The sequence below is a fragment of the Boleophthalmus pectinirostris genome, unplaced genomic scaffold (assembly GCF_026225935.1).
Source record: "Boleophthalmus pectinirostris isolate CB_2022bp ecotype Guang Dong unplaced genomic scaffold, ASM2622593v1 HiC_scaffold_16, whole genome shotgun sequence".
In the NCBI taxonomy this organism is placed as follows: domain Eukaryota; kingdom Metazoa; phylum Chordata; class Actinopteri; order Gobiiformes; family Gobiidae; genus Boleophthalmus; species Boleophthalmus pectinirostris.
In genome coordinates, this window is record NW_026571095.1 from 5,737,185 (window position 1) to 5,881,363 (window position 144,179).

Below are 144,179 nucleotides of genomic sequence, written 5' to 3' on the forward strand. Positions count from 1 at the left end.
CTGTTATATCGACATTGTTGGGCCGACAAGATTTTCTAGCAAGATGAGAGGAGAAGAAAAGAGAAGGGGGAAGGAGAAGTGGATTTGTAAAACTGCATTCTAATTTCACCAACAATCAGAGATAAAATAGTAAATGTAATAATGGGAAAATCTTTCTTAATAGCTAATTAGTTGTAAAAAGTGGTCATACATAAATAGGAAATAATTATAGCAATTTATACACTCAAACTCACAAGATTTAATTAGCCACGAGCTAGTACGCTAATGACTGCTTAGTTAGCAATTATTATGTGGTCCCCAAAGTGTTCCCAAAAATGTAAACCAAGAGTTTATAAAAGACTAAAGGAAAACGCAACAACCAAACAGAAATCAACTCAATCATAAAAAATGTTAATTATAAAATCATCAAGCCTTTTGAAGAATCCACATGCAGAGGGGGCGGGGCTTGGGTCGAGGGGGCGGGGCTCGTGTCAGGGGGCGGGGCCGTGATATGTTTTTGTGCACTCTGTGATTAGCAGCTAACCTGAAGCCGTGCACACAGACTGCCTCTCCTACAGACTGGATCTCTCCGTGGAAATCAGTGTATCGTAGCGTCGAGCGAAGAGTGAGCCCTTCACACAGGCCAGGCCCTGTCCGCCCGCACACACACGTGGACGCTTCATTAGATCCAGAGTTTAGGCTTTCTGTGTTTGCATGTGAAGTGTACTTAAACCCTGTCCAATTGTATTAAGCTCTTCCTCCCAGCGTTCTTCTTTGGTATTAGTGGATCTGCTGACTGTTGTAATACTTCGATTTGGTTTGTGGGGAAATGATCTGATGAAGAGTCCATCATGCAGTGTTTGTACTGAGCGGACACGGCCCTGTCTCCTACACTGGCGTTTCGCAGGTGTTAGTACAAACAGAAAAAAGGTCAACCAAACAGTAGGAGCTGCTGTGTGATGAGGCAATGTTATGCATCACATTAAGACATTTTCTTGAAAGTTTTGTTGAGGAATGTTTCTGAAAAAGGAATGCAATGCTGTATTCAGACTGGTAACATCGTAAAAAAGCTTTGAAATTAGTAATTAAATAACCCTCTACTATTTATACATTCAGGCACTGAAAAATCACATGTCAATATGTAACTAAAAAAGATAGTCGCTCTCTTTTCCTTGGTAAGAACAAGGAAGCTGAACCCTTGAAGTTGGCAATTGCGTAAATTCCTACCCAGTAGTAATGCCATGTGCAGGCTCCGCCCTCCTAAGTGCATGGACCTGCACACAGACAGTGTGCTGAAGGATGGTGCTGTGTCCTCCAGAGGGCGCTGTGAGCCCACTCACTGCCCTGGCCTGGCCTTAAGGACTCTCCGGTGACAGCCAGCTCTCACAGCACTGACTCAGTCACGTAACTATACAAGGGCTTTTACAAAAAAGCTAACTTGAACAGCCATACAATGGCTAAAACATAAACCATACTCTACTTGATCTGTTTGTCCGTCACATGGAGTGGACTTCTCTTTTAGATGCATTGTGTGTTTCTCAGTTCGTGTGTTTGAGCAGCTCTCGTGCTGAGGGCTCAGTCAGAGGTTGGGGGTTTGATGCCAGAGGATCAGGTTAAGACTCAGGTCTTAGTCCGCGGGGGGTGCACAGAGTGAGGAGGGCTATCCGCTGTCAGAGGAGGTGTGGGGGGCTGTGGATGGAGAGCGCCTCCTGCGGGTGGTGGAAGTCCAGGAGCGGTCGGAGCGTTCGGAGCGCTCTGAGGCCAGTGAGGCCGGTCTGAAGCGGTGCATGAAGCCGTCCAGGAAGTCCTGCTGCTGCTGGGATATGGCTTGTGAGATGAGGCAGGGCAGGGCCTGCAGGCTGCCCGTCACAGAGTCCAGTTTGTCCTCCAGAGTCCCAATGCGTTTGTCCAGCTCCTCACTGCGCTCCTGCAGCTCTGACACCAGATCGTACATCACATTCTGGGTCTGCTCCGCCGCCGCCGCCGCCACCGGAGACAACCAGGAATAAAAAGCAGAGAGAGACACACACAGGGACAGAGAACATAGAGAGAGACAAACAGAGCAGAGAGAGAGAGAAAGGGAAAAGAGAGGCACACAGAGACAGAGAGCATAGAGAGAGAGAGGGTCAGAGAACAGATAGAGAGACAGACAGAGGCAGAGAGAACACAAAGAGATAAAGAGAGACACAAAGAGGAGAGAAACAAATGAGACAAATGAGTTAGATATTTGAAACATTACAGGTGCTATATTGCAAATATATGTGCAAAATGATGCACTTGTGAGCTTCAGTCATGTCAGATGCTGTTACTTCATCAAACACATCCACACACGTGTTTGAGTAACACTTTATTATTAGTCTGTCTCCATCTCCAAAGCTCCAAACGCTCTGTTCCACCTTGTGATGTAAATCACATCATACATCAGAAAATCACACAATACGGGCCCTGTAATGACTAAATATACCTATATGTAGTCCAGCCCGCAGTAACTCAGAGCACATACGCTGAAAATCAAGGTAACAGCTTAAATGCGGCTTGTAAAATAAACTTGATTATTTGAAATGGCTGGCAATAAAGCTCCCACACATCCACTGCTTTGTAATGTGCATTGTCTGAGATGGGGCCATAACTCATGGGGGATCCTGCGGAGGAGGGCGGGAGCTGGAGAGGAGGCCCCGCACAGTTTAGCCAGTCAGCAGAGATTTTATCAGCCATTTAACAGCAACAATCCATTTAGGCCTTAGCAGCTCTTTATGCACCTCAATCACCTAATGAAAAGTGTCTGTGTTATTTAGCAGCACAGTGCATCCCTATAGCACTATGGATCAGCACTTGGACGCAACGCTGACAACGCTAACAATGCTAAAGATGCTAACAGTGCTAACCGCTATTCAGGTGTCATACTGTCCATCACAATGACAACAATGGAGACCACTTTTTCACAATGCTGAAGTGACCCACTTCAGGTTTGAGGAACTTCGGGTTAATGGTTTTCTGTGGCAAAATGTGTGTGTAAATGTGTGTGTAAATGTGGTGTAAATGTGTGTGTAAATGTGTGTAAATGTGTGTGTAAATGTGTGTCGTATTCTCCAGCAGCTTCATAAATCTGCCCCATCACCAAATCTTCAACCAACAAACTCCACAAAGAATAAACATTCTAACATGAACAATTTATCCACAACTATCAAGAGAAGAAAGATGAAGTAATTTATTAATAAGTAACTTGTTAACTCAGACTGATTCTAGAATTCAATTAAAAAATCGATTTCATGGTGTTGATGACACCATAATATTAGTTTTGTTCAGTATGTCACTAATGCTCGTCCTTGTTTCCTTTACGTTTTTTCTTTCTTCTCTTGATAGTTGTGGATAAATTGTTCATGAAGAATGTTTATTCTTTGTGAACCTTGTTGGTTGAAGATTTGGTGATGGGGCAGATTTATGAAGCTGCTGGAGAATACACAAGACATTTTCACACACATTTTGCCATCGGTAAGTCAAAACAGTCGCCCCAGCAGATTTATACAAAACCCAGTTTTTGTCCCAGTAGAGAAAGAAATGTCCCACGTGTCCCTGTTTTTGACAGTAAAGAGAGACATAAACTGTTGTTTGTTTAGGTAAAATACAGAAAAGCTGCTTAAAAAGACCAAAACTTAAAGAAAATGTGACTATACTGACTCACATTGTGTCATGTACTTAAGAATTTTCCATAATACCAACCAACCCAAACCAGGGATGTCCCAGTTTTTTAGGTTGAAAATACTGTCACTATAGCCATAGAAACCCATTAACTGGAAGTTCCACAAACCAATGCAGAGCACTTCTGGCCATTGTGAAAAAGCTCTATTCAGATGTCCTACTGTCCATGACAGTGCACAGGGCAAAGACGCACACAGGGACAAGAGAAGGCAGCTCATCTGAATTCAGAGATAAGAGTAAATGAAGGTAGTATGGGATGGTATTTTTCAATTTAATAGTTAATATTTGACTATGAGTTGGTTTGTTTGCTTGAAAAATGTATGTGATTGGAAAATGTATGAAAAAAGTAATGACAATGCATCAAGACTACTGCTGCTTTCAAATTTGAAATTAAAAATACAAGTTGTCTGGGCTTCAGAACATGTAATACTTTACGTTGGGTCATAGGTGAATCTCCCTGTTTTCAAATGGCCATGATTTCTCGTTGTTATTATAACACATTGTGATGTTTGGGCTTCTGTTTCTAAGTACTTTTCCTAATGGATCAATAAAGTTTATCTAAGTCTAAGTCTGCCTGTATTGCAAAAAATAAAGGAAAAAAACATCAGAGGGAACTGAAAAACACGCTGGATTTCTGCAGGATCAGTTACCGAAGCGCTAACCTTTTTATTTTATTTGTAAAATAAAATAAAGAGCTTCCTTCAAAACAAATCTGATTGGACGATCACGTTTGACTGGGCTGATATTGATCTGTTTGAAGTAAACACAGAGAATCACGTTGGATTTTCAGGCAAAGTTAGAGGAGCACTATGTCATTTTTCTGAATCCACCACCTTCTTGTCTCCACTGGCCAAGTTACATTTCAGATCTGTGAAGAAGCAAGCCCACTCACAGTAAGAATGCAAGTTTTTTAAGGTATTTTGGACCAATAAAAACACAAATAAATGCAATGTTACTCTGTGGAACATTCCAGTTACTGCTTAAACACAATTGGTGGAGATGAGCAAGTGGCAGACCGTAGAGTAGAAGAGACTAATTGTGCACCTTTATTAAATAGGTCAAAGTATTATGTCAAAATCTGATCAAATTAGAGTCATATATAAGGGTCTGCAAACATATTGAAATATAGATATATCGTATTGTTTAATGTGATGATACAGTATCAATATCGTGGGCTGCTGTATCGATATATCACCAAGAGTATTTTCTAATATATTTTACAAAATTATTTTGTTACAGCTACAGTTTTGTTGTTTGTTCAGAGGAAGGAAACTCATTTATGCGACACATTTGACATTTTCACTGTTTTGATGATTAAAATATTTGTGTTTCATATGAACTTTGCACAAGAAGTGGTTTAACAAAGATTTTTAGTATCACAGCCATGATTTAGTCAGTATTTTATTGAACTGTATTAAATTGATTTGAAAAATATCATATTGAATTGAAAGCTCACTGTATCAAGATATGTATCGTGGCCTATGTATCGAAATATGTATCGTATTGTGGTCCATGTATCAAGGTATAGATCGTATCGTAGCATATGTATCGAGGTATAGATTGTATCGTAGCTTATGTATCGAGGTATAGATCGTATTGTGGCCTATGTATCGAAATATGTATCGTGGTCTATGTATCGAGGTATGGATAGTATCGTGGCCTATGTATTGAGATATGTATCATATTGTGGCCCATGTATCGAGGTATGTATCGTATTGTGGCCTATGTATCGAGATATAAATCGTATCGTGGCCTATGTATCAAGATATTTATCGTATCGTGGCCTATGTATCGAGATATGTATTGTAAAGTGGCCTATGTATTGAGATATGTATTGTAAAGTGGCCTATGTATTGAGATATGTATCATATCGTGGCCTATGTATCGAGGTATAGATCGTATCGTGGCCTATGTATCGAAGTATGGATCGTATCGTGGTCCATGTATTGAGATATGTATCGTATTGTGGCCTATGTATAGAGGTATGGATAGTATCGTGGCCTATGTATCAAGATATGTATCGTATCGGCCACTTCTTAAAGCTACCCAGCCCTAGTAATATATTGACTTTTAATGGGTAATTCTACATTTATAAATAAAGTTATCATGAGTTTTGTGTAGACGTGACACTATTTTACTCCGGAGTTTACTCCCCCCCCCCCCCATACACACACACACGCCCACACACACACACGCACACACACACGCACGCGCACACACGCACACACAGGTCCAAATGGCATCACATCAAAGCTCCGTTCACTGGCCTTTGAAACATCCACACGTCCTGTACTGTAGAGGGCACAACAGGACACTAGGGTCATACTCAGCCACTCTACTTTCCACACTGTACCTGAATGCATCATAGTAAAAGAGTAAATAATTAAAGGGCCCATATTATGCAACATGGTAGTTTTCACAGCAACAGCTACCTTTTACTTTTTGTTCAACAGAGACTGGCAACAAGCTCTATTCACGCTTACGTCACAAATCAGGAAGACGTTTGGAAACATGTGATGACAACTTCCAGCGGGCTCTGTTTGCAGTAGTACGTCTGGGTACCTGGGATTAGAAGAGATGAGGCCAAATTCCAGTTGATTCCAAACAGCACATACGTCTGCAGTCTTCATTTTACCTCTGATCACATTTACTTCAGTGGGTTTGGCGAGCCCAGTGACGGGAACTACACCGGAAGTTATAATCACATCTTTCCAAGCGTCATCTTGGTTTGTAACGTAAGTGTGAATAAAGTCTATTCTAGGACTGAAATGATCCAAATGATTCTAGTCAATGTGTATGTCATTTAAAAACACAGAGGAGTACTTTCTGTATTACCATATGACATCACAAGGTGGAAAAGAGTGTTTTCCGTTTGAGAGTACTCAGTACTTGTCCTAAATGTGCACGGTGTGTGTGTTGAACGTGTGAATGAAACAAAAACACAACTCCAGGTCTGTTTGTGATGAGGAAACTACATTGGAACATAGATCCTAAAATAGCTTAATATAGGCCCTTTAAGAAAAACTGAACTGCTTTAACCTTTTACTTAAGTATACTGTAATCAATTACATATATGTCACCAGCTCGTTATGTGTTTAAATGTAATAAGACATAATCATGTCCATTGCATTTCTACTTTTAACCTCATTTTGTCTGCCCTAGTCTACTCTATGGTCATTTATGGGATGCCACTGCACCGTACCAAAAGGTTATCATACTTACTCATACATGATGGTGATTCAGATATAGCATTAACGTCTTCCACATAACCACCTTGTACTTATTTGAATTATTAGCATTAGAAATTCTAGACTATTCTGAATTTATGAAACAACTGGCACAGAGAAGTTTACCTTCGCCAGGTCCACCAAGGTGTTCGCCTGGTCGTTGAGTTTCCGCTGCTCCATCTTCACACTGCGCAGTCTGGTGGGCGGAGACAGGCAAGAAGTGGGCAGGGCAACAAAGGAAAGAGGCGGGGCATGGACAGAATAGACCAATGGGAGTAGAGAGGGAGGAGGAGGAGGAATAATAAACAATGTCAGAAGACAGCCACATACTGTAAATGTAAAAGTGAGTGCAACCTTCATGCAGAACAGAGATATGCTGTTGTCATGTGTCCATATGTATACATATATGAAGAGGACTATATATGTATAAATACAGTCAAGTTCAAAACAAGCTGTTGTGGTTTGGATCAATGCAAAACCAGTCAAGACATGCAAATCACAGAGGCATACTGCAGGCACCAACTCAAATGTTTCAGTTACTTTTTCTCATGGTTTGAACAAGATCTGGTATGTGGCGAGGACACTGCTCCACGTGTGGAGGACTTCACTGGAATACTGGGCTGTGATTCTGCTTTGTTGCTGTTGCAGGAGCATCTGGTTATTTGCATTTGTTGTAACAAGATTAAGGATTATGTTTTTGTCCCTGTAGGTAAATTTGTCCTCTGTATTTGACCCATCCTTCAGTGCGGCAGGGGCATCGCCTCAGGAGCAGGAGACACCACAGTGCAGTGCCCAGGGACCCGTGTCCAGCTCGTGTACTGGGCTCAGTCAGGACTATCTTAGCTGGAAGGTTTTATCTATTCTTTGCCCAGTAGTCAAACTCACAACCATCTTACTGTGAGGAGAGAGTGCTAGTCACTCAGTCACTGTGCTGTGTCCCTCACATCACTGGACTGAAGAGTAAAGAGTGTCATCAGACGGAGAAGGACACAGTTTTGTCGCTGGAAGCTCTGAGTGTGTGTTTGTGTGAGACTCTGTGGTGTCACTTTGTCATGCACATGTTCAGAACATACTCTGGACTTCTTTCATTTTCTGTACCAGCAGGAGGCGCTGTGGGGCCACAGAGCGTCACTTTATGTCCTTGATCTGTGTCAGATTTTGATTGAATCTGGAGCGGCCTCCAGTTGTTTGTAATAGTTGCTCTGCTTCTTACAGTGTGCAGGGACCTGTAGAATCTGTCAGGAACAACTGTAAAACGTCTCCTGACTATGTTCATGCTGCTCCACCAGATCTTGTTCTAACAGTCATTAAGTTTGAGTTTGAGACAGACCAAAGGCAGTGCTTTTCCAGAGAGTGCAATATGCTTCTGTGGAGGAGAACCTCTAGAATGTAACATCAGAGTCAAATCAAAGCATGTCCTGATAAAGTAAAGTAAAGATGGCATGCCCTGGTCCTCAGCAGCGTGCAGTGAGCAGACTGAGCACAATGGAAGGCCTGAGTCTGTGCTCCTGGTCACTCTATGGTCACTAATGTTTACTTTCATTTACCTACAGTCATGGTAGCTAGTGATGCTAATAACAGCTGTTAGCAGATACATGTTTAGTACAGATCATCTGAGTGTGGCACATGGTGCAGTTTGTTGTCTTGTTCTCCTGTCATGTGACGTGTGGTTAACACAGTAGAAGTTCCTTTTGAACCCCTGACCATCTTAGATTTTCGAGCTCTTTTTCCACATCCTCCTCCAGTTCTGCTCTAAAGTATCTGGCACCACAACTACACACTGTGTCATTCTTTAGCTGCTGTAATGAAGTGTACGTGTGCATTCAGAGGGACCATAACACATCAGCTCTCTAGTGATTATGCACAGACCACAGCCTGTAATAGTGACACACGTCTCCATAAACTTCTGATCTGTTCTAGTCTAACCTGTGTCTTATCTGTAATCAGGCGGGAGCGGGGAAGCCTGCTGAACATGGCGGAGTGTGCCACCCAAGCTCGTGTTCTAATGATGAGGAGAGATGACATTCAAGGGCATTTCTTCATGTGCAAATGAGTGTCTGCGTGTGGCTCTGGGAACCCCGTCTCTGTCTGAGCTCTGCTTTGTAGTGCTGCACTGAGGCCCATTATTACACTCATGTGTTACTGTAGAAGAGCTTTTGTGTGATGAGAGAGTGTCTTCTGTTACTGGGCCAACCCTGGCACTCCAATCAAACAAACTATTTACATTTGTCAAAACAGAGATCGTGTGAAACATCATTTGAGCTGCACAAACAAGAATCAGGTCTAAGAAGCTCCTCATTTGGGAATACAGCTTCATGTGAATTAGGAATGCTAAGGATTTTCCAGAAGCAGCCAGTGTTTGTGGGTCAGCTCACCTACACTGTCACTGTCAAATATATGTTTTTAACTTCTGTCTACTCCTTTTGAGCTCCTCAGCTATGCAGTGAAATCACAATGTATTTACTGTAATGTACAGAAACGAAGCTCAAATAAATAAATCAAATCACATTCAGAAGATAAGTCTCTGTTTGGTCTTTGTCCCTGAAGGTTGTTGGAGAGGCACACTGACAACACTGACTCCTTAACTCCTAACATGACCAGGTGAACCACTCTGTCCTGAAAACATTAGATCCATATGTTCAGATAAATCCTGGTGTCTGACACATTTCAGAGTCTGAGTGTTGGAGTATCCTTGGTCTGTGTGATTCCTGGTGCCTTCATTGTGCTGTAAACTCATTTCAAAACAATAAAACAAGAGAAAAGAACATTGGAGCATTCCTTACACTGCAAAAACATATCTACATGAGCTAAAACGACATGCATTAAAAACACCCATATTAAGCAGAGTACTTTTGACTAGTTTTGATGGTTTTGTATGTGTTTATATGTATCACTAGTCAAAACTACTCAAATCAAGATTAATGTTTTGAATGCACTGAATTTGAACTCGTGTAGATAACCTGGTTTTGCAGTGCATCAGTTGATGTCTTCATGACAAACCCATAGTAAGAAGTGCATGGAGCGGCTAATATAGCAGCTATGGTGCTATATTAACATGTGGAGCAAACAGAACATGATGTCAGACCACACAGCTCCAAGCTCATTCTGTGCACGATGCTTTGAAAACAAGAGTCTCTCCAGCAACCTCCCCTTCAGACATGTGCTGCTCGCCCGGCTCAGAGATGGGAGGAGGGAGAGATCGGATGACACACGCAAATGAAAGCTCCCATATTATGCTCTGTTCACACTTGGTATTTCACGTTAAAGAGCCTCTATTACACAACACTGACTCGAGAGATTTAACTCATGTTATATTGTTAATGCCTTAAAACACACCTGGACTTGTGTTTTATTTCATTCACACATGTTAATGTTTAATCTTAGTCTGTCTACATCTCCAAAGCTCCAAATGCTCTGTTCCACCTTGTGATGTCATGAAGTGGTAGTTTTCATGTTAACAGCTACAGTTTACCTTTTATTCAACTGAGATTGTCAATTCTAGACCTGAAATGATCTAAATGATTCAAGTGAAGGTGTATGACAGGGAGGTTCAACCTTTTTTCATCAAGGGCCACATATGTAAACAGAGACAAAGCAGAGGGCCGATCGAGGGCCGCAGACTGATGCTCAATACAGGGAATGGTAACACTTTATAACTACACCTTACTTAGCCTTAATAAAGCATGAACAAAGACTTAATTAATAATGAACAAAGATTTAATTAATAATGAACAAAGATTTAATTAATAATGATTCACGCTTAATAAATGCTTAATAAAGCATAATTTGTCTTCATTTTAGAAAAGCTCTCAAAAAGACAACAGATAACAGCTGCCTGAATGATCATTGCATTGTATTATAAGTAAATCATTCTTTCATAGTTTACTAATGATTAATAAATGCTCAAATGGTTAGTCCATGAGTAATTAAGTATGAAATAATTAAGAGTAACTATTTACAGCACAAGCAAATTAAGTCCAAGTGCGAATTAAGGTAGTAATTAAGTAGTTACTAAGTGTGAATCATTATTAATTAAGTCTTTGTTCATTATTAATTAAGCCTTTGTTCATGCTTTATTAAGGCTAAATAAGGTGTAGTTATTATAAAGTGTTACCCAGTGAATAATGGAACTATGTGCATGTTTAAACACGTTATACTGGTCCATCGTCTTTATTCATGCTAAGATTCTTAAAACCACACACTAAATATTCGATAATGACTTTATTAAGGTAGATTTTCAAAAAACTTGCAGTAAAACGTTAATTTCTATTTGATGCAAGGTCATTTGGGTTAATTCACCTGAAAAAAAATTGTCTTAGGGCTGCATTTTACCCATGGACCATAGTTTGGACATGCCTGGTGTATGGGGTTTAAAAACACAGGGGAGCACTTCCTGTATTACCACATGACATCACAAAATGGAAAAGGTGGAGTAGTTTTCTAGAGAGAAGAACCTAAATAAATGAAAAAAACGAAACAACACAAGTCCAGGTGTTTTTGATGAGGAAATTTTATAACATAGATGAGTAAACAGTGTAATCTGGGCTCTTTAAGGTTCTGTGCTCTGAGGCACTTAAAAGAAAATTGTTCTGAGATGTGTTCGTTGTGATCTCTCCAATAACTGTATGCAATTTAAAACATGGAGGAGCTCGTCCCAGAGAAGGAGCGGACCACATAGACCAGTGGAATAAAACAAGTTCCTAAATTGCATGAATGAAACACAACTCCAGGGCCGTTCTGTGCAACATGGCTTGAAGCTTTAAAAAAATCACTTCAGCATAATATGGGACTTTCAAACCAAAAATCAAATTCCAGCAACACTTTTGGTCATAAAAATCCATGCATTTCAACATGAAGAGAGAGGAGGAGAATGAGAGAGGGACAGGTAGGAGACAGACTTACTTCTGAGCTCTGCGGTGATACAGCAAAACAAAGACAAAACACAATACAGGTTTAACCCACGACATTCACCACAGGAGTCCCACTGGCACCAGGAAAGCGAGGGGAGGGGGAGGGGCCAGGGGCGGGGTCAGGGGGGAGGAGCACGGCTAGGGGGCGGAGCTACGACGCTACAGTATGTGCACGGGGAAGTCGTCACAGATATGCAAGCGCTTACAATATACAGTAGTAGAAGAAGTGGTTGCGTTCACAGAAAGTTTTTCACAATCTCACAAAGTAAAGCAGCACGTAATATTGAGTATTAAAAAAGTAAATATCAGATCATGTATTAATTAGGGATGTAACAATATCCAAAATATCGTGATATCGTCAAAAGTCTCTCAACAATATCGTGTCCATCACAATATGTTGAATTACAAGTTGTTTTGAATCCATGTGTCATTCGTTCATTTGTTTTTCAATGTAAAACCAAAAATAAGAAAATGAAAAAAAAAAACTATTTTCTTCATTATTTGTCTCCAAAACCAAAATGAAAAAATGGATAATGATTAGTTTTTTCAGTTTTCGATTTTGTGTTTAAATGAATAATGGAAAAAATGGATAAAGGCTGTTTCCCGTTTCCGTGACGCAAACTGCGATGTTGGACTTTTGCACCACAAAACTGACTGAATCAGGACTAAAACAGGACTAAAACAAGACTAAACCAGGACTAAACCGTTTTCAGTCCTCGTCTGGTCCCAGTCTCAGTCCTGGTCTCAGTCCTGGTCCTGGTCCCAGACTCAGTCACGGTCTGGTCCCGGTCTGGTCCCGGTCTGGTCCCAGTCTGGTCCCGGTCTGGTCCCCGTCTCAGTCCTGGTCTGGTTCCAGTCTCAGTTCTGGTCTCAATCTCGGTCTGATCTGGTCCCGGTCTCAGTCCTGGTCTCAGTCCTGGTCCTTGTCCCAGACTCGGTCCCGGTCTGGTCCTGGCCTGGTCCTGGTCTCAGTCCCAGTCTCAGTCCTAGTCTCAGTCCGTTCTGGTCCCAGTTTGGTCCCAGTCTCAGTCCTGGTCTCAATCCCGGTCTGGTCCCAGTCTCAGTCCTGATCTCAGTCCTGGTCCTGGTCCCAGACTCATTCGTGGTCTGGTCCCGGTCTAAGTCCTGGTCTCTGTCCCGGTCTAGTTCCAGTCTGGTCCCAGACCTTGTTTAGTCCTGGTGTAGTCCTGGTTCATTCCGGCATCGCAATTTAAGTCAGACAGTTGTTATCAGTTTGTTCCATTCTTCATTTAAACACAAAATCAAAAACTGAAAAAACAAATCATTATCTGTTTTTTTCATTTTGGTTTCGGAAACAAATAATGGAGAAAAGAGTTGTATTTTCATTTTCTTATTTTTTTGGTTTTATTTTGAAAAACGAATGAACCAATAATGCCTGGATTCCTTTGTTTAAATTTATTGTTATGGTTCAGCAGCAGCTAAAAACCAGATGGAACTACAAAGACCATGATCCTTTGCTCTGTGCCAGCGCAAAGTGCACAAATAACTATTATTTAGCACTTTTAAATTGTAGTTCTTTGGATTATAACTGAACCAAAGTCTTGTCAAGGAATTTTAAAAGGAAAAAGTCACATATTCACAGTTTTTTTAGCGTCTATAAAATATCTCAGTAAATATCGTACCGTGAGATGTATATCGTGAAAATATCTTACAGAGAGATCTGGATACATCCCTAGTATTAACACAGGTTAGGATGGAGGTCTAAACTTGAACTGGAACAATGAAAAATAATAATATCTTTTAATCTGAAATGAGCATGTTAATATTTGAGTCAAAATTTGCTCTAAAACATGCCAAGGAAACGGCACAATCGTAGCAATTTTACTATTTAAAGGAACTGTATGTATCCTGCGCTCTTATTGATGTAAAAAATGTATTATAATCAAACCTGGACCTGGGGTGACAGAGCCTGAATCTGCAGATTGAGGTTTTTCACATTCAGGTTGTTCTTATTCTCACTATACGGACAGGGCTCATGTGCAGGGGCGGAGTTAGCAATTTGGGGGCCCTAGGTGAACTTGAGTTTGTGGACCTCACTATAATGCACAATTTTTCAGTTTTGTTTTGTTTTGAATATATTGGCGAGTTTCATTGTTGACAAAAGCGTGCGTTGCATGCTGGGAATTATTTTGGTCGGCGGCAAGAAACACTAATTCAACATGACGGACGGAGCGAGAAAGCACATAAAGGGTATTGATCCCGGTTATTTATCCACTCTAACGGCAGAGGACCCAAGACCATTTGACCAGAAGTTGGTCATAAGCATCGATGGACGACAAATCACCCTTTTCAACCCCGACAAAAGCCTGGACCAAACCAAATTTCTGGTCAGAATCACCAACTACCTGGACAAATATTCACTTTGGTGATATCCACAATGACTTGGTGGAAACTCCTGGGCCATTCACAGCAGAAAAGATGAAAACCTCCAAGAGTCTCGATGTGTTGTTGAACTTGTTGGAGTCCACAGTTTGTTAGGATCTTCTACGTTTGCTCTGCGGATGTTTGAAAGCCGTTTAATTCACCGTTAGCAGTTCTTTTCACTCAAAATACGAAAAAGACATTTTCCTTCTTCCGTGCTTCTATTTGTGCATCCGATAATGCAGCAGGAATTTACCATTATCAGGGATAAATACGCGAGGTTACGCACTGTGTTTGACCACTACCGTGTTTCTTGCCTCCGACCAAAATATTTCCCAGCATGCAATTCCATATTTGTTTACATCTATTGCATACGATTATGATTATTTTTCTTATGATTATTGTTTAAAAGTAAACTACTCTCATTTAATGTCATATTGAGAGAAAATCTAATTGCTCTGAGGCCTCATCCGTTAGTGGCACTGAGGGTAATAGGTTGGGGGCCCTTCCAGTTTTGGGGGCCCTAGGCAGCCGCTTACTTTTGCCTAATGGTAGCACCGCCTCTGCTCATGTGAAAGCTCAGAACCTCCAGAGTTCACTGCACTAACACTGATTCATGACTGGCTGCAGGTGCTGGGGTTTAAATAGTGACCATTCAGATCAGAGAAAGGCATTTTAGAACAGTTAGATTTCAGCACTTAAACTGGCAACCCAAGTGACAGATGCACGTGACGCTCATTCTGTTTCTGATTGGATTATCAGATAGAGACACAAAACACCAGATTCTATTCACACTTACGTCACAAACCAGGAAGACGTTTGGAAACAATGTGATGACAACTTCTGGTGTAGTTCCCGACACTGGACTCACCGACCGACTGTGATCAAACCCACTGAAGTAAATGTGATCAGAGGTCAAATGAAGACTGCAGACGTATGTGCTATTTGGAATCATCTGGAATGTGTCTCTCATCTCTTCTAATCACATGTACCAGTGTGCTCATGTGTCAGTGGAGAAATGATGAAAACTGAGGTATAATTAATTATTAATTAATTAATCATTGCATTTATAAAACACCTTTTAAGATACTCAAAGCACTTTACAGTTCATTATTCATTCACTCAACACTCAGTGGTGTTAAACTACTACTGTAGCCACAGCTGCCCTGGGGCAGACTGATGGAAGCGAGGCCGCCAATCTGCACCATCGGCCCCTCTGACCACCATCACTCACGCACACACACACACCACTTTTCATACTAGGCAATGTGGGTGAAGTGTCTTGCCTAAGGACACAATGGCAGTTTTTGCCACTGGCGCCCCCCTGTGGCTCCTGACTGTCCCACTGGTTTCCCATCCAAGTTCTAACCAGGCCCTGCCGGAAGTTGTCATCACATGTTTCCAAACATCTTCCTGGTTTGGGACATAAGTGTGAATAGAGTCTATTATAACACAAATAAACAAGACACCAACATTTAACAAGAAATCAGCTTGTTATCAGTAAAAGTTATATGTGATTTATGAAATTTTAAATCAAAATCTTACATACAGTTCCTTAATTCTTTTTTTTTTTTTTGTCCTGAGTTTGAAATGATAGGCCCTTTACATTGTTACGACTTCACATGAACGCAACCTGTTGTGCCCAAAACTGTGAACTATAAAGAGTCCTGCTGGGAAACAATGTGAATAGTGGTCAAAGCTGTACACTACTACTACTATCACTACAAAGTATCTGTTATTTATCGACAGTTCACTGAATTCTTTGTGTTTGCTGAGTCTGTCACTTACACTGGTGAAGTCTCCTCGCCCTACAGCAAACACTACACAAGTGGAGGCTGTAATTTTATATTTTTGTTAAAATATCGACTTGTATGACCACTATTCCAATTTTCCCCACAGTACGATCCAGTGCAGTTCACAGAAACAGGCTGATCTTGTTCATTATTGTCCGCTCCTAAACGTCAGGGAGGTAAAACCGACATCAGGACCTTCAGTCAGCCAAAACATTATGACCACACAAGGCTAACTGCTGATTGATACTTTGCAGCTGATGTGATACTTTGTATCCTGGTGGGTGAAGCTAACTGGAAGCACTGCTCTGTCTGAAGCTGAAGCTCTGTTACTCAACATAGACTTTAATCTGAGCTTTATTTTAACACAATCTGATCAGAAAGAATGGATTTAGCTGGAACTACAAAAGGCAAGCTGATTTGTGCCATGTCAAATAAACCAAAATCATAGCCAACAGTTGAAATTAAACTCCTAAACAGAACCATGAATATAGATCACAGGCTCCTGAAAATGTGCTGTTTAAATCCATTAAACATTTTTCTTGAGTTTTTAGATGATCTAAAAAAAATTATCAAGCAGTGTTTTGCTAATGGGTGAGTCCATATGAAATCAACCTCCCTCCCTTATGAGACATCTCAGATTTGGCTGAAAAAATGTCAAAAAATGTCTAAAATGACCAAATGAAAGAATCTCAAATTTTAGCTCAATCTCTTGAATCGTTCCTGAGCTATGGCCCGTTGAAATTTGGGGGCCATGCTCACTTTTTCAGACACCTTAATTTATAAGCATGTTTGAGAGACCAGAACTTCATAAAAATAGAGCTGGGAAGCTGAACATTTGTATTATTGGGCCCGGTCAAGCAGAAGTAAACATCAAGGCCAAAAACTCAAGTTAATGCATCTGATATAAAAATGTATTGAACAGATACATATGTACTCTAGTTTATGAAACTGTTGACCTTTTTTCTGTACCATTTTTGGTTCTAAAGTTCCATATGTTTTAAACAGACCATGTATGAAACATGGAACAAAAATTATTTCCCAAATTTCAAAGACCTGCAAATCATGTAAATAAATGGATGTATTTCATCATATCTTGTGTTATTCCATCTTTGAACTGTTGATGAAGGTACATGATTTTTTAAAAAAAAATGTATTTAAAATTATAAAAAATTGCTTGGAAGGACTGACATATTTTATAGAAATAGTTTCCTTTCATTTTGAAGTAATATTAAAGTATTCAGAAGAAAAAAAGTTGACAAATGATCAAAATCCTGCACCTTCTACTTGTTTGCACAATTTTCCCTCCGTTACTTTTCCCTCCGTTATCATGAACTTTCTTAATAAAAAATCTCATGAGTCAAAAAGTAAGAGGTTTTTCAGGCTAATCTTGTACCATATGGTAGAAAACTATATGAAGCAAATATTCAAACCAGTTTGTTAAGGATATGGAAGTGAGAACCAAGAGTTATCACTGTTTGGATTTATTTCCCAAAAAGTGCTGCATATTTCATTCCCTCTGTTACCGACATGAGTTTTAAAATTTTTTGTCAACAACTTGAAAGAATATCACAGGTTTAACTTGACCCTGTTGGAGTGTAACTCTTTCCTACATTCTGATACTTTACTTATTTCAATAGCCCCTCTAGTTTCTGAATAAGAGACATTTTTTATAGATTTTGGGGGCCCACAGCGCCCCCCTTAATAAAGATACTCAATATTTGACAACAGATTCAGAATCTATCACCAAGAATCTACAATAATACAAATGCTCAGCTTCCCAGATCTATTTTTTATGAAGTTCTGGTCTCTCAAACATGCTTATAAATTAAGGTGTCTGAAAAAGTGAGCATGGCCCCAACATTTCAACGGGCCATAGCTCAGGAACGATTCAAGGGATTGAGCTAAAATTTGAGATTCTTTCATTTGGTCATTTTAAATATTTTTTGAAATGTTTTCAGTCAAATCTGAGATGTCTCATAGGGGAGATTCCTCGAAAATGGCTGATTTCATATGGACTGACCCTCATGTGTGCATTATGTCACCATGGAAACTGCTTAACATTCTTCCATAGACATACGTGCAGCCCCTCTCCAGGATGATGTCACTGCAACGTATCAATAGACTATAAGTGAAATAAATACTAAACAACACATCCTAAACACACCGAGCCGCTCCTCTTGTCATAGTGTAATGGCTGATCAGGGCTAGAATACAGAATATATTGTTAGTCCAAAACACATGTGTCATTTTTAACCCAGTCTAACACACACCATAACCACTAACACACATACAGCTCCACAAAGCCGTACAGAGATAAGAGAGGGACTTACTGGTGGATGGCTTGGAGGAACTTGCGCTGGTGTTTGCGCACCTTGGCGTGATCGATCTTCTTCACCAGCTTGGTGTGTTTATAGATGAGCCATGTTTCCCTGAGTACATTGGCAGCTGTGTTCTTTACCTGAGGGCGAACGACACTTCAGTCTTTTCAGCACCACGGACAGCGCACGCTAAAGCAGCATTTCAGGATTTTCCTCTTTCAACTCACGAGGTAACAGGGCTCAAGGACTTTAGTTGTTTAATCGATTAATCGGTTGATAGTGTCATTGATCCTTTGGAGCTGATGTCATCCACTTTCTCTGGGGGTGTGCAGCTAACTGAAAGCACTGCTCTGTCTAAAGCTCTGTTATTCTTGTTATTAATCTGAGTTTTGTTTTAGCACAATCTGACCGTAAAGAACTGAGTTAAGTGGAATATTTCTATTTTTCTATCTTTCTATCTTTCTACCTATCTCTTTCTCCCTCACCCCCTCAGCCTGAGCAGCCCGGGTGCACTAGAGTAAACAGTATATAAACAGGTATAACCCTCCTGAGAGTTGCTGTGTTGCGCTGTGTGTGGTGGAGCCGTGTGGACTCACTCGTTTGCAGAGTTGAGTGTCCATCATGAAGTTGTGGACATGCTTCTCAGCCTTGGTCAGCTCCAGCTTCCTGGCCACCACAGCCACCACCAGCGCCGTGCAGCCCGCCCCCTTTGGCACCGCACATCACCAAGAAACACATTTAGACAATTAGCATAACATGTCTCCTTTAAAAAAATTAGATTAAAGGAACTCTACCCAAATATTTGACACTAATAAAATTAAATGGGACTTGGTCTAGTACAGATATATTGTAAATGTACAGTCCCTGACAAAAGTCTTGTCGCTTATCCATTTTGTAGAAACAAAAGCTTATAACCTGACTTTAAATAAATCGATCGGTTTTAGAAATGTCTCATATGAAGCTAAAACCCTCCCAAATTATGCTCAATATACTAAAATAAATTTGCTTCACTGAAGAAAGATTGATCATTTAATGAACTCAGAAAGGTCAGATTTTGGCAAGACAAAAGTTTTGTCGCCTACAGAAAATTGAACAAATAATTTACTTCAAATACAAAAATATGTTGCATAACGTCAGTGAATGAAGTAGTGGTGCTGTGAGATCCATATTTAATATCTTGTATGACTCCATGAGCTTGAAGGACGCATCCATGTGGTTCCACAATGATTCATACAATTTGTTGATGAAGTCATCAGGAATAGCAAAGAAAGCGTCTTACATGCCTCCCAGAGTTCATCAAGATTCTTTGGTTTTGTCTTCCATGCTTCCTCTTTCATTCTACCCCAGACCTGCTCAATGATGTTCATGTCTGGTGACTGGGCTGGCCAGTCCTGGAGCACCTTGATCTTCTTCACCTTGAGAAACTTTGATGTAGAGATAGAAGTATGTGATGGAGCACCATCCTGCTGCAAAATTTGACCCTTTTATGGTTGGGAATGTAAGAGGAGCTAATACTTCTTGATATTTTAGGTTATTGATATTTGCCTTCCACCCTGCAAATGTCTCGCACAGCCCCATACTGGATGGAACCCCAGACCAGGATTTTTCCACCACCAAACTTAACTGTTTTCTGGGTGAATCTTGGATCCATGCAGGCTCCAGTAGGTCTCCTGCAATATTTGCGGCGGCTGTGATGTAATTCAACCGAGGATTCATCTGAGAAATCCACCTTCTGCCACTTTTCCAGTGTCCATCCTTTTAACAGGCTGTGGGCCTTGGCAAATGCCACACACAATGGTTTTTTAATTGCCTTTTGTTTAGTGCTGGTTTCTGTGCACTGATTGGACCATGGAGGCCATTTCGAGACAGAATTCTACAAACTGTTGTGGTTGACACAGGGACTTGAGGTGACCAGGTCTGGTGGAGTCTGCTGCAGTGGAAAAGGGGCCTTGGATTTTTGAATCAACAAACGGTCCTCCCGAGCAGTTGTCTTGCGGCGTCTGCCGGACCTGGGCTTGTCAAAAACATCTCCAGTCATTTCAGATCTTTTTCTTGTTCTTTGTACTTGACACTGAGACACATTGAAGGTGTCACCACCTCAGCAGTGGATCTGGTCTTCAGCCTCTTGATAATTAACGCTTTGGTCTCAGGGTGGATCTTAGGCATGTTGTCAGAGGTCAAGTTGCAGTTGATGTGAAGGTCTGGTGTGCTGGGGTTCTTTTTATACACACCCACTAATTGATTGATCAGTAACTGATCACAGGTGAGGCTGTAATCTAGGATTGGGTGCATCATATGACAAGACGACAAGACTTTTGTCTTGCCAAAATCTGACCTTTCTGTGTTCATTAAATGATCAATCTTTCTTCAGTGAAGCAAATTTATTTTAGTATATTGAGCATAATTTGGGAGGGTTTTAGCTTTTATATGAGACATTTCTAAAAACCAATCGATTCATTTAAAGTCAGGTTATAAGCTTTTGTTTCTACAAAATGGATAAGTGACAAGACTTTTGTCAGGGACTGTACGTCTTAGAACACACTTGAGACCACACTGTGCCTGTACCATAGACTCTATAAATGGCTAACCTAGAAAGTGAGTATGGGCACGCTTCTGGCTCCATTTCACTTTCTATTGAAAAACTATGTCCCCTCTCTCTGTACCTGCTGCTGTCAGACTTCTCATTTTGGTCTTAAGATGTTCATATTAACTCACTCTACATGATTCTGGTAGTTTAATTTTGCTATTTTGTCTAGACATGAACATTAATAAGAGACCAATCAGGTGTCTTCTTTCCCTGAGGTCACTCCTCAACAGGTTTGATTGACAGCACTGATAAGCACAATAGATCTATAAATAAAACTGGATAAGTCCCTCCCCCTCTGTCTCGGCTCAAGACCGACTAGTGGCCGCTCCATTTACTGCAGCTCCAGGAGTTTGGGTTCAGATAGAATTCTCACAGAGAGCACAGTGCATTTTGGGAATTCAAACTGCCCATGTTCAGCTGACAGGGCATCCTGCTTTCACAAAGGTCAGATTTTGTAAGATTCTTTCCTATTTTAACAACATAAATGTTTTAAAAATGTTCAATCCTCAAAGCGGCTAAAAGTAACGTGCACAGCGTGGAGCCTTTTTGCTTACAGACATCACATGGGTGGGAGGAACTTTCCCAGATTGAGGAAGTAAATGTGGAAGAGAAAATAATTTTTTGGCCCATGTGCCATGGAGCACAGACCCCTGAAAAAACATGATGCCATCTTGGCTTCACCTTCAGATGTTATTATAGTTCTGTGCTAAGCACCTGCACCACTGATTTAGCAGGAAGTGGGTGCTTTGCAACGCTGTCAAAGGGAAGAGGAAGTACTTTTAGCACCCTCGCTGATGATTGGCAATTTGGTTGCTATGATACTCCAAATTTGCCGCTATACCCTCATGCCCCAATGAGCTTCATTTGACTGGAGCCGAGTGCTATGAGTGACATCACATGCACTTAACTCACTTCTTTATACAGTCTGTATCTAAATTTAAAGTGCACTATTAGAATGCTAGTTGTTGTTAGCATTTCTGTGATGGCAAACTTCACTTTGGTCTCAAAGTGGTGAAAAGTGCTTATAAACTCATCGTGTGAATAATGAGGATGCTCAGAATGCAGAAGAGCACTGCAAACTGTTACAATGAACTAATTCTGTTAGTTTTATGTTTTTAAGAGAGTAAAACAAACAGGTTAAGCACTTTAACAAAATCATATATATTCTAATAATAAAATATCTAAATAAATCAAGGTACGTACCATGATGCCGGTGAGCAGGCACACGCCTTTGCCACAGTAAGTATGTGGTACCATGTCTCCGTAGCCGATGGACAGGAAGGTGATGGAGATGAGCCACATGGCCCCCAGGAAGTTACTGGTCACTTCCTGTTTGTCATGATACCTGTGGGGGGGCGGAGACAAGCAGAGGCGGGCCAAGTCAGTCACAGTGGGCGGAGCTATCTGAAAACATGCATGCTGGGAAAGTGAGTGGAGAAGAAAGAATCAGTGCAACTAGGGGTTACACTGTGTGGAGTGGTCTGGTACAGTATGCATTCAGATTGTGGGTCAAAGCAGTTAGGAAAGACATTTTTAGAGAAGAGCGTTGTATGATTCAATGTAAACATCATCCATATGAAAAATGGTTTGATTTAAATGGCTCCATTAGGATACCATCCAAAATCCATGTCCCAAAGTCTTGTGGCAAACGTGGTCTTCAATCGAGATCTGACTGCTCCCCCAAAAGATTCACAGGAAGTTTCAAACATGTTGTGAGCTGAAGGAAGCAGACAGCCATGCTTGAATCGCCGAACGAAAGGCCCAAGTTCATTTGCAAATTAGAAATAACATCTATAAACCCGCAGGATGATTCTGTATCATTTAGCCCATCCTAACCTGTTCCCAATGGACTGTCAAGGAGGAGACTTTTTACTTTTCAAAATCAAAATTGCAAGAAAATGTCAATTAAAACCTTTTGACTTTTTGTTTTCAGTTTTAGCATTGTCCATTTATGATCATTCACAATTCATCTAGGCCTGTCATGATAATTACTATATCCACTTGGAGCAATATACATATAATATTTATGGTATGTTCACATTTTCTTTACATTAATGTGAATTTTTTGGTCATTTTTGCTTCTGTAATGTACGGAAGCTGAGAGGGGTCACAACAAACGCAAACGCCGCAACAAATACAAATGCGACAACACAACAAAAAGCCACAACAAACCAAAAAAGCCACAACGGAAATGACCGCGGGACTTTATTTTAATGCAAACGCTGTAACAAATACAAACGCCGCAACACAAACGCAAATGCCGCAACACATTAAAAGCCACAACACATCAAAAAGCCACAATGGAAGTGACCGCGGGACTCTATTTTCCGATGGACCGATCAAGCGGCAAGTGAAGAAGAAGAACTACAACGTGAAAAGTAAAGGAACGGGGAAGTTGGAAACGTAAGTAAAAGTAATTTATTGTTTTATCATTATTCGTTTCACGTTGTAGTTCTTCTTCTTCACTTGCCACTTGATCGGTCCGTCGGAAAATAGAGTCCCGTGGTCACTTCCTTTGTGGCTTTTTAATGTGTTGTGGCATTTGTGTTTGTGTTGTGGCGTTTGTATTTGTTGCGGCGTTTGCATTAAAATAGAGTCCCGTGGTCATTTCCGTTGTGGCTTTTTTTGGTTTGTTGTGGCTTTTTGTTGTGTTGTCGCATTTGTATTTGTTGCGGCGTTTGCGTTTGTTGTGATCCCTCTCGGCTTCCGTAGTAATGACATTTGAGCCATAAAAAGTTGAATAAATTACTTTTTTGACTCATTACAGATGCAGACTATGTACTAAAGTGTTTAATTCTGCTGTTTATTTATTGCAACTCATGTTTTTTTTAACAATATTGTAGATTTAGAATAGATTTTGAGATTAATTTGCTTTAGGGTTATGTCAGTTCATAAATTAACTTAAATATATCATTTATCGTCTATATTTTCTTCATGACAGGCCTAAACTCATCCCACACTGGAAATAGAAGAATAAAAGTCAGCTAAACTGTATTTTTTTTTTTTTTTTTGCTTTTTCTTCTGTTGCTTTTGACAATGGACAAGTTAGCTGTTGGAAGATGGTGTGAGTTTGAATTTGAACATCTCCTCCAGGACACTCCATTGCTGCTCATTGTGAACTGCTCATGCCTTTGCTGTGGTCCCATTCTGGTGGCTACTCATGCTCCTACAGATAGTTCAGTATTTTGTGAAGATACACGTGATTACCGAGGAACTGAGTGCGTCCCTGTTGTGGAAAGTGGTCCGCACAGTTTGGAGAAGCAAACAGGAGCTCAGCTAAAGGTGTGGACTTCAAGTTTCACTGTAATTTCTGTCCACCGATTCTGTTGGAACTATTTAGGCTGTTGTGATAATTACATAAAGATCGTCTGAAATCACATAGTTGCAGATTGTGGTGCTGAGTAAGTTATTAATGCATCAGCAACACAACCAAAGTTAAAATAATGTTTCTAATGTTGGCAGTTTATTCTGAATTTGAAAAGACCTTTAAGTGTCCCACTGTAGATTTGTAGAACTTCGGGTTAATGGTTTTCTGTGTGTAAATGTGTGTGTAAATGTGTGTTGTATTCTCCAGCAGCTTCATAAATCTGCCCCGTCACCAAATCTTCAACCAACAAGGTCCACAAAGAATAAACATGAAGAATTTATCCACAACTATCAAGAGAAGAAAGATGAAAAGTTAAAGGAAACAGCGACCACACATTAATGACACACTGAACAAAACTAATATTATGGTCATGAATAAAACAGAAGGAACTTGTGAAGTCAGACTGATTCTACAATTAAAATAAAAACTTAATTTCATGATGTGGATATTTGCATAGATAGATTAGTGAAGTTTGAATGTTACACATCTCTAGGACCATAACATTAGTTTTGTTCAGTGTGTCACTAATGCGTCGTCGTTGTTTCCTTTAAGCTTTCGACTTTCTTCTCTTGATAGTTGTGGATAAATTCTTCATGTCAGAATGTTTATCCTTTGTGGAGTTTGTTGGTTGAAGATTTGGTGACGGGGCAGATTTATGAAGCTGCTGGAGAATACGGCACACATTTACACACACATTTACACACACATTTTGCCACAGAAAACCATTAACCAGAAGTTCCACAAACCTACAGCGGGACACTTCTGGCCTTTGTGAAAAAGTTCTATAGTTTGATACTTGAATTTATAACTTTTCCATAAATTTGTTAAGTGTGATGCCACTTCCCAGGTCCATCAGCTGATTGAAAACTTTATTTTTTTTAAGACAGGACATCTCTTCTGTAATCTCATTTGTCAGAAAGAGATTACAGACGCTTAAACCTAACAAAGTCATAAACATGGATCTATGTTATAACTGTGACAGAAAATGTATGAGGGATGTTGATGTAAGAAGTAAATTAGCACTGGCCAGAAGTTAGTTAGATATACACTAATCCTCTGATATTATTGATTGATATTATATAGATTATTACTGCATTATGTACATTTTTTAAAAGGTGACTGTCTTTTGTTTAATGAATAAGGAACAAAACCAAAGCTAGAAATCAGCTGTGAAGTTTCTGGTTGGACCCGGAAGTGACATCAGCGTTAAACAACAACTGCAGCTTTTAGCCACGTTAGAATGTTATTACCTCCTCAAAAACTGCTCTGTTCCAACCTGTGATGTCATGTAGTGGCACTTTTCAAGGTAACAGATACCTTTTACCTTTAGTTCAGTACAGATTGGCAATTGTAGCACTGAAATGATCCAAATGGGCTCTATTCACGCTTACGTCACAAACCAGGAAGATGTTTGGAAACATGTGATGACAACTTGAACAGAGCCCAAAGGAAGTTGTCATCGCATGTTTCCAAACGTTTCCAATGTTTTCGCAACGTCTTCCTGGTGAATAGAGTCTATGATTCAAGTGAAGGTGCATGGATTTTGAAAACACGGTGGAGAACTTCCTGTATTACCACATGACATCAGAAGGCGGAACAGAGTGTTTTCGGTTTGAGAGAAGAACCCAGCCTAAATCTGCAGGGTTTGTGAGAGAATTAAACATGCGTGAATGAAACAAACCTCAACTCTAGGTGTGTTTGTGATGAGGAAACATTACGCAGATCAGAAAGTAACGTAATACTTCATGGACACGTCAAAACAAGATGCTCATGTCTGCTTCTCCAAACCTGCACGATTCACCCGCGTGTCATATTGAACCGTTTTCCTTTTTCCGTCGCTGTTGTCTCCTTTTCACAAAATACTGGACTATCCCGTTGGATGGGGGTACGGTTCTGGGTCGAGCACCGGGTTGGTAGGTCGGTTTGTTGTCTGGGGGATGGTTGGAGGGTGACTTTGGGCGTCATGCAGCAGCAGTCTGTACCATGCAGGGGGAGCTGTGCCCTGCATGCTCCAGGAAAAGGTCCAGTATATTGAGAGCTGCCTGGGTCTGCACTGGGACAAAAGACGACGCTCATTGAATTTGACACCGCTGTCTCTTTACCTGTCTCCTTGGGGCCCTGGCTCCATCTGCTAGCTAAATATTGTAATAGGCTGCGTTCACAAAAGAGATAATAAAACTCTAGAGGAATGACAGTTTGAACTTTCTTAGGGATCAATACAGTATCAGTCACTACTTTCATTGTTTTTTAAATATAATTATGTCTTATTTGACACGAGTCTCTTGTTATTTTTGCTGCTTAATTTGAATTTATTATCACCATTTATGTTTTTACTCTTAGTTATTATATTATATTGTGACGTGTGAGCTACTGTGTCCAAATCATTTCCCTTGTGGATCAATAAAGTTTGTCTAAGTCTAAGTCTAATCTATTTATTTATCTTTATTGAAAAAGTTTAATATAAAAATCAATACTTGTTATTATGAAACTTTTTTGGCACCTCCATCAGAAAAAGTTACTGTCTCCATGGTGATTGTGATTGTGTTGCCTTAGACGTTCCACTGTGTAGGATTAGATTTACTGTATTTTCCGGGCTCTGGATTATAAAACGCACTGTCATTAAATGGTCTATTTTTGAACTTTTTTCACAAATAAACCTCACTGGACTTTAAAGGAAACACAACAGTGTGATGGGTGAGTGGTTTTGTTTGTTTGTTCGTTCACGGTGACTCTGGGCTTTGTTCAGTTGTGGCGTGTAGGGAAGGTGCTGTCTGGGACCAACGGATTGTCGGCGTGTTCACAGTGACTCAGTTGTTCAGTTGTGTCTAGAAGTGGCACATTGCACTCGCTTTTTCGGTTTGTTCCTCCGTTCCGTTCCTCGTCAGCGTGGAGTGATGAGTGTGTCTGTGTGTGTTTCGCTGTCTGCTCCGTGTGTGTTTGTGTGTTCTGCGGGTGGTGCGGCTTTGTAGTTTACTAAAGTCGTGCTGGGACACCTGAGTGGATTCTTGTACAGGGTGCTCTGGATTGTGGCGCGCAGTGGTTTTTTGATGAGGTTGGAGGCTTAAGAGCGCGTCTAATAGCCCAGAAAATACAGTACTCTTCTTTCAATCATTGAGGTGTTTTTATTGCTTAAAAATATATCTTATATTGGCACTTCTCCATGGAGATTGACAAGTTTGTAATGAATTACGGTGGAACATTCTGAGCAAAACAATAACCTCAGTAGAGAGACAATGTTCATGGATTCTCCCTGTAAAAAAGTTACGTGGTGCAACTTTAGACTTGAGTTTTTGATCCATCCACAAACTCAATATTTTATTCTTGGGACTGGGACATTGTTGTCACGGTAACTGACAACAATAAACTCCACTTTTTTATAGCTACGATGAAAAACCATTTCAGTTTAGTTATGTTTAATGACAAAGGCACATGCACAGGGTAAGTGGTTTGAAAACGAGTTGGTGCTGACGGAGAAGTGGATTCCCAGTCCCGCGCTTACATTTCTCCACGGAAATGTTACCGCTTTGACTGAAATGTTCCACAGTATGGCATTAAAAACACATCTACCATGCCTTTCCTCCATTACAGCTGCTTAATTTGTCAAAAATACAATGCAAAAACATGTACTCTGATCCTGAACGGTCTCTCCTCTCCACAGATCTAACCTGTAACTTGGCCTGATTGTACTCCTTGCTTGTCACTATGGAGATAGGCAAGTTTACGGCCATACTGTGGAACATTCCAGGCTAGGGAAGGAACATCTTGGTGGAAACAACGACGTGGCAGACTCTTAACCTTGAAAAGTTACATCGTGAGCTTTAAACCCTCAACCAGATCAGATTTTATAGCCTACACCTCAACTTTAAACTTATTACTTCATGTGAACGCAGCCTATGTTCAGTTTGCCCTAACACAGAGACTCACACGGCGCTCGGTGCAGGTAGAACCGGACAATATATTAACCATCAGGCATCGGCTTTCTCAAGTGACCGTAAACACAGGCCATAAATAAGGCTGACAGAAATGCACAAAGCATCGTTCCCATGGCGATAAAACGTAGCGAGTAAATATTTCGTCTTTTATTAGCGCCATCCCCCCTCCCCCCTCCCCCTCCTCCGGCCTGATGCGTACCTCGGGAGCGGATGTCCCGAAGCGTAAATAACCCTTTGCAAGATGGGAATATACGGCGAGCGGAGAGGGCCAAAATACACGGCGGGCTGATCGATGGAAGAGTTTAGGGCTCTCAATATACTGTGTCGGATTCGGATTAGCATGGACAAGAACTGGCACCACTTTGGACTCAATCTGGACCAAGAAAAATGGCTACAGCAAGCGCTCAACAAAGTCTACACAATACAAAATACATCTAGTTATGGTGTAGGTAAACTGTGAGATATACAAGCTTCAAGGTTCTATATTTGTGTACAGTATTTTAGTGAGAAATATAACGGGAACATCCAAAAATAAACTGAAACTGATATTAGAGATAATGTTTTCCAATTCAACCACACCATTAAATGATCATATCTCAACAAGTAAGAAAGTTGATGCTCCAGCTAGAAACTCCTGATCAACATCCCAGATCAGGGGTCTCCAACCTGTCGCTCGGAAGGTACCAATAGCTCTCCACCCCCTTCCAAGTAGCTCACCAAGGGATTTCTGAATTCTGTGTACTGTGGATAATAAGTGCAATTTGTATTATTTTTGATGCCTGACTTGGTGCACCGATAAATGGATAATGGTTTATGTTTTATAAGAATCTAACTGTTCTTCATCAAAGGCTACGTTCAGACTGCAGGGCTTAATGCTCAATTTAGATTTTTTTGTGAAATCCAATGTTTTTGCGAGCTCGTTCACATTTCCAATTAAATGTGACTTGTATGTGACTCCAGTGTGAACATTAAACGGCCCGAAAGTGTCCCGCATGTGCACGATGACGTCAACCGCAGTGAGCGTGCTCTGTGTTTACGGAAGTTGTCCAAACATGGACGCAGCATTGAGCACCTGGAGATTTTAAAGTTCCTCTCGTACCGGAGCCAGAACATGAACAACTTACTTGTTTTAAGGAGGAGATTGAGAAGGAGAAGGACGAGGTTTTTGGCCGTGGTGTTTTGTGGGACAGCGGCAGAAATGTCAGATGAAAGGAACGTGTGGATGTGGAGACGTAACCAAGTGCTTCGTTTCAGTGACACGGAGTTCATTAACAATTTTCTCCTACTTCAGCGCAGAATAGTGACGTTTGTGTCTTGTTGATAACGTGTAGGTGGATGAATGCACTTTGGCCGTTCAGACTGAAGTCACATGTCAAAAGATCAGATATGTATCAGTTTCAGGAGCACATATCCAAGTGTCCTGGGTCACATTTGAAAAAATCGGATCTGTGTGGTTCAGACTGTCATTAAAAGATCAGATACAGGAACATAGAGGCCACAAAATCGGATTTGGGTCACTTCAGGCTGCAGTCTGAAAGTAGCCTATGTCTTGTCTTATATTTACTTTCTTTGCGACTAATAAAATTGGTAGCTCTCTCGCATTTTTGTTTTGTAAAAGGTAGCTCACTGGAGAAAAAAGGCTGGAGAGCCCTGTCCAAGATCAAGAAGCTGGGTCTCCCTTTGCCAACTGCTCCTGCCACGTTGCCTCAGTAACAGTGGTTGAAGGACGGGTCAAATGCAGTAGATAAATTACACTAAATCAGACACTAAATTCCACAAAAATCAAAAATGGTTGCCTTCAAACATCACAACTATAGTGGAAACTAAAATAATAAATGTATATTACTTTAAATGTGCATTGTGTAACTTTTCTGGTTGGGGTCCATCACTTGCTTGTTGTTATGGATACGCTGGAATGTTCCACAGTATGACTGTATTTATTCACTTTCAGGTGTTTTTTAGACTTCAATAATACCAATAAAACAGGCACAAATCTGACCTGTAACTTGGTCAGGTTTGGTCTCCATGATAGAAAGGTTTAAAGCCATACTGTGAAACATTCCAGACAAAGCAATAACATCTCCATGGAAAAAAAGCATTTGACAGACCCTCCACCAGAAAAGTTACACAGTGAACCTTTAAGTAGATGAACTGTCTCAAGAACTACAAACCAAATATATTGTGTGCATTTCATTTGTGTGTTTTTCCCCTAAAGATTTTTTATTTGAACCCCGCTTCCTCAGGGGAATACTGACATTGTGTCCTTCGGCAAGACACTTAACACTTGCCCTCAGTATCTGTACACCTTATTGCGTGGATGTGTGGGGATGGGAGAGTGTTTCTTTATTGTAAAGTGCTTTGGGTGCCTTCCAGGTGCCGTATAACTGTAACCATTTAAATGTTTGAGCTCGAGATGGAAGGTCAAAAAAGATTGTTACCAATAAATCAAATATTAATACAATTTTTCTACTCTAAATGAAGGTCAAGATAATTAATCATGCAAATCATTATGCACCAACAAATCCTCTTTTTGTTAAGCTAAAAGTACTTCAATTTTTTGATCTTGCTGACCTGAGTACAGCCGTAGTGATGCACAAAGTCTAGAATCATCTTCTCTCTCCTTGTCTACAGGAATTATTTGAGCAGAGAGTCAGTATAACCTTAGAAGAACAGACATCTTTTAAAAAATGAAGTTAAGAACTAAGGAAAAAAGTGATTGTATTTCTGTTCAAGGGGTTAATATATGGAACAATCTGAGTGGTAATTTAAAAAAGTCTAACGCTGTAGAAGTCTGTAAAAAAAAAAAAAGAGTATAAACCGTTATAGTTTGAAAGATCTAGAGCTCTGGAATGAATGATTTATGCATTACATTTTGTTTGTTTTAATTTATATTTTGTCACATATATATATATACAGTAAGTTTAGTTTATTTAGTTTAGTTTAGTTTATTTGTTTATTTGTCAGGGACGATGTAAATAAAAACATAGAACTACATAAAGAGGTCATTTGCTTGTACTAGGTTCTAGCAAAATTGCTCATTTCCACCTTCAGTCCCTGGACAGGTTGATGTCATAAATGGATGAACATGCCAATAAAATACAATACAATGTCGAGTGATGCAGTCATTCATCCAGTCAAGCTAAAAGTCAAACTAGTCCCATTCAGTCTCAGTCACCACATCCAAACACTATTTACATAGTTACAGTTCTTATTGCTGCATTCATACAGGACAGATTAATGTGTACAGGTCTGTTTAGTTAAAAGTCATTGTTTGGCCAGGCCTGCAAACTTTTCATAATTAGTACATGATATAATTTCATGGGAGAGGCTGTTCCAGAGGCTTATGGCTCTATATGAGAATGATGATTGACCAAATGAGGTTCTGCATCTTGGAACACTGCACTGTCCTCTGGCTGTGGACTCTGTGGCTCGGCAGGTCTTCTCTGAAGTGAGCACCACAAACTTTCTCAGTGGGGGGGCAGCTGAGTTATGTATGATTCTGAATAATGTTAACATTTGATTACATTTAAGGAAGTTATTCAAATTGAGCAATTTATATTTGGCAAGTATTGAGCAGTGGTGGTGCAGGTGAGGCTTTTTGTCATGGATTATTAGTGCTCATTTTTACAATGTTTCTATCGGCTTTAGAGATGTTTTACACACAAGTCGCAAGTGAAATTGTAAATGCAAACTTACGCTGCTTTTCTTTCTTAGAATTCTGTCATTGTTTAACAGGGTTTGGCAATAAAATAACTTTTTACTTCAGCATAAACCCTTTTGGTCATGATCCATGGTGTAGTCTATGTTTTGTTTTGTTTAGTAGTGCTGCAACAGAATAAACTACTCGTACTACTGCTACTACTACTACTACTACTACTACTACCATGGAAATTTGCCATGTTTTTGTTTTGTTTTGTTTTGTTTTTGGCAGCAGTACAAAATGTCCATGTAAAAAAACAAGAAAAAAAAAGGAGCTGTGGAACAACCTGGTAAAAACATAATTTAAGTCTTTATCGTGTCAGAATACTTTTGAATGAATTAAGTTTAATATTCTCGTCTCGTCTGAAAACTCGCGAATATTGTAAGCTGCAATACTCCAACCATTTTTAGCAAACCTCTGGACTGCAATGGCCATGCTGGTTGTGTAATAATCTTACATTTGTATAGAAAAGACTTGTATTTGAAAATAGAGTTTGAGCTGCACTAAATCTTCATTTAGCAATCACTTCAAATCATCACAAATAGGGACGGGCATTGGATGAAATGTTCTTAATCGATCGTCGGAAGAATTAACGATCGATTATCGATTAATCATTAATGTTTTTATATTAAAATGATCATCATTATTATTACTATCTGCACTAATCTGCATAAATAAATTCAGCTTTACGACATATAAACCATAACCACTCTAGAGCCACATCAGCCCGTTTGACATTATAATGTGTTTAATTCAGTTTTGTTCAACTCTCACAGAAACAAAACTTAAAACCACATCGCTAATTTACATAAACTAAGCAAAGATAAAACTACAGCTCTTGTGTCGTTGATGCGGTTAAATTTCTGTCCGATTAAAAGACATGACTCAGGTGAATACAGGTTAGTGTGACCATATTTGCCTTGGTCAAAACCAGGACAGCGTACGGGGGGAGGGAGGTGGGGACTCGTCATCGACATTGAGCGACTCTCACCTGGTAAAACTTTTTCCCACTGGACACTGAAACATATGTGCTGCTTTATACACTGTGCACATGGACTCACACTTGTCCCAAACGCAACGGAAAGCGTGGAATTTCTGGTACAAATCATTGTTAAATACACATTTGTGCTTCAGTACGTTGCAGACTGACCAAATGTTTGCATCTCGCTCCTTCTGAGTGCAGAGACACATGTACACACCTGTTTGGTCAGGCTACACACAGCAACCTACATTCGGTTTGTCAATTAAAATTAACGTAATCGATGAAATTCTTAATGATCATTTATCGATTAATTGACTAATGCCCATCCCTAATCACAACCATTTGATTCCGTCGTAGTTTTGTAGTGTCCATGCCTGTCAGACTTTATATTGTGGTGATTTTTCTTTTGTTGCTGTTGCTGTAAACGATCTGCAAGTGACAAAAAAAAAAAAAAAGCCACGTAAAACACTTTCCCAATTACCCAGCACATCAAAAAGAAAAATTACACAGAGATTAATTTTTTTCTTTTTTGCTGTGTTTTGTTTGCTTTTTTATCTCTCTGCTATGACCAAAGGAGAGCGAGTCACGAGTCACACAGTATTTCTTCTTCTTTTTCTTCTTCTTCTTCTTCTTGATGTTGTTGCTTTGATTTGGAGTCGATGGAACCTTCTGGGCTGGAGGCTCTTTTGAGTTCTTGGCCTCTTGACGGTGGCTACATTAGTACTAGGAGCTTCTTCATCTTTCTTCTCTTCCTCGGTCTGTTTAGGAGGTTCATAAATAAACACTTCCACACACATGTGCAGGTCCTGGCTCCTTCTTGCTTCACTGACTTTGTCCACTTTGAGAAACTTCATGGACTTCCACCTCCTCGAGTGTCTTCTCCAACTCATCTTTCTGAAGGAGTCAGGTTTTCTCTTTCCACTCATGATCTTTGTCTTTCGTCAGCTTTTTGATGGCCTTACATGTGAGCCTCTGCTTTTTGCTGTTTCCATCATCTCCATCTTGAGCCAGGCTTTCTTCTTTGACCTGACACTCCTCCTGCTGGTGGTAAGTGTCTGAATGAACCCACTCCTCTGTCTCATTGAAGGCCTCTCTTTTGGAGAACCTTGCCTCTCTTTCCACCAGTTCCATTCTTTCTTTCAACTTTTCTTTAGCCTGACACTCTTCCTCTCTGTTGGTAGACCTTCTCTTTGGCCTCCTCCTTTGCAGTCCTCTCGGCAACTTTCTCCCGTTGGGTCTTAAGTTCAGCCAACAGCTACTGCTCCCTCTTTATCAACGTTTTTCTCTCCTGGAGGAAAGTGTTATCAATCCGTGCATCATTCGTTAATTCATTTTTCAATATAAAACCAAAAATAAGAAAATGAAAAAACAACTGTTTTCTTCATTATTTGTCTCCAAAACCAAAATGAAAAAACGGACAACGATTCGTTTTTTCAGTTTTCGATTTTGCGTTTAAATGAAAAATGGAAAAAATGGATAACAACCGTTTCCCGTTTGTGTGACTCCCGTGACTGCGATGCCGGATTTTTGCACCGCATATGGACTGAACCAGGACTGATCCAGGTCCGGGACCAGAGCGAACTCCGAGCTTTGACCCTGTCCTGTCTTGTCCTGGTCTGGTCCCGGTCTCAATCCCGCTCTGCTCCCGGTCTCAGTCACGCTCTGGTTCCGGTCTAGTCCCGGACCTGGATCAGTCCTGGTTCTGTCCATATGCAGTGCAAAAGTCCGGCATCGCAGTCACGGGAGTCACGTAACCGAGAAACGGCCATTAACCGTTTTTTCCATTTTTCATTTAAACACAAAATCGAAAACTGAAAAAACTATCGTTAAATCGTTATCCGTTTTTTCATTTTGGTTTTGGAGACAAATAATGAAGAAAACTGTTGTTTTTTTGTTTTCTTATGTTTCGTTTTATATTGAAAAATGAATGATACACGGATTGTTATCATCCACTCCTCCTCTCGCTGTTGGTAGACCTTCTCCTTGGCTTCCTCCTCTGCTCCTCTCTCTCCTGGTACGTCTTAAGTTCCAACAGCAACTCCTTCTACCCTGTTTGGTGTAGAAAGCCCGCTGCATTGTCATAAAAAGTAGCATATCAGTATCGCAAAAATTCAGAAAGTTTAAAAAGTGCTCAGTGTGCCTGCCAGTCAGCCACAAGAGCAGCCAACCATGACCACAGTAGCCACAGAAGTCAGATCAGGTGATTGTGTCCTGTGGCCCTGTCCCCAGACCCACACTGCGCTCTCCTGTGAAGTGAGCGCTGGCTGTTCAATCGCAAAGGTACAAGAACTGTTACAAAACATTCCAGTGAAATGCATTATGGGAGTGTACTAGCCTGAAGTCCGAATCGCTCCACACTCACTGCATTTGTGAAGAGAAGTGTGTATTGGGACAAGGCCACGCTGATAACATTGATCAAACTGTCATGGCCACAAGTTGTAACAAACCAAATGACCTTGAGAATAAGAACGGCGATGGCAGTGGTCTCTTATTAAAGCTCCCCCAGCACAAACGGGTGAGCAGATGTGCGGCAGCGAGAGGCTATGTGGGGACACGGGCCTCGGTCTCTGGGACGTGTGAGCCGTACTGATCACCAGCTCAAAGTGATAATGAACCTGTCCTACACACACAGCATGAAGCCACAGACAGCAGCGCTCAGGTGTCCAAAGAGCTGAAAAGCACTCATTATCAGGATTAAAAACTGCACCGTGAGCAGAGACATGAATTAGTGAGCTGCTGTTTTTCCTCTTTCCTCTACTTATTTAGTTTAGTTAATTAGCTACAATACCTTCCTCTTCCAATCTATGGTGATGTAGGTATTTTCATAATGAATATATAGAACTATATTTTGAAGTTTGGCACACTTTTGCACCTCAAAATCCAACTAACTTTTCCTTCTGACAGGGCAAAACTATGGTGGCCAACGGGGGCCAAACGCACTGCAACAGCTCAGTGCGTCTCATTTAGAGAAAACAACTTCAAGTACAGAAATGATGCAAATTCACAGGGTCAAACACAAGTTTAAATGAGTTACAAAAAAAAAAAAACGTGGTGCAAATGAAAAAAATGCGCTGCAAGAAACAAAGACAAATGCATCATCATCAAATGCGCTGCAAATAGAGAAACAACGCAAAGCGCGAAACGATGAAAGCCAAGAAAACACCTGCAAAAGAAAAACGCTGCAAGAAGAGTCGCCACAACAGAAGTGCTCCAAACCTGCAGTGTCCACGGACCACAAAGGCCGTGCTGAAATGAGACAGGTGTAGTGATTTTATGAGATCCTAACGCTAATGCTAACAACAGGCAGTGTTGGGAAGGTGACTTTTAAAATGTATTCCTCTACAGATCACAGATTACATACCCCAAAATGTAGTTTGTAACATAATCCATTAAATTACTTAAAGTGAGTAACGTAATCTGAATACTTTGGATTACTTGATTTTCTATAGAGAAACAAAGACGAGGAAATCTTCACATAAGAAGTTTTATCTGCTAAAAGAAAAGAAAAAGCCCAGACTTTCCTGAACCAATTAAAAACATTATTGATAGAAAAGGAGGAAACACGGTCCACACGCCATGGTTTAGTCCTGTTAAATCCTGTTTAGTCCTGTTTTAGTCCTGGTTTAGATCTAGTTTAGACCTGGTTTACACCTGGTTTTAGCCCTGATTTAGACCTGGTTTAGGTCTAGTTTAGACCTGGTTTTAGTCCTGACTTAGACCTGATTTAGACCTGGTTTTAGCCCCAGTTTAGATCTAGTTTAGACCTGGTTTTAATCCTGGTTTAGACCTGGGTTCAGTCCTGGTTCAATCCTGATTTAGTCCTGGTTTAGTATCTGGCAATGAGTGGAATTAACAAAAAAACAAAAAACAAAAAAACAAAACAACAACAAACAAACAAAAAAAAAAGGGGGATTTAGCCCAAAATGTGAAAACAGGAAAATACCACCGTGTAATCCATTTATTTCAACAAAGTAACTGTAATCCAATTACCACTCACTGAAACAGTAACTGTAACTGAATACAGTTACTCATAATTTGTACTCTGATTACGTAACTCCGGTACATTTAATCTGTTACTCCCCAACACTGACAACAGGATACCACGTTTTTTGTTTGTATCTCGTTTAAACTTGTGTTTGACCCTGTGAATTTGCATCGTTTCTGTACTTGAAGTTGTTTTCTCTAAATGAGACGCACTGAGCTGTTGCAGTGCGTTTGGCCCCTGTCGGACACTGTACAAAACTGCTGGCATGTTGCACTAGAGCAACTTTGGGGACTTTGTGGGTCCATGTGGGCTGGTTTACATGTTTAAATTCCTCATGTCAAGACAAAACAAAGTGGACATGAGCCTTAAGAAATAACAAAATATGAATTCAAACTGTTCAAGGCTCAGACGTTTTGTTTACTTGGGTCTTTTTTGAGGGTCGTCTAATGTTCATTGTATTTTTAGATTTTTAGGAAGAGGTTTATTTTTGTGCTTTTCTGTTATAATGTTGCTCGTTCCTTCTTCAAAAACAGTACTTTCGCCACATGTTTGAGTAATCCTGAACTTTCAAACACTCACGTTCTTCTCTTATAAGTTATATTGAATAACGTCACGAAACTGTCAAAGTCTGAAATAAATACTCTGTACGTAACAACTAAAGCATAATTAAAAGTGCACGATGTAACTTTTTGGTTGGAGGTCTGTCACCTGCTTGTTGGACATGTCATTGCTCTGCCTGGAATGTTCCACAGTCTGGCATTAAACAGCTCTACAGGATGTGTGTAAAATCACTCAGTCGTCCAGGTAGAATCCACGACAAAAGGAGAAATTAAATTTATCAACAGGACAAAAGTTTATTTTGGTCTAACACGTTTCACAGCTGCTTCTTCAGTTGTGGTCAGATGCTGGTGGACACTTCCTTATATCTGCCTGAAGGGAGGAGCTAACTACACTGAAACTACTCTGAAACTAACACACCTACTGTATTTTCCAGGCTATTAGTCGCTCTGGATTATAAGGCAAACTGTCATTAAATGGTCTATTTTCAAACTTTTTTCACAAATAAACCACACCAACTTTAAATGAAACCCAACAGTGTGATGCTTGAGTGGTTTTGTTTGTTCGTTCACGGTGACTCTGGGCTTTGTTCAGTTGTGGCGTGTAGGGAGGGTGCTGTCTGGGACCAACGGATTGTCGGCGTGTTCGCAGTGACTCAGTTGTTCAGTTGTGTCTAGAAGTGGCACATTGCACTCGCTTTTTCAGTTCGTTCCTCCGTTCCGTTCCTCGTCGGCGTGGAGTGATGAGTGTGTCTGTGGGTGTTTTTGGCTTTGCGGTCTCTGTCTGCTCCGTGTGTGTTTGTGTGTTATGGGGGTGGTGCAGCTTTGTAGTTGAAGCTGAAGTTGTGCTGGGACACCGCTCTCGACTGTGGGGCATGCAGTCGTTTTTTGATGGGGTTGGAGGCTTAAGAGTGCACCCAATAGTGCAGAAAATACGGTACTTGTTTACAGTTTCTGTTTGTTAGTTATTAGGCCTGTTGAACTTGCACTGAGTGTGGGGTCTTATTAGCAGAATCATTCAGGGCCATAAAGGAGCTTTCACACCTTTGGGCCTGACCTGGATATCTCGATTATTCTCTTGTTTGTTTTGATTTAGGTTTGAGGATGGAGTTGTAAATAGGAGATAGATGGCGTCTTGAGTTTTCCATTTCTGTTTAGAGAAGGATCTTTCTTAACCAAAAACTGCTTCTTTAACTCCCCTCTCAAACCAATTCTTTTCTCTGGCTCAGGTCTGAACCTCACTGTCCTCAAATGAGTGGCCTGAGGCTTGGTGGAGATGTACAGCAGACTGTGGTCCACTGCTGCTCTCTCATCTGTGTTGGTACATCCTTTTGTGAAGTGGCTGTTTTATTTCTCCAGTGTCACGCTCATCGCAGTCTTCACTACACTGAATGAAGTAAACCACATTTCTTTTGTTTGTGGCTCAGTGTTTTGTACGTGGCTCTGTGTTCAGAACGTGGCAGCTAACAGGTTATGTATTCAACTGGAGAAAATAAACTTCTGTCCAGTTGACAAATTGAATATCTCATTTCGCCATAAACTAGTGATGGGCAAATGAGACGGAGCTCCGTACACGTCTCGTTCTTTCTGAAACAAATCGCTCTGAAGCACTGTCTCGGAGCTCGTCATGTGGCAGCCGCTCACGTGACCAAAGTGTGGAAGTGTCGCTCCCTCCCCCTACTACTTCGTTCTGCGTGTCAATCGCTTCAGTGTATTGAAGCATTTCATTGGCTCAGCGAATGTTCCGCTCTGTGATTGGTTCAAAGTGGTTCAGAGTGTTCGGCGCACTTCCGTGGTTTGACAAGCGCTAAACTGCTACAGTATAGGCGAGTTTCAGCTGACGTCATTGTTATTAAAAGCCCGCGTTGCATGCTGGGAAATATTTTGGTCGGAGGCAAGAAACACGATAGCGTCAAACACAGTGCGTAACCTCGCGTATTTCTCCCCGATAATGGTAAATTCCTGCTGCATTATCGGATGCACAAATAGAAGCACGGAAGAAGGAAAATGTCTTTTTCGTATTCTGAGTGAAAAGAACCGCTAACGGTGAATTAAACGGCTTTCAAACATCCGCAGAGTAAATGTAGAAGATCCTAACAAACCGTGGACTCCAACAAGTTCAACAACACATCGAGACTCTTGGAGGTTTTCATCTTTTCTGCTGTGAATGGCCCAGGAGTTTCCACCAAGTCACTGTGGATATCGCCAAAGTGAATATTTGTCCAGGTAGTTGGTGATTCTGACCAGAAATTTGGTTTGGTCCACCTTTTGTCGGGGTTGAAAAGGGTGATTTGTCATCCATCGATGCTTATGACCAATTTCTGGTCAAATGGTCTTGGGTCCTCTACTGTTAGAGTGGAGAAATAACCGGGATCAATACCCTTTACGTGCTTTCTCGCTCCGTCCGTCATGTTGAATTAGTGTTTATTGCCGCCGACCAAAATAATTCCCAGCATGCAACGCACGCTTTTGTCAACAATGAAACTCGCCTATAAAAGATGCACCAATATTTCTTAAAAATGTTAGGTGATGAGGAGTATTGTGTGACATTAGTGGTGATTTTGGTGACTTTTGGCAACTTTTGGCATTTGTTTCATTTTCCATGGCATCTACAAGTGGAAAAAAAGTGATCCATGGTTTGGGATCACTTTGATCTAATTCCACCTAACAAGGTAACACCTATTTTCTTATTTACAGCAGCTATTTATGTTGCTCTTTACATATTATTTTAAATCATCATTATTATTGTTGTTGTTGGTCGATCTGCACACAAGTATTGTCTTACACTAACAATACTTCATCGATGCAGAGACACCTGCGTGGCAATGGTTAAATTTGTCCACTAGAGGTCAGTGTTTCTCCGAGGCCTCAGACACATTGAACCATTTGAGACAATATTGCGACTGAGGTGTCAATGCTTCACAAGGCTCCACTCGCCCATCGCTACCAGAAACAGTTCTGCCTAACATTTATTTAATTACAGGTGGTTTTACTGCTCATTCTGCCTGTGAGCGGGGTCACCTCTCCACAGATCTGTCCTGTAACTTGCTCTGTTTTGGTCTCCATGATTATAAATTGGTTTAATGCCCATACTGTGAAAGACAAAGCAATAACGTCTCCATGGAGAAAAGCATTTGACGAAACCTCCACAATGCCCCTTTATTACAGAAGATGAATGAACCTAATTGGCTTATGTAAGTACTTCACAATGATTTGAAAGCTGACATAACTGACATACATTGGCAGAACGTTGGATGATGAAGCACTTTTTGGTTTTTGCAGCGTAATCCTTACCGTAGCTCTCCCCTAACCTCTCTGTCACTGTATTTCTTCTTTGAGTAACAGCGCTCGATTGGTCCCCTGTGTGAGCACTTTTGTCTAGAACACCGCCTGCTAAGTGGAGGGCCATAAATCGTATGTCTCCCTCCTCTGGCTGGAGTCCAACACTGCGCTCAGAACCAGCCCGGACTGCTCAATGGCACAAAGTCACTGCGTAACACATTCGGAAATCAAACTGTAAAGTGTTAGGACTCCATTTAGGTCATTAAAAGTGCATTACAGGCTCTGGAGCATGGCTATTAACGATGCTGGCCAACAGAAACATCCAGACAGATTCTTGGATTTTTTTCAACATTTTAAATAAACATATATAATATTTAGGATCTCTTAATTTAGATTTAGGACTTTCTGTGAAATTCTGTTTTGCTTGTACTGTTCTTTTAATCTATATAGAGTATTACTTCAACGTAGGTTCAAGATGTGTACCAAGTGTGTTGGACTAAAACTACAAATATTCCATTTTAAAAAAAATTCAAGGAAAGGGAAAATACAAAATGAGTGACATATTTTATAACCAATAAAATGTATTAACTACAGTTTGTTAAGCATGTGAAATTTAAATTCGGAACCATGATTGAGAAATATGGTTCTGCCCCACCCATTTGCACTGAGATGCACTGATCCAGCTCGTTCTGTTCTGATTCCAATGCCCCTACATTGGCTTTAAGGATCTGCCGATATCTGATATCAACCGATACGAAAGTATTCCCTTTAAACCCAAAAAGCGTCTGGTAAAATGATCCAAATGTGTTTTGTAACTGTTATAAAAGCTTTGTGAGAAATTTTAATCAACTAAATCAAATTAATGCACCGATTTATGGACCAAAAAGGGATATCAACTGCACTGATATCCTTGGAACTGATGTCCAGTCCACCAAAATGTCAACTCGACCAGTGATGTTTATATCAAGAGCGGGATACGAACCACCAAACTTCGGATAAGTGGACAAACATTCTACCAACTGAGCTACTGCCGCCCAATGGGCATTAAACCTTTCTATCTTCATGGAGACCAAACCAGACCAAGTTACAGGTCAGATCTGTGGAGAGTTGACCCCCTCTCACAGTCAGAATGTCTGTTTTTCTAGATATTTTTGAGCTCTAAAACCACCTGTAATGTATTAAATGTGAGGTAGATCTGTTTAATGTCACACTGTGACTGCTCACAGTGTGACTGCTCTGACTTCCAGGCAGAGCAATGGCATATCCATAGAAACCAGCAGGTGATGGACCCTGAACCATAAAGTTGCATAGTGCACCTTTAAGTCTAACAGAAAAAATAAAAAAAATAAATAAATAAAGTCTTGTTTCCATGCTCTGTCCCCCCTGAACGCCTCAGTAAGTCCACCAAAATGTGTATATCTACACCGATATCCGATACCAGTATTGCAGGGGTCTCCAACCTTTTGCCTCTGGTGAGCTACCTTTATAAAACAAAAATAATTTTCACAGTCACAAGAAACTGACTCGATAAGAGGGCGAGCCTTAGATGGTGAACAGTTATATGCCTATAAAACATAAAACCATTATCCATTTATTAGTGCACAAAGTTCAAAATAACACATTTACAATGGTAATTCATCAAATTTGAGTTATTCAGTACAATATGTATAATTCATAAATCCCTTGACGAGCTGCTTGTACTTGGGTGAAGAGCTACTGGAAGCTCCTGAGTTACAGGTTGGAGACTCTTGTAGTATCGTGTCGATGCATCTCCACTGATGTTGAACCATGATAAAGAAACAACTCTGTCAAACACTTCTACTGTCCATGGTTCTCATTCAATAATCTGCTGATATGGAGAAAGTGATCATCATGGACAGTTGCTTTCACATGGTTGTCACGTTTGTTTTATCTTGATGGTAAAACTGTCTGGAAATATTGAGAAAAGTGCTTTTAAACTCATCACGGTGAATAATTAGGATGCTCTAAATGCAGAGAAGTGCAAACTAGTTCTGTTTTTACCACAGATTAGGGATGGGCATTTGATTACATTTTCTTAATCGATCGTTGGGAGAATTAATAAATGATTATAGATTAATCATTAATGTTTATGTATTAAAATGATCATCATTATTATTACTATCTGCACTACTAATCTGCATAAATAAATTCAACTTTACAACATATAAACCATAACCACTCTAGAGCCACATCAGCCCGTTTGACATTATAATGTGTTTAATGCAGATGTGCGCAACTCTCACAGAAACCAAACTTAAAACTGCATGGCTCATTTGCATAAACTAAGCCAAGAAAAAAACAGCTCTTGTGCGCTGATGCGGTTCAACTTCTGTCGGACTAAAGGACACGACTCAGTGGAATATAGGTTAGGGTGACAATATTTCCATTTGTGAAAACCAGGTCACCGTACGGGGGGTGGGAGGTGGGGCCTCGTCATCGACATTGAGTTACTCTCACCTGGCAAAGCTTTTTAATATTTTTTGGTGTCCTGGTGCTTTGAGGTCCCTGACACCCCCACTGGACATTGAAACATATGTGCTGCTTTACACACTGTGCACATGGCCTCCCACTTGTCTCACTCGAGACGGAGAGCAGGGAATTTCTGGTACAAGTCATTGTTAAATGCACATTTGTGCTTCAGCATGTTGCAGGCTGACCGACTGTTTGTGTCTCGCTCCTTCTGAGTCACAGAGCTACAAGAGTTGCTCAGTTTAATGGCCCAATGAAAGATCATGAAAACCTGGACATTTGCAACACTTTATAAAAAAACCCCCAAAACAAACAAACAAATAAAAAAAACGGCCAGAACAGGACGTGGAAAACAGGCATGTCCAGGGAAAAACAGACGTTTGGTCACCCTACGCTACACACAGCAACCTACATTCAGTTTGTCAATTAAAAATTAACGTAATCAACAAAATTCTTAATGATCAAGTATCGATTAATGGACTAATCATGCCCATCCCTACCACAGACTGTATAAAGAAGTGGACTAAGGGAGTGTGGCGTCATCCATAGCATTCAGCTCCAGTCAAATGAAGCTCACTGAAACTCAGATAGTGAAGACCACAACACAAAACTCAGCAGTTATAGAAGCAAATTTGAGTTCCATATAAGGAATTTATTAATGGACGAAACAGCGAAATAAAACCACCAGGATCATGTAGAGCAGGTTAATACAAACATTTTAAGACCAAAATGAGTGAACAGCGGGTTAACTCTGTTAGCTCTGTCCATTTATATATCCTCCTGACTACCAGAGAAAAAAATGTATTCCAATTTAAATTTTTTTTAGTTTCCCCAGTTATTTAGAAGACAGTGACTACACTGAAAACTTTTTTTTTCTTTTTCAAGTTTTTATTTGAAAAATACAGCATGTCCACTGTAGCGGACATCGGAACTGTATTGATGTACAAATTTAACAATTTCCATAGAATTCAATTCCATAGAGAGTAAGTGAACTCAGGATTTATGTCCGTCAACAACCTCAATACAGATGTGTAGTGCATTTATTTTGGAACATTGAACTTTGAACTTTTTCTGGTTTACTTTGTGTGATATTTGAGGAAGCAATTCCCCTTTTTTGAAAGACGCAGAAAGACTTGGCACTTAGTGCACATCACATAGGTTTTGCTGTTACAGCCAGATCTACGACACCTTGATGCATGTGGTTCATCCACCATTTTTGCGAGATGTAGTGCTCCATAGTGTCTTTGAAGCCCAATACATTTGAATGTTTTTGATAACCCAAACAGGCCATGTAGATGGAGCACCCAAAGAAAGTCTTCAACTCTTCAGGGGTAGTGTTTAGTGATGTTCCAGAATGAAGGACTTCATTCTGGCACATCACAAGCGCACATAGCCATTTTTTCAAACACAGAGTCATCAATATACTGTTCAAAATAACAAAGTGGGGTCCAGTTTTGGCGTGTTGTGGCATCACTGCTTAGAATAATTGGAAGATCATCCAGTTGGGGGTTGAATATTAAGGAAAACAATAAAAAATGTCAGTCTTTTCATTTTAAAGATGAAAGATTGTTATAGTAAACTATTACAAAACTGAATTATTCTGAATAGTTTGTTTTTTTTTGCAAAATGATTTGAATGAACTAAGTATATAAAATACATTGTAAAATACATAATACTAAGAGAGTACAAGATCAAGATGTACACTGTGGTCTTGCTCCAGAGCAGACAGCGACTGGACACTGACTCTTCTTCCTCAACCTCATCCTCATCCTCAGAGCTCTGATTCCTCAGCCTCTCCCTCAAACAATAGATCCTGGTCATCATCATCAGACAACTCAATATCTGAGTTTTCTCCCACAATTTGTAGTAATATTTTCTCTGCCTCTGACCTAGAACCAATTCCTTCAAATTGGAAAAAAAATAAATAAATGACTCCAAATGTCCACTTCGGAGGACATTTGTTAAACACTCAAATTTCATTGTAAAATAATGCTACTTTACTTTAAAAATGGTTTTAATGTGTTCATTAGACATTCATAAAAATATAACAATGCAACTTTGATCCAAAATTTGCTTAATAAAAAAGGTATACCACTTACTGTTCTTTTTTCAATAAAATGTGGTTGTGTTGATGGCAGCCATTTTCCTTGAAAAGGAGGAGGGTCTTTTCAAAGCTCCACCCTTATAAATTTGGTATCATTTGAAAGCTCTGAATGTCCTCTTTAAATCACAGAGGGAGTTGGTTAGGTAATGCGCAGGGGGTTGGAAATATTTTAGTAAAGAAATGTCCACTAGAGAGGACAAAAATGAACTATGGGTAGTCAGGAGGATATACAGTCTATGGTTTAAATTAATTTTAAAACACAGTTAATTCTTAAACATGGTGCTAAATAGAGATATCTTCAAAAGTCTCATCTGCATATCATGAACAACATCCCCATACTGCTCCTTTCTCTTGTCATGTCACTTTTAAATTCAAGAAAAAACAGTTCCAGAAATAGCCTCCTCTAATGAACGTGAGGTATGTGCAGCTGTCATAAATATGGCGGCGCGTTCAAGAGCTGACCTGCGTTTTTCAGTGAGCGAAGACGATCAAACGCACATGAGACGTTTACAGGGTGGAAGACAGAACGAGGCTCCCGGCTGCACGGAGATCATTCAGAGAGACAGTCGGGCTGCAGCACTAGACTAAAATGAGTTTGATTTTTAACTAGAGAAACAACAGAAATGCAATAGGAGCAATTATTGTACCGTGTTTTGGGGTTAACATTATCCTGGTGTTTTTATTTCACTATTTTGTCTGTAAATCAAGATATGAACATTAATAACAGACACATCAGGTGCCATCTTTCCCTGAGGTATAAATTTGATTGACAGTGTTGATAAGTGCTTGCTCCTTGCCAAACCAGCGCTGTGGGTGAGAAAGGGCATTACCGTCAACAGCCCTTCTCCAGATTGGCTCTTTGGTTGCTATGATACTCCTGTTCGGAATTCCAAATATGGAACTTGATTCCAAATTCATTCCTGTAATTTGAGGCCTCAGTGAGCTTCATTTGACTGCAGCCGCTATGGGTCACACTCTCTTAGTGCACTTCTTTATCCAGTCCACGAACAGGACTGAGAATGAAGCATGTTTTAAAGTAAATGAAAAACTGTGATCTCTGATAAAATCATGCATTATTTTGCTCCTGTTTTCAGTAAAGTTTGTTTAAAGATGCATTGTGTAACTTTTCTTGAGGAGGGTCCCTCAAATGCTTTTCTCCATAGAGATGTTATGGATGACACATAGGCTACGTTCAGACTGCAGGGCTTAACGTTCAATTCAAATTTGTGAAATCCGATGTTTTTGCGAGGTTGTTCACATTTCCAATTAAATGTGACTTGTATGTGACTCCAGTGTGAACATTAAATGGCCCAAAAGTGTCCCGCATGTGACACTGGAGACACGACGACGTCAACCTCAGCGAGCGTGCTCTGTGTTTACAGAAGTTGTCCAAACATGGACGCAGCATCGAGCACCTGGAGATTTTAAAGTTCCTCTCGTACCAGAGCCAGAACATGAACAACTTACTTGTTTTAAGGAGGAGATTGAGAAGGAGAAGGACGAGGTTTTTGGTCGTGGTGTTTTGTGGGGCAGCGGCCGTGGCAGTAACGTCTTTTGAAAGGAACGTGTGGATGTGGAGACGGAGCCAAGAGTGGTGAGTGGTGATGTGCTTCGCTTCAGTGACACAGAGTTCATTAACAATTTTTGCCTACTTCAGCGCAGAATAGTGACGTTTGTGGCTTGTTGATAACGTGTAGGTGGATAAATGCACTTTGACCGTTCAGACTGAAGTCACATGTCAGAAGATCAGATATGTATCAGTTTCAGGAGCACATATCCAAGTGTCCTGGGTCACATTTGAAAAAATCGGATCTGTGTCGTTCAGACTGTCATTAAAAGATCAGATACAGGAACATAGGGGCCAAAAAATCAGATTTGGGTCACTTCAGGCTGCAGTGTGAACGTAGTCATAGACTGTAGATATATATATATATATATATATATATATATATATATATATATATATATATATATATAAATGGACACAGATAACGCGCTAGTCAAATTCCAGATAGGAAGTTCACATGCGGCTCTTCCGGCTCCTTCTGACTGTGGCTCCCATTGACTTACATTAGAATATTGTGGCTCCTCTGTCTGTAACTGCTGCTGTGAGTCTCATCATTTTGATCTTAAAATGTCTGTATTAACCCGCTCTATATGATCCTGAGGTTTTGTTGTTGTTTTTGTCTTCAGTATTTTGTTCATTCAAAAAATCTTTTTCCTAATATGGAACCTGGATCTAAATTTTCTCCTATAACCATGAGCATCGTGAGTTTTATGTGAGCGGCGCTGAATGCTGTGGTGACGTCACACTCACTTAATCCACTTCTTTATTCAGTCTGTTGTATGAAATTAAATGGTCATATTTTTATACAGTACTTTTCAACCTTCAAGGCACTCAAAGAGCTTTACAACAAATAAGCACTCACCCATTCACACACCAGTGTACACAGACACTGAGAGCAAGTGGTTTAAGTGCCTTGCCCAAGGACACAACAACAGCATTCATCTGTGGGAGCTGGAATCACACCAGCCAACCTGACCGCTCGACCAAAGATGTTTATATCGAGAACAAGATTCAAACCGCCAACCTTGAGATAAGTGGATAAATGTCCTACCAACTGAACTACTGCCCCCACTGAGCTACTGCTGCCCATGGCATCAAACCTTTCTATTTTCATGGAGACCAATCCAGACCAAGTTATAGGTCAAATCTGTGGAGAGGCGACCCCACTCACAGTCACAATGTCTGTTTTTCTAGAAATTTTTTAGTTATAAAACCACGTGTAATGTATTAAATGTGAGGTAGAGCTGTTTAATGTCACACTGTGGAACATTCCAGGCAGGGCAAGGGCATATCCATAGAAACCAGCAGGTGATGGACCCTGAACCAAAAAAATACGTACTGCACCTTTAAGTTTAACAGAAAAAAAAAAAAAAAAGTCTTGTTTTCCTGCTCTGTCCCGTGAAGGCCTCAGTCAGAGCTCTGGAGTCAGAGTGGAGGAGCTGGAGCACAGTTCAGTGCTGTTCCTCTGCTCTGATGGGAGAACATGCTCGGTCAGCACTGTGAGTCGATATGGCTGCAGAGAGCTGCCATAAAAGCCTCTATGAGATAGAGTCATCAAAGCGCCAATGCACACGTCCTTCAGGCTTCAGAGAGATCACCAGCACCATGTCACCATACTTCACTCTGCTCTACGCCATTCATCTGTGCGAATGACCGCGCTGCTCTCCAAGCCAACACACATTCACATATTCTCAAGTTAAAGCCGCAGAATGTACCTTTCATATGTACATGTGTTCAATTAAACATGTTTTAATCAAGGCTGCGTTTACACTGAAACAAATCACTGTATCACCGTATTGGAAATGATCTGCGTCCAGACACATCGTTTCTGTGTCCGCAAGTCTTCCCTGTCCACACAACTTTGAGCATATTTGTTTACGTTTACAGAAATGAAACTTAAAACCACATGGCTCTCAAAAAACAGCTCGCTATTGTTTCTGTCGGACTAAAGGACACGACTCAGTGGAATCTGAGTGTTCTTTCTGTGACAGAGGGGTGTTCTGCTGATGGTGAGTCTGTTCTGTGTTTCTGTCGTGTTGGAGATGGTTCATGTGAAACTTTTCAGAGATTATACGTCTGCAGGTCGTACACACAGACACACGTTTATATGAATGGACAGATATTCTAGCCTCTTAGTGTTTTGGTGGTGAATTACTTCACGGTGCACAGACCTACATCAGAGTATCAGTGTTTTCAGGCGTCCACACAGTGCCGGATCAGATCTGTACGAACATGAATTCGTGGGAGTTGGAGGCACCAGATTGTTCCGTCTCTGGAGCCGTTTTCAATCAGATTAACAGACAAACAGACCTGGAGTTGTGTTTTGTTTCATTCAAACATGCTTAACACACACACACACACAATGAATATTCTGACTTCTTTAGAGTTCTTCAAACAGAAAACACTCTTATGATGTCATGAAGTGCTCTGCTGTGTTTTTAAACTCTATTCATCTTCACTAGAATTATTTGGACCATTTCGAGAATTGGCATTCTCTACTGAACAACGTAGCTGTTAACTGGACTGTAAACTAAAACTGTAATGACATCACAAGGTGGAACAGAGCATTTCAAGCTTTGGAGATGTAGACTAATTATAAAGGGTTACTCAAATGTGTGAATGAAACAAAACGCAACTCCAGATGTGTTTCTAAAGTCTGAAATAACCTTATAATACAGCTTAAAGCTCACAGAGTCAGTTTCAGTTTTGTGTAATATAGGACCTTTAAAGGTTCAATTTGGCTTTGCTTCTTTTCTCCTTCTCATCTTCTTTCAGCGACTTCAAAAATGGACTTTCTTTAGCGGCGAACTGGTCGTGGATTCTCGTCCGCGAAGTTACAGTTTAAAAAAGCCTCTAAGAACCGCTGCATAAACCACATAATCCTCACACACCGGCGAGTCAGTTACACTAGAAACGTAGGAAGTTTGATTGACAACCTGAAAGCCAACAGAAAATGAGGCAGCCTCGTTTTCTATTGGCTGATGTTTGTCTGGCCTCACTACGTCCACAGTTGATAGATTTTCATTTGTTTGTTTTTTTTGGTCATCATAATAACAAGGCGGCTGCATCTCTGTAATGGTCTTTTAAACTTTCATTGACAATTTGAACCTAAAAAAAAACCTTTAATAAACTCTTGATCTCGATTCTCCGATTATATTTACAGACAGTGTCCTTAGACCGGTTCAGGTTCAAAGAGCAGGTGTTGGTTTTCTTGTTCAGACATTTGTAGCTGTGTCACTGGCTGCCACGTTTGTATCTGGTGGCACGGTGACAGCTCTGACCGGGACTGACCAGTAACTCAAACCTGATAATCCGCCGTGCAGGGCCAGACGGGGGGAAAGTCCACAGTGAAACTTTGTGAGGACGAAACTGTTTGAGTAAAAGAGCCAAGAAACAGAGCGCTCGGTTTCATGGAGAGAGATAAGGGCCAACCGGAGAGCCAGGTACAACATGCACAAGTGAGCGGAGGTGTGGAGAGAAAGAGATTAGAAAGAAGAGAAGGTACTGCAGAGGAAGAAGTCTGGAGTCAAAAGTCAGACATTGATACTGGTTCAAGCTGGAATCATCTGATATATACCACAGACTGTTTAAAGAAGAGGACTGAGGGAGTGTGATGCCACCCACAGCGTTCAGCTCCAGTCAAATGACGCTCACGAGGCTGGAAGTGACAGGAGCGAATTTGGAGCCAGGATATATATATTAATGGACAATATAGCGAAATAAAAACACCAGTATCATGTAGAGCGGGTTAATATGAACATTTTAAAAACCAAAGTGAAGAGCCTGACTGCAACAGTTACAGAGAGAGGGCTGACAGTTTTTCAATGAGAGCTTTAATTCCTAATAAAAATAATTTAATTCTGAATAAAAATTAATTCAGTTTTAAAAAGACCACTTAATTCCTAATGAAAATTATTATTTGGAATTAATCTTAATTCCAAAGTAAGTGGGTGGTTTATTCCGATTATAAAGCCGAATTAATTTCTTCCTGGATCATGTTTCACGTTTATTCTTCTTAAAAATAATGTTGGTGGTTCAGTTCATGCTCGTTGTGTCACTCTTCTGACGCGATCCGGTCGATCCGGCTCCACCAGTTCTGTCTTGGGACTTTGATCCGCGTCTCTTTGGATTTGTGAGCGGGATGTGGGAGTGGGCTGAGGTAGAGCAGCCTCACACTCACTTTGTCTTCTTCCTCCTTCTCCGACACTCTTCCCTTCTCCTCCTCAGCCGACAGACGTAAAGTGTGATGAGACAATTCTCCAACTGCTGCACAATTATCATCAGAATGACTGAGAAAAATGTTGACAGAAAAGCCGGTAGCAGCTGAAGTGTGTTTTCTTCCCAAAGACGTAAATACATTGGTGTCTCTGTCCAATCAGAACCTTCTCCACCCCCAGACGTTGAGCGGAATTAAATAAAGATGATTTAACGTTTTTTTCCACGTAAACCATAAACTGCTATGGGTGAAGTTACATTTCTTTAGTCCACTTCTTTATACAGTCTGTGGTAAAAAAGAACTAGTTCGTCAACCTTAATTATTTTAATTCGGAACTATTTAATTTAGAACAATTATTTTGGAATTAAAGACATCATATAAACATGGCCTATTTTAATGTATACAGTATATACATCCACTTACATGGAACGCTCTCACAAGCCACACTGAGCACGGGGGATGCACCCACTCCAGCCTTTTCAATACTTTCTGATACCTGATATCAAACAATACCAGCGCACACACTAAAAATATAATGTCTTTCCTTTAAAGGTGCATTGTGTAACTTTTCTGGTGAAGGATCCAGCAAACTTTTTTTTTCTTCCATGTAGGTGATATTGCTTTGTCTGGAATGTTTCACAGTATGGCATTAAACCTTTCTGTCTTCATGAAGACCAGACCAGACCAGGTTACAGGTCAGATCTGTGGAGAGGCGAACCCACTCACAGTCAGAATGTCTGTTTTTCTAGGTGTTTTTGAGCTATAAAACCACCTGTAATTGAATAAATGTAAAGTAGAGCTGTTTAATATCACACTGTGGAACATTCCAGGCAGAGCAACGACATCTCCATAGAAACAAGGAGGTGACTGTCAACCAAAAACGTGTGTATGTGTTGTAACTGTTATTGATTTCAGTAAAAATACAAGTTGAATATGATGAAAGTTATTACACCAGTTTATTGGTGGTTTTCAGACTCTAGAATGAGATGACGTCATACTCCAGATAGGCCCAAGAGACAGATTTTGATTCCATTGTACTTCACCATGAAATATCCAAAAGTGTTGAACCTGATCATTTCTTTTACTGACTAGACACAAGACACAAGAACTCACTGTATCACCAGCTGTAGACCAACACGGGCGACTAACTGAACCAAAATCTCCAAAATCTGAGCAATTTATTCAATCCCAGTATTATAGCAGAGGGAGGAGGAGGAGAGGAGGGAGGGAGGAGGGAGGAGGAGAGAGGAGGGAGCGTGCAGTTAGAGGACGGGTCTGAGCTGGATGAACAGACAGACGCAGAGAGAAGAGAAGAGGAGAGGAGAGGAGAGAGGGCTTAGACAGGCTTAGTCGAGCTAGGTTAGCTGTGGAGATTGGATGTACTGAGAGACATGAGCAGGCTCCAGTGACCAGCGCTAAAGCCACCCACTGTAACATTAGCATTTCTCCACATACTGTGTTCACACAAATATGAGCCGAGACGTGTGAGGGCAAAATACATTCAAGCTCTAGTGTAACTTTTCGGTTGGGCGTCCGTCACCTGATTGTTTCTGTGGAGATGTCACTGTTCTGTCTGGAATATTCCACAGTGTGACATTTAACAGCTCTACTCTACATTTGTTCAATTAAAGGTGGTTTTATAACTCCAAAACAAAACACAGACCTCTCCACAGATCTGACCTGTAACTTGGTCTGGTTTGGTCTTGAGGGTAGAAAAGTTTAATGCCATACTGTGAAACATTTCAAACAAAGCAATAACATCTCCACGGAAAAAAAGCATTTGATGGACCATCAACCAGAAAAGTTACACAATGCACCTTTAAACACTTGTTCTGTAGATCTGTTTCTGTGTCAGTTGTTTCAGGTCATAACGCAGTAATAACATGTCAAGTATCACAATTTTGATCCAATATGGAGACTAAAGAGATTTGTGTTAAACTGCATTGAAACTGCACAATTACAATATATATATATTACATTTTTATTTAAATCTACTTTTCTGGTGGAGGGTCCACTACCTGCTTGTCTCCATGGTGATGTTTTTGCTTTGCCTGGAATGTTCCATGGTATGACATTAAACATAAAAGTGAAAAAATGCATAGCACACTGAAATGGCTGATGTCCAAAGCTTTTTTTTTATTTTTAAATAAAGTTTCGACAAAAAAAAAAAAAAAAAAAAAAAAGCCTTCATCTGATATTTGTCTTGCTTTGGACCACAGAACACAAAATGGTTGCAGCCCAAGTGTTCATATCCCCCTCCAATGTATGTGAGGTCCCAAAGTGAGGTCACCCAGTGAGTTCAAACTGTTGCAGTGATAGGTGTAGTAACACTCACACTGGAAAAGAAATACTAGGGCTGTAACGATAATCAAGTCTTACGATACGATATCGTCACGGTATGTACTTCACAGTACGATATTGTGGGAAAGCTCATGATATTACGATATTCTACATAATAACAAGACTGACATTATAAAATGCTTTGACCTTCATTTAGTGCAACATTTATTGTCATATTCTAGAGCTGTAACAATATCCAAATCTCACAGTATGATATATTATCTCTCAAGGTACGATATTTATTGCAATAATTTTAAGAGGCTAATAATTAAAGATGAGACATTTTTTGGGTTTTGGTGTGAATTATTTACATCATAATCCCAAAAATTCATTAAAAACATATCTCTTTATGTTGATGCGCTGAAATGAATCATGGGAAATGTAGTTCCCGATGTTTATAAGCTGTTGCTTCTATAAAACCTGCAAAAAATCTGTCCTGCCCCTGTGGTAAAGCCTATGTGGCTAAAACAAGCAGGGCTTTAAAAACACATATTACAGAGCAGAGGATCAATACAATCAGATGTAAAAACATGAACTGTCCTGTGGTCCACATTTTTCCCCTAGAGGCGGGAATCTAGAAATGCTCCTGTCAAGAAGAGACACTTCTGGATTCACCAACTTAAGACTCTCGCTCCTCACGGACTGAATGTAGAGTTTGATCTACGATGTTTTTTGTGATAGACTATTTCTGTATTTAATAGAATGTTAAATTTTTTTGTGTAAATATCTAAACAGTTTTTTCTTGTTATATAATGGACTGAACTCACTGAGTGACCTAACTCTGGGACCTTCCATACTTTGCAGGGGGATATGAGCACCTGGGCACATAAAATCAATAACATCTGCAGCCTTTTACCATCTAAAAAACATAGCAAAAATCAAAGGTTTACTGTCTAAATCAGACTTGGAGAAACTTATCCATGCATTTGTCTCCAGTAGATTAGATACTGTAATGGTCTGCTCACTGGTCTCTCCAAACGAGCTGTGAGACGCTGCAGAACATCCAGAACGCTGCAGCTCGGGTCCTTACTCGAACTAGGAAGTACGAGCACATAAGTCCTGTGCTCAGGTCTCTGCACTGGCTTCCTGTGCCTCAGAGAATAGACTTTAAAGCAGCTCTGCTTGTACAAGTCTCTCCATGGCCGAGCACCAAAGTACATCTGTGACATGTTAGTGTCATATGAACCATCTCGCACTCTGAGGAGCTCAGGGACCGGCCTCCTGCTGGTGCCCAGAGTCAGAACTAAACAAGGGGAGTCAGCGTTTCAGGTTCATGCAGCTAAAACCTGGAACAGTCTGAACATGTGAGACAGACTCTTCTGTGACGCTGTTTAAATCCAGGCTCAAAACATTTCTGTTTAACTGTGCATATAACTGAAAGGTTTTCATTCTGCACTCTTCTCTCCAATTTATGTCTCTCTTTTTTAATTTTAATCTTCATGATTATTTATGTTTTGATTTGTTTTTATTATGATTTTAATGTATTTCTTATTCTGTAAAGCACTTTGAATTACTTTGTGTACGAATTGTGCTGTACAAATAAACTTGCCTTGCCTTGCCTTGCCTTGGGCTGGTAACCATTTTGTGTGCTGTGGTCCAAAGCAAGAAGAATATCTGATGATGGCTTTTTTTTTTTTTTTTTTTTTTTTTTTGCCAGAACATTTTTTAAAAAAAAAAAAAAAAAAAAAGCTTTTGGACATTGGCCATTTGAGTGTGCTATGCATGTCTTGCTGCTCCTTGTATTTGCACCTTTACAGGAATTTTGGTGTAGGTTTTCTGTTTCTTTTGATGACATTAAACATTTCCAATCTAATTTCTAATATTTAATCTTTATGGGTGTTTCTATTGCTCAAAAATACAGTCATTTCTTCTGTGCAGAGGGGCGCCTCTCCACAGATCTGACCTGTAATGTAGGGTAGTGCTGTAACCTTCATTGTGATCTATAATCAAGACTCTGGAACATTTTAGACAAAACAATAACATCCATGGAGACAAGCAGGAGGCAGACTCACCTCTAGAAATGTTACACAGGACCTCTTTATTTTATTATCATTTTTTCATATGAAGTAATAATATTTTAGCACAGAGATCTACACTTTTCTACAACCCTGTCAGTGTCGATATAGCGCGAAATGTGTGTAGATTGTGATGTAATTTGTGGGAAGTCAGTAAACAAAATAAATTATTCCAGAGAAACTGAATATATCCAAACAGAAACTTCTCTGTTTCAGCCAAGCCCAGTTCACCACTCACTGGAATTAAATGGAAGTTGTCCATTATTCAATCAATTACCTTAAAGGTGCTTATCTGGCAGAGAGTCCGCCACCTGAATGTCTCAGAGGAGGTGCTGCCAAAAAAGCCCCACAGTATGGCATTAACTCTGTCTACCTCCAGAAAAGTTACACAATGCAACTTTAACATCCAAATCTCAAACTATCAGTATTAAAGGTTTGACACACATGAAACATATTTTACACAACCCATTATGTTTCAGGTGTATTTAAATCAACACTGCTATTAGTTATTAAGGATGGGAAAAGATCTCATGAGTCAACATTGCCACAAGATGGTGCTCACATGAGAAAAATTATTTTGTGAGAATTTCCTGGTGATAATCTCGTCACAATCTCGTCTTGTCTCGTTCTCGTGGACCTGATCTCTGGTGTGTCTCGTCTCATTAAAATTGTGTCTTATCCCACCCAGATTATTTATATTTGCATTTTAACCGAAGTAAAAAAAGAAAAGTCATCTTATCCTGTATGTGCAGCCTCTTACAAACACAGTTGTAATGTGATAGCGCTCTGAAGGGGGAGTGACTCAGCATGTGGCCATGAGTGTTCCATATCATTAAACGTATGGAGAGGAGCTCAGAGCGCCGGCCGTAGAGTCTGGTGGTGCTGGTGGACGTTCTGCTGTGCTTCAGATCAATTCATTTGGATTCTATTTTTGAAACTAAATAAAGAGTTATCGAACACGTTATGAACACGTGATCTGTGCTCAGCTTTCAGAGGAGCTGATCGCAACAGCAACACCTCCAATCTGAGTGTGAGAGTCCCACACTGAAGGGTGAGGTATAGTTCTGTGTCAACTCAACGCGCACTGTCGCCGTCGCCTTGTCGGCGTCGTTATTGATTTATGGATCTGTGTCGAGGTCTGTGCACCGCGAAGTAATTCACTGCCAAAACGCTAGGGGGCGACGATATCTGCCCATTCAAATATACGGTCTGTGTGTATGACCCGCAGACGTATAATCTCTGAAAAGTTTGACATGAACCATCTCTAACACGACAAAAGCACAGAACAGACTCACCATTAGTACAATATCCCTCTGTCACAGAAAGAACACTCATATTCCACTGAGTCGTGTCCTTTTTAAGTCCGACATAAGCTGAACATGTACCAGGAGCAAGCTGTTTTATGAGCGCTTTGTTTATGTAAGTTAGCAATGCGGTTTTAAGTTTTGTTTCTGTAAAACGTAAACACATATGCGCAAAGCTGCACTAAACACATTATTTCTCAAAATATACTGAAAGAAAGAAAAGCCGACAGTAAATGTCTACAGAGCGGTGGTACGGAGGACCAATCACAGCTCTTATCATCTGCGTCGCTTCCCCTGCTGTCTGTGTCATTTGACGTGTAGTTAGAGGTGCATGTCGGTCGATGCAGAGGCTCTGCGTCAGGGGTACGTGTTGACACAGACTCTCTGCGTCGTGACACAGACGATTTGACGCTGGACCGTAAATTGGCCTTGAGCTGCAGCTGGACCAGGAGTATAAGCACAGAGAGCAGAGGAACGGGGACACTCAAAAATAAAAGAAAAACTTTGTTGTTTTCAGCGAATACAGCATTTTCAAAACAGTAAAAGCTTACAGTAATCTAATAATGTAATGTGTTAACACTTCATCCACCATAAGAGTGTACGACCTCCTCTTTAACATGTTGGATATTTGTTTAACATTTGTAACGTTCATCTGCTCTCTCCTCTCCTTTCTCTTGGACATACAGTATCTCCGTCTGGTTGCTAGGGGCGATTTCAGCATTTATGGAATGTAATGTGTGGACACGGATCTGGTTCCGGGGCTAATCTTTGAGCTGAAGCTAACGAGGCTTAGCACAAACGGGATCTATAACAATCACATCAGAAGCAGAGCAGAGGCAGAGGAGGCAGAGGAGACCACGCTGTCCCCACGGCGACTGCAGGAAGGTGACTTCAAGGAGGTGGTCCAGTTTTGGGACTTGAGCTCTCTGCCTAATTATGTATTTAAACGCATATTAATGCTTATTTAGGCTGACATTAAAAAGCCCTTAATGGAGTCGCATACGTGTTTGAAATCTTAATTAGAAATAGAAAGGCATTAACCCAATTTCATCTGCCCTCTGCACCTTTCTTCATCAAACTTTTATCCATCTTCTTTATTTATAGAGAGCACATTTTATAAACACGGCCGGTCCCAAAGCTGCACACAGTTCATTTAAAGCTGCACTACATACATTTTCTGGTGGAGGGTCTGTCAAATGTTTTTCTCCATCGAGATGTTATTGCTTTGTCTGGAATGTCTCACAGTATGGAATTAAACCTTTCTATCTTCATGGAGACCAAACCAGACTAAGGCCTCATCCACACTAGTGTGTATTCGAGTCATTTTAGTTGTGGATGCAGTGTTTGTTCACACTAATTTAATGGAAAATGGCTCCAGAGACAGAACGATCTGATGCCTCCAACTCCCACAAATTCATGTTCGTACAGATCTGATCTGGCACTGTGTGGACGCCTGAAAACACTGATACTCTGGTGTAGGTCTGTGCACCGCGAAGTAATTCACCTCCAAAACACAAAGACACTAGAATATGTGTGTCCATTCATATAAACGTGTGTGTGTACGACCTGCAGACGTATAATCTCTGAAAAGTTTAACATGAACCATCTCCAACACGACAGAAACACAGAACAGACTCACCACCAGCAGAACACCCCTCTGTCACAGAAAGAACACTCAGATTCCACTGAGTCGTGTCCTTTAATCCGACAGAAGCTGAACCACATCAGCGCACAATAGCAGCTGTTTTTTGAGCTCAGTTTATGTAAATGAGTCATGTGGTTTTAATTTTTATTTCTGTAAAACATAAACAAATATGCTCAAAGTTGTGTGGATAGAGAAGACTTGCGGACACAGAAACGATGTATCAGGATGCACATCGTTTCCAATACGGTGATACGGTGATATGATGATTTGTTTCAGTGTAAACGTAGCTTAAATTACAGGTCAGATCTGTGGAGAGGCGACCCTGCTCACAGTCAGAATGTCTGTTTTTCTAGGTATTTTTGAGATATCAAACCATCTGTAATTTAATAAATATAACATAGAGCTGTTTAATGTCACACTTTGGAATATGCCAGAAATATTCCTTTAAACATTAAAACAAATATTGCTCATTTTAGCTTCACCAGACTCGTCAAAAATAATGAGAAAACAGTTCAGTTTTATGTTCTGTTATACTAATGCCATCTATGTTACAAAATACAATTTACACTTTGTGAAAGATTTCAGTTTGGATGTTACAAGAGTTTAGTGTCATGATTATTCAATATTAATCACTATTGCTAACACCACAACCAAACACTGAAATCCTTCAAGGAAATATATGTAGCCTGTTTTTTTATAGTCTTTAAAAATATATTTAAATCACATCTGAACCTGAGCTCCAGTGTCTTAACCTGCAAATAAAGGACACATCCAAGTTTTTTCTTATTCTATGGACAGACACCATGTGAAGCTCAGAACCTTCAGAATTCCCTCACTGAGCTGCAGAGGCTGCACTAGCACTGACTCATGTGCAGGTACTGGGGTTTAGTGAAGGTCACACAGTTTTACACACTTGCAGTCTAGTCCAAACAAATGAATAATTCTCTTCCCACACCGATGACGTCTTTAGCTGTATCCATTCTATAAACTATTCATGCATTTGTGAGTCTTTAAGCCCAAACCTGCTCGAGTAAAGACCTGGTCATTCTAAACCCGTCTCCCTAAAGCAGGTCACTCAGGTCACAGGTTACAGGTCACCTTTCTATCCTTCAGCTTCATTAAAGACACAGTATGTAACTTCTTACCAAAGACAAGTAAAAGGCGACCTTGAGTGTCCAAAAAATTATAAATAAAACTCATTCATGTGCTTTTTTTTTGGTTGTGTTTATTGGACTGAAAAACATGGATGCTTATTGTGAGTTTGTTTCTCCACAAAATTGACTCCTGTTTGGCCTTGAGAAAGTTTGTCCATGTGTTGATCCTGTAGGTAATTATTTCATAGTATCACTCATCTATAACCATGGAGAATGTTCCCCATAGTTTTAACTTTATATTACAGGCCACCTCCAGAAAGTTACTGTGTATCTTTTTTTTTTTTTTTTTTTATCATTTGACCTCACGCATGGACTAAAGCTGCATCAGAGTCCTGCTCCGGGTCGGGTACGGGCAAATAATTGCTGAAACGGGCAGGTTTTAACGTTCTGGAATTTTGCAGGTGGGTATGCGGGTGGGTCGTGATTACACATGGGTGGTTCAGGACTAAACCAGGTCTAAACCAGGACTACATCAGGACTAATCTTGGACTTAAGAGAGAGAGAACCCCGAGTGAGAGAGAAAACGTGATCGGGCAATGACTACACTTACCTTCATGTACACGTAGATCTGTGTGCATGGAGATCTGTTCCAGTCTTTTCGCCACCTGACAGTCTATGCAGGCGTACCTCTGAGCCAGTCCCGACAGTGAGTCCTGGTTTAGTCCTGGTTTAGTCCTGTTTTAGTACTAGTTTAGTCCTGGTTTAGTCCTCCTGGTTCTGTCCTGGAATCAGCCCTGGGTTAGTCCTGGGTTAAGTCCTGATTTAGTCTTGGTTCAGTCCATGGCATGTGCAGTGCAACAGTGTGGCATGTCAATCAATGTTTCTTCAGCTCAGTAAATAAAGCCTGTGAAGTGATGACGTATTTTTTACAGTCAAGTCGCGTGTGTGAATTTGTATTCACAGAAGTTTAATTGTTTCATTTCATTTGGTGATTGTAATTCTTGAAGTTGTAACTTTTCACTTCATATTGTGACGGATGCTTCAGTTAGAATGCTTTTAATTTGTGTGTGATTTATTACGGGCACGGGCAGTTAACGGGTCCGGGCGGGTGTGGGTTTAACTTTGATAAAATTACAGGTTTACGGGCGGGTGTGGTGCTGTACTGCGCTGGTGCGGGCGGGTGCAGGTCTCCAAAAATGGACCCGTGCAGGACTCTGAGCTGCATTGCTTTTATTTTGGAGGTGTTTTTAAATGACATTTTTTGTAAGGTCCTCACTATTTTATTGCTTAGTCAGAACATAAACTCTTATCAGTCTGAGCAGCTCATCAGAATAATGTTATTTACTGCTTTTATAAAGAAATTCAATTAATATTCTGCAGAATTTAGTTAATCATTTTGGCCTCCATAATATTTTTTTTTATTATCTTCTTCTTCACATCACCCTCATCTCCTAAATAAAAGACAATGGATGGACAACATTAGCAGTAGCCTATAGAATCTTGCAATAAATGCGAAAACTATTTTAACTCATCAACGAAAGCTTAAGAGTGGCATGTTCAAAAAACATAATCAGAATTGGATGATTATTGAAAATGATTGACTCCACGACTAAACAACAGTGAACTCTTAAGTATGTGACCACTGACCACCTTTATCAAATCAAACTTTCAGAATGATGACGTGAAAATAATGTGACATAAACAGCCATTTAGGATTATTATTGTTGATTTAACTTTCACCAAAAGCTTTTCCGTCAGGAAATATCTTTTATTTTGCAATCTAAGGGGTTAAAGGGAAAGGAAACGAGCACTCCATCATTAAAAACATCATTGGAAAGGTGTTCATGTCACTGTCTCCGCCCACTGTTCCTGTCCCCTCCTACTCCAGGAAGCACTGACCAATCAGGGAGTGATATAGCTTGTCTATTTAATTTTTATCCCCACTTCTTTTCTTCTTTTTATTGTGAAGAAAACAAAACAAAAGTTAAAAAAATAGCAAATGTGTTTCTATTATTATACTGGAAATCTCGTGGTACATCTACTTGTTGCCGCCCTTTGTTGGCAGATTTAAGAACGTTCCAGAACAAAATCTTGTAACATATGCAAACCCAGCTGCTCATAAGACACACAGAGACAAAGTGCTCTGGAAGAAAATGGTATTCTCATAAAAAAACAAAAACATGTATTTGTCTCTATTAGAATAAATTACAAAACTTGTTCCCCTAAAGCTACGAGACACTAGCCTTTCACTGCTATATTAGCCGCTATTAGCCTCTCGCCGCTACGTTAGCCGAGGGTGACCGGGATTTCAAAATAAAAAAACTGGGACATCCCTATTTTTTTGGTGGTTGGTAACAACAAAATTGAGAAATGAGTGCATAATTAAGGAGTCAGTATAGTCACATTTTCTTTGTGTTTTGGTCGTTCTTAAGCAGATTTTTTGTAACGGCAATGTGTGGCTATCTTTACTGTTGGCCGAGATCAAATTGGTCAAAAATAGCAACACTTGGGAGATTTCTTATTTAAAATTGGAACAAATCACTGGTTTTGTATAAATCTGCTGGGACAGGGGACACAGAACTCAAAACTGGGACTGTCCCGGGTAAAAAGGGACGTCTGGTCAGTCTATTTTAGCCGCTAACACCTTCTCACTGCTACATTAGCCGCTAACAGCTTCTCACTGCTATATTAGCCGAGGGTGACCGGGATTTCAAAATAAAAAACTGGGACATCCCTGTTTTTTTAGTGGTTGGTAATAAGAAATTTGAGAAATGAGTGTGTAATTAAGGAGTCAGTTCAGTCACATTTTCTTTGTGTTTTGGTCATTCTTAAGCTGATTTTTTGTATTTTACCAAAACAAATGGCAATGTGTGTCTCTCTTTACTGTTGGCCAGGATCAAATTGGTCAAAAATAGGGACATCTGGGACATTTCTTGTATAAAACTGGAACAAATCATTAGTTTTGGATAAATCTGCTGGGACAGGGGACACAGAACTCAAAACTGGGACTGTCCCGGGTAAAAAGGGACGTCCAGTCAGTCTATTTTAGCCGCTAACACCTTCTCACTGCTACATTAGCCGCTAACAGCTTCTCACTACTATATTAGCCGCTATCACCTTGTCACTACTACGTTAGCCGCTAGCCTGGTGCCAGATCCCACATGGTGCCACTTTTCATGCCATCCAAAAGAACCACGTCGACCCGGATGCCGTGCACGCCCCCAGCTCGGCCCCGGCAGCCCGCGGTTTGAAGGCAGCGGTGGCGCCAGCTCGGTGCAAAAACAAAATGAGATTGGAGATTTTCAGGGAATATTTGGAATCGTTTCAAAAGTTGTCCACGGCTAAAGAACGAGGACTCACATGGTATCCCTATGGAGCAGCGTAGTGGGGAGATAGAAAGTACAACAGAACATTAAACAAACACGCACACACTCGCGCACTCGCTCATCTCGTCTTAAACAGCTAGCATGCGCATGGATAGTGTGCTGTGAAGTCGTGTCATTCCTCTAAACATACACGTGTTTAACTTTGTATTGTTGTCCTTAATGAAAAGTAGAGCTAATGGCCTTTACTCTGGTCATTTCATAGTATCATCTGTATATTTTTTGTCAGATTGGCGGTTGGTAGCAAATTGCGTAAGAGTCTTGTTAAGTAGCTATCCCTGACGATTAACATCTACAAAAAAACAAAAATCACCCTCTTGTGTAAAGAAGCAAAATAAAAAACTGTTGATTTGGCCAGTAGACTCTATTCACGCTTATGTCACAAACCAGGAATACATTTGGAAACCTGTGATGACAACTTCCGGTGTAGTTCCCGACACTGAACTTTTACTGGATTTGTAGTTCTCAACTTTTAACTGGAACCAAGAACCACAAGAGCATCTCACCTATTTTAGCTTCTCTTCATTGGCTCAAGTGTCTTTTAGAGCTGATTTTTAAATTCTTTTATTTACTTTTAAGTGTTTGCTCGGCCTAGCGCCCTCCTACCTCACTGACTTGATCCACCCTTTCGCCCCCTCTCGCATTCCCAGGTCTGCAGACTAGCTCCAGCTCGCCGTCCCAAAAACTAAACGTAAGCTTCGTGGAGACCGTGCGTTTTCTGTTTCTGCCCCTCGGCTTTGGAACCAGTTGCCCTTAGAGATTAGAGGCCGAGTCTGTACCTGTTTTTAAATCACTCCTAAAAACATACCTTTATTCACTGGCTTTTAATAAGTGACATGTATGTTTCTTGTTGAGTATATTACTGTTTTTCTATGTTTTTTAGTAGCTGTATTGTGTGTGTACCATATATTTTCTTCTACTATGATTGTTTGTCTGTCCTGTGTTTGTTTACAGTACTTTGGCGTACTGTAAAGTTTTTAAAGTGCTTTATAAATAAACCGACTGTGATCAAACCCACTGAAGTAAATGTGATCAGTGGTAAAATGAAGACTGCAGACGTATGTGCTGTTTGGAATCATCTGGAGTTTAGCCTCATCTCTCTTTGTGTCAGTGTGGAAATGATGAAAACTGAGGTATGGTTGGTTTGTTGATAAGCTGAACATATTGGAACACTACAATGACATGGAGATAAAGAAAACTGGGACATTTTCTAATTTTTCCGAGATTTAGCCAGACTTACTAAAGTGAACAGAGTCCACCGGAAGTTCTAATTGCATGTTTCCAAAAGTCTTCCTGGTTTGTGACTTAAGTGTGAATAAAGCCTACTGGCAATTTTTTCAATTTCATCTGGATAGCTCCTGTTCTTCCTAAATTCCAGAATGCCCTTGTGACCTATGAGGAAGTCTCAAATCAATCAACATTTAAAGTGGAAGTGGAACATAAACAGTGTCACTTGCCATTTTAATGTTTATCAAGAGTACGTAGTAGCAGGGCAGCAGACAGGAGGGACCCCAGGGTTTTAGGATCAGATCTAGAATTGGGTCCTCATCCTCCGATTCATTTATAATAGAGGGGGGCCCATGTGAGGTTTCTTGCCCCGGGCCTCCAAAATTCTGTTGCCGGGCCTGCCTAGTAGTAACGTTTTTGGTCAGACCCATTATAAACCTACGACCATATTGCTTGTACTTGCTGATCTAAACATATAAAGTCCAACGAAAATAATGCATTAACCCCTCAAAGTAATACATTTGAGCTTTCAGTTCTGTTTCCAGTCATTACAGACACAGAAAAGCTAATTGATAGATCCAGTATGACAACATGAGATCTGTGTTGACTGCACTGTGTGACATTAATTTGCAAATAGCAATTAGTCTTTATCTCCAAGTATACATAAGTGTACATGTGTTGTCATATTTTCATCCTACATAATATAAGGTTTTTTGTTGTAGGCAGTGATCATCTGTGAGTATCTTGCTTTCTGCCGTGTAGAATTAGATTTAAACATTGATTGATTTGAGACAAACTCATTAGATCACATGTCTGTGTAATCAGTCGTCCAGTAGGATTCAAAGTAATTCTGTCAACTGGACAAAAGTTTTCAAGTGAAAGCATTTCACCACACATCAAGAAGACTTCTTCAGTTCTTCTGTGACTTCTACAAACTGGAGAAACTGGAGCAGCAAAACGTTCTCACGCAAAAACGTTTGTCCAGTTGACAAAATTACATTTTCTTTTGCTCATAGGATTACAGCTGTAAAATAGGGCATGTTGAATTTAGTGAATGACAACTATCTTGCCTAAACCTGTTTCACCACAGCTGGAAGTGTCCCACTTTAGGTTTGCAGAACTTCTGGTTAATGGTTTTCTTTGGCAAAATGTCTGTGGAAATGTCTGATGTATTCTCCAGCAGCTTCATAAATCTGCCCCATCACCAAATCTTCAACCAACAAAGTCCACAAAGAATAAACATTTTTCATGAACAATTTATCCACAACTATCAAGAGAAGAAAGCCAAAAGCTTAAAGGAAATAACGACCACACATTAGTCACAAACTGAACAAAACTAACTTAGACTTAGACTAAGTTTTTTATTCATATATGGCTTTTCACAGACATACAGTTTGTCACAAAGACGCTTTACAGAGCATTATTCATTAGCCATAGCTACAGCTGCCCTGGGGCAGACTGATGGAAGCGCAGCTGCCAATCTGTATCATTGGGCCCTCTGACCTCCACTATCACGCACACACTTTCATACTAGGCAGTGTGGGTGAAGTGTCTTGCCTAAAGACACAACAACAGTTTTTGAAACTGGCGCCCCCTGTGGCTCCTGATTTTCCCAGTGTCTCCATCCAGTCCTGACCAGACCCTGTCCTGCTGAACTTCTCAGATCTGACAAGATCAGACTTTGACAAGGAGGTATGGCCACACTTAGACAAACTTTACTGATCCACAAGGGAAATGATTTGGACACAGTAGGTCACACATCACAGTATAATATAACAACAAAGAGGAAAACTCTAAATGGTAATAATAAATTCTAAATAAGTAGCAAAGATAGCAAGAGACTGGTGTCAGATAAGGCATATATAAGTCATGATGTTATGGTCCTAGAGATTTCTCACATTCAAACTGCACAAGTCTATCTATGCTAATATCAACATCATGAAACTGACTTTTAATTTTAATTGTAGAATTAGTCTGAGTTAAGAAGTTCCTTCTGTTTATTCATGACGTTAATTTTGTTCAGTGTGTCATTATTGTGTGGCCGTTGTTTCCTTTAAGTTTTGGTCTTTCTTCTCTTGATAGTTGTGGATAAATTGTTCATGTTAGAATGTTTATCCTTTGTGGAGCTTGTTGGTTGAAGATTTTGTGATGGGGCAGATTTATGAAGCTGCTGGAGAATACCCGAGACATTTACACAGACACTTTGCCCCAGAAAACCATTAACCGGAAGTTCCTCAAACTTCCGGCTGTTGTGAAAAAAGTTCTATAAGACGATCGTTGGCTTTCTTGTTTGTGTCTATTTGTGATGAATATGTGAGAAACGTCTAGACGTGAACCTTGTGATTAGAAGGTTAGGGGCGGGGCAATCGTGCAAGAGGGGGCGGGGTTAGGGGCACTTGCCAGGGAGTGGGAGGGACAGGGGGGCGGGGTCAAAGCAGGCAAAGAAATTGGGCTGCAAAGTGGGCTGCATGGACCGTGTTAGCAATCTCGACTAGCCACTTAGCATTAGCAGCAGCAGCACAACCCCATATTGGATTAAAGCTAACTCCTCGCACCCCCCTCCCCCTCCGCCCTATCTCCAGTCCCTATCCGCTCCGACATCAAAGCTAGCATTAGCAACTCATTTTCCTATGCAAATGCTAAATGGGAGAAGGCGCGTGGAGAGATGGGGGGGGAGTCATTTGATTTGGTTTTCAGTGAAGATCGTGACGGCCCCGTGAGACCGCCGTTTGGGGCTCGTGTAGTGGAAGGGAGGGGGGTCCTGTGGGGGGCGTCTACATATTACCAAAACAAACCATTCAGCAAACAAACATTTAGACGCTGATGAATTATGGATCAGCAGTGGAGGAGAGTCGGAAACCCACGAGCGAGGACTGTGACGGAGTGAAGGCACCGGTGTGGGGCAGGTACAGTGTGGACTGATGTAAACATGGACAGAGGGTTTGGTGTTTTGGTGCAACTTTTCCAGTGGAGGGTCCGCTACCTGCTTGTCTCCATGGATTTGTTTTTGCTTTGCCTTGAATGTTCTACGGTATGACAGTAAACATCTACAGTATGTACGTCCACATTTATTCATTATGGGTGTTTCTTTCTCTATTGCTCAAAAATACAATGAATTCTTCTGTAAATAAGGGTGACTCTCCACTAGGGTAGCCAGATTTTCAAAATAAAAACATCAAGACATTTCTTCTTTTTTGGTGGTTGGTAATAATAAATCGTGAAACGAGTGCGTAATGAAAGAAAATTGTTACGCGGAGACCATTTATAACAAACATGTGAGCCAGTATAGTCACATTTTCGTCGTGTTTTGGTCAATTTTAAGCTGATTTTTTTGTATTTTACCAAAACAAATTACAATTTATGCCTCTTCTTGCTCTCGGCAGGTGTCAAATTGGTCAAAAATAGTGACACCTGGGATCATTTCTTGTATAAAATTGGGACAAATCACTAGTTTTGGATAAATCTGCTCAAAACTGGGACTGTCCCGGGTAAATAGGGACGCCTGGTCTGGTCACCCTCCACAGATCTGAACTGTAATGTAGCTGTAACCTGCTTGTCTCCCTCATGATAGATGGGCTTAATCTATACTGTGGAACATTCTAGACAAAGCAATAACATCTCCATGGAAACAAGCAGTTGGTGCACCCTTCACAAGTTTTTACGTCTATTTTTTACGTCTAATGTTTGTGTAATCCTGGTCACATTCTCTGGTTTAAGCTTCCTGTTTATTCTCGATATTTTAAGGACATTTTACCATTTTTAAATTTAGTTTTAAAGCTGCACGTGTAACTTTTCTGCTGGAGTGTCTGCCACCTGTTTGTCTCCTAAAGATTTGATTGCTTTGCCTGGAATTTTCCCCAATATGGCTTGAAAAACACGCACTTTTACTGCGAATGGGGTCGCCTCTCCACAGATCTTGCCTGTAACTTAGATGTGTTTTTGGAAGTAGATGAGTTTAATGTGACGCTGTGGAACGTTCTAGCCAAAGCAGTAGTATTTCCACGGCAACAAGCAGCCGACAGACCCTCCACCAGAGAAGTCGCAGAGTACACCTTGAAATTTTGAATCGCTATGGCAACTTCTTTATTTTTCATCATGGCTATCAAGGCTATTATTTTTTTAGTTTTGGTTCCAGTTGATTCTTGAAGTAGACTTTATGACTTCTTAATGCTGGCCTTAAAATGAGGCAATTCTGTCCTGCAGTAAAACTGAACGCTCATGTTTCAGTTTTTATTGCGTGTCACTGAAGGCACCATAAAAACACATGAGAACATTAGTATGAAGCATGTCTAGAGCACAGGCCACAACCTTTGGACCACCTGGGACTGAAATAGACTTCAATAACTGCCTTAAAATGTTCCAAACATGTATATAAAATAATAATATGAATTGGAGGTCTTTAAAACCAATTAGAGGTGGATAAGAAGATTCTCTATGAAAATACGCCAAGTGGTCGGTAGCTGAAGCGTATTGATGTAGTAGAGGTAGACCAATATGGCCAATATTTGCTGTTTTTAGCGTTGAATTCTTTAGAGCGAAGACGTAACAACACAAAATATGACTACTGTATTTTCTGGACTATAAGTCGCTCTTTTTTTTCACAGTTTGGTTTGTCCTGCGACTTATACTCAGGTACGACTTATATATTCAAATATATAATTCCACATGTTTGTGATTTTCACACTGACAGCCTCAAGAGGCTCTAGTCTTGTGTGTCAGTATCTGCTGCTCCTGTTACTCCTGCACCACCGTCACTTGGCTCTACTGTGCATGTCTCCTGCTGAAAGAGTCTCTGTTCTGTCTGTATCATGTCAGTGTGTTGTAGGATTTCAGTAGATTTCAGACTCTCTCGGGGGTGGGGATAGGTGTATCAATCAGGTATGAGTGGATGTTCGGCTACTGAAGTTTGAGATGTTTCTTCTCGTCTTTTACGCACTCACCTGCATTTACCACATACGAGTCATGAAAACGTATCCCACTCACTAATGTTCATTTAACATAAGAACTGATTTTATCACATGGCAATAAAATGTCATATTCTTCAGATTACAAACTGCAAGTAATGAAGTATGCAGCCAAAAACAGTAATTGAGCAGCAGATAAAAATTTGGGAGTGAGCGAGAAACTTGTGAACGGAGGATACTCTAACTGCAATGAAGAAAACTAAAAAAGCTCATTGCGGTTAAAAGCTTAATTTATACTAATATATATATATATATATATATATATATATATATATATATATATATATATATATATATATATATATATATATATATATATATATATATATATATATATATATTATATATATAAGTTCCATAGTGGTCCATGGTTGTATACTCGTCTCTGTGCTCTTATATTTGTTCTGATACAGCTCAAGGTCATTGTAAAGCTGTTCAGGAAAGCTTCATTTCTGGCCTTTGAATGTGACTTTTTTAGTATTGATACCTGCTTAAATAAGTTTAGTTTCAATACTAGTTTAAGTATTGATTAGGATCTGTTTTTGGATACTTTTGAAAGCCTGAAAGGTTTCTCTAAAAACATTGAAGGATTGAAGAATTGGTCTGGTCCAGTCCAGCTTCACCTCATCTTACCTTAACTTTATTATTCTTGAAATCATTCGGGGATTCTGTTTGCACCTCTGTCCATCTTTACATGTGTGTGTGCGCTCATGAGCCTAAAGCTGTGCATGCCTGTCCGTATCCATGGCAACCTCTCCTCAGTGCCACACACTTAACAAGTGCGGATGACAGCAAGCTAACACTTAGCAGCGTGAGACACAACACCAGACAGACAAGTGAAGTCGGAATGTGCCACCTAATCCGCGTCAGTGTGCGTCGGCCATCTTGTTTTTTTTTTGTTTTTGTTTACATTCCCAGCATCCTCCTCTCATCCCCATTACCTCTCACAGACGCGCACGGTCCACGCGGCGATGATCCACGATGAGATGCTGAAGACGAGGAGGACGGTGCCGGGGCAGATGGTCATGAGGGTTTTCATGACGAAGCGCGTGTTGAAGTTGATCTTGTTGAGGGCCCCTATGCTCCGAGATGACGCGTCAGTGAAGAGCTTGCTGTGCAGAAGCATGACTCGCCCGATCAGGTAGAGTCTGAAGAACATGGGGATGGAGAGGATGATGTCCACGTCGGCGTCGGCAACGGAGGGGGTGTAGGTGAAGGCGAGGCGGGCGGTCCAGGTGAACACGTACTGACCCGGGATGGGGTGGATGGCGCACACCAGCAGCTCCAGCACGATGAAGAAGATGCGCTCGTATGTCATGGCTATCCTCCAGTCGTCCGCGCCGTTGTCCACCATGAACAGCTGCGGGGACAAGAGGACACAGGAGGTCAGGGCGGATTCACTCTTCACTGGAGTTAACTTACACATATTAGGGTTTAGGGTGCATTATGTAACTTTGTGATTGATGGTCCTTCAGTGGAGATGTCATTGCTCTGCCTGGAATGTTCCACAGTGTGACATTAAACAGCTCCACTTTACATTTATTCAGTCACAGGTGGTTTTATATCTCAAAAATACCTACAAAAACAAACATTCTGACTGTGAGCGGGGGTCGCCTCTCCACAGATCTGACCTGTAACTTGGTCTGGTTTGTTCTCCGTGAAGATAGAAAGGTTTAATGCCACAAAGCAATAACATCTCCATGAAGAAAAGCATTTGGCAAACCCTCCACCACTAGAAAGGTTGCACAATGCAGCTTTAAAGCTATTGTGGGGAATATAGTGTAGGCCTATGTGTAGAGGGATTGAATATTTTCTAAAATATTGATGTTAAATTGCTGTAAAATGGTCAACAGAATAAATAGTTGAAATGTTAAAGGTGAACTGTGTAACTTTTCTAGTGGAGGGTCTGTCACTTGCTTTTCTTCATGGAGATGTTATTGCTTTGTCTGGAATGTTTCACAGTATGGCATTAAACCTTTCTATCATCATGAAGACCAAACCAGACCAAGTTACAGGTCAGATCTGTGGAGAGGCGACCCCGCTCACACTCAGTCAATATGTCCAGGTGTTTTTGAGCTATAAAACCATCTGTAATTGAATAAATGTAAAGTAGAGCTGTTTAATATCACACTGTGGAACATTCCAGACAGAGCAATGACATCTCCATAGAAACAAACAGGTGACAGACACCAACTGGAACTTTTCTGATGTGGGTCTGTCACCTGTCTGTCTTCATGGAGACAGATGTGTTTAATGTCATAGCATGGAACATTTCAGGCAAAGCAATAATATCTCCAGGGAGACGAGCATGTGACAGACCCCGTACCTGAAAAGTTGTGCAATGCACCATTAACAGAACAGGCCTAGATTCAGTTACCATTTAAAGATATTCTAAAGGGGCCTATTAAAAAGAAAGTAATGCTGGTGCTCGGTTAGCATGCTAATTCACACTGTAATGTTGGCAAAACTCTGTCACAAACCATTTACAGATGCACTGTGTAACTTTTCTGGTGGGAGGGTCCATCAAATGCTTTTCTTCATGGAGATGTTTTTGCTTTGTCTGAAATGTTTCACAATATGGCATTAAACCTTTCTATCATCATGGAGACCAAACCAGACCAAGTCACAGGTCAGATCTGTGGAGAGGCGACTCCGTCAGAATATCTGTTTTTCTAGATATTTTTGAGTTATAAAACCATCTGTAATTGAATAAATGTAAGGTAGAGCTGTTTAATGTCACACTGTGGAACATTCCAGGCAGATCCCAACTTGAAAGTTACATAGTGCACCTTTAACGTGAACATGCTTTTTCATTAATGTCTTCTTTAGTTTAATAAATATTTACATTGTAAATTGTCTCTAAAAGTGTCAAAACTAAGAATGAACACACAGGAACTATAGTAAACAAACAAACAAAAAATTAAAAATAAAAAAAAAATCTAAATAACTGAAAACTTGCTTTAGATTTGGTGTTGTTAAAAATAGCCACCCTTTGCTTTGATCACTGCTTTGGATTTTAGCATTTCTTGACCCTGACATGGCACAGCTGTGAAGTGAAAACCATTTCAGGAGACTTCATCATGAAACTCATTGAGAGAAGACCTAAGGCAGGGATCTCCAACCTGTAGCTCAGGAACTACCAGTAGCTCTCCACTCTCTTCTAAGTAGCTCACCAAGGGATGTTTGAATTCTATGTATTGGGCTGAATAAGTCAAATTTGATCAAATAAATGCTTATTTCCATTCTACATGAATCATTTTGATGCCGAACTTTGGACACTAATAAACAGATAATGGTTTATGTTTTATAGGCATCTAACTGTACTTCATCTAAGACTCGCCGTGGCTCTTCTGTTCACTCAATTTCTTAAGACCGCTCAAAGGTATTTTCTCTGGTATTGTTTGTTTTGTAAAAGCAGCTCAAAGGGGGATAAAGGTTGGAGTCCCCTGGCCTAAAGTTTGCAGCACTGTCAACAAAGCAAAGGGTGGATACTTGGAATTTGAATAGAAGATATAAAAAATATTTCATTGAATTATTTAAAATGGCTTCTTTACTTGATATATTTGAGGTTCTTTGTCTCTATCTAAAATGTAGAAAGTAAAGATAAAGAAAAAAACACTGAATGAAAGAACACGTGTCTAAACTTTGGACTGGTAGTGTGCACTAGTCTGAAGCTCTTGATATTGTGGGGCACATTATAATGTAGGTCTATGTGTAGAAGTGTTCAATATTTCCTAAAACACTGACATTAAATTGCTGTAAAACGGTCATCAGAATAAACAGCTGAAATGTAAAGTGGCCCCGTGTTGGTGCCCTGTAAATGTACATAAAGCACGTGGATGGGACGTTTTGACAGTGGGCGTAAATTGTCGGTGAATGAGCCATAAACCATCTCACCGTTGAAAAGGTGAAAGCTCGATATGTCCTCCTCCCTCCTGTGTTTTCAAAAAGCTGAGGATCTATGTCCTAAACTGTCCATAGATTAACATTGAGCTGAAGGACGGGCCAAACGTAACAGGGTTTTTTTTCACGTAAAGACTTCATTTTTAAATAATCGTGTGATTCACCTACATTTATTTATTTTGTTGTTTTCAGGGGAATTGCTGGTTTTCAGATGACATCACCATATTCTACAGTCCAGTCATATTTAAAGGTGCATTGTGTCACTTTTCTTTTTCATTTCTTTTCACAACTCACCTTTATGTTACAGATAATACTCCCTACAACTGTACAATTCACCCTTATGTAACAGATAATACTCCCTACAACTGTAAAACAACTCACTTTTATCGAATAGATAATACTCCCTACAACTGTATGACAACTAACACTTACATAACAGATAATACTCCCTACAACTGTACCACAACTCACCCTTATGTAACAGATAATACTCCCTACAACTGTACAACAACTCACCCTTATGTAACAGATAATACTCCTACAACTGAATAATCGATAATACTCCCTACAACTGTACAACACTTACAAACAGATAATACTCCCTACAACTGTACACAACTCACCCTTATGTAACAGATAATACTCCCTACAACTGTACAACAACTCACCCTTATGTAACAGATAATACTCCCTACAACTGTACAACAACTCACCCTTACATAACAGATAATACTCCCTACAACTGTACAACAACTCACCCTTACATAACAGATAATACTCCCTACAACTGTACAACATCTTACCCTCATGTAACAGATAATACTCCCTACAACTGTACAACAATTCAGTCTTATGTAACAGATAATACTCCCTACAACTGTACAACAACTCACCCTCATGTAGCAGATAATACTCCCTACAACTGTACAACAACTCACCTTTATGTGACAGATAATACTCCCTACAACTGTACAACTCACCCTTATATAACAGATAATACTTGAACTCGAAGTTGAAGTATAAGTCGAAGTCTTAAACCTTGGGGCTTGTGAAATAATGTAGTGTAGATATAAAGTAATATACACATGCAGGAGCTAAAAGAAAAAAAAAAAAAAATAAAAAAAAAAAAATATATATATATATATATATATATATATATAATATATTATATATATATATATATATATATATATATATATATATATTTGTACAAAAAAAATGAGATAGAGACGCCGGATTTGACTCACCTGTATCTCCCGGGCGTGGTACATTATTATAAGACCAAGCAGAATAACAGTGGATAGGCTGATAAGGCATTTCAGTGCAAATGAGTATGAAGACTCCTGCAGAGACACAAAAACACACAAGAATTACAACGATTACAATAATACCACTGCTCCCCGGTGCAGGGAAGCAGCGAAAACACTCATGTTTAACACACAATCTGGAGGTAACCTGATTATCCTCCCAGCAAGGCCCTTTTTATAAATTCATCACGGTGAATATTTAGAATGCTCTGAATACATAAGGGAAGTGAGGAAGAACTTTAGACCCCTGCAAACTCTTAATTGCTCTGTTTTTCACATTTTTATAACTCAGGTACAGTGCATTTAATAAGAACTCCTCACCAAAAAGCTTGAAGAAAGAAGAAACAATGCAATAAAAAATCATAAATCTGTTAAATACACTGAAGATGCACTATGTAACTTTTTGGTTGGGGGTCTGTCACCTGCTTGGATATGGATGGATATGTCATTGCCCTGGTTAGAATGTTCCACAGTGTGACATTACACAGCTCTGCCCCACGTTTATTCAATTACAGGTGGTTTTACAGCTGAAAAATACCTAGAAAAACAGGCATTCTGACTGTGAGTGGGGTCTCCTCTCCACAGATCTGAACTGTAACTTGGTCTGGTTTGGTCTCCATGAAGATAGAAAGCTTTAATGCCATACTGTGAAACATTCCAGACAAAGCAAAAAAAGAAAAAAAAAGGAAAAAGATTTGACGGACCCGGAATCGGAAACAATCTGCGTCCAGACACATCGTTTCTGTGTCCACAAGTCTTCTCTATCCACACAGCTTTGAGCATATTTGTTTACGTTTTACAGACATAAAACTTAAAACCACATGACTCATTTGCATAAACTGAGAGCTCAAAAAACAGTTCAGTATTGTGCACTGATGCGATTCAGTTTCTGTCGGACTAAAGGACACGACTCAGTGGAATGTGAGTGTCCTTTTTAGGGGTGTTCTGCTGATGGTGAGTCTGTTCTGTGTTCTGTGTTGGAGATGGTTCATGTGAAACTTTTCAGAGATTATACGTCTGCAGGTCGTACACACACACACACGTTTATATGAATGGACAGATATTCTAGACTCTTAGTGTTTTGGAGGTGAATTACTTCACGGTGCACAGACCTACATCAGAGTATCAGTGTTTTCAGGCGTCCACACAGTGCTGGATCAGATGAATTCATGGGAACTGGAGGCACCACATCATTCTGTCTCTAGAACCGTTTTCCATCAGATTAGTGTGAACGATCACTGCATCCACAACCAAAACAACTCTAATACACACTAGTTTGGATGGGGCCTTAGCACGTTTTTTTCTTATATACAGGAAATTTCATATTTATTGTGATTTTTAGCCAAATGTGATGAATCAATGAATTATTTAAGGAACAAAACCATTGTGTTTTAAATGTGTTTATTGTGTATAAATGTGGGTGAATAAAATGTGAAATGTGGGACCAGCCTCTCAAATTTGCAAAACAAATTTACCTACGAGTACGAATGAAGCGACTTAACCTAACCTGAGTCTGTGCTACTCAAAGTCAAAATAAATACTCCTAGTGGTTCTAATCCGTTTTTACAGTAAGTGAGAAAGAGGCACTTGTGTTGATCAGAACTGGGGCTTGTAACCAGTCCACCAATCACAGCCGAGGGTTCGCACGGCCAGATTAACACACGCAGATCAATACATTTCACAATTCGATCAATTCTATTTAATCCTTGGTCCTAACATGAGCCAGCGCTGCACTTCATTCTGATATTGACTGCGGGTCGTATCCTTGAACCGCTGGATGGATCAACCAGCTCACACCGTCCAGCTGTTTACATCCACACCGCCGCCGCTGCCGCCACACGCTTTTACAGTGGACATGTTATTGCTCTGCCTGGAATGTTTCACAGTATGGCATTAAACCTTTTTATCTTCATGGAGACCAGACCAAGGCCAGGTTACAGGTCAGATCTGTGGAGAGGCGACCCCGCTCACAGTCATAATGTCTGCTTTTCCACATATTTTTGAACCATAAAACCACCTGTTACTGAATAAATAAGGTAGAGCTGTTTAATGCCATACTGTGGAACATTCAATGGCATCACTATAGAAACGAGCAGGTGGCAAACCCTCCACCAAAAAGTTACATAGTGCACCTTCAAAAGCCCTATACACATGCAGCATTTTCTATGTATTTTTGCAGCAGTACAGACATATTTTAGAAGCATTTATGTGCGTGGTGTCAGTATCTAATTATAAAGCACTTTATTGTCTGATAATCAGGAAGTGCACATTAGAATGGTAGCTGTTGTTAGCTTTACGGTGATTATATTGTATTGTGGTGAATAATTAGGACTCTAGGAATGCATCAGGTAAGTGAGGAATAACTTAAGGTCACTGCAAACTATAAAATAAACATTTTAAGATGTTAAAATCAGGTATAACACCTTTAACTGCATTAACGCTAACTTGTTTCAGGTTTTTGAAGTGGCTGTACACATTTTTTTCATGTAATTAAAGGTGCAGGTGGAGAGTTGGCCATCTGCTTGTCTTCATCAAAATGTTCCACAGCATGATCCAATGAGATTGATTCATTTGTCTTCTGATAGTTTATGTTATTAGGTTCTTTTTTTAGGCGTGCACACGGCGTGCACAACAAAACACAAAACAGAACATGGCAACTCAAATAGGACATTTCTGACCACAGTAAAAGAGAGAAGCACATTATCAGTGTAGCCACAGTGTCTTAAAAGTCTTAAAAAGGTCTTAAATTTCATGTTCCTAAATTAAGGCCTTAAAAAGTCTTAAATTATGTTGTTCAAGTCTTATTTTTTTCACAAAGGTCTTAAATTTCATTAGCCCGTTTTTTTGTAGACTCAACCGGGCTACAGTGCAATGTTAAATAAAGGGAGATAGAGTTAATGAACGTCTAATTTGGAGTATGCGCAAACAATACTTTGGTTTCTGGCGACGGCGGCAGTGAGTAAACAATCAGTAGAGTGGAGGAAGATGTTGGGGGTCTTAAAACGGTCTTAAAAAAGTCTTAAATTTGGCGTAGTCTAACCTGGGGATACCCTGATTCTGGACTGGGATGGAGCAAACATCATTGGGACAGAGGAAAACAAACATCGTCACTGGATTAAAGACGCAATCGAAATATAGAAATGTATCCATGGGACGATAAACCAGGACGAGGGGCTTTTTTACTCTCACACACTTGGGATACTGTCCTGAGGAAGTGGGACTGCAGGTGGCGCTGTCGTCCTGCCTCCACCGGTAGAAAAACAGCGCAAAAACCTGTTTAAATCAGCTGACCAGACACGTCACAGAAACACTCTGAGGAAGAGCACAGGAGCAGAACAAACTGTAAGGTATGAAAACAAACTCTGAAAGAACCTAATAACATATGTTCTACAGTATGCCATTAAACTTATAGTCAGGCTGGTGCCACCTAGTGCCTCCGCTCAATTTAATTTCTTTCCAGAGACTAGGTCAGGAATCAGAATACACTAGACCAGGGGTGCTCAATACGTCGATCGTGATCTACCAGTTGATCGCCAAGGTTGTGTGGGTAGATCGTGTGTCTCGTCTCGGACTCGCGTTTGGACTCGGTCTTGTCTCTCACTCAAGGTCTGACACTCAACAAGTGTGATCATATTTCATTCCGGCCGCTGCTGTTGGTAATAAACTTGTAGCGGGTGCAGGAGCGTGTGGGGCGTCTCAGTGCAGCCTGTGCGCTCATTTGAAACCCGCGGAGACTCTACGGCACACAAAGCAGGTCTACAGCATAGAGCAGGCCCCTCTACAGAACAGACCTACTGCCACATTTGGCTGAAGTTTGTCTAACAAAAAGTGACAAAAGTGCATCTGTGTTTGTCACAATGTGCGTTTGGTTTGGTAAATGTGCAGAGGCTGGTAAATATCACTGCAAAACCAGAAAAGAATGTAACTCCAGTTTGGAACTTTAAAAAACAGGTTTAAAAATCTTCCTTCACTTTTTTCACAGTTTTGTGTAAAGTGCCAGAGGAAGTTCTCTTAAAGAAGAGGTTCTCAAACTGTGGGGGAGGGTCCAAAAAAGGGGCACAGAGTGTTTCAGTGCAGTTTGTTTGGCTTTGTATTGGGTAGATCATTTTGACTTGGTCATTTTGTAAGTAGCTCGCATGCTGAAATAGTGTGAGCACCACTGGACTAGACGGTTCACAAAAACCCTGGAAGTGCGAGTTCAGGCAGCAACCAATCAGAGAAGAGCCAGACATTCTGTGTTGGCAACGATCGAGGATTTAAAGCCGGAACAAAGAGAATGTTTGGTGAATTTTATCAAGGGGAAAGGCGTTATTGTTCTTCTTCCTACAGGATTTGGGAAAAGCTTAATATACCAGTTAACCCCGTTAGTGGCGCATTACATACGTCACGACCAAATCACAGCGACTAGTTAAATGAAAAAAGTACCTGTCTACTGTCGAGCGAACGAATCCTAATGTGAGGTCAGACGGTTTGTACGAAGTGACGAATCAGGCTATTAAACTTATGCATCTCCATAAAGACAAACATGTGACACACCGTCATATGAAGTTACAGGTCAGATCTGTGGAGAGAGCCCACTCAGACTGCGGATTCATGCTTAAAAGTCAAAGTTTCTGAGCAATAAAAACACCTGGAACTGAATCAATGCAAGTGCAAGAGACACTAGATCACGTTAATGTCGTACCGTGGAAGGTTCTGGGCAAAGCTATAACATCTTCATGAGACAAACAAGTGGCTGACGCTCCTCCATAAAAGTTCCACATTGCATCTTTAGTATGGAAAGATAGTCAAAGCAGCTCACATGGTGCTCACTGTTTACATAGAGACCAGAGATGATTTAGCTGTGCTCTCTTCAGGCCAGGAGCTGTTTAACAAAACCACAAAAGCGCTCCACTATTTCCCTGTAACACAAACTAGTAATTCATCAACACTAACACAGGGACCCCGGCTAAGTGCATGGAGCTGGCGTTAGCGGGGGACCACACCGGAGTCTGCAGTGATGAATAACCACACACATGCAGTACTCTCTGCAAAACAAGACGCTCTGTAAAACACTGAGCTACAGAGCTTTGGTAATCTCTGGCTGTTTGATTTTACTGTAAGTGATTTCTTTTGTGGTTGTTTTGGGGACATTTTAAAATAACTTGGGACATTTATCATCATTTATCAATTTTTTGTTTTGTTTTTCTATTTCCAACAATTACAAGTGCTGAACTTGATTTTTATCATCAATATGTGAAAATCAGTATAGCTCATGTGCACTGTGTAAATTTTTATAACAGACTGGGGATGCGTCACCTGCTTGTTTCTATGGATACATCATTGCTCTGCCTGGAATGTTCCACAGTGTGACATTAAACAGCTCTACTTTATGTTTATTCAATTACAGGTGTTTTTAGAGCTCAAAAATACTTAGAAATATCATGGATCTGTTAAATACATTAAAGATGCACTATGTAACTTTTTGGTTGGGGATTCGTCACCTGCTTGGATATGGATGGAGATGTCATTGCTCTGGTTAGAATGTTCCACAGTGTGACATTAAACAGCTCTGCCTCACGTTTATTCAATTATTATTCAAAAATATCTAGACAAACAGACACTGTGACTGTGAGCGGGGTCGCCTCTCCACAGACCTGACCTGTAACATGGTCTGGTTTAGTCTCCATGATGATAGAAGAGTTTAATGCCATACTGTGAAACATTCCAGACAAAGCAATAGCATCTCCATGAAGAAAAGCATTTGGCAAACCCTCCACCACTAGAAAAGTTGAACAATGCAGCTTTAAATGGTTTACGACATTTCCAGAGCGGAGTTTTGCCAACATCACAGTGCAAAATAGCATGCTAACAGAGCACCAACATTACTGTCTAGTTCAATAAGTGGATGTAGACAGCACACATAATGTTGAGCTGTTTTTACAATATATACTGTACGTACTGGAGAAAAATGTATTTTAAATTGTTCAGCCCCTGAAGATCTTTAAGTGGTCATTGAATCGAGGCCTTTTCTGTTAAAGGTGCATGGGTAGGGGGTCCGTCACATGCTCGTCTCCCTGCAGATGTTATTGCTTTGCCTGAAATTTTCCATGGTATGACATTAAACACATCTATCTCCACAAAGACAGGCAGGTGACAGACCCTCCACCACAAAAGTTCCGCAATGCACCTTTAAAGACCCATTAAACCCACCGAAGCTTTAGTCTACCTCTAAGGAAAATCTGAAAAATCCTCCAGAGTGGGTGGTGCCTTACGGGTTGGGTGGGGTCGGGTGTGGGACGGACTCTGGAACAATGATTGACAGTCGACCGACAGTCGCAACAATCCAACACGGCACAGACTGGTGCGTCTGGACTGTGAAACAGAGCAGACATTTGTGCTCGGATCACACCGTTTCCCTTTTTGTCCAGGCACACCGTGACATCGCAGTGATCACCGGTGTCAGGTTGGGGCGAGGCTAAGAGGGGCTCCTCATGTACCACCTGTAGATGCCAGAGTCTGTGCTCGTCACTCAATAACCTGCGTCTGACTCATTCCCGCCGTTAGTCCAACCTGAAAATTCAAATGTCCTGACCGTAGTTGATCCTAAAGAGGCCGATACAGACACGACTTTGACCCAAAAGTCAGATTTTTAACAAATCTGCACTAAAATGCCAAAGTATTGCCAAGGACAGAGATAGACTTCTGTTTTAGACCCATTTACACAGAGAATCAGTAGAAAAAGTGATTTTGGTGTTGAGTGGTCCTTTAACAAAAGAGCTTAGTCTGCCTGTTTCTTTGACAAAATCCTTAAGTATTATTCACAACTCCTACTATTTTATATACATTTTTTTATTATTAAAATCACTAAGAGTTGTAGAAACGTTACTTGGACATTCCCGTCGATGCCAGCATTAGAGAAGATAACACAGAGCACACACTCGTTCACTGTACACGCTTTAGTGGTGTGAACCCATGTTGCTTATGATCAGAGGCTTGTGCTAATAATAAAATGACAATGCCGCAGTGTGATGGAGTCTGTTCTCATCCATCACTGCTCCAAATCCTACGAAATAACGCTGTGTATTTTTAGCCATCAACCAGATCGCAGTGCCCCAGAGGTGGAGAGGTGCTCCCTGGGCAGACAACAGCCGCGTAAACCAATGAATCCACCTGAACAAAAGCAGACCGGGCTCCCACTGCGCCCCGTTTCATGTGTCTTTATTTTAGGACATGAAACAGGGAGGTTAAAGCTCCAGCTCCAGCGTGAGTGATAGAAAATCGAGTGTCCTTGCTCTGCGCTGGTTTGACGAGGAGCTTCTGCAGACAAGCTGAAAGTGTGTCACACATGATTTTGTCAACACCATTTTTTGTTGTTAAATAGAGTAGTTTAATATTAGGGTAACACTTAATAATAACTACATATTATTTAGCCTTAATAAAGCATGAACAAAGACTTAATTAATAATGAACAAAGATTTAATTAATAATGATTCACACTTAGTAAATGCTTAATAAAGCATAATTAGTCTTCACTTTAGAAAAGCTCTCAAAAAGACTTAACTAACAGATAACAGCTGCCTGAATGATCATTGTATTGTATTATTAGTAAATCATTCTCTCATAGTTTACTAATGATTAATAAATGCTCAAATGGTTAGTCCATGAGTAATTAAGTATGAAATAATTATGAGTAACTATTTACAGCACAGGCAAATTAAGTAGTAAGGTAGTAATTAAGTAGTTACTAAGCGTGAATCATTATTAATTAAGTCTTTGTTCATTATTAATTAAGTTTTTTGTTCATGCTTTATTAAGGCTAAATAAGGTGTAGTTATTATAAAGTGTTACCTATATTAGCTTTTAAATATGTTAGTAGTAGTTAAAGGTGTGTAACTTTTTGGTTAGGGGTCCGTCACCTGCTTGTTTCTATGGAGATGTCATTGCTCTGCCTGGAATGTTCCACAGTGTGACATTAAACAGCTCCACTTTACATTTATTCAATTACAGGTGGTTTTATGTCACAAAAATACCTAGAAAAACAGGTATTCTGACTGTGAGCAGGTCGCCTTTGCACAGATCTGACCTATAACTTGGTCTAATTTGGTTTTCATGAAGATAAAAAGATTTAATTTAAGATTTGTGATAACAATATAACTGACTCGACCTTTCGATATATTTTTGCTTCAGTACAGATATATCGTATAAGCAGCTCTGTACGTGTTGTCTGCATCTGATTATAAAGCCTTTTATTGCCCCATAATCAGGAAGTGTGTGTTAGCATGCTAGTTACTGTTAGCTTTACACTGATGGCACAACTCCAGTCTGGTCTGGTGTTTATAAATTTATTGCAATGAATAATTAGGATGCTAGAAATGTTTAATATAAGAGAGGAGTAACTTTAGACGACTGCAAACCATAAAAAAATTTTGTTTTTAAGAAAATCAGGAATGACACTTTTAATTTCTATCAGATTTTTAAAGTGGCTGTACCCATTTTTTTTTTCATGTAATTATGTAAAATGAGTTATTAAAATGTAAAAGAATTTGTATGTGCACTAGGTAACATCTCAGGTGGAGGGTCCGCTACTTGCTTGTCTCCATGGAGATGTTATTTCTTTGCCTGGAATGTTCCACAGTAGAGCATTAAACATATCTACTTTGCATTTGTTCAATTACAGGTGTTTTATAACTCAAAAATACCTTAAAACATGAATTCTTACTATTTTCAGGCTTGCTTCTCCATAGATCTGACTATTAACCTGTCTCCATTGTGATTTCCAACTTTACTACCATACTGTGGAATAATCAAGGTAAAACTGTAATATCTCCATGGAGACAAGCAGGTGGTGAAAAGTTACACAGTTCACTGTTAATACAGATTTTTAATGCAGATATTTGGTAAAAGCAGCTCTTAGGATCAAAATACTTTGTGCTGTTGGAATCTGTTTACAGTGTCTTTTTTTGTTTGTTTTGTTTTGTTTGTTTTTATCGTCAGTGAACCAGCTGTTAGCATGCTAGTTGTTGTTAGCATTAGCGTGACAGCTAACCCCGGCTCTGGCCTGTGGACGTGGATGTGATGATGGGGGATAATTGAGATGCTTAACAGAGCGTGCTCTGCGCAGTGTCTCTGGCTTGTGATGCTCTTCTGTGTTTGCTCTGTCGTGAGCCAAATGAGGTCCAGCAGACTGTCGGCAGACTGGAGACTTCAGACCAGACCAAGCTGCTCCTCCATATGATCCACTATACGCACACATGCAACTCTCTGCTCCTCCACAGAGCACTCACACACAGCTCTGCAGCACGATCACTCCCATATCTCAACTCATGAAAGGTCCTGTAGTACGATAAATGGACTTTTGTGAACTTTAAGCCATGTTAGAATACTGTTCCCTCCTCAGAAACAAACATGGACATGCTTTTTGTTTCATCCACATGTTTGATCCTTAATCCTTTATTTATTAGTCTGTTTACATATAAAACATCTAAACCAGACCTGGGCATTATACAGCTCCAAGGCCCTTTGGTTGACTCTGACCGGACCCGTTAAGCTTATGAATGAAAAAAATAAACATTTTATCATTTTACCTCATGTATGGATTAAAGCTGCATTACTTTTATTTTAGAGGGTTTTTTTTTTTTTGTTACTTTTTTTTTTTTTTTGTAAGGCAACCTCACTTTCTTATTTCATAGTCAGAACATAAACTCTTATCAGTCTGACCAGCTCGTCTAAACAATGCTATTTACTGCTTTTTATAAAGAAATACACTTCATATTTTGTAGAACTGAGTTAAGCATTTTGGCCTCCACCATATTTTCTGTTTCTCATGTGGCCATGTGGAAAAAGTTTCTCACCTCTGATCTAAACGGAGACAACATGTGAACTAGATATTTTGAGCAGGTTTTGATACTACAAAGTCACATTCACAGGACAGAAAGGAAACTTTCCCGAATGTCTTTAGAATTATCTTGAGCTGTATCAGAACAAGTAGAAGAGTACATAGTATCAGAATCGGTGTTTAGTATCAAGTCTATTCCTTAGTATCGAAATCAACTTGTGACAACACTACAGCCTTGTCTCCAAATCCATCTCCTGCCTCCGAAGCTCAGCTCCTCACCAGTTTGAACAGACATTAACACATTTCCTCTGTTTTACTTCCCTTCACTGGCTCCTGTGGGTTTTAGTCTACGTTCAGACTGCAGGGCTTAACGCTCAATTCCGATTTTTTTGTGAAATCCGATGTTTTTGAGAGGTCGTTCACAATTTCCAATTAAATGTGACTCTCCAGTGTGAACATTAAACATCCCGAAAGTGTCCCACATGTGCACTGGAGACACGATGACGTCAACCGCAGCGAGCGTGCTCTGTGTTTATGGAAGTTGTCCAAACATGGACGTGAGCATTGAGCACCTGGAGATTTTAAAGTTCCTCTCGTACCGGAGCCAGAACATGAACAACTTACTTGTTTTAAGGAGGAGATTGAGAAGGAGAAGGACGAGGTTTTTGGCCGTGGTGTTTTGTAGGACAGTGGGAGCGACGTCCGTTGACAGGAACGTGTGGATGTGGAGACGGAGCCAAGAGTGGTGAGTGGTGATGTGCTTCACTTCAGTGACACAGAGTTCATTAACAATTTTTGCCTACTTCAGTGCAGAATAGTGACGTTTGTGTCTTGTTGATAACGTGTAGGTGGATGAATGCACTTTGACCGTTCAGACTTAAGTCGCATGTCAAAAGATCAGATATGTATCAGTTTCAGGAGCACATATCCAAGTGTCCTGGGTCACATTTGAAAAAATCGGATCTGTGTGGTTCAGACTGTCATTAAAAGATCAGATACAGGAACATAGGGGCCAAAAAATCTGATTTGAGTCACTTCAGGCTGCAGTCTGAACGCAGCCTTAGAAACGATTTTAAGATTTTACTGATCACTTTTAAAGCTTGTTTAGATCTTGCACCAAGTTACATCTCAGAAGTTTTAACCCCGTACGAGCCTCCTGCAGCCTTAGATCTTCAGGCAGGTCTCTGCGGTTGTTCTAAAGTCCAGGCTCCGGACGAAGGTGCTGGAGTCTTTTCAGTCCAGGCGCCTCAACTTTGGAACAACCTGCCTGAGGAGATAAGGCTCACACCATAAGTATCATCTTTGAAATCACTTCTTAAAACCCATTTTTATTGGTTGGCCTTCTTTTAACTGGTTTTAGCTTGATTTTATTCCTTAATCATTTTTATTCTGTTTCTTTTTATTTATAGGCGAGTTTCAGCTGACGTCATTGTTATTAAAAGCCCGCGTTGCATGCTGGGAAATATTTTGATCAGAGGCAAGAAACACGGTAGCGGTCAAACACAGTGTGTAACCTCATGTATTTATCCCCGATAATGGTAAATTCCTGCTGCATTATCGGATGCACAAATAGAAGCACGGAAGAAGGAAAATGTCTTTTTCATATTCTGAGTGAAAAGAACTGCTAACGGTGAATTAAACGACTTTCAAACATCCGCAGAGCAAACGTAGAAGATCCTAACAAACCGTGGACTCCAACAAGTTCAACAACACATCGAGACTCTTGGAGGTTTTCATCTTTTCTGCTGTGAATGGCCCAGGAGTTTCCACCAAGTCATTGTGGATATCGCCCAAGTGAATATTTGTCCAGGTAGTCGGTGATTCTGACCAGAAACGTGGTTTGGTCCAGGCTCTGTAGAGTTGAAAAAGGTGATTTGGCTCCATCGATGCTTATGACCAATTTCTGGTCAAATGGTCTTGGGTCCTCTGCCGTTAGACTGGATAAATAACTGGGATCAATACCCTTTACGTGCTTTCTCGCTCCATTCGTCATTTTGACTTAGTGTTTATTGCCGCCGACCAAAATAATTCCTAGCATGCAACGCGCACTTTTGTCAACAATGAATCTCGCCTATTGTAATTAATTGAACTGTTTGCATCATTGTCTGTTTTTGTGCTTTCTGTGTGCTGTTTTATGCTTTTTGTATTTTTATGTGTGGCTTGTACAGCACTTTGTAAACCTTATTTTTAAAAGTGTTTTTTAAATAATTTTTTTTTAAAATTATGATTACTATATGGTTTCTTTTTACAACACTCTCTAGCGTTCCCTGTACTGAAAGTCTGGCGAGCAACACCAAAAATCCATCTTAATCATGTAACAATCACACCCGCCCATTGTAAACCCATTATGTCACGTTCCACTCACCGTTCTCCTAAAGGGTCAACCACATAACCATAACGCCGTGACATAGTGTGACAGGAGGAATACCTAAACGCCCCCTACCCGCACCCGTCCGCACGACCCTCCCCTCCCCCGTCACTCACCACCGAGGTCATACACGTCTATACAGGGAGGTCAGCGTGATGAATGGACTCCGGCCTGGTGGTTAGCGGCCTCAGACAGACTCATTGACTGCCTTAAAACCACATACATCATCCTATAGATTATCTCAGACCTTAATGCACTGGCCACACCTGAGCGACGCCTCTCACTGTGAGCGCAGACACACACGACAGAGGGACGGCGGGAAGGAAAGGCCCTAGATTACGCAAAATTTGAATTCTGTTACCTTATCAGAAAACATCACTGGAGTTGTGTTTTGTTTCTCTCTTCCACCTTGTGATGTCATGCAGTGGTAGTTTTCAAGTCAACAGCTCCTTTTACCGTTTGTTTTGTAGAGCTGAGCAATTCCAAATGATTCTAGTGAAGGAGTACGGAGTTTAAAAACACAGTGGAGCGCAACATACATAGATACAGGACAACATACCACACTGTATACAACTCTACAACAACTCACTAGATAATACTCCCTACAACTGTACAACTCACCTTATGTAACAGATAATACTCCCTACAACTGTACAACTCACCTTATGCAACAGATAATACTCCCTACAACTTTTATGTAACAGATAATACTCCCTACAACTGTACAAGAGCTCACCATTATGTAACAGATAATACTCCCTACAACTGTACAACAACTCACCCTTATGTAACAGATAATACTCCCTACAACTGTACAACAACTCACCTTATGCAACAGATAATACTCCCTACAGCTGTACAACAACTCACCTTTATGTAAAAGATAATACTCCCTACAACTGTACAACAACTCACCCTTATGTAACAGATAATACTCCCTACAACTGTACAACAACTCACCCTCATATAACAGATAATACTCCCTACAACTGTACAACAACTCACCCTTATGGAACAGATAATACTCCCTACAACTGTACAACAACTCACTCTTATGTAACAGATAATACTCCCTACAACTGTACAACAACTCAGCCTTATGTAACAGATAATACTCCCTACAACTGTACAACAACTCAGCCTTATGTAACAGATAATACTCCCTACAACTGTACAACTCACCTTATGTAACAGATAATACTCCCTACAACTGTACAACAACTCAGCCTTATGTAACAGATAATACTCCCTACAACTGTACAACTCACCCTTATGTAACAGATAATACTCCCTACAACTGTACAACTCACCCTTATGTAACTGATAATACTCCCTACAAATAAACAACTCACCTTTATGTAACATATAATACTCCCTACAACTCTCTCTTATGTAACAGATAACCCTATGTCATGTCAATCACATCACTGTTGCACTGTCTTCCTGTGACCTCTTGTTTATAACTGAGATTGTATATGTTATTACTTATTTTTCCATTTTATTTGGTACATTTACATTTATATAATTAGGTCTTATTTGCCACCTGTCTCTATCTTTTTTACTACTTATTTAGAATGTATTATTACCATTTATATTTTTACTCTTTGTTATTATATTATATTGTGATGTGTGACTCCTGTGTCCAAATCATTTCCCTCGTGGATCAATAAAGTTTAAGTCTAAGTTTAACAAAACACAACTCCAGGTTTATTTTTGACCAAGAAACAATAATATAACATAATAAGAAAATAATGTAATAAAGGCCCTGTGCACAATGAAACGTTTAAAATGAGCAAATTCTGTGTAATCTGTGTTTTGTGTAATTTTGAAAAAGTGCAGTGTCAGATTTTCATAGAGATTTATTTAAAGATGCACTGTTTCTGGCAAAATATGGCATTATTTATCTTGCGTTTCTTCACTTGCAGGTGTTTTTTAATGAATAAATACTGTAAGTGGGCTCGCCAGTGCGCAGATCTGATCTGTAACTTGACCATAAGCAGGTGGTGTACCATTCTTAAGAAAAATTCCACTTTTAATGAAGATCTTATTGCCTTGAATGTTGTTGTTGTTTTGTTTTTTTCTTTGCAATAACTCCTGTAATTACCTAAAAGCATAATCGGTTAAGGTTAATGCCAAACCATGGAACATTCTAGGCAAAGCAATAACATAATGGAGACAAGACAAGCAGTTGTGTATCTTGTTGTCTTATGTGTGAATGTTTAACTTTTGTTTTTGGAACATTAACAAGTGGTATTACGAGTATCAGTCAATCAATTTAACCCAAAACTCTGTCGTCAGGAGTTTGGAGATTCCAAGATTCTGATGAAATTGAACTGCCGGACACTGAAAAAATGTGCTTTCATTGTAAATTTTTTAAGCTCTCGTAAATTATTGTAAGTTTTCATTTGAAAGTGGGAAGATGGCAGCGGATCTAAAAGTGCGGCCCACGCTGAGAATCTGAAGTGGTCTTTTTGCCACATCAGCCGTTCTTCTGAAGAGCTGGATTTATTGGCAGGGGCTTAAGAGGAGCCCTGTCTGAGAAGAGACACCTGCCCTGACCTGTGCTCATCAACACGGACCAACTGCTGAGGCTGCACCCAAGGGCGAGGACAGCAGGGGGGCACAGAGAGGGAGGGGCCAAAGACAGGGAGGAGTCAGAGAGAGGGAGGGGCCACAGAGAGAGAGAGAGAGGGAGGGGCCACAGAGAGGACGAGCAGAGGTCAGGCAGAGGGACAACATGTGTAAAACTGTTCTATTTCTCAGACTTAGTCCTGTATCTGTGGAGTGTACTGACCAACCACACCTCTAAATACAACATTTCTGACAAACTTGCCCCAGGACCCACCTTAGTGTAAACCCCCCAGGACAGTTCTGTCTCCGTCACCATGACGACGATCCCAAACATCCCAAAGATGAGCGCGTAGTCGCTGAGCCGTTTCCGCTTCTCGAACAGCGCCCTCCTGTGGCCGAGCTTGTAGCCGATGTCCTTGTTCTTCTTCTGCGGCGCCCGGCCCCCGCCCCGGCTGCCCTCCCGGACCAGGCTCTCGTTGGACGCCTTGCTGGGGTCTTCGCCGTTGCCCTTGGAGACCACCACCTCTAGCCCGGAGCTGTGCAGCGTCTGCAGAGGCTGCGTCTCCGAGTCCAGGTCGGCCAGGTTCCGGCGCGACGATGACGCCAGGCTGCCCACTAGTGGCCGGACGACACCGCCATTGTACTTGCAGGTGTTCATGGCTATCTGAGGGAGTCCGCTGCTCTCGCACAGGGAGGGCGTGGATCCAGCATGGCTCAGCTTCTTCTGCTCAGAGGAGGCCTGTAGGGGGCGACACACAAGAGTCAGACCGACACAAACACAGGCTTTATTTAGAGCTTTGTGGGAGTAACACATCACAGCTCTGAGCACGGCAACACTGTGTTTTGACAAAAATACTGAGCCAAGTTTCTGTACCACTGCATATCACAAATATGTTTTTATAGCTCTGTTTCAGAGCACGAGTCAGCAAGTTCACCTGGCTCCCAGTCAAACATCTACAATTATATATGTGAGAAAAAATACTAATGTGAGTATGATGCATAAAACTGACTTTTAATTTAACTATGGACATCATTCCTACTTCCATCCTCACACCATAACTCCTGTCAAAGTCTGATGTCATCACATCTCATCTCATCACTAGTCATCTCATCTGAGTATTGGTCAATACCACTGGGAACACAGGTGCTACAGTGGGGCGCTACAGGCAAAAACTCACAACCACATTGCTGAGTATGACTGTGGTATGTGCATGAATGTTGGTGGTGGTCTGAGGGGCCAAATTCACAGATTGGCAGCAGCGCTTCCATCAGTCTGCCCCAGGGCAACTGTGGCTGCAATAGTGTGTGTGAAGTGAATGAATAATGCTGTAAAGCACTTTGCGTGTCTTGAAAATGCTTTATAAAGCCAATGATTACTATGTCATCCAATCACAGCCCTCTGCATTTGCCTCTCAACCAATCACCTCTCAGAACAGTCACTCAAATACACTCTCTCTCCCCTCACTGCTTCTGCCATCCCAGCTAAACCACATCTCCACCACTGCAGCAAAACCACCAGCTCCCTCAGGCTCTCCATCGTCTTTATCACCAGTGTCTAAACAGCCAACACAACAACAACAGAACAACAACAACACAATAAGTTAAACACCTTCAGAAGCAGCATGTCGTCTGTGCTGTCAAATGTACATTTTAAAAATAGCCTCCCAAATATACAGTTTCCAAACGTCTCAATAATGTATGGACTTCGAAGTATAAATAAAACAATACGACCAATCGCACAGCCACAAAGTGCACAAAATTGAATCTTTGCGCGGCACAAATTTCAATATGAAAGATTAATGCAGGGGACTGTTAGCGTAGCACTCTGCCTGCTCCGGTGAGCAGAGGCAATCACAAAGAGGCTAAAAGTGAAAGTCGTCCGTCAAAAACAGCAGGGGGATGTTCTATAGGGGAGCTAATGCAACGCTCTGTGTATGTGCACAGGGACAACGCACTGAAGACTGTATGGAGTCTAAGTCTGGAGCACTTAAAGTTACCTAAAAGTCATTCTTAGTGAGCACATGTTTTAGCCACGAGAGGAAAGTGTCCATAATAATAAAGATGCACTGTGTAACTTTTCAAGAGCAGGTAGACCACTCGCTTCTCTCTGTGCAAATGGATCTGTCTAGCATTTATTTCATCACATGTTTTATTGCTCAAAATACTCTACCATAACGAATGCATCAAAACTGAGAAGGCCCAGCTCTCCACGGATCTGACATGTAACGACCTGAGAGTGTCATCTGCTTGTCTGCTTGGAGATACTGTATATAAGTCATTCAAAGTCATTCTGTGAACCCTTCTATACAGGGGGATAATAATAATAATAATAATAATAATAATAATAATAATAATAATAATAATAAAAAACTGGGACATCCGTTGTTTTGATAGTTAGTTATAATAAAATAGTGAAACAAGTGTGTAGTTACGGAAAATTGTTCTGCAGAGATCATTCGTGACCAACATGTGAGTCAGTATAGTCACATTCTCTTTATGTTTTGGTTGTTTTTAAGCAGATTTTTTTGTATTTTACCTAAACAAATGACAATACATGTCTCTCTTTACTGTTAGCAGGGATCAGATTGGTCAAAAATAGGGACACCTGGGACGTTTCTTTATAAAACTTGGACAAATCATTGGTTTTGTATAAATCTGTCAGGACAAGGGACACAGGCTCAAAACTAAGACTGTCCTGGATAAATTAAACATCTGGTCACCTTAATTTTATAAACCATAAAGTCTCGTTGGAGATAAGGAAGTGGCCGTCCCTCCTCCAGAAAGGTTCCACATTCTCACTTTTAATACGAAGCAGACTCCTGAATCCTGCTACCAATAAAAAACTTGAGGCCATTTGGTCAAAGTTCCTATTTGACACTCGTTTTCCAAACATCATCATGTAGGACAGGAGTCTCCAACCTTTAGCAAATGTATTGTACTAAATAACTCAAATTTGATTTGATAAATGTGTTAGTTTGACCTTTTTGCACTAATAAATGGAGAATGGTTTGATGTTTTATAGGTATTTCACTGTACAACATCTAAGGCTCTTATATTGAATCAGTTTCTTGCAACCACTAAAATGAGTAGCTCTCCGGCGTTTTCATTTTGTAAATGTAGCGCACCAGACGCAAAAGCTTGGAGATCCCTGATGTAGGATATGATCAGAAAGCCACTTTTCTCAGCTTTTCAAGGGACTAAAAACAAAGTTTCTATGTTTTATGGTTGGAAAGTTATGCGCGGTTCTATAAAACATATTAACCAGGTATTTGTATATGATACCATTGGTCTAGAAGGGTTCACAGCGCTGCACTAGATGTGTCCAGTCACACCACACCTTAAAATCAGCACATCAACAAACAGTCTGCTTGGACAAGGGACACAGGGCTCAAAACTAAGACTGTCCCGGGTAAATTAGACGTCTGGTCACACTAATTTTATAATTAATTAATTTATTAATTTTAACCATAAAGTCTCTATGGAGATAAGGAAGTGGCCGTCCCTCCTCCAGAAATGTTCCACATTCACACTTTTAATACGAAGCAGACTCCTGAATCCTGCTACCAATAAAAACCTTGAGACCATTTGGTCAAAGTTCCTATTTGACACTTGTTTTTCCTACATCATCATGTAGAACAGGAGTCTCCAACCTCAGGAGTTACCAGTAGCTCTCCACCTGTTTACAAGTACCTCACCGAAGGATTTCTGAATTATATGTTTTGTACTAAATAACTCAAATTTGATTACTCAGGCTACCACTGACCTTTGTGCACTAATAAATAGCTAATGGTTTGATGTTTTATAGGCATTTAACTGTAATCAAAGGTTCGCTTTCTTATATCAAATGCATTTTTTGCAACAGCTCAAATGAGTAACTCTTCCGCGTTTTCATTTTGTAAATGTAGCTCACCAGACGCAGAAGGTCGGAGATCCCTGATGTAGGATATGCTCAGAAAGTGCCTTTTCTCAGCTTTTCAAAGGAACAAAAGTAAGTTTCTATGTTTTATGGTTGGAAAGTTATGTGTGGTTCTATAAAACATATTCCCAGGTATTCGTAAACGATACCGTCAGTCTAGAAGGGTTAACAGCGCTGTACTCGATGTATCAGTCACACCACACCTCAAAATCCACACATCAACAAACATTTTATTCATTTAATCTTGATAATATTCCTGTAATTCTTTCCCATTTCCATGTCTCCTTGTCCCGCTCCATCTTCTCCAGATGACCATGACGTCTTGTGCAGACTTCACCTAACATGGCCTAGTGTTTCCTCCCAAACAGCCTATCAATAGGAGCCTTTTCATTAGCCTCTCTAATGCCTGCGGGTTCTGGGGGGAATAGCGGCGCTGTAATGGGGAGAGTGTAAAGTGTGGTCGCTGATGCTATCGTCGCGCGCATACAGTGACTAAAGGTTAAGGATTAGCGCGGCCGTACTGTTGCTAATCCCCTTTTCTCTGTTAAATTGCTTTTTAATCGGTGCCATTAAGACCTCGGAGCACATTTGGAGAGTCTTCGGAGGGACGAGGGGGGAGCGGAGGGAGGAGGGGGAGGAAGGGGTGGGAAGGGGGGGGTCTGTTCTGTCCGACAATATGGACAAATGGAGGCGATATGGATAACTATTAACAAACCATGAGACTGTTTTAGAAATCTGAAGTGGAAAGATCGGCTTACGAAAGAGATAGAAAAGCACAAAATGATATGGTGATAGTGTGGAGATTACAGCTGGGTATCATTGTGATTCGATACATAGGCCACGATACGATTTTAGATACAGCACACTTTCAATTCTGTATGATTTGATATGATATATTTCAAATCACTTCGAAAAACAAAGGTTAAATCATGACTGTGATACTAAATCCACTAAGTCTGTGCAAAGTTAAGATGAAAAACACCCATTTTACTCAACAATGAAAATCTCAACATAACTATAGCTCTTACACAAAATAATTTAGTAAAATACACCTAAAAAAATACTCTTGATGATATATCGATACAGCAGTCCATGATATTGATACTGTATCATCAAATTGAACAATAGGATATATCGATATTTCAGTATTTTTGCACATATTTTTTGTAGGGATAGATCGATATATTGGCCTTAAATTTCCAGAGCTCAGTATTTGTTTGGGTTAAATAATGTGCATAAACCTTGAAGAGGACGCTACACAAAACGTGACTACACTGCTTTCTTTTCCAGTTTGTATACATTAGGGCTGCAGGTGAGTTTAAAGTAAGTTCAGATCAGATCATTTGGGAGAAATTAAGCCAAACCTGCCTATATATCAGCCTAAAAATATTGGCAGAACTTCTTGACCACTGTTTTTTAGATTTTAGACGATTTGTATCATCCTCAGCCTGAAAACCCGTCTGATGTTTGTAGCAGTATGCCTGAGTTCTGAAGGCTGGTACTGTCAGACTTTGGCACCAAAGAATTAACCATGTTCCCTCTCACAGCAAGATGCATTCTGCAATATTTGTGAGTACGCAAACTCATGAGAATCTTGATCTCTTGAGAGACTCCCACTGTACGGTTAAGTGACTGGGCGACCAATCACAGAGCATCACTGAAGTTTGTGGAGAAGCCAAAGGTGAAAGTGAAAGTACCCAAACTAAACAAAACAAACATGGCGACACCAGCAGACGCACTTCAGTCTATCTGAGCAAAAATACAAACTGTGAAAAATGTGCAGAAGGGAAGTGATTTGAGCTTTTGTGGACAGTGATGATGTCTGTGCTTTTCTCTTGCTTGTTCTTCTGCCGTAGTAGTACTAGTAGTAGTAGTAGTAGTAGTAGTAGTAGTAGTAGTAGTAGTAGTAGTAGTAGTAGTAGTAGTAGTAGTGGTAGTAGTAGTTACTGTGGTTGTAGTAAGTTATTTTATTTAGTCATGTACTTAATCATGTGTTAATAGTTACAAACATTTCACATACAACCATGACCAAAGGGGTTTAGGCTGAAGTGAAACTTTTCTGAATTTCTGAATCTGATTGTCATTGTCTCTCTTTGTAGTAAAATCTCAACATTTATCCTACACACTCACCTGACCTAGTCTATATCTTCATTGTCTCTCTTTGTAGTAAGAAGATATCTTTAAATCATTCTGGAACTTTGTATTTCTCCGTTGAATTTAATTTGTTGATGTCGATCCTTTTAACCTGTTGTCCAGACTATTCAACAGATCTACTCCTCTAACTGATGCACATCTACTTCTGGTGTTAGTCCTGGCCTCATTTTTAATATATATCTGCTCCAGTTTCTCTCAAATGATAACAAGTCTCTCTGGGTTTGAATCTCAGGTGTTGTGGCGCTTTGACCAATCAGACTCAAATATTCATCATGATGTCCTGCCTTTTCCCCATCTCTTCCACCAAAGTCACTGGGAGTGACACACAGATCAATGTGGTGTGAGACAGGTTCGGGTGTGGAGCATGTGTCTGCCTTTGTCCATGTGAGGTCTCTATGTTCCCCAGTCTGTGGAGTCTGAGGAGTGTGAGGAACACAGTGCACTAAAGAAGAGCTCCAACAATTTAACTGTAATACCTCTGAAGCTGCACGGCATATTTTTAGCCGCTGTCAAACTCTTTTATGAAGTTGACATGTTTGAAGTGTAAATATAGTCACCGGACTGAGAGAGAAGAGAAGAGAAAGACAGAAGAGAAAAACAGAGGAGAGAGAGAAGGAGGAGAGAGGGAGAGAGAGTAGGAGTAGGACATCTTTGAACATTTATAGAAGTGCTCTATTTTCACTGTGACACAAGGTACAAGGAACTCCTGTGAATGGATTATGAGCAGAAATGGACACTTAGGCCACAACTTGGTTTCCTCTGGGATCGTGGAACCAAATGTCAATGACAATGGGCCTCATTCATGAAGCTTTTCTTTAAAAATTTCCAAACTTTCACTTTGAGAAGACGCTGAGAGACTCTGCACCAGATTAACAAAATGTTCTTACGCAGACAAATTCCTTCTTAAGTGACAGCTGCGCCGAATTCACCAACATCCACCTACCAACACCTGCACGCTCATTTACATTTCATTTACATAGAAGTTGAGTTCAGCGGTGTCCAGGCGCAGGGCGGTGACAGAGGCTCATGTGGAGGCTCTGGAGCTGGGACAGACTGAGGCTCACTGCTGCCTGGACAAAGTTGTTAGGCCTCATAGACTCTAGAAAATAACTCACAAATGTTACTGGATCACAAATAGGAAATAATTTAAGAAAATATATCACTTACAATCATGGAGGAATTAATTTTTTTTGTTGCATTGTCAGAGTAATAATCTTCTAAAACTGTAGATTTTTTTTGTTGTTCTTATGAGTGCTCCTGACTGTTCGCAGGATTTTTTCTCACAGAAGAACATTTTCAGTAAAGAAGAAGTTTTGTGAAGGCCAAAAATCTTGTGTGAAAAGGCCTTGAGTACAAATTTCTTCATAAGAATGTTTCATGAATGAGGCCCATTGTTGTGAATTTGACAAAAAGAAATGAAAAGTTTCTGCTTCTGGTTTGGGTGGTTTAGTCTCTGGTTGGGCTGTACTTAAAATATCATTACAGCAATACATCATGACAGACTTCTTGGCAATAAGTGTGAAAAAACACTCGAAAAAGATCAGGAAGTTCAGAATGTATACGGTTATTATTATTAAATACATCTGATGATAATAATCCTAACACTTGAAATGCACTTTGTAAAGCTCTACACCAGGCGTCTCCAACCTTTTTTCTTTGGTGAACTTCCTTTACATAACGAAAATGACAGAGAGCTACTAGTTAAAGCAGTCACAAGAAAAGGAGTATATTCAAGTGCTACGGCTTAAAGTGTTTAAATAACATACAGTTAGATGCTTATAAAACAGAAACTATTGTCCATTTATCAGTCAGGTATCAAAAAATGGTAATAGACATTTAATCAATCACAGTTTACTTATTCAGGACAATATGTTTAATTCAGAAATCCTTTGGCGAGTTACTTGGAAGGGGCTGGAGAGCAACTGGTAACTCCAGCACTACAGGTTGTAAACTCCTGCTCTACACTGTGTCATTCTTCATTCACTCCACACTCGCTCGTGGTAAGATACTACTGTAGCCGCAGCTGCCCTGGAGCAGAGGCTGCCAATCTGCTCCCTCAGCCTGTCTGACCACCAACACTCATGCATGTCCCACTTTTATCCTCGGCATGGCAGGTGAAGTGTCTTGCAGGAGACAACAACAGAACAACATTTTTAATATCTTTTTATCACATGTTTTTATGTGTGTATCTTTACTTAGTATTTTTTATGTTTTGTATTTTATCTTCTGGGTGTGTAATGTGTTTTTACTTTCATACTTTGTAAACTCTATTTTTTATAGGTGTTACATAAATAAAGACTAGTATCATTACGACTCGATTTACCGTTTGTTCGTTCCTACTCTCACCTATGGTCATGAGCTCTGGTAATGACTCTTGAAATGAGTTTCCTCCGCAGGGTGGCTGGGCGCTCCCTTAGAGACAGGGTGAGGAGCTCAGTCACACAGGAGGAGCTTGGAGTAGAGCTGCTGCTCCTCCACGTTGAGAGGAGCCAGTTGAGGTGGCTCGGGCATCTGTTCCGGATGCTTCCTGGGCGTCTCCCTCGGGAGGTGTTCCGGGCATGTCCCACCAGGAGGAGGCCCCGGGGAAGACCCAGGACACGCTGGAGGGACTATGGCTACATTCAGACTGCAGGGCTTAACGCTCAGTTCCGATTTTTTAGTGAAATCCGATGTTTTTTCGAGGTCGTTCACATTTCCAATTAAATGTGACTTGTATGTGTCTCCAGTGTGAACATTAAATGGCCCAAAAGTGTCCCACATGTGCACTGGAGACACGATGACGTCAACCGCAGCGAGCGTCTCTGTGTTTACGGAAGTTGTCCAAACATGGACGCAGCATCGAGCACCTGGAGATTTTAAAGTTCCTCTTGTACCGGAGCCAGAACATGAACAACTTACTTGTTTTAAGGAGGAGATTGAGAAGGAGAAGAACGAGGTTTTTAGTCGTGGTGTTTTGTGGGACAGCGGCAGCGACGTCCGTTGAAAGGAACGTGTGGATGTGGAGACGTAGCCAAGAGTGGTGAGTGGTGATGTGCTTCACTTCAGTCACATGGAGTTCATTAACAATTTTCATCTACTTCAGCGCAGAATAGTGACGTTTGTGTCTTGTTGATAACGTGTAGGTGGATGAATGCACTTTGGCCGTTCAGACTGAAGTCGCATGTCAAAAGATCAGATATGTATCAGTTTCAGGAGCACATATCCAAGTGTCCTGGGTCACATTTGAAAAAGTCGGATCTGTGTCGTTCAGACTGTCATTAAAAGATCAGATACACACACACATAGAGGCCAAAAAATCGGATTTGGGTCACTTCAGGCTGCAGTCTGAACGCAGCCTATGTCTCTGGACTGGCCTGGGAACACCTCGGGGTCCCCATGGAGGAGGTGGAGGACGCGTCTGGGGTGAAGGAAGTCTGGGAGTCCCTGCTTAGACTGATGCCCCCACGACCCGGCCCCGGATAAGCAGAAGAAAATGGATGGATGGTATTATTATTATTATTATTAACACATAATGTATCAAAATATGAGCATCAGAATATGTATAGTACTGTGCATACTCTATTATATTTTGAAGTACTTGGTAATACTCAGCTCAAATGTTCTGGGTATGATATTTTGCTTTGTTTTTGAAGAAGCCTGTCCTGGCCGTGGGGACACCAGCAGACAGTCTGTTACGTATGTGTGCTCTCCCTGTTCTTGACTTTAACCACCCTCACCTTGTGCCACCTTAAAATGACTGTTAGAAGGTCAAAGCTGTAAATCATGTCACTCCACCTTAAAACATTTCCATATTTCGTGTCGAGAATGACCGCAATCTGACACTTATGGCCGGCCGGGGTTTCTCGTGACCAATTACGGCGCTGTACATCTGTGTAATACGGCCGTGTTGTGACAGCCCGGGCCCGGACACACGTAAAAGGAGAACATCCAATAAAGTAAATGAACCGGACTCGGGGCTGGACACTGGGAGGAGCAGGCATCGCCGGAGATCGGGTTTCGGGTCAGGACAGCGGTCAGTTTGGGAGAAGTCCGCGGGGATACGGTTTCCACGGCGAGGTGAGGAGTTAAAGTGGTCCGTTGGTCATGTGATTAAAGTTTCACAACGGTCAGGAGCTACTACGGGAGGAGAACAGGGTCAAACGGCAAGACCACAACTTAGGACAATTCTAGTTTTCCTTTTCACAACAGGTTTTTCGACAGAATTCCAGAAACATCGACATTCAGTGGTCACTATTTACTCACATATTAAGGTAGATACAGGATTCCCCATGTATTTGAGCTAAATATGTCTTGTCCGTGTACAGAAATGTTGCATAAGCAGCTCTTGAAGTCTCCTGTGACCTGTTTGCATCTTAATATAGAGTTTTATTGTAATCAGGAAGTTTGTGGTTAACTTTCTAGCTGTTGTTAACTTATAAACTCATGAGAAATAACTGTTTTAAATGAACTAGTTCTTGTAAAAATCAGATACAGCCACACTAAGAAGCCTCTGGTGTAGAATCTAATGTAAAATTGTGTAAATCTCTGTAATTCCAAACTATTAAAAATGAACCATATGGTGAGGCGAGGCACTTGCAGTCATACATTCAAACTATTCTTCCTTTTGGGGAGAAAAAAGTCCTTAAAATGGCATTCAACAGAAATAAACAAACGATTAGGATCCGTGTACCATTTGTTCTTTTGAATATCAATTAAAAACGAAAAACAATAAAATGGTAAAACAGTTTGTTATTTAATTTTTCTGTTTTAGTGTCAAACTGAAAAACAGATTTTAACAGCTATTTCCAATTTAATTTAAAGTTCATTTAAAATAACACCAATCAAAAAACAGTCTCGTGCCTATTTTAGTTTTGATATTTTATTCTCTCTGGTTTATTTCTTCTGCTCAGTGCCGTATTTCCTGTTTCTCGTCATGAAGTTCAACAACGACTCTAATACGCAAAATTAAACGCGTTGCTATAAAAGGAGTCGACATGTTTGTCCACAAAACTGCAACGACCGGCAGCAGAACTTCAAATAAACAGAGAGAATAAAATATCTACACTGAAATAGGAACCGAGACAGTTTTTTGATTAAAGTTTATTTCAGATAACACCAAATTGAATATTAGAAATAGAGGTCGAAATCATTTTTTTTTTGTTTGACACTAAAAGAGAATAATGAACTAACAAACTGCATTTTAAGCATTTAAGAAGTTAATTGTTTTTCGTTCTTAACTGAAATTGAAAAGAACAACACGGACTGATTAGGGCGATCAAAAGTCAAAAGCATTAAACATCAGATAATAAGTGATTCTAAGACTAGTATACAAACTCAGCCAGGAAAGTATTTATGATTTAAGGTTGTTAAAGAAAGAGTGTTTTTAATTATCATTGTGGTATCGGAATGAGTTTTAGTATCGAGTCTATTCCTCAGTATCGAAATTGAATCTGAAATGTTAGTTTGGCGACAAAACGGCTGCAGAATGTGTCCAAGAGAAACACACTTATTTGTAAAGTAAATAAATGTTAATGCTGCCCGGGCCTGGCCTGGTGTGAACCCTGCAGCTGTTCAGTAGTGCTCATTAAACTGTGGAGCTCCCATGTGGATTGGCGAGTATGGGAGTTTGGGGCATGTTACCAAATCAGGTTACCAGGGTGACCATCTCATACCCAAACACAGTCCTGTCTTCCTGTTACCTCAGAGACTCCAGACTTCTGCATAGATGTCACATCTATGCAGAAGAATTATTTACCTGCATTTTAAAAGTCCTGAGCTTTAGACCGTCTTAAAACACTGTCACCGCCTTCAAAAACACCTGGAGTGGTTTTGTTTCATTCACATGTCTGAATAATCCTTTATTATTAGTTTGTCTTCATCTCCTCAGCTCAAAATGCTCTGTTCCACCTTGTGATGTCATGAAGTGGTAAGTTTTGAAGTGAACAGCTCCTTTTACCTTAAGTTCAGTAGAGATTGGAAATTCGAGTGCTGAAATGATCCAGATGATTCTAGTGAAGCATATGGAGGTCTGTAGAGTCCCACGCCCGCCCGCTCCCGCAAAGAATTGTAATTTTCAGTCCTGCTCCCACCCGCATCTGCAATATTTTGTCCCGCGCCCGCCCGCAACTCCCGCAGGATGGGAACCTTTGCTTTCTTAAACTCTATCAAACACGGAGGAGCGAAAGAAATTGGGCTGCGTATGAGAGGAGGCGCGGTGGGTGATCCGGCGGCATGGTTAAGTCCTGGCTAAATCCTGTTTTAGTCCTGGTTTAGTTCTGGTTGAGTTCTGATTTTGTTGCGCAGGCAGCACGACATACGGAAGGAGGGACTGTTCACGCGGCGTACGGGACGCAAGGGGACTGTCTGCGCGGCGTAAGAGACAGGTGGGTCAGTCTGCGCGGCGTAAGGGAAGGGGGACAGTCTGCGGCTTAAAATGTTTTTATTAATGCCAAATAAAATCTCCAGCACAAATGATGCATGATATGCTTACATTCATCTTTTTTATATTTTATTTATACTCATATTTAGTTTGCAGAACTGGAGTTTATCATCCCTCCCGCCCCCTCCCGCGTTGTTTAGCTCCACTCCCGCCTGCAGCGAACTTTCAAAATGTGTCCTGCGTCGCAGTGGTTTGCGTCGGGTCCCCTAGTCTGTGGTCATACCAGTGTGTCAGAGCCTGACCCCGTCACATCTCAGAAGCTCAGCAGGACTGGGCCTGGTTAGGACTTGGTTGTTGTGTCTTTAGGCGAGACACTTCACTCACAATTCCTAGTCTGAATGTGGTGTGTGTGTGAGTGATGGTGGTGGTCTGAGGGGCTGATGGTGTGGAGCCTCACTTCTGTCAGTCTGTCCCAGGGCAGCTGTGGCTACAACAGAAGCTTACCGTCACTGAGTGTGGACTGAATGAATAATGAACTGTAAATGCTTGGGGTATCTTGATAGGTGCTATATAAAACAGATCCATTTTTATTTATTTAAAACACGGGAGCACTGTGTATCTTAACCCATGACATCACAAAGTGGAACTGAGTGTTTTCTGTTTTCTGGGAAGAACTCAGCTTAAATATGCAGGTTTGTGTGTTAAACATGTGAATGAAACAAAACACAGCTCCAGGTTTCTTTTTGAGGAGGAAACAACATTCTAATAGATCAGAAAACAGCGTCTCTTTAAGAAGAACTGGCTGTTAAATGTTTTGCTTTTCATCATAATCACACAATTATTTAAAACATGATTTCAAAGCAGGTGTAAAGAAATATTATAAAAGATGAATAATGCAAATTGTATGAAGTTAAAAGGCCCTAACGTCAGACAGTCGTGTAGAGAAATACTTCCAAATGTTTGTGTACTAGATTAGTCTCACCAGCCAGATTGTGAAAAAGAAGGAAGTTCTTTGTGCACTTGTGGACACTGAGACTGCTGTGCTTTTCTCTCAACTAAATCTAACTAAAGTTTGATTTGATCTTTTGTTGTGCTGTTGTGATGCTTCGACCAATCAGAGTGAAGCATTTGTTTGAACGTTCTGATTCTGAGTCTCTAGTTCCAGGTTCATATTTAATAGGAACAACATAATAACTGCAAAGTACGATAAAATAATCTTAATCCATTTGAGCTCAGAAGTCTGTTCAAAGTGTGTAATTGCTACTGATTTTGCTTTCAATACAGTGTTGTTAATTATTATTGATCACACTTTTCAATGCAGACATTTTAAAAACTCAATGTTCATTTACCGCCTATAAACATATTGGTTATACTCTTGAGTGGTTCACAATATTAAAGCATAAGGTGAACCACACAGATTTTCTGGTGGAGTGTCCATCACCTGCTTCTCTCCAATGCAATGTTGCCTGGAATGTTCCGCATTATGGCTTTACACTTACTTATTTCTACAGAAGTCCTTCGTGTGACCTCGGGGAACATGTTTTTTTTGCTGTACTAGAATAAAGTGTAATGGCACATTCACTACACTAGTTGGCAGTGGCGCTCTCAGTTTTTATGCACAGAGCGTACACCATGGATTTATTAAAATAACTGGACACAGTGTTGCTGCTTCTAGTTGCCTTGAGTTGACATAGTGACACTCACTGGTTCTACAGCGGAAAAAATCCCATAGGCCGAGAGAAGATTTTTCTCATAGAGGCAATGTGATCACAAACTGCTCGTGTTCGGCGGACAGGGACCTACAACTTTCAAAAATGTTGGATTTTGTGGTGATTTTTACCTATTTTTAGATCGTACACTTTTTCTCAGCTCAAAATCCATCAATTGTCTTAAAAATACTTTATAATCGTTCGCTCCGGCTCCGCTCTGCTCTAGCTCCTCTCACTCCGATTGGTCAAAGCGATCACGTGATATACGAGCCCGCACTCTGTGCGTGCGTTTTCGTATACTGGCATGTGCCCGCGGGAGAAAAGAGCACTACTGCGCATGCTCGGTCAGCCCGCAGCCACCGGAAGAAACTCTTGGCTATTCTGGGATCATGCACCATTGAGCTCGGCCCATTGACTTGAATGGGCGGCCATTTTGGAACCTGGGGGCTTGGCGTAAACGCACACAACACAGAACAGGAGATACGAAGTGCAGAGAACAAACCCTCAAGAGCCACCATGGAAAAATATTGAACAGAGATGAAAAGAAAGGCGGAGAAAGACAAAACGAAAGTCTCCTGAAAGCTAAGACGAGGAAAAACGACGACGCGTGTGTAGCACTCGGCTTCTCTGTGACTACGGTGGGAAACGAGGAAAGACCGGTGTGTTTACTGTGTCTAAAAATGTTGGCAGTGGACAGCATCACGTCAAATAAATGACAGCGTCACTTAACGACATTACACCACAATCACGCTGAAAAGACGCTTGAGTTTTTTTAGCGAAAACGTGCCCAATATTGTCAACTTCAGTAAACCAGCGAGCACGTTCAGCATCGTATAAGGTGGAGTACCAAAGTGCAAAAAAACCCACACCAAAAACCAAAAGCAGAGGAGCTGTTGTCTTTACTGTTATAAGGATACAGAGTTATGCAGTAAACACAACAAGGATCTTACGAGTCTCATATCAATTTTATAGACAAATGATTCTATTTATAGTCACGGCGGAGAGTGGAGGAGCACGAAACGTTTTCTTCTTCCTGGGGACGCAAGACAGGAAATAACAGAGAAGCACTGCTCTACGGAGACAGTAGAACCAGGTTACATGTCAGGTCTGTGCAGAGGAGAGTCCGATCACACTAAGAATGCAGGTTTTGAAGTCAATGAGAATCCACGTTATTGAGTAAATGCAAGACGGATACGTTTAATGTCATACTGGGACATTCCATCAAAGCAACAACATCTCCATGGAGACAAGAAGATGGCAGACTCTCCACCAGAGAAGTTACAAAGTGTGCTTTTAATCTGCACATGCTCATTTCACATCAAATATTTAGGTAGAAAAAGGTGCGAAATTCAAACTCTTGTAAGATGTTTGAAGCGACACCAGGATATTGCAAATACTACTCCATCTCTTGTGAATACTCTTTGCGTTACTTTACTTTACATTTTGACCGTCTCTTCTAGCCAGGTCCTTCTTACAGTCTGACCAAAGCCAGAAGAAACTGAAACTTGACAGACACTAATTTGTATCACGTGTCTTTTAAATGCAGAAGACATGCTCTCCACAAAACTCTCGTAACATTCACAACAAAATATAGAACTTCTTTTACCTGAGATAAGTCATAGTTTGGTAGCCTGATTCATCAGCTGGTTTCACTTCGTCTGACCGTCTGACCTCGCAGCATTAGAATTCGTTCACTCGACAGTAGGCGGGTACTTTTTATCATTTAACCAGTCGCTGCTGTTTGGTCGTGACGTATGTAATGCTCCGCTAACAGGGTTAACTGGTATATTAAGCTTTTCTCAAATCCTGTAGGAATACAACAATAACGTCTTTCTCGTTGATAAAATTCACCAAACATTCTCTTTGTTCTGGCTTTAAGTCAGGGGTGTCAAACATATGGCCCGAGGGCTAAATCCGACCCTCCAAGACCTTTAATCTGGCCCTCGGCTGATTTTCTACTAAAATATTTGGCTGATTTTCTACTATTTCCATTTTATTTCTATATAAAATTGTATAATTTTCTAGTAATGTTTCCAGTGATAATTGTTGTTATTTGGATTCTGTTTCCAGGTGTTAATAATACACTCAGCAGCGTCCAGATCGTCACCTGTCCACAGCTGCCCTGGACTGCAGCACCTCCACTGACAGCTTGCTAAGGACACAACGATTGAAGACACAGTTGTACTCTCTTATCTGACAATCGACGAAGACTTGTCTTCAGTTCGTTTCCTGACTGTCTGACACTTCGAAACAAGAGTGTGCAGGGTAAGCCTTAGTCTAGCACCATGTAACAAACTTTGATCCCAAACACTGTGTCCACAAAGTGGAGGATGAAAGCATGGAGATACCATGACAGTGCTGCAGTTTTAATTTTATTGATGAGCATAACTAATACAAAGATTAAATGTGACCAGCCCAATGTTGCATTTTGCAACATTCCATTTCACTGAGACTTAAGTTCATTGTTAGAGTTAATCATTTTCTACTAAAATATTTGAATTATATTTTCTATTAAATCTTGTTAATTTTGTGTGGTGTTTATCACAGCAGCGTTCCAGCGTCTCTGTACGTGGCCCCTCCCACCAGAGCAGCACAAATGAAGACTTGTCTCTTTCGATCGTTTTGACTGTTGACCGTGACACCCTCATCAGAAAAATGTCCAACATGAGAAAAGTGGAGCCGAGTGCAGGATTTTACAAGAAAAATGTACTTATTCCTATTTACATCAACAAGTTCATGTTAAAACATTGTGTTGAAATTACATTTTTCTTCAAGTTTCAGGTTGTTCATAATATTATAATATTTTGTAAAAGAAAGAGTTCATCAATTCAAAAAGATTTCTGTAATAGATTTGTGTTTCTCTGCACAAATATTTGAACTTATTGTTATTTTTGGGGTTTATATGACACGAGTTTTCTGATTAAAGTAGGATGGATACAGCACCCGGACCAAAATGAGTTTGACAAACCTGTTATAAATCCTCGATCTCGGGAATCGTTGCCAACACAAAATGTCTGGCTCTTGCCTGATTGGCTGGTGCCCGAACTCGCACTTCCGAGGATCTTGCAAACAGTCTAGTGTATTCTGATTCCTGACCTAGACACTGGAGAGAAATGAAATTGAGAGAGACACTAGGTGGTGCCTGGGTAATGGTCTGGGTGTTTCAATTCTGTAAAAATCTGTGTTGTTTCTCAATCCCTTTAACTTTATATAAAGTTGGTCTTCTTTTTTACATGTAAGCACCCACGTTTTTTTAGGCATCTCTCTGATTGATAAACCAGATGTCAATCACGTCCTCTGGAATCACGGAGACACGATACGACTCTGACCACGTTTTACCACATTTCACTTCCTTCTGCTTGATTCGCTTCCTCGATTCTGCAGGAAAAGAGTAGCGAGGAGCAAGGATCACTGAGACCAATAAAGTTTGATTCTTTTATCTGATGTCTGCGTCCATGTTTACTCCTTCCTTCCTTCTGTGGTTTTCTTTGGGACACCGTTTAATATGACACATCTGACAGCTGAAAAATGGAGGATCGAGGAATCAAGGAGAATAAAGCGAGGAAAGAGAAATGCAAAGTTTCGTCAAAGCGCGTGGTTCTGGCTGGTCAGATAACTCCCCTTCCCCTCCCGTCTCTCTCTCTCTGTCGGTGCCCTGATCTAACCCCACGCTCAAGGGGCCTGCGCTGGTCTGAAGTCCCCCTCACCTGTCCTCATCTGGCCCCGGTGGTCTGCTGGTTCTATTTCAGCGGGCCGGGCTCCGTCTCCCCCCCGTACGGCGCCCGGACCCTCTGAAATGCAGCCTCTTTAATCAAATGGAAACGCGCCGGTGCAGAACGTAGTGGGAGGCAGGTCTGGGCCTCTCTGTCGCGCTCTCCTCCCTCTGATAGAAAAGACTTTAACGCGGGATTAGGGTGCCACTATGGGTGTCACAATGAATAGGTTTCGCCATTAATCTTGATTTGACCATGTTATTGTAAGAATTTTGGAGGGGAAATCTAACTTAAAGGAGCGCGCTGTAACTTTTCGGGTGGAGGGTGCGTCATTTGTTTGTTCGCGGAGGGATAAGAGAGGTTTAATGCCATATTGCGGAACATCTCCATATAGAAGTGAGGTAGATCCTTCACGTGCATCTTTAAAGAATCTATGTTCTATTGTAGTTTCCTCATCACAAACAGACCTGGAGTTGTTTTGTTTCATTCACATGTTTAACACACAAACCTGCACATCTAAGAAACTCTCTGTGCCACCTGGTGATGTCATGTGGTAATACAGGAAGTGCTCCACTGTGTCTTTTAACTCCATACACCTTCATGTGAATCATTTGCATAATTTCAGGCCCGGAATTGTGGGTAACTTGGTAACTTGACAACTACAACTTCATGAATCACAAGTGCCACGTTTACCTGAGAACTTTAATTCGGAATAAAAATGGATTCCGCCATATAAACACTTCATTCCTAAATGATTCTGAAGTAAGTGGGTGGTTTATTCTGATTTTAAAGCCAAATGAATTTATCCATGGATCATCTAAACTTCCTGTGTCATGGTCAGCACTGCTGAGGCGGGCCGCAGCAACTAACCAACTGACAGATTCCACCGAAAATTCAATTGTAAAAAAATGAAACATTAGGAGGGCAGCTGACAGATTTCACTGAAATTTGAATAAAAAAAAAAAAAAACATTAGATAAAATAAATAGATTATTAAAGTTGTCCCCTTATCATCCACGGCCGGATGCGACGTACAGTCTGCCCCCCCGGGCCGTAACCATGGCATCACTGATCTAAACATTTATTCTTCTTAAAAATATATTATATTATATTGAAATTACAGCGACCTCAAAGGGCCCGTTTTATGCTGTTTTCTGATCTGTTATAGTTGCCACGTTTACACAAGAGCTTTAATTCTGAATAAAAAAAATAAAAAATTATTCTGCTTTAAAAAGTCCATGTAAACACTTAATCCCTATTGAAAATTATTATTTGGAATTAAACTAAAGCAATTGTTTGGTTTATTCCGATTTTAAAGCCGAATTTATTTATTCCTGGATCATGTAAACGTTTATTCTTGTTAAACATAATGTCGGTGGTTCAGTTCATGCTCGTTGTGTCACCCTTCAATGATCCAGCTCCACCAGTTCTGGCTTCGGACTTTGATCCACGTCTCTTTGGATTTGTGAGCAGGATGTGGGAGTGGGCTGAAGTAGAGCAGCCTCACACTCACTTTGTCTTCTTCCTCCTTCTCCGACACTCTTCCCTTCTCCTCCTCAGCCGACAGACGTAAAGTGTGATGACAGAATTCTCCAACTGCTGCACAATTACCTTCGAAACGACTGAGAAAAAGTTTGGACGTGTTTGCATCCGTGGAGTAACGACAAAATGAGATGACAGAAAAGCCGGTAACAGCTGAAGTGTGTGGTGTCTCTGTCCAATCAGAACCTTCCCCCACCTCCAGATGCTGAGACACATTAAATAAAGACAATTTAAATAAAAAAACAACAACATGTAAACGTGGCTAAAGTGGAACAGAGCATTTTGAGCTTTGGAGATATAAACAGACTAAAATTACTCAAACATGTGTGAATGAAACAAAACACAAGGTCTGTTTTTGATAAGGAAACATTGTAACATGGCTTAAAGCTCACAGGAGTCAGTTTTGCGTATTGTAGGACCCTTTAAGTCGTGTCAGATTTTACATTGTGCCTTTGGAAAATGGGAGAGGAGCCAGTCGTCCTTACGGTGATCGCTGAACCTGATAACTTATTGATACGTTTCTAGGCTGTTTATTTATCCAGCCACACAAACTGCTAACTGTAGACTTTCCGCCCGGCTGCCTCCAATCTCATTTCACATTCCAGAATTTCAGACTTGACAATGCAATGAAATAAAAGTTATCTGAAAGGATCTTTACGTGAGAGAGAGTGTTATTGCGCCATTTTCTTTTACAATAGTTTGACAAAGGAACAGTAATAGCTTCCATTGTTTGTTAAAGGTCCTTAGGCTTTTTGAAACTACTACTGAAACAACAACTGAAAAGCTCTGACCAGAAGTGAACTTTGAAAAAAGAAAGGACAAGTGACTGCAAAAAGATTCGTACATGTCTGAGAGGCTGAGGTCTAAATATTCCAGAAAACTCAAATTTATGTGGAAGAAACATTGCAACTACAGGAATATTTTGATGAGTAAAGTAAAGTGTAAAATGCCTCGACATGTTAGAAGTGTGTGAGGTCTACCTATGACGCAACAATCCTGGGAAAATTCAAACAGAATATTTACTGAAACGAGCGTGAATGAAGCAAAATACAACTCCAGCTGTGGTTTTGGTGCGGGAACGATGTCAGAAACCGGACCAAAAGCTCATTAAAGTTGATTTTGCATAACATGTGTCGTCTAAGTGTGCATGATGTGTGTGGAGTCTCAGTGCTGGAGACTTGGAGCTGCAGCCGGAGCAGATGGAAGAGGAGGGAGTGTGCATATGGGCCGTGGTGGAGCACAGAGACCCTCGCTCAGAGCCTGGATTAGGAGGATACAGTAACAGACAGTGCGAGACAAACGGAGATGATATAGTCTGAGCAAATCTGAGAAACTGAAGACTCCAAACTCGAGAAAAGCTCTGAAATCACTAAAGTATCACAGAACAGACCTCCACCAAGGCGTTACAATCAGCTGTCAGCGTGCTTTCAGATGTACTGCTCTTGGTTTGAGGCTGTTAAAGGTGCACTGTGTAACTTTTTTTGTTTAGAGGGCCTGACAGTTGCTAGTCTCCATGGAGATGTTATTGTTTTACCTTCAATATTCCAAAGTATGTCCGATGAGGTTCATTTGGTCTTTGGATATTTTATGTTATTAGACTCTTTTTTTCAATAGTTTGTTTTCATCCATGAGCACTCTGAGGAAGACTGCGAGTGAGCATTCAGGTATGAAAACAAACTCTTGGTCTGAAAAAAAAACATTAAATATTCCAAAGTATGGCTTTAAACCTTTCAGTCTGCATAGAAACAAGCAGGAGAAGCCACCAGGGTAATTTACAGGTGAGATCTATGAAGAGGCGATCCCACTCACAGTAAGAATGCATGTTTTTAGAAGTATTTTTGAGCAATAAAAACAGCCGTAATCAAATAAATGCATCTTATAGAAGTTTAATACAGTACTGTGGAACATTACAGGCAAAGCAATAACATCTCCATGGTAGCGGACACCCTACCTCAAAAGTTCCGCAGTGCACCTTTAAGTCCTGTTGTACACTTGGTTTAGTCATGGTTGAGGTTTAGTTTTGATTTTAGTCACAATTTTGATATTTGCAGATAAAATAAATAAAACATAATATTAACATTTATTTATTTATTATTTTCTTTTTTTATGTTTACTGAGCATATATATACTTAACATTTATACTTAATTGAATAATTGAAGGTGAATTGTGTAACTTTTCTTTTCACATTATGGTATTAAACCTTTTTATCATTGTGGAGACCAAACCAGACCAAGTTACAGGTCTGATCTATGGAGAGGCGACAGAATGTCCTTCTTTTCTTATATATTTTTTCACTATGAAACAAATAATTGAACAAATGTAAAGTAGATCTGTTTAATGTCACACTGTGGAACATTCCAGGCAGAGCAGTGACATCTCCATAGAAACAAGCAGGTGATGGACTCCCAAACAAAAAGTTACACATTGTGCACCTTTAAGTGAATTCAAAATACATGATAATATCATGTATTTAATGTAATCTTCTAGTTTTACTGCTACAACTTTTACTACTTCAAATACTTAGGACAAAACTACATGAAACTACCAAACAGAAAACAACTGACAAACAACAAAAGTACACATTGACATGTAAAAGACACAAGCTAAAATCTGACACACATTTGAATTAAATCTGAGCATATACTGCTTTTTTAAGGGTGGGTATCATTCAGAAGTTGCCGATACGATACATACCTCGATACACAGACCACGATATATGTTTTTCGATACAGCACACTTTTGATTAAATACGTTATATTTTAAAAATAATTTGATATGTTTCAGTAAAAAACAATGACTAAATCATGACTCTGATACTAAAAGTCTTTATTAAACCACTTCTTGTGCAAAGTGAACATGAAAAACGCACATTTTACTCATCAGTGAAACAGTGAAAATGTAGCCAGGCTGGCGTTACCTAGTGCCTTCGCTCAATTTCATTTCTCTTCAGCGACTACATCAGGAATCAGAATACACTAGACCAGGAGAGTCAAACTCAAATTCACAGAAGCCGAAATTAAAAACTGGGAATAAGTCGTGGGCCAAAGTAAATATTTATTTAAAAAATTTCAACAACATCTACATGTTTTCTCTTCTTTTGTGATATATAATGTTAAACCTTTTCTTATTAAAATAAATGTTTAATAATAGTTTTGCTTAAACATTGAATCCAGAACAAACAGAATATAAAATAATAACACAATTTTAAATAAATAATGTCTCTACAGTCTATCTGTAGCCGGCGGGCAGCTCTAACACAGATTTGATATGATCTTGCAGGCCAAATATAATTATTTCACAGGCCAAATTTGGCCCCCGGGCCTGAGTTTGACAGGTCTGCACTAGTCGGTTTGCAAAAACCCCGAAAGTGCGAGTTCAGGCACCAGCCAATCAGCGAAGAGCTAGACATTCTGTGTTGGCAACGATTCCTGAGATCGAGGATTTAAAGCCAGAACAAAGAGAATGTTTGGTGAATTTTATCAAGGGGAAAGACGTTATTGTTCTTCTTCCTACAGGATTTGGGAAAAGCTTAATATACCAGTTAACCTCGTTAGCATTACATACATCACGACCAAACAGCAGGGATTGGTTCAATTAAAAAGTACCCGTCTACTGTCAAACGAACAAATCCTAACACTGTGAGGTCAGACGGTTTCTATGAACCGAAACCGTCTGATGAATCAGGCTAATGCAAATGTAGCCCTTTCACAAAATAATATAGTAAAATATTTTTAAAAATCACTAAAAATACAATATATCGATACAGCAGCCCATGACATCGATACTGTAACAACAAATGAAGCAATACAATATCGATATTTCAATATTTTTGCACACCCCTTTCCTTTTTTTTCATTGGAATATTTCATTACATTACATGACCAACACCCCAAAACCACCGCTACTCCAACTCCACTTCCTGTGAAAAACATTAATCCTCGGCTCTTGTCAGCCGCTTGTCAAGAGCAAAGCTTGAAATGCTAAAGAGAAAGTGGGTACAGCACATTTCCCATGCATTTATTCTGACTATAAGAAGCATCTGCTAACGTGTGAGCTACCACAGTATCCTCCCTCGCTCATCGCTGACAGCCTACATGCACCTGTCAACACCAAACCACAACAGCTTGCCTACTACATGCCGTACACTGTGTTGATATGGACGCAGTCGCACCATCGCACCGGCTTATGGAGGAATATGCAAACTAGTAGCTGTGATAACACAAAGATCCTCGCACGTTGTTTTCCAGCCAATTTGTAACTTACAGGTTTGAGCATAGAGCCTCAGTGGTGTGAAAGAGCTCGTATCACGCTATTTTCTGATCCACACTCAGTTATAATGTTGTTTCCTCGTCACAAATAAACCTGAAGTTGGGTTTAACGCACAAACCCTGCACATTTAGGCCGAGTCCTTCTCTCAAACTGAAAACACGATCACTAAATCAAGTCATATTCGCACGGGATATGTACAACCTGGGGACGTCTGGTAATTTGCAAATTACCGAACCACCTCTGTGTCAGCTGTGGCGCATTCACACGGGACAAGAAAAGTCCATAAATTACTTTATTTTACTGAACGTGGAAAGAAAAGAAAGAGATAAAAGAGGCGCAATTACAACAACAAACATTGCAACACGATGTGGATTGGCGCAGGACTAGAATTATCACCGGACGTCTGGGTTTGGTGAAATATAGTAGGTCATTTTTGGCATTTTTTTTTACTTTAGAAATGACAGACATGGCGCATTTGCATTGGGATTAAGATCTCAAACATCCTCCGCAATTATTACAAATCACCAAAGGTCCACAGGTCAAACTAATCAATAATACTAATCCATGCGAACAGGGCTTAACACTACAGACTACCGCTTCATGACATCACAAGGTGGACCAGAGCATTTTGAGCTTTGGAGATGTAGACAGACTCATAATAAAGGGTTTCTCAAAAATGTGTGAATGAAACAAAACACAAGTCCAGGTGTGTTTTTGACGAGGTAACAACATTATAATATGTTTTAAAGATCACAAGAGTCGCTTCTGTGTAATGTAGGATCTTTAAAGTTGACATTTGAGGTTGTCTGATGTTTACTGACATGCTCAGTTGTGATTGAAAGGTTGGACAGAAGGCTCTTTTGAGATTGGTTGACATTTTGTTCAAAATATTTGTACATAGAAACAGTGTACTTACTGTATGACTTAAATATCTTTGGTGCATAACCTGTTTTTATAAGAAGTCAGGTGGTACCAAAAAATGCAAGAAAAAAAACATACTAAAATATAAATTAAGACAAGAAATTCTGAATTACAATTTTTTTTAGCATACTAAAATCCCAACTCTTACCGCATCTAGAATCCATCCCACCAGCATTTATGGGGCCCATATTAAAGTATTTTCTCATCTATGTTAGAATGTCAATTCCTCATCACACTTGTTTTGTGTCATTAACGCACAATCCTGACATATTTAGGTTGTGTTCTTCTCTGTTCCAACTTGTGATGTTATGTGGTAATACAGGAAGCGCTCCACTGTGGTTTTAAACTCCATACACCTTCTATAGAATCATTTGGAAGATTTCAGCTCTGGATTTGCCGACCTCTACTGAACCAAATATAAAAGGTAGCTCTCAACTTAACCTGTTCACTTAACTTAACAGGCGCTTGTACTTTTTCTTAATTCAGTCTGTTTGTTTGGCTTCTGATAAAAGGGAATTCTCAATTTCATGAGCACATGAAACATTAATGGAAATATGTAGACTTTTTATTTTCAGTCAGATCCACCATTAAGAGAATCTGGACTAGTGTATACTCCAAACCCACACATACAAATATAGCCCAAATGTAAAAAAACTAACAAAAAAATGGAATACAGTGGTCCCTCGGGTTACTTTCTTAAAAAACCCACAATAAGTGAAATCCGCGAAATAGTCAGCTTCATATTTTACAGTTATTAGATCTGTTTTAAGTCTGTAAAACCCCTCAGCACACACTTTATACACTTTCCTCACACAGGACAGTTACAACCCTTTTTACATCCTTCTAAAAACTTATTGCTGCTGTCGTCCTTATGTTATTTTCCTCCTTCTTTATGTAACAAACCGAAGATTCATTTATTCTGTAATGGCGCCCTACAGTCACGTAACTTCTCCCTTCTTTCAGCGTGTCCAGAAGTCCAACTTTTTGTGCGATGGTTTGCATCTTCCTCTGCCTTTTGGATGCAACCACAGGAGTGTTTGTCGGTGCAGAACATTTCAGCGACATTGTGGGTTTTGTTGGGGAGAAAACTTGGAAACATACAGCACTTCAGGATCACATTGAATCGAACATTTATGTAAATTTGTCAAGCTGAACACACAGTGCACTGTAAAGGAGACACAGCACGGAGGAGACTGATTGACAAGCGTCTACAGTCCCTTAGCTAATCAGGACGCAGGGGGAGGAACACAATGCGCATTCATAAACAATAAATAAATACATTGCACACAAAAAAAAAAAAATCCACAAAACAGCAAGGCCACGAAAGGTGAAGCGCAATATAGTGAGGGACGACTGTATTACAAGTCCCTAAATTTCGTATTTAGTGAGATCTGCTTCAGCTTTGACATAGGAATTGTCAAAACCCAACAAATACTTTGATACTGTCTCTCAGGTCATACCCAACCACACCTGCCATACATATTCTTATATTTACCCCCAAATATTAAGGTGAAATGCAAAATCTGACTTTAGAGCTTGTTTCCAATTCCAATGAGAGAACAGGACAACAGAGACGACAACCACCAACTCCAGAGCCTCAGCTTCACAAAGAGTCCAACCACTTGTCTGTCCTGTTCAGAAACAGATTCAGTTTGAATTGAAAGTCGTTTAAGTCCGGCATTTTAGGAAAAAACAGTCCAAAACCTAAAGGGGTTAAAGAAGTACCATTCATAACTTCACGATGTGGAACAGCACATTTTGGACTTTGAAGGATGCAGGATTCCTCAAACATGTGTGACGAAACAAAACACAACTCTGAGTATGTTTTTGACAACATTGTAACACGACTAAAAGCTCACAGGAATCCATTTTGTGTCATAATATTGCACCTTTTCCACCACGAACCACTTTAAAACGTTTCTTTATTCCACCAGCGTTGACTTGGGCCCACACAAACACTGTCTACCTCTTTGGCGTGACTGATGGCGGGAGTAACCGCACTCTTTAGCGGTTGTCAGATCGCTAAAGCTAGCATTAGGGAGTGTGCACTTCTCTGCTGTATTTTAAGTCTAGTTCTCCGCTTCGGTTAAGGTTATGTCTTTCCCCAGGCTACCGGCGCACACAACTCCGCCACATTTTTTAAGCGTTGTTGCGATTTATTGTGTCTTTTATGGCTCTGTTGCATGGGCCCCACTGCTGCTGCTGTTCGGGTGGAGGAGAGGAACACACTTACACTTAAATATGAGAAATATTGGACAAAATACGACAAAAAGGGAGTTGTGTGTAGATTTTCAGTATTGGTCATTTTACATTAAGGTGACAGGAGCATGTCTTGATAGAATTTTTACAGAAAGGTTTAATAAAGGAAACACTATTTGCACTGGTCCATCTCATTCAGTGCTGATACCGATTCCGATACTATACCAACTATACCTATACCAATATAAACCGACAACAACGCAGAGACTGAAAACAGAATGTATTTCCTTTAAATAAAATAAGACAAAATGGATCCAGATGTGCTATGTAGCTGTTTCTTTTCCCTCAAGTAACTTAAGAACTGCTTTGTATCCAACTATGGCCAGTAAAATAATCACAATGCACCAAGGTATACTAGTGTTGGGTGGTAATACAGTATTGCAGTATATCACGGTATCAAAAAGTAGCAACAGTATCAGTTTCATTACATTAAAATATCTGCAGCGCATAAGGACCTAATATAATATTATAATTTGTTGATCCCTACATTTGTTTTCTCAGCACAAATGAATGTGTCGTTGTATTTTCAATTTAATGTTATCACGATTTAAAACTAATAGTGTCTATAATGTTTCTTTTAACTGTGCGGAGAGATGACGTTCGATTAGTTTTGTTGTTTGTTTGTTGTTACGTGAGGCTCATAAGGGAGACCAAAGCAAGACGACAAGTCCGACTGCAAGCAAGTTGGTCCCCCCCAAAAAATACTAGTACTTCTGCAATTTGCAGCATTTTAGATTCTGGCCACATTTGTTTATGTTTTACAGAAACAAAACTTAAAACCACATGACTCATTTGCATAAACTATTAGTGCTCTTTGTGTTGCTGATGCAGTTCAGCTTCTGTCGGACTAAAGGACACGACTTAGTGGAATCTGAGTGTTCTTTCTGTGACAGAGGGGTGTTCTGCTGATGGTGAGTCTGTTCTGTGTTTCTGTCGTGTTGGAGATGGTTCATGTAAAACTTTTCAGAGATTATAAATTTGCAGGTCGTACACATAGGCTGTATAGTATTGCAGCTCCGTATTATACCAAAGTCATACTAAAACATTTTGGTACTATGGTAATACTGTGTACCTTGGTAAAATCCTGAGAAGGTTTAATGGTATCAAAATTTGGATACCACCCAACCCTAATTCATACTGTATGTCCAGCCAGGATATCACCAATTCGATATTACTCATAAGTACTTGTGTTAGTCTGATCTGATCATTATTTATGACAGAAATCAAGTTTTATTGGAGTTTAGTGGCATTTTTCACCTTTTTTCACCTTTTTTCACCTGGACTCCAGAGTCCGATCACCTGACTGTAGTGATCTGTGTGTCTGAATCTGTCTGTGAGTGAGTGCACTGTAGAGGGCGCTAAAGAGAGCAGGTTTATGTAGTGACTGAGAGGTCATGGACTAGGGTGGAGTTTCAGACACAGCTCTATTCTTAACATGGAACTCGGCTCCAAATACTATAACTGCCACCCTCGTTGAGCTTCATTTGACTGGAAGCTGAACGCTGTGAGTCACATCACATATGTGAATCCCAACTGCAACTACTACTGCTCCTACGAGTATTACTACAACTACTAAAAGAGTACTACTAAAAGACTTTTACTACTACTTCTACTACTGCTAAAAGACTACTACCACTACAAAGGCTACTACTATTACTACTAAAAGACTACTACTACTACTTCTAAAAGACTAATACTACTATTAAAAAGACTACTACTACTAGTAAAAAGACTACTACTGCTACTACTTCTACTATAAGGCTACTACCACTACTAAAAATATAACTACTACTACTACTACTATTTCTACTACTACTACTACTACTACTTCTAAAAGACTACTTCCACTACTAAAAAGATAACTACTACCACTACGACTACTACTATTACTTCTAAAAGACTACTACTATTAGTTCTAAAAGACTACTACTACTACTAAAAATATAACTACTACTACTATTACTTCTAAAAGACTACTACTAATACTACTACTACTAATAATAAAAAAGATAACTACTACTACTATTACTTCTAAAAGACTACTACTACCACTACTACTAAAAGCCTCCTACTGGTTTGAGTGCCTGACAAAGTTGAAGTTCAGACGTGCTGTGGTGCTCTGGTGCTCATTATCAGCGCTCTACTTACAGCTCCATTCCAAACGCTCCATCTTTTCCGCCCTGATCCACAAATTAGCCCTGCACCAGTCCTCCTGCTAATTTGGTGAAATTAATTTTTCCTAAACGAGGTAGCGGTCCGTCCCAAAGGAAAAGTCTCCTCCTCCCCCTCTCCACACCCTCCTCCTTCTCCTCCTCCTTCGTCCTCCTCGCGACCACGTTTCGAGCATACCCCCTCTGTTCGCTACACGCTGTTAGCTTGCTGCTGGATAATTACGTTGTATGCTAACAATGTCAAATTCCCACGGGCTCGTACCGATGTCCTTCCTCCCCATGGATACCGGCGTCTATGCAGTCACTCCGTATGCTTAATGCTCATTCCGACCGCGGTGAAGGAAACACGCCAGGTTCTGACCGGAGACGGATTTGACCCAATCAGAGGAGAGCGAGAGAGCTAAAGGGGCGGAGCTAACAGAGGCTCAGGTGTTTGATTTTAGACAAACAAGTCATTAGTGAATCGATTATGGTCAGGTAAAGGATGATGCGTGTTATTTTTATACTGACCGCTGAGCTTGATCTGGAGGTCGAGGACACTTGAGAAAAGAGAAATTAATTTGTGAATGTTATAGTGAAATTACACTGACCTTAAAGGGCCCGTTTATTCTGTTTTCTGATCTATGGTGAGGAGAAAATTCAGTTTGTCGACTGGACAAAAGTGAGTTTGGTTGAAGACGTTTCTCAGCTCATCCAAGCTGCTTCTTCAGTTCTGGTCAGACGCAGGTGGACACTTCCTCATATCTGCAGGGAGGAGCTAACTACACTGAAACTACTCTGAAACTAACACACACACTTGTTTACAGTTTGTGTTTGTTAGTTTGGCCTATTGACCTGTACAGGGTGTTGGGTCTAATTAACAGAACCATTCATGGTCATAATGGAGCTTCCACAGCTCTGGTCCTGACCTGATACACCTGTTGTTCTTGTTTGTTTTGATTTAGGTTTGAGGATGGAGTTGGAAATAGGAGATAGATAGTGTCTGAGTCTCTGTTTCTGTTTAGAGATTATGTTTAGAGATATTATTATATGTATCTGATATTATAAAATGACTTCTTTTACTCTCCTCTCAAACTAATTCTTTTCTCTGGCTAAAATCTGTACCTCGCTGTCCTCAAATGAGTGGCCCGTGGCTTTTAAGTGGAGATGTACAGCAGACTGAGGTCCACTGCTGCTCTCTCGTCTGTGTTGGTTCATCCTCTTGTGAAGTGTCTGTTTAGTTTGTCCAGTGTAGCGTTCACTGCAGTCTTCACTGCACTGAATGAAGTATGGCACATTGCTTTGTTTGTGGCTCGGTGTTTTGTCCTTTGGTTGGACCAGTTTCTGTCTTAAAGTGTTTGTAGGTTTGAAATAGACCGGGATCTCATGTTGTCTGAAAATCCTCTGTAGGTTTTCAGAAACACCAGCCATGTAAGGAATAGTTACCCCCTTTCTCCTGGGTTCTGATTCTCTGTTGTCCTGTTTTTTAGTTCTCTTGATTTTGTTGAAGTCCCATATTAAACTGTAAACAAGTGTGTGTGTTAGTTTCAGTGTAGTTAGCTCGTCCTTGCAGACAGATATGAGGAAGCGTCTACCAGCGTCTGACCAGAACTGAAGAAGCATCTTGGATGAGCTGAGAAACGTCTTCAACCAAACTAACTTTTGTCCAGTCGACAAACTGAATTTTCTCCTCGTGGATTCTACCTGACGACTGAGGGATTCTTCACACTTTTCTGACCTATGTTATACTTGCCACGATTTCATGAGAGCTTTAATTCTGAAAAAAAAAAAAAAAATTACGCTTTAAAAAGACCATGTAAACACTTAATTCCTTTTGAAAATGATTATTTGGAATTAAACTTAATTCCAAAGTAAGTTGGGTGGTTTATTCCAATTTTAAAGCTAAATTTATTTCTTCCTAGATCATGTAAATGTTTATTCTTTTTAAAAATAATGTCGGGGGTTCAGTGCATGCTCGTTGTGTCGTCCTTCTGGACAATCTGGCTCCATCAGTCCTGGCTTTGGACTTTGATCCATGTCTCTTTGGATTTGTGAGCGGGATGTGGGAGTGGGCTGAGGTAGAGCAGCCTCACACTCACTTTGTCTTCTTCCTCCTTCTCTGACACTCTTCCCTTCTCCTCCTCAGCTCACAGACGTAAAGTGTGAAGAGAGAATTCTCCAACTGCTGCACAATTATCATCGGAACCACTGAGAAAAAAAGTTTGGATCATGTTTGTGTTTGTGGAGCAACAACAAACCGAGATGACAGAAAAGCCGATAGCAGCTGAAGTGTGTGTTTTCTTCTGGTCGATGTAAATACGTTTGTGTCTCTGTCCAATCAGAACCTTCCCCACCCCCAGATGCTGAGCTGAATTAAACAAGTGCAATTTAATGTGTTTTCCATGTAAACCTCAATTCGGAATTATTATTTCCATGTAAACTAACCTAAAACACAATTTAATTCATGTAATTGTGGCTAATGTAGTTTCCTCGTCACAAACAGACCTGGAATTGTGTTTTGTTTCAATCACACATGTTTAACACACAAATCCTGCATATGTAGTTTTCTTTCAAATGGCAAACAAACTGTTCCAACTTGTGATGTCATGTGATAATACAGGAAATGCTCACAAGAGTTAATTTTGTGTGTTTAAAAGTACAAATAAGACAATGCTTTAAATATCAAACCAGTGCTTTACAAATGGTTTATGTTATTGTGTTGCTTATCAGAAAATCTTCCCTTTTTACAGCTGAAAATGTCTGTTTTACACCACCATTCCCTAATCCATGGTCCTCCGTGTTTTTAAGTCCATAATCTTGTTTCTGTGTGCATGTTTACTAGTACGGCGGAATGTGGCGACATTTTGAGAGGCACTTGTTTAACAGCACAGATGAGCTCACCTCGGTAGCAGTCAGCTCTTTGTGGTGTAAAGCTCAGGTTAAAGTCTAACTGGAGTCACAGAGCTTCAGACAGAGCCGTGCCTCCAGTTGGCTTCACCTGTAGAGCTAATTGGCCTCAGAGGATATGAACAGTCGTATAAATGCCTGCCTTCTGTGTTTGAATGAACGTACAATCATCGGTAAGGCATTATGGGATAGACGCAAACGGCCAACTCGTCTTCATTACGTGACAGTTGCCATAGCGACACATCAACCCCCCCTCCCCCCTTCCCCCTCTGCTATATATCCTCTTACTGTTTTATCACCCCTCCGTGCACCGTAACATCACCACTCCCAACACAACACCAGGGAATCCTCAGTGGCCACTCAGCCCGATGCAAAACATACACTATTAAACCTTCTGTCTTCATCTTCATCTATCATCACCAAACCAGACCAGCTCACAGGTCAGATCTGTGGAGAGGCGACACCGCTCAGTCAGAATGTTTGTTTTTCTGGGTATTTTTGAGCTATAACACTGTAAAATGCAGTAAATATAAGGTAAAGCTGTCTAATGTCACACTGTGGAACATTCTAAGCAGAGCAATGACATCTCCATAGAAACAGGCGACAGACCCCCGACCAAAACGTTGCACAAAGCACCTTTAAATTAAGAATATTTGACCTTTTTTGAGTAGAATTCAACTTGAGAGTAAAATTATCCAAGTGTTTGGTTTTTTTTTTTTTTTGTTTTTTTATTCAAGCAACATTAGATTCTGTTTCTTACAGAGAATGTAACAATAACCAAAATATCGTGATATCGTATCGTCAGAGTTCTCACAATAACATCGTGGACCATCACAATATATCGAATCACAAGTCTCTTTGCTTAAATGAAGAGTTCTGGTGCAGCAACAGCTAAAAAAAAGACACAGGGAACTACATAGACCATGATCCTCCATTTGAGTGCAGACTGCAAGAAGAAATAACAGTTCTAACACTTTTAAGTTTTAGTCCCTTGGATTAAATCTTGTCAAGGTATTTTAAGAGGAAAAAGTAGCATTAACAGTTGTGTTCGCCTCCACAAAATATCACAATAAATATCGTACTGTGAGATGTGTATCATGAAAATATCTTCGAGAGATTTGGATATTGTTACATCTCTAATCGTGAGCCTCCCCGTCATATCATGAGCTTTCCCATGATATTGCAATAAATATGACACTGTGAGGTTCATACCATGACAATATTGTATCATGAGACTTGGATATTGTTACACCCCTAGTTTCTTATTTTAAGTGCAAAGAGTTGCTGTTTTGTGTAACTTTTCTGGTTGAGGGTTCATCACCTGTTTCTATGGATATGCTACAACTCTACTTGGAATGTTCCACAGTGTGACATTACACAGATCTACCTTACATTTATACAGTTACAGGTGGTTTTATAGCTCAAAAATACCTAGAAAAACAAACATTCTGACAGTGAGCGTGGTCGCCTCTCCACAGATCTGCACCTTTAACTGTAGAAAGATGTATTGTCATATTTAAAGCACAAAAAGTCTTGTTCCATTGGCAGATCATTTTATTTGTCAAGTGAAATGTACTCAAATCACGATAAAATGTTCTTAATTCCAGTCATCTTAAAGGTGCATGGTGTAACTTTTCTGATGGCGGGTCTGTCACCTGCTTCTCTCCATGGAGATGTTGCCTGGAATGTTCCACAGTATGGCATTACACTTATTTATCTCTACAGCAGGTGACGCTACAGGGCCAAGTTACAAGTCTGAGGGTGAATAAAAACCTTTGTCACAGAGTAAATGCAAAATGGATACTGTACATTTAATGCCATACCGGGACATTCCAAACAAAACAATAACATTTCCATAGCGACTAGACGGTAGCATAGGGTGACCAGACCCGCGACAGTCCCAGTTTTGAGACTGTGTCCCTTGCCCCAGCAGATTTATACACAACCAGTGACTTGTCCCGGTTTTATACAAGAAATGTCCCAGGTGTCCTTATTTTTGACCAATTTGACACCTGCCAACAGTAAAGAGAGACATAAATTGTCTTTTGTTGAGGTAAAATACAAAATATCTGCTCAAAAACAACCAAAACACAAAGAACATGTGACTATACTGACTCACATGTTCGTCATGAATGGTCTCTGCAGAACAATCTTCCTTCATTACTCACTCGTTTCACAATTTTATTATTACCAACCACCAAAAAATGGGGATGTCCCAGTTTTTTTTTATTTGAAATTCTGGTCACCCTACAGTACAGGACCCTCCATTAGAAAACATGGCTGGATTTTTGTCGTGTGATTGCGGTGAATCAAAATCTTGGTTGAAAGTGCGTAGGACTCCTTGCTCACACTTTTTCTGATCTGGCCAAGATTTTAAAACTTATATCAACTTATTATCCATCTTGTTCCATCCATCTTGATTTATGATCTACTTACTAGTTCTGAAACGCTTCATTCTACAGGGCAGCCGCAAGGTCTTAAAAGTCTTAAAAAGGTCTTAAATTTCATGTTTCTAAATTAAGGCCTTGAAAAGTCTTAAATTATGTTGTCCAAGTCACAAAAGTCTTAAATTTCATTAGCTAATTTTTCTGTTTACTCAACCGGGCTGCAGTGCAATGCTAAATGGAGGGAGGAAAAAAAAAACATCAACATAAAATCACGTAACAGGAATGAACGTTTAATTTGGAGTATGCACAAACAATACTTTGGTTTCTGGAACCGGCGGCAATGAGTAAACAATCAGTAGAGTGGAGGAAGACGTTGGAGTGTCGGTTTAATCCACAGTGGCTCTGAGATTCTAGATGCAGTACCGAAGATAGTTGGTCATTATTAGATTTGGATCTGGTGTTTTTTGTTCACATAATGGGTGCGATAAAAATAACAAAATTGGAGCGTTACACTGGATCAAAAAACTTACGCATACAGGCGCTCATCAAATGGGAGGGCTTAGATTCTCGTAAAATAGAAAAAAGGATGGCAAATCACTCTGATTTGCGGTGAATTTATTAATAGTCACACCAACGCGTTTCGACTACTGAGTCTTCATCAGGGCTGATTGAGTAAGCAGCAGGTGTGACCATTTATAGGGGTTGCGACCCAAGACACGTGAGAGTTAAAAAACACAAACAAAGTCTCCCAAAACATTTGCATGTTGAATCCAAGTATGTTGACAACAAACCATTCATAACACAACAGATAAATCACACTGTTCTGTATAAATTGGAGTATAGTCAACAGCACATAATCCCTAAGATTACACAGCACACTTCAAAAATTATTTTCAATTGATCATCAAGAAGAAGAAAGCACCAGTAATTTCATAACAAAGGTAATGGGAAATACCCGGGCAGTACCGAAGTTGGATCTGGTGTTTTTCGCCCACATAATGGGTGCGATGTTGGTCTTAATTTTCATTTAAATCGTCTTAAAAAAGTCTTAAATTTGGGGTAGTCCAACCTCTTCTAGTCTAGAGGTCGTTCATTTTAAGAGAACTTAAGTAAAGTAAAATGATCTTGGTGCATGGACAGATCATTTCACTACATTTAAGTCATTTCCTGATCGATTTAAGTGTTCATATCTTACATTTTGACCAAGTGCATAAAATAAATAAATAAACTTGTTGCGTCTGGTGTTAAAAATGTGCACGATGTAACTTTTAGATGGAGAACGTACAGCTTCACCGACTGTGCACTGACCAGCTTTGTACAGACATTTTTTTGCAGTGCATGAAATACAAGTCCCATAATTCCTCTCGACTTCGTATTTTGATTGCCGGGTGATTGCGAGTCATTTGAAAACAAGCGCGTTGTAAATTCTAGCCCCGCGCCGGTCAATTTTTCTCCCAGAGGCAAAGCAGGGCATCAATATTGGAAAGAAGAGAGAGAGAGAAAGCTGGACAACTTATACCGAGGGAGCGATCGATAGCAAAACAAACTGGCTAAAGATTGACTGCGTGGAGAGTTGGCTGCAAATGCCTCGCTGAAATTTATTACAGCAGAGAGCGAGAAAAATTTTGAGGAATTTTCATCTTAATAAATGTCCGGTTTTAAGGTGCGGTGTACAGTCTTCCAGCGTAAATGATGTATTGGGCGACACTAATGTTTCCTAATGGCCGGGCGCTTCAGGTCAAGGCGAGTTTGTTGTGAAAATATTGGCAGACTGCGCCAAACTGTAAGTAATAAATAAATTGTAATACAGTTTGGTTTGGCACATCATTAGCGTATATGACTTTAGCTTAGTGCGATATGCTAATGTGATGTAAATGACAAATGGAGGCAGGAGTAGCTCTGTGATGAGCTCAGGAACAGGAAAAGTAAAAACAGAGAAAGATTTGACTGCTACATGCAATCACCTGTAACACATGAGGTAATAGATGCACTTCTGGTCATCGCACAATTCATACTGGGAAGGATCCTCTGAAAAAGTGAGCATCAAACCTCCATGTTTGTTTTCCCAGTCTGATGTGTCTATTGTCAAAGTCGATCTTTTCAAGTCTTTTGAACCATATCACTTTTGTTTCTGGTTCTAATATTGTCATATTTTAGTTTTGGGATTCAGACATCGTAATTGTGTTGGATCCTAACAGCGGAAAATGGCTCGAGAAATTTGTTTGCGAACTCCATAACTGCAAAAGTGAATCAGATGTGTGTGACTCAAACCTCTGTTCAAACTGTTTCTCTTCCCAACTTAACTGAAAAATAGTGAAAGGTGAAGGTGATGGGCAGGATTGATCCACAGGAAGAACCAAAAAGGAAACTTTTGGCTGCCTAATGCCGGGCGTACACTGTGCGATATTTTCGGTCGTGTCACTCAGCCCCAGCTTAAACTGTACGACCAAATCACAGGGTTTAAAAGTTCACAGCTCACGAATCATGTTCTCACACTGAACGAACCGATGCTCGGATGCGACTTGCCTGCTCACACTGTACGTTCACATAACGACCGGAGTTGTCAAAGTTGTTGTTCCGGAAGTAGAAAACCACGAAGAAGAAAACCACGGAATTAGAAAACCACAGATGTGCGGAGACCATGGATCTATTAAAATAACTGGATACAGTATTGCTGCTTGTAGCTGCCTCCAGTTGACGTAGTGTCACTCACTGGAACTTCAGCAGAAAAAGTCCCGTGGGCCGAGACAAGATTTTTATCATAGAGGCAATATAATCACAAACTGCTCGTGTTCGTCTGACAGGTCACCTACAGCTTTCAAAATTATCGGATTTGTTGGCGATTTTTACCTATTTTTAGATCATAAACTTTTTCTCGCTCAAAATCCTTGAGTTGTCTTAAAAAAACGCTTTATAATCGTTAGCTTCGGCTACGCACTGCTCCTCTCTAGTTCCTCTCGCTCTGATTGGTCAAAGCGATCACGTGATACACGAGCCCGCGCTCCGTGCGTGTGGTCGCATGCATTCGCGTGTGCCTGTGGGAGAAAAGACACTACTGCGCATGCTCGGTCGGCCCACGGCCACCGGAAGTACCTAGCCATGCTAGGCTAAGCTGGGATCATGCGCCATTGAGCTCAGCCCATTGACTTGAATGGACGGCCATTTTGGAACCTGGGGGCTTGGCGGAGACCCATGGCGGAGACACAATGCTGAGCCACTTCTGTGTCCGCGCATGCGCAGTCTGCCAGATTCTGGCAAATCGGCTCGTGGAACAACTTCAACAGAGCGAAATCCTCACGAGAGGCGACTGGATTTCAAACAAGTTTGATTTTCTTGCAACCTACGAATGTCGATCGGGAGCTGGTCATGAGTCATTAATCGGTTCTCTTTACCCCATGTAAACTACACGAAGCACGACACACGATGAAGCCAAAACTCGGCCCGATCCCCAAAACAGTCGCACGAGCGAAAAATCGGCTCAAAAAGGGTAAAAAATCGCACAGTGTACGCCCGGCCTAAATCATCCCGAGTTTGCAGAGGACATTTTGTATGTGGAGCGTCAACAAAGCAAAATCCCTCACTCAACCTCGGTTACGAATTTAAAAAGTCAACGCCAAAGCAAAAGGCACAAACTGTTCGCCAAGAAACACCTTCCACTGCAAAGAGACCAAGACATGATGTTGTTGTAAAACCACAAGAACAAGAAAGTGCAGCTCAGTGTGTTTGTCTTCTGCACCTCTCGATTAACAAACAAGATCCTGCTTTGTTGTCGCTCTACATACAAAATGTTCGCTGCAAACTCGGGATTATTTAGTCAGTCAAATGTTTCCTTTTTGGTTCTTCCTGTGGATCAATCCTGCCCATCACCTTCACCTTTCACTATTTTTCAATTCCTTTCGGAAGGGAAACAGTTTGAACAGAGGTTTCAGTCACACACATCTGATTCACTTTTGCATTTACAGAGTTCGCAAACAAATTTCTCAAGTCGTTTTCCGCAGTTAGTATCCAACAACCACACAATTACAATGTTTGAATCCCAAAACTAAAATATAACAATATTAGAACCAGAAACAAAAGTGATATGGTTCAAAAGACTAGAAAAGATCGACTTTGACAATAGACACATCCCACTGGGAAAACAAAGATGGAGGTTTGATGCTCACTTTTTTGGAAAATCTTCCCAGTATGAATTGTGCAGTGACCGGAAGTCCGACATTCTTGATGTGTCTATAAGCTCAATGCAACATGAGCCGCACTGTTAGCATCACTACTTCCTGTCCAATTTTGTGTTATTTGCTGAATCATGCTAAAACAAATACATATTCAAAGACAAGGCAGTGAACAGAAAGCTGTGGGTGTTAAAAAGTACACAAATAAAAAAAAACTTCACCACAGGACACTTGTTTTGAAAGAGAGACGTTTGTGTTTCAATGCTAAGGCTTATGCTAATTTTGAGTCCTACTAAGTATTAAAACAAAGCCACAAACTGAAGAATTCTACATTAAAAATAACCAGGTAGTCTTTATTTTAATTAATTTGAATTTTAATAAGTTGTTTGTCTTCTGTTTTACAATTTTAATAAAAGTAACTGTTGGCTTTGGGGCACAGTGAGCTAGCTAACATGCTGCGGTGCACAAAGCCAATTCCCAAAATGTTTTATTTCAGTATTAAACTCTGTGGTGAAAGTGTGCAGGACTCTATCCTCATCAAGTCAGTAAATAACATTATTATTCTTGGGTGTAAAGAGAAGGACATCTGGTGTTTCTTTGTAGAGTCCTGCTCATCTCCATGGAGAACTTATGACTTTGCCAATAGACCTTTTTCACAACAGCCAGAAGTGTCCCACTGTAGGTTTACAGAACTTCCAATCAATGGTTTTCTTTGGCAAAATGTGTGTGTAAATGTGTGTCGTATTCTCCAGCAGCTTCATAAATCTGCCCCATCACCAAATCTTCAACCAACAAACTCCACAAAGAATAAACATTCTAACATGAACAATTTATCCACAACTATCAAGAGAAGAAAGATGAAAACTTAAAGGAAACAACAACCACACATTCATGACACACTGAACAAAACTATCATTATTTAAACACAATGGATTCCAGGCATTCGCAAAAAACTAGAAAAAGTAAAAAATCACACGAGGAAAAATATAGTTAAAAGGCCTCTGAAGACCAGTTAAGGTCGAAACATGTCGGCTTTGACCATTCTAATAAAGGCCTTTTAACTATATTTTCCCTCATGCAATTTTTTAACTTTTTCTACTTTTTTGGAGTGCCTGGAATCCATTGTGTTTAAGTTTTGATCCTTTTTCCAAGAGCTCCCTCTACCTGCTCCTACTAATAGGAAAACCTGCAGCAAACAGCCACATTTTTGTTCTTTCAAAACTATAATTATGTTCAGGAATAAAGCAGAAGGAACTTGTTCACTCAGACTGATTCTACAATTTAAATTAAAAATCAATTTTGATTTTGTTTTAAGTTGATATTAGCATAGACATATTAGTGCAGTTCAAATACGAGATATCTCTAGGACCATAACATTAGTTTAGTTGAGTGTGTCACTATTGCGTGGTCGTTGTTTCCTTTAAGTTTTTGTCTTTCTTCTCTTGATAGTTGTGGATAAATTCTGGAAGAATGTTTATCCTTTGTGGACCTTGTTGGTTGAAGATCTTGGTGATGGGGCAGATTTATTCCACAGACATTTTGCCACAGAAAACCATTAACTGGACGTTACACAAACTTATAGTGGGGCACTTCCAGCCATTTTGAAAAGATCTATGCCTATTGTGCACAACTCATAGTAATTGCCCTGACAAACGTTTTACTTTAAAATTGTAAACCATAATCGAGCACTTTAATTTCTCTGAGCAGATCTTCATCTCCATGTCGTAGTATATCGGTGACCCTGCTCACAGTCAGAATGTCTGTTTTTCTAAATATAAAACTACCTGTAATTGAATCATTGTGAGGTAGATCTGCACAATGCCATATCCATAGAAACAAAAAGATGACCGACCCCCAACCGAAAATGTACACAGTTCACCTTTAAATAGTGGAAGTGCGTGCCCATTGAAGCGCGCCTGTGTTGAGCTTGTGTTTGACATGCGAGGGAAAGCATCTATAAACATATCTGATATCAGTGTCACGGCGCTCACGGTGAGAGAGAGGAGCCGGATGCTCACGCCTTCCCCTTCACAGCACGGGCGCCTGGAACCCAGCGCTAATTGAATATCCTTATCTGAGTCGCCGTTCCTCCCTGCTCCGCTCCCACAGACGAGAGCGTGAGAGGCAGCGAGAGGCAGCGAGCGGCGCACTGGCATTCTTCTTCCTCTGTCGTTAGTGTATGGATTAGCTAGTCTGGAATATCGGTGTTTCAAAGGGTTTTCACACACCTCCTGGATGTAAACCCCTGAGCTCGCTCTGTGACGCAGCTGTCACGACTGCGCAAATAGCCTCTCCATGGTCATTATTAAAGCTGCATTGTGTCATTTTTTGGTTGGGGGTCCATCACCTGCTTTTTTCTCTGGATCCATCATTGCTCTGCCTGGAATGTTCCACAGTGTGACATTAAACAGCTCTACCTTACATTTAATCAATTACAGATGGTTTTACAGCTCAAAAACAGACATTCTGACTGTGAGCAGGGCGTCTCTCCACAGATCTGACCTGTAACTTCAGTCTGGTTTGGGCTCCATGATGATAAAAAGGTTTAATGCCATACTGTGAAACATTCCAGACAAAAGCAACAACATCTCCATGGAGAAAAGCATTGGGTAGAAAAGTGGAAAAAAACGTTTTAAAAAATGCACCTTTACACTGCAAAAAAGCTTGGCTGAAATTTAAGATATAAACACTTAAATCTATCAGAAAATGACTAAGTAATGAAATGATGTGTCCATGTAGCAAGATCATTTGACTTCACAACATATCTTAAAATAAACGACCTCTAGACTAGAATGAAGCGTCTCAGAACTAGTAAATCGATCATAAATCTGAAAACAAGATGAAGAATCTGATCTAAGTTTTAAAATCTTGGCCAGATCAGAGAAATTTGCAGTGCAGTTGTCTCAAGAAATTCTTGGTCATCTAAAAATCCAATGGTTTAGTTGACTACAAAGGGGGCGTGGCAAAGACTTTAAATCTATGTCATATTTCTCTGTATCTGACCCAAACTGCACTCACAAGACTACACCTGCAGGGGGAGCTCATGCAAAAACTACTGTTTATGCAGAAAAACATATAGGAAACATCATACGTTGAATCCATAGACTGTATAAAGAAGTGGACTAAGGGAGTGTGATGTCACTGGAGCTGGGTAACATTCAGAAGTTGCTGATACGATTCAGACCTCGATACATAGGCCACGATACCATACATATCTCAATACAGTGAGCTTACGATTCAATATGATTCAGTACAATATATTTAATTTTGATTTGATACAGTTCAATAAAAAATAAAGGCAAAATCACGGCTGTGATACCAAAAGTCACTTCTTGTACAAAGTTCATATGAAACACAAACATTTTAATCCTCAAAACAGTGAAAATGTCAAATGTGTCACATAAACGAGTTTCCTTCTTCTAAACAAGCAACAAAACTGGTAGCCAGGCTGGTGCCACCTAGTGCCTCCGCTCAATTTCATTTCTCTCCAAGTGACTAGATCAGGAATCAGAATACACTAGACAGTTTGCAAAAAACCCAAAAGTGCGAGTTCAGGCACCAGCCAATCAACGAAGAGCCAGACATTCTGTGTTGGCAACGATTCCCGAGATCGAGGATTTAAAGCCGGAACAAAGAGAATGTTTGGTGAATTTTATCAAGGGGAAAGACGTTATTGTCCTTCTTCCTACAGGATTTGGGAAAAGTTTAATATACCAGTTAACCCTCGATAGCGACGCATTACATACGTCATGACCAAATAACAGTGATTGGTTAAATAAAAAAAGTACCCGTCTACTGTCGAGTGAATGAATCCTAACACTGCGAGGTCAGACAGTTTCCACGAAGTGAAACCAGCTGATGAATCAGGCTACAAAACTGAAGCTGTAACAAAATAATTAAGTAAAATATACCAAAAAATATTCTTGGAGATATATCAATACAGTCCACAATATTGATACTGCATCAACACACAGTGAGACGTCGGCTCCAGTCAGATGAAGCTCACATGGCTGGAGGTTATAGAAGTGAATTTGGTGCCAAGTTCCATATGAGGAATAGGAATTTATTTATGGGCGAAATAGTGAAATAAAAACACCAGGCTCATGCAGAGTGGGTTAATATGAATGTTTTAAGATCAGAATGCCGAGGCTCACTGCAGAGAGGTCAAGTGGAAAGTCAACTGGAAAATCAATGGAGCTGGAAGCGTCCCCATGAACACTTCATATTTGGAACGTGGTGTCTAGCAGGTTAGTTATGTCCATTTATACACAGTCTATGGTTGAATCTGTCGTTTTACCAAAGAATACCAAATCTTCAGCCACATCACTCACATGCTACCTTCTCCTCCTGCTGCTGTCCCATTTAAATCCTTATCATCTAAAAAGAATCATTCTGATACTGTATGTTTATGTAGAAGTCATATTCTCGCTCCAGGACAGAATGGCAGTATGCTAATAGACGATTGTTATCTAGTAATTAGTATGTTACAAATTACACTGTGACAAACCCTCATGTGCCGCATCATTTTCGGTGCCATTTATCATTTTCTTCCATGACAAACATCAGTACACAATAAAACTGTATATCTGCCTCTGTATCTCTCTGTGTTTTCACTCCCTCCATCGCACCATCAAACAGCATTATCCAATCAGATTTGTGTATTTTTATGACACGTGTGAAACAAAGGAGCTCATTGGTCATCCATCATTTTTGAACAAAGTCACATTTCTTTCACCTCAGAGTTGATTCAGCAGAAATCCACAGTGCTACCGTCAATACACGCATCAAGAATCTTGGACTTTCAGTCATTGCGCAGTGCATACTGGGAAGGATTTTCCAAAAAAGTGAGCATCAAACCTCCATGTTTGTTTTCCCAGTGGGATGTGTCTATTGACAAAGTCGATCTTTTCAAGTCTTTTGAACCGTATCACTTTTCTTTCTGGTTCTGATATTGTCATATTTTAGTTTTGCAATTCGGACATGGTAATTGTTTGGTTGTTGGATCCTAACAGCGGAAAACAGCTCAAGAAATTAGTTTGCAAACTCTGTAAATGCAAAAGGGAATCAGATGTGTGTGACTCAAACCTCTGTTCAAACTGTTTCTCTTCCCAACGGAATTGAAAAATAGTGAAAGGTGAAGGTGATGGGCAGGATTGATCCACAGGAAGAACCAAAAAGATCATCTTTGACTGCCATCCGAGTTTGCAGCGAACATTTTGTATGTGGAGCTCCATCAAAGCGCAATGACCGGAAGTCTGAGATTCTTGATGCGTGTATTATTTTTACCTTACTTCTATGAGTGTCCCTGATTGGCTAATCCACCTGTCAATCACACCCATTTGAACTCAGGTACAGACTCACATCTTCATAAAAGTATTGAAGAAGTGTGTGTTCTGGATCCTGGCAAGTAAAATGAAGTATTTGGTCATTTTGTTTGTGTTAAAAGGAAAAACCAACAGGGGCCACATTAGAAAAGAAGCACAAAAGGGGAAAGCTATTTAATTCAGGTTAATAATAGTAGCTGTTCTTGCCAGATATGGACATTAAAAACTTGAAGGAGCACTTCTGTGACATTTCTCAATGGAACCAAGTATTTTGAGCTCTCAAAAGAGAAACAGATAAAGGATTACTCAAGCACAACTCATCACAACAGTGCTAACAACCAAACATGACCACTTTAACCAGCTTTGAACACTTCACCTTCACAAAACCAAGAGAACTAAAAAACAGAGAATCAAAACCCAGGAGAAAGGGGGTAATTATTCCTTACATGGCTGGTGTTTCTGAAAACCTACAGAGGATTTTCAGACAACATGAGATCCCGGTCTATTTGAAACCTACAAACACTTTAAGACAGAAACTGGTCCAACCAAAACACCAAGCCACAAACAAAGCAATGTGCTCTACTCCATTCTGTGCAGTGATGACTGCAGTGAACGCTACACTGGAGAAACTAAACAGACACTTCACAAGAGGATGAACCAACACAGACGAGAGAGCAGCAGTGGACCTCAGTCTGCTGTACATCTCCACTTAAAAACCACGGGCCACTCATTTGAGGACAGTGAGGTACAGATTTTAGCCAGAGAAAAGAATTAGTTTGAGAGGAGAGTGAAAGAAGCCATTTTTGTTAAGAAAGAGAATCCTTCTCTAAACAGAAATGGAGACTCAGACACCATCTATCTCCTATTTCCAACTCCATCCTCAAACCTAAATCAAAACAAACAAGAGAACAACAGGTGTAGTTAGGTCAGGTCCAGAGGTGTAGAAGCTCCATTATGACCATGAATTGTTCTGCTAATTAAACCCCACACCCTGTACAGGTCAATAGGCGAGTTTCATTGTTGACAAAAGCGTGCGTTGCATGCTGGGAATTATTTTGGTCGGCGGCAAGAAACACTAATTCAACATGACGGACGGAGCGAGAAAGCACGTAAAGGGTATTGATCCCAGTTATTTATCCACTCTAACGGCAGAGGACCCAAGACCATTTGACCAGAAGTTGGTCATAAGCATCGACGGACGACAAATCACCCTTTTCAACCCCAACAAAAAGTGGACCAAACCAAATTTCTGGTCAGAATCGCCAACTACCTGGACAAATATTCACTTCAGCGATATCCACAATGACTTGGTGGAAACTCCTGGGCCATTCACAGCAGAAAAGATGAAAACCTCCAAGAGATTTTCCTTCTTCCGTGCTTCTATTTGTGCATCCGATAATGCACCAGGAATTTACCATTATCGGGGATAAATATGCGAGATTACACACTGTGTTTGACCGCTATCGTGTTTCTTGCCTCCAACCAAAATATTTCCCAGCATGCAACTTTTAATAACAATGACGTCAGTTGAAACTCGCCTATAGGCCGAACTAACAAACAGAAACTGTAAACAAGTAGGTGTTAGTTTCAGTGTAGTTAGCTCGTCCCTGCAAACAGATATAAGAAAGTGTCCACCAGAGTCTGACAGAACTGAAGAAGCAGCTTGGATGAGCTGAGAAATGTCTTCCACCAAACTAACTTTTGTCCAGTCGACAAACTGAATTTTCTCCTCGCCATCTTCACCTCCAGTTCACAGTGGGCTGGTCCAAACAAGCGAAAATCAGATACTAATCGATACAAAGCTAGTACCAAAACTAGATACTCATTTGCGCAGGTATCAGTACTAAAAAAAGTCGCTTTTAAAAGACAGAAATGAAGCTTTCATGACTCACTTTAGAATGATGTTGAGCCGTATCAGAACAAGTAGAAGAGTCGATTCCTTAGTATCGAAATTGCGTTTGAAATGTCAGTACGGTGCCGACTGTAGTTCACGTGTGATCTAGAGCGGCGCACTAGTCTTTGTGTCTTCTCTTCTCTACAGATGTGAAGATATGTGGTACGGCCTCCAGCTACCAGCTTCTTTCACTTATCAAATTAAGTGCTGGCGTTCTCCTGTTCCCCGCGGGCCCTTTAGCGTAAATTGATTCTATTTAAAACTTTATTTTTCCAGCCTGATAAAGACGGCTGGGGAGCGGGAACTATCGGAACGCGCTCCCAAAGAATAGGTGGGTGGGTGGTTGGCGGGGGGAAGGGTTCGGGAAGAAAATGGCAGTTTGGGTAAAAAATGAGGGCACAGAACGGCAGAGTGGTTAGCAGCGGTATACAGGGGGTGTAATGAGGTAGGAGCAGCTGGATGGTCCCGGCGCCATAGAAACCACCAACAGAGAAGCAGTGAGTGTGACAGCCTGAGGAATAATAGTACAATTATGCAGTAGATGAAGGAAACATGTAGAATAGACTGCTGATATGAAGAGACGACTGCCGGGATTAAAGCTGGAGGAACTGATTTTCAGACCATCAGTATAGATAGAGGATTTAAAGACTCTATATTAACCAAAACTGACTACTGACAGTTGTTATCCATGTTATTATGTTGTTTCCTCATCAAAAACAAACCCAGAGTTGTGTTTTGTTTCATTCACACTCCTGTATTATATGAGTCTGTCTACTAGTCCAGTGTTTCCCAGACTTTTTTTCTGGGGACTCATATTTTAAAAGTCACAAACCTTCGCGACCCAAGTCAATAAACATTATTTGTTAATCACAAAATGAAAGTGGATTTGAGCATTATTGAACATTAATGAGGATATTTTATTGTTGACTGAGTGATCATGTCTCTGAACAATTAGTATTACTCAAGTTTGAAACAATGAAAAACACTGAAGCAGCGATAAAAGGATCCAGAAGTCGCCTGTTTGGACATTAAATGTAGCACATTTCTTTTTCTTTTCAACATTCAATTGAACCATCAATATTGGAGCAAAATAGTCAATAAAATAATAACTAATTACTAGATTAGATATGATACATGATATATCACAGATCTACATGCAGATCGTTAACCTGATTCATCAGATGGTTTCACTTTGTGGAAACTGTCTGACGTCGCAGCATAAGAATTTGTTCGCTTGACTGTAGGTGGGTATGTTTTTTTTTTGTTTTTTAACCAATCGCTGCTATTTGGTCATGATGTATGTAATTTGCCGCTAACAGGGTTAACTGGTATATGAAGCTTTTCCCAAATCCCGTAGGAAGAAGAACAACGTCTTTCTCCTTGATAAAATTCAACAAACATTCTCTTTGTTTCGGCTTTAAATCCTTGATCTCGAAAATTGTTGGCCAAAACAGAATGTCTGTCTCTTCTCTGATTGCCTGGTGCCTGAACTCACACTTCTGGGGTTTTTGCAAACCGTCTAGTGTATTCTGATTCCTGACCTAGTTGCTGGAGAAAAATGAAATTGAGCAGAGGCACTAGGTGGCACCAGCCTGACTAGCAGATTGTGACAAGGTGACCCAAAAAATAATAATTTCTTGCAACCCACTTGAGGGTCATGGCTCACTCTTTGGGAAACAATGTACTAATACATTTCCAAATCTAAAAACACTGTTCCACCTTGTGATGTCATGAAGTGTATGGAGTTTAAAAACACAGTGGAGAGCTTCCTGTATTACCACATGACATCACAAGGTGGAAGAGAGTGTTTGAGAGACGAACTCAACTGAAATATGCAGTTTTTTGTGTGAATGATACAAAACACAACTCCAGGTGTGTTTGTGAAGAGGAAACTTATAACATAGATCAGAAAATGACAGAATATGGGCTCTTTAAAGAAACACGTTTCTAAAGGGGCATGATTCCTGGGAAATAGAAAGATAAAAACACACTTCGGAACATTGTCTGTGGGGATCGATACGTTTTATGCCATACTGTGGAATATTTTAGCCAAAAGGACATCATTTCAACAGAGAAGTCAGGTTTGTGGAGATGCAAGCTCACTCACTGCAAGGACACGCGTTTTTCTACATTTTTCAGTGCAATAAAAAAAATCCTAAATGAAAAAAACATGGTAATATTTTAGTCTATTAGTCTAATTTTTGGTAAAAGGTGGTTTGCTCTCACAAACCTTTCACACATTGTCAGTATTCACATGCCGGACGTCAATAGTTTTAGACTTAGATCAACTTAGTTGGTCCATGAGGGAAATGATTTGGACACAGGAGCTCACACATCACAATTTATTCAAATAACAAAGACAAAAAGTATAATGGTGATAATAAATTGTAACTAACATGGCACGCTTCGGTCTGTGTGTTTTGTTGATGTGTGAATTATTTTGAACTCGATCATTTTTGCCCTTTTAGACTTGAGCCGAGCGTTGGCACGGCCCTGGCATGGCCTGGTGCCACACTTTAGCGATGACTTTTCAGATGTTATTGTGCGTCTTATCTGCACACCACAGCAGCTCTGGTCATAATAGTCTCAAAGGTCAAAGCCAGAGCCAAAAAGCACGAGAGTCCAACTAATGTGGACTATGATGCCAGATTCTCCTTAAAGGTGCACAGTGGAACTTGTTAGTTGGGGTCAGTAACCTGTTTGTTTCTGTGTCTATGTCTATGTTGAGTCTTGAATGTTCCACAGTGTGACATTAAACACCTCTACCTTACATTTACTCAGTTACAGGTGGTTTTATAGCTCAAAAATACCTGGAAAAAAAGACATTCTGACTGTGAGCGGGGTCGCTTCTATAACTTGGTGTGGTCTACATGAAAATAGAAATATAAAATATAGCATTTGTTTTGAAAATGAATTGTGGTGGACAGTTAAAACCAGAAGATTGGTTAAATCCAGCTCTCAGTGTAAGTATTTACAGGGCCCATATTGCTCTGTTTTCTGATCCATATTAAAATGTTGTTTCCTTATCACCAGCTGAGGCCTGAGGTCCAGCTCTGTGTGCTTTGTGCGTTCTGAGGTCTAAAGTCTGATGTCTGAGGTCCAGCACTGCACTCTGTGCTCTGAGGTCTGAGGGACAGCTCCAAGTTGTCATCCCCAAAACGAGGCCTTTTCTGTGCCTGCCCCCAAACTTTGGAACACTCTCCCCCCTCACATTAAGAGCGCCCCCTTCAGTCGATTCTTTTACATCTTGTTTAAAAACACTTTTACTCATCGGCTTTTAACACGGCGTCATGTGCTTCTCTGACTGATATTTATTGATTTTATTTACCATTTTTCTATTTGCGAATTTTTGTATTTTTTATGTTTTTTTATTGACTTGCTTATTTATTTATTTTAGCTTTATTTGACTGAATGTCTTCATTTATATTGTGTTACTCTGTGCAGCACTTTGGAGACTTTGTGTTGGTAAAATGTGTTGTACATATAAAGTTGGACTGAATTAGATTGAACATACTTGGAGTTTTGTTTTATTCCTTCACACAAATTCCACTCAAATTAGAGGAATTCTTCTCTCAAACAGAAAACACTCTGTTTCACCTTGTGATGTCATGTGGTAAAGTGCTTCACTGTGTTTTTAAACTCTATACACCTTCACTAGATGGTTTCAGCCCTGGAATTGTCAATCTCTACTGAACCAAACATAAAAGGAGCTTTTAACTTGAGAATTATCGCTTCATGACATCACAAGGTGAAGCAGAGCATTTTGAGGTTTGGAGATGTAGACAGAACTATAATAAAGTGTTACTCAAACATGTGTGAATGAAACAAAACACAACTCCAGGTCTGTTTTTGAGGAGGGAACATTCAACTATGGTGAGTCCATTTTGTGTTATCTGGCTCTTTAAGTATTGAAGTATTTAAGGAGTTGACCCAAATATTCAGCCCCTCCTCCTGAGACCACCAGGAGACACCGTGTACCTGCAGCAGCAGAGCCACATAGAACACTTCACTCTCTTCTCTTTCCATGTGTTTGTAAAGCTCTTGTGATGCTCCAGCTCAGTGCGCCGGGCTGTTTAGGCACAGCTCCTTCTTCTGCATTATTTAACGTGAACATGGCAGAGCCGTGATGGACGACGGTGTGGGACGTGAAGCGTTAACGGGACCTACTTCACAACAGCGGAGCTTGTCTCCATGGAGCTGTTTTGCCAAGAATATTCCACACTCAAGTATTAAACCAGTCTACTGCATGTCCATGAAGATGAGCAGAAACAAAACTATGTCCAAGATACAGATCAGATCTGTGAAAAGGCGTCTCCGTGTGTACTAGAATGCTTGTTTTTCATGGTATTTTAAGCAATAAAACATCTGTAATTGAATAAATGTAAAACAGCCAAGTTGACGTCTGTACTGTGGAACATTCCAGGCAAAACAATCACATCTCCATGGAGACGAGCAGGTGGTGAACCCTCTACCAGAGAAGTTACATTCTGCACCTTTAAAGAGGGAGTGTCCTGTTGATTTGAGTCAACTAGTGCCACTGCCCATCGATTTGAGCTCCTGAGGCAGAAGTGGAGTAACACGTCACATTTTAAAAGTGTTTTGTTTTTATTGTCTGTTTGGACCAGTTAAACATCGACATGTGTGTGTTAGATTTGCAGCAGAAAACCTGCGTTACCTGATTGAATAGTTTGGATTTAATATTTGATTTTATCATTATCATTTTAATTACTTCATATTTTATTTTGTTTCCATGTGTAGAAAATGTGACTTTGTTTAGAAAGGTGCTGTATAAATAAAATATCTCTATATTATAATAGGAAATTCACACTGAAGCCTGTGATATTTAGTCTGATTCATCAGCCGGTTTCACTTCATAGAAACTGTCTGACCTCGCAGTGTTAGAATTCGTTTGCTCGACAGTAGGTGGATACTTTTTTATTTAACCAATCGCTGCTGTTTGGTCGTGACGTATGTAATGCTCTGTTAACGGGGCTAACTGGTATATTAAACTTTTTACTGTAGGAAGAAGAACAATAACGTCTTTCCCCTTGATAAAATTCACCAAACATTCTCTTTGTTCTGGCTTTAAATCCTCGATCTCGGAAATCGTTGCCAACACAGAATGTCTGACTCTTCACTGATTGTCTGGTGCCCGAACTCACACTTAGAGTTTTTTTTTTTTACGAACCGTCTAGTGTATTCTGATTTCTGACCTAGTCGCTGGAGAGAAATGAAATTGAGCAGAGGCACTAGGTGGCACCAGCCTGACTATATGATATTAGCATTAAATATATAATATTAAATAGACAATACAAATATTTAACGCTGTTTAATATACATTTTTCAGTGTTTCCAGTCATTTCTTTCTCTTCTATGGTGGTAGTCTTATGTGATAGAAGATATAGGCCTGTCGAAATGAGCTACCTCGACCCATATTCATATAAATGATAGAATAATGATGATTACAGTGGGAGCATTATTCGTTGGCTAAATTAGCGTGTCGATTAATGCTCCCGTTAGTCGAATACTACTGTCAAAATGAACTACCTACGTATATTCATATAAATTAGTTGAAATTTGACACAACTAAGGTATAAAATATGATCACTGTGTACAAACAGCATCAAACCTGCGTCTCTAATCCAAACAAATCTGTTGTCAAACTGGAGAGGTTGGCTTTAATGGATCTATACAACTGTAAACAGAAAAATGTAAGGTAGCTTATTTCGACGGGGTAGCGTGAATCGATAGACGTCACTGTTGATTTAGGCTGCTGGGAGCTCATTTCGATGGGGCAGCCCATTTCTACCAGGTTATAATTCTGTTCTCTTATCAAAAACACGCCTGAAGAGGTTTTACATGTCACCCGTGCATGTTTGAGTAATTTAGCGATCTCTCCCTGGCCCTCATTGCGGTTAGCTGTGTGATCCTCAACAATTTCGCAAATATGACAGTAATCTCTATTATTTGGTCACCCGTAATGCTTCGTTATGTTAACTGTCTTCACAGTTTAAACAGATCACGTGCAGGCGATTAGCTCAGTTCGCTCTGACTTTTCCTTGAATATTTATCCGCACATACAGCCAGAGGAAAAGCAGCGCGCCGACCCAGCCGAGTACAACGTATGGAGCAATGCGGCGTTAACCCAAGAGACCAGCAGCACTCAGCCTGATGCGTGTCCCCGGGCTAGAGCAGAGTAGAAAAAGAAAAAGAAAAAGGAGGAGGAGGAAAAAGGGGCCATCCTTGTATGTTTTCAGAAAGGCAAAGGAAGCGGACGCGATGCGGGGGGAGGATACACCGACATACATCCAGGCACTTACGGGGGTTTTGCCATGAGAGCGGCATATATTTCCGAGCACGGAGAAGAGTCAAGGGCGAAGAGGAAGAGGAGGGTGAGTTAACTCTGATGAAATAGACTTGTACATGTGACATCTCCAGCTCGGCCCTCGGGGACTACAGCCAATCACTGTCAAGCAAAACACAGCGACTCAGGGTATGCACGTCCACACGAGCATAACTCCACTCTAGTGCCGTCACCGCAGTAATGCTTTTATATTCCCTTCGTTACAACATGCATCTATTTAAACATGCTGGTTTTCCGACACATTTTAGTATTGCTATTCTGACACGTCATCATTATTATTATTTTTATTTTTTTTTATGTAGGCTGTATGATGTTTTCCGCAGATCGCCTACATGACCAAATGAATGAAGCACAAAGAGCCCACGTGGCCACCGTTTTATATTAGATATTTTCCCGAAGGCTGGCCTCTTTTTTAAATGCACGACGATCAGTTAGGACATTTTCCCACTGCCTGATCTCCGCTGTGGCCCAAGTACAGAGGCTTTGCACCGTCATGTGACCCTTATAGCAACGGTACCTACGCCGCCATGACACCGGGCACACTATGTCACTGACTTCAGCAGCATCGGAGAAACATGGGCAGGTTTTGTTGTGTATTTGGTTGTTCTAGAAGTTCTGAAAGGCATAAAACGAATTGTTTCTTCACTGTTCCTCTGAAAATGACTCATCAGGAGCTCAAACAAGGGAATTATGGGAAAAAAAACAACCTGAAATTATGGTTAGAGAACATAAACCGCGAAGAGTTTTCCTATGGTACCATCAAGACACACTCACGTCACTTTCATCAAGGTATTTGCTATTTAAATAGTTTCATAGTTTATTTGATGAGAGAAGCACATTTACTGAACTAAAATGTAAAAAGAAAACATTTGCAGTGTGAGTGGCAGTAGAAACTGGATCTTCCAGCGCACATATAAACATGTCACTCGTCGTAGGACCCATGTTTTCTTTATTGTCTTGCTTATTCACAACTATGTCTTCTAGAATGAATCACTTTTTGTGAGTGGATCTTTCTTACGTTCGTGAGGATCTTTTCATGTCCGATTCTTTCGAGGTTCGTCTCACAGACTCTTCGACTCGTGCTCCATGTTGATCATAGGAGCCCAGTGTGGGTTCGTTGAATTGTAAACTAGTGCAGGTTTTCCTGGATAAATTAATGAAATTTTTGTTCAGTAAATGTGCTTCTTTCATTAAATAAGTTATGAAACAATTTAAATCGCAAATACCTTGATGAAACTTTGAGTGTCTTGATGGTATCATAGGAAATCTCTTCATGGTTTATGTTCTCTAGCCATAATCCGCGTCTTTTTTTCGATAATTCCCTTGTTTGAGCTGCTGATGAGTAATTTTCAGAGGAACAGTGAAGAAACAATTCGTTTTATGCCTTTCAGAGCGTCTAGAACAACCAAATACACAACAAAACCTGCCCATGTTTCTCCGATGCTGCTGAAGTCAATGACATAGTGTGCCCGGTGTCATAGTGGCGTAGGTACTGTTGCTGTAGGGGTCACGTGACGGTGCAAAGCCTCTATTCTCTGATCAAGAGCTTTACACCAGTCCAAACATCTTATGATATATGTGAGCGCAAATAGGCTGTCACATTCATATTATTCATGTCAGAAAAGCAGAATGTTTGAAAAGCAGTAAAGTGCCAAAAAAAAAAGTCGAAGTAGTGGGATGCTTGAAAATGAATGTTTATGCCTCTACTCCGACAATTAGATGTCAATGTGTAAATAACAGTATTTAAACACTCAGGGTCGTGTGTGGACACTCTAGCACAGGGGTGTCCAAACTTTTTTCATCAAGGGCCACATATCTAAACACAGACAAAGCAGAGGGTTGATCGAGGGCCATAGACTGGTGCTCAATAGAGTGATTGAAATGTTTAACACGTTAGAATGAGCCATCAGTCTTTAGTCACGCTAAGATCCTCAAAACCAAACACTAAATATTAAATATTGGCTTTATCAAAGTGGATTTTCAGAAAACTTGCAGTAAATAGTTAATTTTCATTTGATGTAAGGTCATTTGGGCCGAGTCACCTGGAAGCCTGAGGGCCAAGAAAAATTTGTCCGAGGGCCGCATTTGGCCCACGGGCCGTAGTTTGGACATGCCTGATCTAGCATGACTGAGCTCTGCTGTTGTCATGACAATAATACAATTTCAAACTTGATTTCGATACTAAGGAATAGACTCGATACTCAGTACTGATTCTGATACCACGATAATAATAAAAACATTCTTTCTTTAGACACTAGAATGTAATTATCAACATTAAATCAGAGTACTGTCTTTTATATTTTGCAGCAGACTTACTGTGATCTCAAGAGCTGCTGATATAATCTGTCTGTACCATTTTTGCTCAAATACATGGAAAATGTCTTGCTTTGCCTGAAAGATCTCACAGTGTGGCACTGAACTCATCTATGTAGCATTTATTCAATTTCAGGTGTTTTACTGCTCAAAAATACTAAGAAAAACATAAATTCTTACAGTTGGTGAGCTCGCATCTCCACAGATTTGACCTGTAAATTGGCTTCGAGGCATTGTTTAATGGTACAGTTGCCACGTTTACATGAGAGCTTTAATCCTGAATAAAACTAATTTAATTCTGAATAAAAAGTCATTCTGCTAAAGACCATGAAAACACTAAATGCCTAATGAAAATAAGCAGGTGTTTTATTCTGATTTTAAAGCCGAATTAATTTATTCCTGGATCATGTAATTGTTTATTCTTCTTAAAAATAATTGCGGTTGTTCGATGCATGCTCGTGGGGTCGCCCTTTTGACGTGATCCAGACGATCTGGCTCCAACAGAGAGAATTCTCCACCTGCTGCTTCATGATCATTGGAACGACTCCGAAAAAGTTTGTATTGTGAAACTGAGATGACAAAAAAGCTGGTAGCAGCTGAAGTGTGTATTTATTTCCGGTAGATGTAAATACATTTGTGCGCCCCCTGTCCAATCAGAACCTTCCCCACCCCCAGACGCTGAGTGGAATTAAATAAAGACGACCTAACGTGTTTTCCATGTAAACCTTAATTCAGAATGATTATTTCCATGTAAACTCGAAGGAGAATATTTGAATTCCAAACTATTTAATTCAGAATAATTCATTCGGAGTTTA

The 144,179-nt window shown here is 40.3% G+C and overlaps 1 protein-coding gene across 1 annotated transcript; it reads right to left on the reverse strand.

The window, feature by feature from the left end:
• Window positions 1–1,639: 1,639 nt before the first annotated feature.
• Window positions 1,640–89,676, reverse strand: kcnn1a (potassium intermediate/small conductance calcium-activated channel, subfamily N, member 1a). The gene is made up of 8 exons (XM_055152176.1): window positions 89,290–89,676; window positions 74,200–74,295; window positions 69,991–70,409; window positions 22,099–22,240; window positions 18,905–19,015; window positions 18,321–18,448; window positions 7,032–7,101; window positions 1,640–1,945 (listed from the first exon to the last, which is right to left on the reverse strand). Exons 1-8 carry the CDS (start codon window positions 89,671–89,673, stop codon window positions 1,640–1,642), a joined length of 1,656 nt encoding a protein of 551 aa, XP_055008151.1. The 5' UTR covers window positions 89,674–89,676.
• Window positions 89,677–144,179: the final 54,503 nt, after the last annotated feature.

Bases quoted from the DNA above. Each gene is read 5' to 3' on its own strand.
- kcnn1a (XM_055152176.1), bottom strand. From the start codon at position 89,673: ATGAACACCTGCAAGTACAATGGCGGTGTCGTCCGGCCACTAGTGGGC. The intron at 70,410-74,199 runs GTGAGTCAAATC...TTGTCCCCGCAG, and splicing joins ACCACGCCCGGGAGATACAG to CTGTTCATGGTGGACAACGG. The intron at 19,016-22,098 runs GTACGTACCTTG...GCGGTGCCAAAG, and splicing joins GCCTGCTCACCGGCATCATG to GGGGCGGGCTGCACGGCGCT.